This window comes from Typopeltis vanoorti, chromosome 8 (genome assembly GCF_054136105.1).
Source record: "Typopeltis vanoorti isolate ZY-2024b chromosome 8, IOZ_Tvanoo_1.0, whole genome shotgun sequence".
Classification (NCBI taxonomy): domain Eukaryota; kingdom Metazoa; phylum Arthropoda; class Arachnida; order Uropygi; family Thelyphonidae; genus Typopeltis; species Typopeltis vanoorti.
The window spans coordinates 122,976,377-123,120,555 of NC_143556.1; the positions used below are offsets into that span (position 1 = coordinate 122,976,377).

The following is a 144,179-nucleotide window of genomic DNA, read 5'->3' on the forward strand; positions in this document are numbered from 1 at the left end:
TTTTAAGGTCATCAGAGAAGGTAGTTGGCATGAATTAAAAAAAATATAATAAATAACTACCTCTGGATAATTAAAAGAATAATAATAAGTAGCTGCTCGATAATGAAAAGAATAACGATAAGTATCTGCTAGATAATAAAGAGGATCTGCTAGATTTCTATTCAGGAAACTGATTAATTATCAGTGTATAGATTCACATGGAGCTCTCACACACACACACACACACACACACACACACACACACACACACACACACACACACACACACACACACACACACACACACACACACACACACACACACACACACACACACACACACACACACACACACACACACACACACACACAAAGAAATAAGAAAGCTTATCTTAATTAGTTATTTTGATATGAAAATGTTCAGAATGATTCAGGTTTTACTCATACTCAGTAAAGTTCATGTATGCCGCAGGAAGTAATCATTATTTCGTTTTGGAAAGGAGAAAAAATGAGTGCCATACCGAAAAGAAAAGCATAATTGAACGTTTCAAAAGGAATCAAATTCGAGAAATTGTTTTATAGGGTGAACTGTAGAGTGCATATAGAAATCTCATTGGAGAAAATGAAAGTGTTCGTTAAGAAAATATCAGCCAAAATTAGAGATTTATTAAAAATCAGAAGGAAATATTCAACCAGGAGGGCATATGGTGAAGCTGTTTATAAAGGTTGAAAAATCAGTACCCATTTGTCGAGTTAAGAAAGTCGAAGAGATAATAGTAGTTGTCCTGGAAAATACCAAATCATATTAAAAGTAAATAGCTAGTAAATAGTGTCAGGAGGTGACCTCAGAGACAGAGAAAAAAAATTCTCTGAATAAAATAGAGGAGCTGAACAAATAATCATGGAAATTATTATAAGAATTTGAAAAGTAAATATCACGAAGGCAGAAAAATATCCTAGAGGTGATTAAGGAGCTTTAAATTGAGAAAATGCTCTAAAATTTATCAGAAGTGATAATGTCGATCTAAAAACTGAAGATAGTTATACTCGTAATTAGATTTGTGAAGTAATTTGGAAACTTATTAAATGAGATCAGCGATAGTAGTGCAGTAATAAAAATAATTCAATCAAAACAACTAGTGCATATATCAACACTTTAAAAGACAGCTCGAGCAGATGATTAGTAGACCTGAAATGGTCAAATATGGATATATATGGATATATGATTTTGTTTACTATTGACCCTACATAATTCAGAAGTCCTTGTCAGAAATTCGAATTCTGAATTTGAATTTTTGACAAGGATTTCGTGTAAGAAATCCAATTTCACCTGCTGGGTAACAGCAAGAGCCGTGCCTCAGTTAGCTTCATGGGCTACAGCATTGTCATTCATTGCTCCCCCACCCACACACACACCTGGGTAGCAGCAACAGCCATGCCTCGGTAAACTTCATTGGCTACAGCATTGGCACCATCACCCAGGCGTCCAACCGGTTTCGACCTAGAGGTTTCCTCAGTGGAAGTCTGACCCAGTGGTGGTGACACAAAGGTGGAAGTAATGGAGAAGTCATATTTACCTATACGAGTTGCCAAAAGGTGTCACACCTTATTATTAAATTACTCTGGATTGTTGGATGTTGGATATTTTTTTTTCACTTTTTTAGACTATAAATTATATATTTAGGTTAATCCTTTATCCAAGTGTAAGCAAACAAAGTTTGCGCCTGAAGTGTCTTCAGGACTGGGGAAACTCGTTGTAAAGATGGTATAAGTTCTCATCACTTGCCTTAGTATCTCCCATAATGCAAAACACATCTCCTTGCGGACATGTATAATGCTTTGCATTAAGGGAAGAGCCATACCCAGACTGGATTCGACTTTTATTGACGTCTATCAGTAGGAACCAAACCCAGTGGTGGTGGCATACGCTTCCAAATTAGACCAATTTCATCGACGTTGAATATTTGCCGATCGCCATAATCACCCTCCTGAATTATCCTTTGCAATTCTTCAGCAAACTTAGCTGCAGAATCTTTATCAGCACTAGCAGATTCCCTTGTTATTCTTACATTATGCAGTCCAGCTCGATTTCAAAAACGATCAAACCTTCCAAAACTCGCAGTAAAGCTTTCACATGTCTCTTGAAATTTGGTCTCTTTCAATGAGGTAAAAATATTGAGAGTTTTTTCTGAATATTCCCTGTACTAAGAAGTATTCTTTTTTACTGAATCCAGAGTAATAGAAGCTGCTTCATCTCGATCAGTAAATGGCTTCGGCTTCTATTTTGAGGATCTGCATGATTAAAGAGGCAGTAGGAACTTTTCCTTATTCTTTTTATTCTTTGCTTTTACGAAGGTGGTCAGAAAGGTTCTCGGCCTCGATCATAGACGGCAACACTATCGGCAAGGTTTTTTTTTCTTAGTTGGTACATCTGTCATAAGCATCCATGTGAAATTGTTAGTCATTCTCTCAAGTAGTTTGTTTTACACAGCTGTCTGAAGCAAAAGTGTTCCCTGTATCCCTTGAAATCAGTGGCGTTGCTGGGGGGTGGAGGAGGCAGTCTGCCCAGAATGCACTTTTTTGGGAGTTTCACGTGAGGCACAATTTTATTTGTCGAAGATTCTTTTATTTATGTGAAATTAGTAATTTTTATTACTTAATTAATAATTAGTTTTTAACAACTATACTTACAACTTAAATAAATAAAATATAAATATAACAAAACCGTTACATTTCCCTATCATACTATAATTCAAATTCTTAAAAATAAAAGAATAAAACGCATGGCACGGTGATTGCTTTATCGGTTATTGCTTATACCGTGTTGCGTCTCAGCAGCGAGCACCACACAGTCAGCATACATTTGAGAAAACGTATTTTTTTTTCTTCTTCTAATTTTATGTATGACTAAGGCCACTGACAAGATTTTAGGGCCCCAGTAATAATAATATTTCTGCGGTTCCGTATTATATTAGAGTTTTTGCTTAACCCTTTTGATGCGCGTATAAAATTTAACAAGCATGATTCCATTTTAACCCTAAAAATGCTAAAATGCCTGAATCATCATTACTTTTTTTTTAATCTGTTACACGTTTATATCATTTGGGTCGTTATCGAAGCCGTTGAAAAAATATTTATTGTATTATTTATGTATGGTTAGTCTAGAGCAGGGGAGGCCAACCTTTGGGATGAGTGCCAAACGTGGAACGCCAACGACTTTTTTTCTGGCACACAACCCAGGGCTCACCTTAAAAAATAATTAAATAAATAAATACATTTCAAACATCTTTGCTGACAAGTACAGCGATACCAAATAAAAATGCAATAAAGAAGCAAACCCTATCAACTGTTTTAGTAATAATAAGTAATAAGAAAATAAGAAACAAAGATCCTATTTCCAAGCCATCTATCTCCGCGATATACTGATGTACAAGTTTCGTTCAGTTCAGTTGTTGCATCATTCGTCAGGTAGCCAGACGTGGAGTGACTCCTTTACCATCATTGATATATCTTTTCGTGTTTAGTAGACTTTAGAGGACGTTTACACACTTTAGAGAACGTATCCGTTTTCTAAAGTGTGTAAATATGTGGATTTGGATTTTATTAAATCGTATGTCATTAAAATATTGATTGGAAATATTTATTGTCATTGTCATAAACATACCATATTTACTCGAATATGACTCGCACTTTTTTCCCAAAAAATTAAAGTTAAAAATCGTTGTGCATGTGGGAATTTTCTGAAACCAAAGTTTTCAGTTTTTTCGTAAAATTCCCGCATATATCTCTCAGCACGATTGCTATTGTTATTTTCTGAATAGACAGACGTTTCCTTGTGTGCATCCTAACCAAACAGGCCATCTTCTTTCCCATTATATCAAGCAAAATTTACCAGTAATTTACAAGAATTTAATACTTAATGAACAATCCTTCACGAATTACTAATGAACAGACACCTATGGTACTAGGCCAGTAAAGATGGAGTGACTATGAAAATATGCATATTATATGTGCGGTATTAACAAAAGATCATGCGAGTCAAACATAAAAGCAAGCCAACAATTTTTGAATTGAAATGCTAATTCTCTTCAACCAAATTCAAAATCTGAAACTGCTATAACAATATTCACTATATATTTCTTAGTTTTAACAATTTAAGAATTTTAACACTTTCCATTGATGTTTATAGATGCTTTGCCTTTGAGCTGAGGGACAGGTTCCTACACATCTAGTTTTTAGTTAGAAACCATGTTTGCCAGTGTAACATATGGTTTTGCTTGAGTCTAAATAGCATAGTTTCTGTGGGAAGGGGACATGTGGTTTATTAGTTAGTGCCATTTTTATCTCAGTTGTCTCTAACTGCACTATTTGTTGAGAAATATACACAGACTGCAAATGTTTCTGTAGCTTATTCAGAAAGCAAAGAATTTGAAGAAAGCAAAGCCCTGACGTGAACGTCTTTAAACTTTTTTTCCCTGTTTGAGGTATAAGCGAAACTTTTCAATTTCTTTTTTTCGTAAAGTAAAATCAGGGGTGCGAGATGTACGTGAGGGAGAGTTATATTCTAGTAAATACAGTAAGTTCTATTTAAAGCTATCTGAAATGCATTATCAATATTCAGGATTATGAAGGGTTATCTGCACGTGATTAGATTGCATGCATACCCTTCTCTTTGATTTGCATGTGTGCAGGTCGGCTTATAATTGTACTAATTTTTGGTTTGCTTAAACTTGGTTGAAATATGCAGAGAGTGATTATGATGTGATTTTCCGAGTCCAAATTTTTATCAGTGTCTATATGTCTCTGTCCACATTTTTACACCCCATAATCCGATTTTCAAATCCGATTTTAAAGTTAAAAGCTGTATGAAGAAAGTAATTATTTAATTGCTTTCTTATTTCTTTATTTATTTGCTTCCTGCTCTTTACAGATTGAGCAGAATGTCACAACCTCTAGTTTCAACTAGTCGCCTAGTTCCAACTTAGCTGCTGCTAGTGTTCAGGTTTCAAAAGTTATTGCCCAACATGGAAAACCACTCAGTGATGGGGAGTATATTACAGAAGCATGGCTAGAATGTGATCCTTTCCTTTTTGAAAATCTTTCAGAAAAGGTAAACATTATTCAGCACACTACCTGAGCGTACCAGTGGGGTTGAAATAAATATGTAAAGCAGTTATGAACGAATTATCTATTCGGCAAATTGATATTTCAAAAGTGATGGCGAGCCCAGCATGATTGACCAGGAAGCAGGATTTGTAAATCTGTTTGCAGAACATCCACTGATAGGTTTTCATTGCATACTACATGAGGAAAATTTATGTGCAATCGCTGGCCTAAAGGAACTTCAAGAAGTAATTCAAACAGTAACTAAGGTTGTTAATTACATTTCTGCACTTGCTTTGAATAAAATACAATTTCAAAATATATTGAATGAGGTGGATTCGGTGTGTAAAGGACTAATAATATACAACAATGTTCGTTGGCTTAGTCGTTCAGAAACGATTTGTTGAATGCCTGATGAGATAAATCTCTTTTTGAGTAATCAGCAAATGTCTTGTAAAGAAATGTATGACATCGTGTGAGTTTATAAACTGGTGTTTTTTGCAGAATTTTGCGAACATTTAAATGACTTAAATCTCAAACTATAGGACACGAAAACATCTTCAAATAAACTTGCAGATATTTTCGTGGATAAATATGGAAGATTTTGAAATGCAGTTGATTGATTTTCAAAGTAGCTCAATTTAGAAGCAGAATTATGTTGACCTCAGAGTTGACTTGGAAAATATTGGAGCAATTCGATACGGGAGTAACAGAGAGAAGTGCGGAAAAAGAGGTACTAGAACTTGGAATTCTATTCCCAAAATTTTTTTTATGTTTAAAACTCCTTGCAACAGCATTCTTATCCATTTTTTCATCTACATATTCTTGTGAATCATTGTTCTCAGTGATGATTTGTTAAGTCTCGTAACAGGAGTAGCCTTGCAGATGAAACTAGTAGCGCATGCATATCTCTAAAGGTTACAAAATATAAATCTGATATAAATTATCTGTCATTAGCGATGCATTTCGTTTCTGTGCTTTAGTCAAGTAAAACGATTATGAGATTGTGCACTGCAATATATTGGGAAAACATAAAAAAATTATCTAATTGATCTTTATAAAAAACAAAAATCAGAATTCTTGTTTACTCTTTTGCTGATGTCTAAGACTGCTTTTTTAAATTGTACGGATTTATATGGGAGCTAGAATTACACTTAAATGCAAATAAAAAAATATTCGCGCTATCAACAGGGTAGAAGTACTTTTAAGTAAAACTTCTGTCACTAATTTTTACATTCATTCAATCTTACGTGACTAACAATAATCACTCTTACAATATTCTTTTATTTTTCATTCTAGTGTGATTTTTGATTATTTGAAAAGGCCTTCTCAATACTTAAAAGACACCAAATAATAATGTGTTCCCCAAAATTTTTTCTGTTGGCACGTGAGAAAAATTTGCATCAAAGATTTGGCGATTTCGGCGAGCACACTGAAAAAAAGTTGCCCACCCTGGTCGAGAGTCTAGATTGAAACATATCTATCATACTGTGCGCGTTTGGGAGTTTACGGCAATCAGGGAGCTGTGACGAAAACGCCCGACAGTCTGACCAGTGGTGACGGTGAGTAAGCCTCAGATTGTCAGATATGCTATACGTGTTTTTGATTTTTTTTTTTTTTTTTTTTTTTTGTCGTATTTATGGTGTGTATTGAGAAGGCGTCAAACTCAGGGACCGCATCGGGTGGCAAAAGCTCTAGCTATGTGGCTGATTAAGATTGATAAAATTGAGTATTGTGCGGTTATAAAATTCTTTGTAAAAGAAGGTTTAACACCAAAAGAAATTCTTTCAAAGTTCATAAAAGTTTATGGGCACTCTTCTTCTTCGTTTTCGACAATTAAGAGGGATGTCGAGATTAAACGTGGCAGTGCCAGTCTTGAAGATGATCCACGTGAAGGATGTCCAAAAAGTGTAACACCACCACAAATCATTGACCAAATGCATGATATGTTATTGGATGACGGGTGAGTCAAAGTGCGTGAAATTGCTGAGACTATAGGCATTTCAAAAGGACGTGTAGGATATATTTTGCATGAAGATTTGCGTAAGAAAAACTTTTGCGCAAGATGGGTGCCCGCTTGCTCACAGAAGATCAAAACCGCACTCTCATGAAGATCTCCGAACAGTGTTTGGAGCGTTTTAACAAGAATAAAACTGATTTTATTGCATCGATTTATTACTATGGATGAGACTTGGATTCACTAGTACACACCAGAATCCAAACAGCAGTTAAAACAGTAGACAGAAGCAGGTTGTTCAAAGCCAAAGAAGACAAAGGCAGGTACATCAGCAGGAAAGGTCATGGCATCGGTGTTTTGGGATGCTAAAGGCATTTTGTTTATTAATTATCTTGAAAAGCGTAAAACAATAACTGGGGAATATTATTCCAGTGTTTTAATTAGACTAGACGAAAAATTCGTGAGAAAAGACCAGGTTTGCAGAAAAAAACACCCACAAAGGTGTTTTGGCAATGGGAAAATTAAGGGATCTGCACTACGAATTGTTAGAACATCCACCCTATTCCCCAGATTTGACTTCTATCTCTTCCTAAAAATAAAACTCTTCCTCGCTGGTAAGCGTTTTTCTTGAAATCAAGTGGTGATTGCAGCTGTAGAAGGGTATTTTGCAGATCTTGCTGAGAAACAGTACAGGGACGGGATAATGACGCTGGAGCATCGCTGGAATAAATATATTTGTCTTAAGGGCGATTATGATGAAAAATTAAAATAATTTTGAAATTATAAATTCGTTTTTTCATTGTTAGGTCGAGAAGTTTTCAGACCACCCCCGTATTTCATATAGTCCAAACTGTAGTAATACAATGATTATGTGAGACCCAGGTCTCACACAATCATTGTATTACTAGCACCACTTTCATGTCTCTTAACGACTTCCAGCTTTTCCGCTCTCTGCAGATTGGCGATAAAAATTTTGCGTAATCTAAAATTTTGCATAACTTAAAAAAATCGTGTTAACTGATTAATTAATGTTAACTCGATTAAAGCGGGAAATAGTATCATTTCACTCAATCGCGCTAACTGATTATCGCGCATATCGAATTCGCGTTACGCGAGGTGTTCTTGTATTATTTTTATGTTGACTCTGAAAGTTTCAATGTGTTTTATGTTCGATATCAGAAAACATGTACGGGTTAAAATATCTTGTAACTTCTAAGAGTAAGACCTAAAAAATTGAATAAAAGATTAGTTATTTGGTCGTAAATGTCTTCAACCCAAGGAAGGTCGAGCGCTTCATAGATATACGTATAAGTCTGTTCCAAGAACTATAATTTTGTACGTATAATGCGTTTCCCTTAAGTGACTTGAATCTCAGAACCAAATTCTGGAATCCTAAATAATAAAAAAATCTTATGACTAATTTCTTTCCAGGAAATAAACTGCTCTTCCATGTTACCTTCCGCTAAGGATAGTCAGACTCTTATTTCTCTCCAGTTTTTTCCAGGTTACTTGGAATTTTCCTTTCTCTCATACTTGACAGGAACAGTATGTTCAGTTGAGAAGATATTTCAGGAACATTAATCCTACATCTTCTATAATAAATTTCGGACTACGGAATCTTCTGATTCAAAAGCAATCTTTTATGTAGATGCCATTTTAAACTTGAGTGCTTATTCAAAGAGGGTACCGAAGCGCTACCATATCGCTCAAACTTGAATCGGAATGACTATTCCATCATGAAAATTTTCAGAAAATATTATTCTTATCAATTGCAAATAAGCTGTGTGTGTGTGTGTGTGTGTGTGTGTGTGTGTGTGTGTGTGTGTGTGTGTGTGTGTGTGTGTGTGTGTGTGTGTGTGTGTGTGTGTGTGTGTGTGTGTGTGTGTGTGTGTGTGTGTGTGTGTGTGTGTGTGTGAACTTTATATCAGCTTAGCAAGTGGCTTCTATATTAGTCATGAAATCCACTGTCACGCTACCTTTCTGAATTATCGTGTACGCTAAAGATAATCTGTAAGTTGTAAATCTACATGTTTGTGTATATAAATGAAGAATGCATTGGGAGATTATTCTTTCAGCTCTTTGCATCAGTGTTCATATTTTTTTTACACAATGTGCGCTTTCCGCTATAAAGTCGCAAAGATTTTGTCACTACACCTGTATAGTTCCAAAGGAGGCTGAAGGTCGAATTCAGGATGTTTGTAGTAGCTCTCTCCTCAGCTATAAAACTTGGAATTCTTTTCTTTTCTCATCATAACTCAGTTTTCATTGACAAAACGATGATTCAAGTACATAATAACAATTCTTCACTGAGCTTAGAGAATTCAATGAAATTTGATATTTTAGTTTGTTGATTTCGTCATTTTATTGTAGATTTGAAAATAAAATTACATTTTAGTACATGTAATGAAAGTAGAATTTTTCCCTGAGTTGTAACTGAGTGGCGTGTTACTCTAAGACAATCTATTGAGAAATCATTCATTTTTCAAATTATTCTCTCAAATAATAATTATTTATAACACGGTTGTAGAGTCCATAATTTATGTAAAATGAATGCTGATGACCGTGTAACACTAAAGGAAAGGGTTTGAATTGAGAAACCATCTTTTTTTTTTTTATTATTGCCTGAAATAATTTTCTTGCTTGTAAATCCTAGATACAGAAAAATAAGAGTATTTCGAGAAGGATCAGGATTTACTTTTGCCAAATAAGAAAGGACAATATTGCAGATTTTTCAGAGCATGGTCGGCATGATTTTTTTTTCTGCTGCAGTCCACTTTTGCATGTGAATTAAAAGCGGTGGACAGTAAATGTAGCATATTTGATAGATACAAGCATACATATATTTACCAGGTATCATTAAAGTATATTTTTGCAGTTTTACTTAAATCTTTCGATCCAAAATGATTGCGAACCTTAATGAAACTTTATAACTATATATGGTATAAATATAGGTTTAAAACTTTAACTGAATAAGTGTTTTAAAAATCATTTGTGTATCAATTATTGCAAAATTCTTGTTATTGTGTGAAATGCATTATAAATTATTTGTTACATACTGACACTTATACTAGATTACATATGATATATGATGTCATCTCCATTTTACTTGTCTAGTTTGGGACAATGGCATATACAAAGATGTTTAATACAGAATTGCTTCTCAGTAATAGATGACATTTCTCGATCATTCAAACGACTTTCCCTACCATGTAAATAGAGTTTCTCCTATTCATTACACCTGAAAGCAAATAAGGTAGTACCATGACAAAGAATACTTTTACATCATCACTCTTCTTTCTTTTAAACATTAGTGATGCCGTGTCTCACACGGTTCTCACAACATCAGAGAAAAACTTCCATTTTATTATTTTGAGCCTGTCAGCCTTGAATAACCATCCTTAAACCATATTAAGTGATGTGTTATACCTCTTCCGTTGCTTCATCCTTTCAGTTGCTCAAGTGATATCAGAGCAGCTAAACTATGGGATATTCCCAACCCTTGTTTTGTTGTTGTTTTTGTGTGGGGTACCCCCAGTTTTTCCTGAACCATTCCTTAGGATTGGTTGAGCGCCCCTCCTAATGAGGATTTTATGCATATATTTTATAACTGTAGATGCGTGTGCTCACGGGCCGGTTTGCCTGTTCCGTGGGACGAAATGTCTGAGTTTCCAGGTGATGAAACCCTCGCTGCCTTCGAAAGAGACCGGCTAACTCGCCTTTACTCGAAAGAAACCAGAGAAAGTACTCACGTCACGGACGGGACCCAGGTCTTTCCGACCAAAGGGCTTCGTCTATACCTTGTTTTATACCTGTTATAAAATACCAATTATTCAAGCATTTTCACTAATTACGATGCACATATTTATTTGATATGCATGATGTGCATTAAACACATTATTAACTCTTTATTGGTAGAGTTATATCATTTCATCGTGCAGAAGTTCCTTTTTGTTTGTATTCATTTTATCACAACAGATGTAAATCACATGCAGAGAAGATTCCAAAGACATAGATCACAAGAAATATAACTATATCGGAATTAATCCAAAATATTATTATAACTGCTAGAATGGAATAGTTTTAGAGTTTAGATATTCTTTGTCATCGTGTTACTTTCGAGTTATTAGCTCATGTGGATTTTTTTTTGGTATCGCACTTCTCTTCGAGGGAACGCTTCTATTTCTGTTATCTTTTGGTTAACATTTTAATATATTTTTGCATTGTTCATATGACATGTTATAATCCACAAGATCTCAAGAAAGAACTTCTCAACATCTAACGCATTATGCACTAAACTGGCTTTTCAAAACGAACTCTTCAGCCCGTTTTTGATTGTTACAGCCCCCCCCCCCCCTTCCAATAACCCAGAAACAGTGAAGGGAGTCTCAATACCACATATTTCTGGCATTTCCGAATCATAAAGAAACACAATCTAGTGCCTCCATTTGTTCCCTTACAAAGTTTTTCCTTCTTAATATAAACGATCTCCTCTTTCTCTCCTGGCGTTTACCAAGTTCCTTGCAGATGACACCTTTCCTACTTCGGACTAAACTAGAATTTCTGTGAAAACAATTACAAAACCATTCTTACATCATTTGTAAGAAATCTGAGAAATCTAGTGTAACGCAACATGCAATTGACACCAACAACTTTTATGTAAGGAGAACTGGATATATATGTGTGTGTAAATAAGTTTTTTTACCTTGGGAAAATGTATATTAGGGTTACCAAGTAATTTTATAAACTTGGTTATTTTACTCCTAATCCCAAGTAAGCAAACAGTTAAGTTTGCGCCTGAAACGTAGTTCAAGTCTAAAGGTGGTGAAACACCAGGGCAACTCATTGTAAAGATGGGTAAAGCTCTGATCACTATTCTTATTATTTTCCATAATGTAAAGCACATCTCACTAAGAGATGTATACTGCAATACATTATGGGTGGGGTCACTATCGATACCGGTTTCAACCTTTTTTGAGGTCTCCTCAGTGAGTAGCTAGACCCTAAATACCAAGGTTATAGTAATACGGAGCCTTATCAACTTTACCTATACAAGTTGCTACAAGGTGTTTTTATTTTGAATAAGAATCTCTGGAGGAGATATAGATGTAAATATTCCGAAGGTAAAAAAACTTATTTACATCTATATCTCCTCCAGAGATTCGTATTCAAAATAAAAACATCTTGTAACAACTTGTATAGGTAAAGTTGATAAGGCTCTGTATTACTAAAACCTTATTTTAGTAATACATTTGCAACTTCGCGATTTGCAACTTCGACTTGCAAATCGCGATACTTTGTAATTTTTTCATTTTCTTTGTCATCAATCCGACTATCTCCTGATACTGATATTTCGATAAACCCCTCTTTTCACTTTTTTCAACTACTGTTATATCGGGTGTATTACATTCCAAGCTTTTGTCAGTCTGGATTTTGAAATCCCAGAGCATTTTAGCTTTTTCATTCTCAACTATTTTCTGGTGGACTTTATGCTTCCAATAGTCTTTAGACATTTTAAATCCATACGTTTTACATAAATGCCAGTGAATTATATTAGCTACGTTATCATGCCTTTTATGGTACTCAATTTGTGCGATTTTGCTGCACCCACTTGTAATGTGGTCTACCGTTTCTTTCTTTTCTTTGCACAATCTGCATTTACTGTCTTCTTGAATTTTTTTTTTTTTTTTGTATTTTTGCTTTCATAACGTTGGTTTTAATGGCCTGTTCTTGTGCTGCAAAAATTATCGATTCTGTTTCTTTCTTTAGTGCTCCATTTCTCAAACATTGCCAGGTCAAGTTGCTGTCCTCTATGCTATGAAGGTATTTTCCATGCAATGTCTTATTTTTCCATCTTTCAGTTCTCACTTTTATTTGGTTGGTTTTGTATTCCAATTTTGTCTCCATGGGTTTAAATAATCCCTCTTTCCTTACCTCAATTAGAAAATTTTCCGTTGTTTGCTGCAGATAATCATTCAAATTTCGTTTTTCTTCTTCAATAACCTTGCTTTACTTGTAATAATCCTCTGCCTCTTTTTTTGCGTGAGAGCCTATCAATGTCACTGCGAGGATTGAGGGCATGGTGCATTGTCATTAAATTTCGAGTTTTTCGGCCTAAATCTTCCATCTCTAGCTGTGTCCATTCATCAATGCCTGCTGAATATCTCAGAACAGGTACGTCCCAGGTATTAATTGCTTTTATCAATTTTCCAGCATTAAGCATTGACTTAAGGAGTTTTCTTAGTCGTCTTACATTCTGCTCCAGTTCTTTCTTTGATCTTATTGTGCAAAATTTCTGATGCTTCTAAAATTCCCAAATATTTGTAGCTATCTTCGAATTTTATTGCCTTGATTATTTCAATAGTGAACATCTCGATTTCGTTCAGATCTTCAAACTTTCCTCTCGTTATTCCAGTAATTGCATATTTGTCTAAGCCAAAATCCATTGATATATCTTGACTGAATATGTTCATAGTATAATCAATGATCCGAGTTCATTCTCTGATTTTGCGTACAACTTCAGATCGTCCATGTATAAAAGGTGAGATATCTTTGCACTTTTCTGCGCAGTTTGATAACCATGAGCAGTTGTATTTAAAATTCTGGTTAAGGGAAACAATGACAAGATAAACAATAGAGGAGATAATGAGTCTCCTTGAAAGATACCCCTTTTGATGTTTACCTCTCCAATTTCTTCTCTTTGTTTTCCAGTTTTTCATGCTGTATTGCAAAACGTTTTGTACGTTTTCGCTAATACCAAATAGTTCTGTGCATTTTAAAATCCAACTATGAGTCACCGAATGAAACGCTTTTTTATAATCTATCCAAGCCATATGAAGGTTCGTTTTTCTACGTTTGCAGTTTTTCAGAATCATTTTATCAATTATCAATTGGTGTTTTGTGCCTCTTGAATTTTTGCTGTTGCCTTTTTGTTCAATTTGGAAAAGAGAATTTGCTTTAAGATAGCTGTAAATTTTATCAGCTAGTATGCCTGTGAGTAGCTTAAAAGTTGTTGGCAGGCAGGTTATTGGTCGGACGTTTTCTGGGTTTGGATCTTTTCTTTATCCTTTATGATTAAAAACGTTTTCCATGCTGTGAGCCACTCTTCTTTGCTTTGTCCTTCTAAAATATCATAAAACTGGTTAGCAAATCTTTAGTGTAAGCCTGTAAAATATTTCAACCATTAGCCATGTAATTCATCCTTCCAGGGTGTTGACCAATTTTTTTATCTTTTTAGCTTGCTTTTGAACCATTTCCGTTGTTATTTTCAATTAGTCCATTTTTCGTTCTTGAGACTCGTTCGTAATTTGTTCTATCTACTTTGCCTTGTTATTGTGCCTCTTAGGATTGTCCCATAGGTTTTTCCAAACTTTAAGTGTATTTTCTTTGTCTCTGGTATTTATATTTATATTTTCTGGAACATTATCATTCCTGCAGCAGTCAATTTTCTTGTAAAATTGGTGCTGATTTGCGTGAAACATCGAATTTTGCTTCTACTGTTCAATGCGTGCACTGTATCTTCTTATTTTAGCTGCAACTGCAACTATTGTTTGTTTCAGTTCCTCTAATACTTCATCAATAGGTCGTGTTCCAGTATTATATCTTTTTATGAGTTTATTTCGGATTTTCCTGTTTTTCAGCTTCTTTTCCTTAAGGTTTTTCAAATTGCTCACGTCTGCTCTGAGTTTAAGAATTTTATTCTCCAGTCCATGCTTACATTTTGGTTCCCGAGCCTTACTGCTTTTGGGTTCACTAATCTTATATCCTAATTCAGATATTACGACGTAGGCTATTGGGTACATAAGTTGATTCGTTTGCCCAATAGTTCCAGTAGTAATATCCCTTGCCGCTTTATTGGCATCTTGTAGGAGTTCCTTCAGTTTTCGTTGAGGAACTTGTCTCAATACTGGAAGCTTAACTCGTTCCAGGTTGCTATTCATTTGCTCGATGATTTTTTTGCGAGTTCTTGTTCCTTCTCTGATAGCTTCCTTTCAACTGTTTGTATATTTTCAAGATTTTCAGCAATCTGCACGTAGGAATCTGGTTCTGCTCCATTCATATTCTTGGTCACTTCAGGGTCAGTATATATATATATATATATGTGTGTGTGTGTGTGTGTGTGTGTGTGTGTGTGTGTGTGTGTCACTGATATATTTTTGCTTTTATTCCCGTTAAAGATTCCCCTAATCGTTTCCTGGCTTCACGTGATTGCTAAAATTAAACACAATATACTAATGCTTTATGAATAGGACACTTTTCGACTCGTAAACATTGCATCACATTCGCGGTAATAGCGGAGTTGTGCAGTCACAAATACATGCACTTTTGAGTCCATTGAAGAGACGTACAGATGGCGCAGTGGATCAAATTTATTCCAGTAGTAAACCAGCCAGAAGGCGAGGCAGGGTGAGCGCTCAGACAACAGCACCTAAACTTCAGTGGCTGTGATTGGTTATTGTGTCAGCCAATCCAACTAAACATTGTAACTGTCATGAGTTGCCGTTTTATTTTCTGAGTTTCATCTGTTTTGCGTACGTGAAGTGTGAACTGACGTGGAAGGTAAGTTTTTAGATATAATATATACAAGTTTTTTGAGCCTGTGTAGCTCAGTGGATGTGGCGTTTGCACACCGCCGCGCTTGGCCGCACGAAGGAAGACTTGGTTTCGAGTCTAGTCGGCGACTAGAGGAAATTTTTCTAAGCCTTTTTTCGACCGGTTCCCGAGTTAGTCGATCTCTGGCACGGGCAAGCAGGTTTTTCCTCCCGGAAACTCGGGTTTTTCGTCCTGTAAACTCAAGAAAATCGACTGTAGAACCCACATTATTTCAGACATTAAATATATTGTGTTAGGGTTAGGGACCACGAGATGGCGGCACATTTGAGCCGTCTCTCTTCACTGCGTACCGCTTAATTAGTGATAGCCTTGGGCCATCTGTCTCTGATTGGGTACCAGTGGAGATTGAACTGCCCACTCAGTCTCCAAAAGTTAGATAGGGCTAAATGGCCTCGCCTACTCACGTATACGGGAATAAAAAGGCGTTAGCTGATTTTTTTTTTTTTATATACAAGTTTTAATATATAATTTTCTATAAAATTATAATTTTTGCCCATATTTACAATGGGAAACAGTGTTAATGATTTCATAAATGTCCCGTTTTCTGCCAAAATTTTTGCTAATTGTATGACTGAAGTCGAAAGAGGTTAGCCTCGTCCTTCTCTTCCAAATTTACTGAACAAATACAAAGATGCAAAAACTGAGTACCTGAGACTCTATTTCACAATGCAATACAATAGAATGGTTAAATGGATGTGAAGTGCGGTCAAGACTTTTGTCGGCATTGTTTATTATTTCCCAGAGAGAAAAGCGTTTGGAATAAGCATGGATATTCCTACTTTAATCATTTAACAGCAGCAGTGCAAAAACATGAGCGCTCCCAATCACATGTTCGGCCATTTTTAAATCTTAAGATGTTTGGAAAACAAAGAATTGACACTTTTCTTTACAAACAAAGAAAAAAAGAGAGATTTAAAAAATATTATTTGATGCTGTATTCTATTTGGCTAAGAAGGAACTTCCTTTCAGAGGTCATGATGAGACTGAAGATTCAGCTAATCGAGGAAACTATATAGTATTTTTAAATGTGTTCCGTGATTATTATTCTCTTTCAGACAGCCATTGAAAGTAGTTGACTGTATTTCAAGGAACTGGAATATATATATATATATATATATATATATATATATATATAATTTTATATAAACTTGGTTTTTTAAACCTATTTCCCAAGTGAGCAAACAGACAAGTCAAGTTTTCGCCTGCACGTAGTGCAAGTCTGAGGCAACTCATGGTAGTGCCACTCTAGGCAACTCGTGGTAAAGGAGGATTAAGCTCTGATCACTTTCCTTAGTATTTTTCGCTTAATGTAAAGCACATCCCCTTGCGGAGATGTATGATGCTATGCATTAAAGGCAATGAAATTAAAAGACATCTCTGCAAGGGGTTCTTTACATTAAGGGAAAAATACTAAAGAAAGTGGTCAGAGCTTAATCCACCTTTACCACGAGTTGCCTAGAGTGGCACTATCATGAGTTGCCTCAGACTTGCACTACGTGCAGGCGCAAACTTGACTTGTCTGTTTACTCACTTGGGAAATAGGATTAAAAAACCAAGTTTATATAAAATTACTTGGTATCTTGAATATATATATATATATAACGCTGATGACATTTTTCTAGCCACCAGATACACCAATTTTACAACAATGGAAAATACACTAACAAACGACATTGCAGTCCTAGATGAACACTTCAGCAAATGGACATCACGCCTAAATCCTAGCAAAACAGAAGTTTCATGCTTCCACCTGAGCAATAACCATACCAACAAAGAACTCATGGTCTACTTCAACCAGAAACTGCTACGCTACAACAGATTCGCGAAATATCTGTGCGTCACTCTGGATAGAACTCTGTCTTTTAAACCACATCTCATTAACACAGCATCAAATCTAAAAACAAGAAACAACATACTGCAAAAACTATGTTGAACAACTTGGGGTGCCTCAGCAACAACGCTTCGCTGCGCTGCTCTAGGCCTCGTTTACTCTGCAGCTGACTGCTGCTCACCCATATGGCTGAACAGCGCCCATGTGTATTTGGTTGATGCTCAGCTTAACACCACTATGCGCCTTATTTCTGGAACTGTAAAATCAACCCAAACCTACTCCTCCCAGTACTAAGCAACATCCCACCTCCACACATCCGCATATCCAACTTTCTTCTACATGAATACAGCAAAATCATGGAAATCCAAAATCTTCCAATCGACGAACACATCCCACCCCTGGAAATAAACAGGCTAAAGTCAAGGCACCCTTCAATCTTAACAGCAAAAAATCTTGCAGACACAAATTTCAACATGAAAGAGAAGTGGAAAGAGTCCTGGTGTAACACTTCAACAGGGGTATTCCATGAATTAGTGGACCCAACAGAGATGCCTTCGGATTTTGAACTACCTCGGAAAACTTAGTCTACCCTTAACCGAATCCGCACCAATCATGGCAGATGTGCAGATCACCTTTACAAATGGGGCATGATTGCCTCACCCAGGTGCGACTGTGGATCATCCCATCAGACAATTTATTATATTACAGCAGAATGTGCCCAACGTGCATACAGTGGAAACCTGTCAGATGTTATCCATGCTACACCAAGTGCAGTTGACTGGATAATCAACCTATACAGGCAGTTGTAGCCTATTCTCTCTTTTATGACTGTATCAAGTCTTATTATTGTACATATGACTATTACTATGTCCATGTATATTAAGAATTAATGTAATGTAACTTTTCATGTGTGAGCCATATGCTAAATAAATAAATATAAACAGCTGTTAGGCGTTGGCGTATTTTTATTTATTTATTTTTTTTTTTTTTAGAGCTGTTACACATATTTTCTGGAACTGAAAATTTGAAAGTGGATGTTAGGACAAATGTGTTTTGTTAGCTGCTGTGTTTATTGCTACAATAAATCTGTTCTATTTGCATGCATATGGCATAGTCAGGGGGAGTGGATTGTTCTTCCACGAAGTTTGTGTTCGAGTTGTCTCTAATTACACTAATTGTTCCTAAATATAGTATACAGATTAACTGTCTGTTTACTGTATTTAGTGATAAACAAAGCTACTTGTTTTTCTAGCTTGTACTGTATAGCATCTGTTGAGGTTGAGAAGTTTTTTAACTGTATAGAAACATTTTTATTCGTCTCCGGAAACAATAGAAGTAGTAAAAATGTATCTATTCCTGAATAAAAGTGAATATAGCTGTGTATTATAAGAATTTGTTGATCTACAACAAAATACTAGCATATGTGAGATATCCATTGATAAGACAGAAGAGTACTTTTCTGAAAATAGTCCATTGTTAATGTACTATCTTGTACTTAAGAGCCTCTCTGCCACTGTCAGTAATCTAAACGTTTCAGTGTGAAATATTTGGCAATTGCCAAATATCGTGTTGGACCTCATTTATTGTGAAATACAGCATATATGTGGTTTTCACACATTAAAGTTTATTAATTTAATCATTTCATTTACTTGTGTGTATGTGTAATCTAGTTTTCCTACTTCCATCAGAATACATTCTCATACCATAATTAATAACAATATTTGTCAAGGTTTTAAAAGGCTGTGTAATTCATTGCCTCTGCTAATAAATAATATCTGATTATCTAATATACAGGTCATTGAATTAGAAACTTATATTTAATATCGTGTTGGACCTCATTTATTGTGAAATACAACACATATGCAGTTTGGCATAGATTCCACAAGGTTTTGGGTTGCATCTATGTCTACTACAACATACCAGGTGTACACCAGGCAGTCCTTCCTTTAACTGCTTGCGATTCAATGGGAGAGGACTTTGCTCCAGGATCTATCTTTCTATCTATCTATCCAAGCTTTGTTGTGGGCAAGGAAAATGCCGCTATGCTCGCTGAACTATTCCCGAACAATTGTTGCGCAGTGGACAGTAGCATTGTCGTCCATACGACATCCGACACTTGATGGATAAAAGTCCTCAATACAGAATGGGATTGATTGGCAATAATATTCAGATATTCCTTGAAGAACACTTGACCTTTCAGCAATAACAGGAGACCCGTTCTGTACCAACATAACAAACCAAACACCATGACACCATTTCTAGATATCCTTGAGATGTGTTTACAAGCTTCATGGCTTAATGGGACTCTCTCCAAACTCGCTGCCTATTGTTGGTACAAAACAAGGTGTACCGTGACTCGTCGCACCACATGACTTTGTCTCCTGTCTTCCAGTGTTCACTCTTGGTGTTCCATATAGGCATATGACTTCCAATGCTGACCGTCTTCGTCTTCAATTCCATGCGTATAATTCGGTGATATTTGGATCGAGGTCGAGAAGTTTTTTAACTAAATGAAGCTTTTCATTAAATGATTCGATTAATTACTGCGCACAGGAAGTTCTGTATGTCCGTATCAGCTTTCTCGGACAATAGCGATCTCGTTCCTGATAGATTGTTTTAGGACCACAGTAACGCCTCTTCGACAAGCATGCAGATTATTTTTCCACTGAGTAGACACCCGGGATATCTGAGCTTTTGAGTGATGCTGTCTTCAAAATCGTGGCTCCAATTAGACGGGTATGATTACTATTAACGATTACTGACCAGCAACATTATTAAATAGTTTCCTAAAACACGTGGTAATGCACGCGACCAAGCGTTTGACATATACTCTGAGTAGGTGACGTTTACGTATATCTGCATAAAGGTTTCTAATTCAGTGGCCGGTATGTGTACAAAATATTTATTCGATAATGCGATCCTAATTGATCCCGTGGTATTTCTGGTTTTCCATTAAAGATATAAGTCAAGTTTACACCTTAATTAATTTTTTATTCATTATATGTTTGCATCATGTTTTTTATCGTTATGATAAAGACTGAGTAAATGTGAATTATTTGTGAAGATCGAATCGATGCGAATTAATTGCAAAAATTGAATCAACACACGAGAGACAATTTTTCAATCCGGTTTGTTTTCTACTAGATATTTTCCATTAGAGCCGTATAACTTTACTTTTTAATATCTCTCTATATATTTTGCATCCAGATTTTGTAACTCGAACATTGATTGAAAACAGACCTGAAAATCTTTCTCCAGCCGGTGACTAGAATTGAATTAAGAACGCAGGAAAAATGAAAATATTAACTGTTGACTATGCTAACTCCCAATTAGTGTACATTAATTCACTAGGAAAATATACGAATTTTCGATTACCAAACAATGAATTTTCAGATATTATCTTTTATCTTATTTTCTCGTATTCGTAATTTGGCTCAGAAGGTGTATTTATTGGAACTTAGGATTTTGATATTTTATTAGAGATCAATAACTGATAAGATAACTTGTAGTGCGTCCCTCTTTTTTTCTTTTACTTCTTTTTTACTTTTTTGAAAAAAATATTAAATTTGTTTCAGTTCAGTAAAATAAGCACAACTAATTCTAAAAAAATGCTACAATTACACAAAGAAGTCATCAGACAGACGTACATAAACAAGAAAAATTTATTTGTGTTCCTCGTGTCTTCTATCTTCTAAAAACTACAGAAGTTAGTTAATTGTTATGGAGAGTAAAATCTGGAAACACTTTCATGTCAATTGAAAACGTTTGCACGAATCCATGGAGACGAAATTACATCTGGCATTCTATTTTACATTATATGCACAATTTCAGTATGGCGGATCCTAATCACGAAATGAAACGTAGACTGGTGTGGATTCTACAGATCGCTTGCCTCGGCTAGCAAAGAATCGTGTATGTCTTTTTACGGCTGAAAGAAGAAACGACACAAAGCATAAGCAAAAATGTGTTATATATCATAATTACAATACTTGACTTCTCTTACTACTATGACTGATATATATATATAACTTGGTATCTTTGACATATATTATACCCAAGATAAAAAACTTTCCACATCTATCTCTCATCCTCAGATTTTTATTTAATAGGGTCAAAGCACCTTATGGTAACTTGTGTTGGTAAAATATTTATGAGCTCTGTATTACTTAAAACTTAGTATTTCTTAGCCTGGCTCCCACTCATCAGACCTCAATAAAGGTCGAAACCGGTCTGGATAGTGGACCCTTGCCTTTAATACAGCATCATACATCTCCACCAGGAGATGTGCTTTTCATTAAGGATAAATATTAAGAATAGTGATCAGAGCTTATTCTACCTTTACCACGAGTTGCCTTGGTCTTGCACTACGTGCAGGGTCAGCTAGACTTGCAACACTTGCAGGCGCAAACTTGACTGACTTGTCTGTTTGCTTACTTGGGAAATGGAGTAAAAAACCAGGTTTTATTTAAAATAACTTGGTATCTTTAACATACATTATACCCAAGTTAAAACCTTTCTACACACACACACACACACACACACACATATATATATATGTGTGTGTGTGTAGAAAGGTTTATATATATATATATATATATATATATATATATATATATTGTGCGTGTGTAAAGTAATAATAAGCATAAATATGATATATGTATCATACATATATAACTTGAAAAATGTTATTATTCATCAATATTAATGATCATAATACATTGTAGAAACGAGTAAAATTAACTTACTTGACAGATTCTAATTAGAGCAGAAGGATTGTTTAGTGTTTTTCACAGTTCTATATCTGACTTTCTAAAACATATAAATGCATACATTGTGGACAATTTAACATGGTTGTCATAAATTTTAAATGCGCAGTCTATACCAGAAAACGAACGAAACGGTTTAAATAAACATAAGTGAGAAAACCTCATATTTCGAGATAAGCTCCTTGTAAAACCAGGAAAAACACGGACAACATGTTTGCATACAATAATACAAACATATTATCATACAGGTAGACGCAACTCGATGATTTACATGATTATAAACAACCAGATACAGAATCATACAATACTTGCCCTGAGTTGGGTTTAGTCTAACAGGTTTGCCCTGAATAAGCGCAAGCTGATTTTTTTTCAATGTTTCTAATAATAACACGTTGATATTTTACAAAAAAACAGTAATTTCACAAATTAGCTTATATGCATTTCTATTAGGAGGTGTCAACAGAAATTATTATTATTTTACGTAACACTTCCAGGGAGTCCAAGGATTCATCGAAGGAGAGCACCTACTCTATAACTTTCTTTCTCCACACTCAATCAACCAACTACAACGAACCGCAACCACCATCATCATCATCTACACCAACGCCATCTACCGCCCATCATCACCTCTATTATTTTCACAGACAACCACAAACATCCATGCCAACGGTGGGATTCGAATCCGCAGCCTTTTGGCTAGAGAGCGGATACGCTGACCACTCGGCCAACCAGGCCGGCTCCAGAACCAAAAATGCATGCACGTCAGTTTTTTCCGGATTTCATTCACGGTCGTCGATTTTTTATGTAGTTCTTCCCATCCACGAAAGGTTATAAGTAAACCTGTAGTGCGTTTTGTATCGTTGGTGGGCTAAGGATTTTTTCATATTTTTCAAAGTTTAGATATTTTTGCAATTTTGTATTTATTTTTATTGGGTGCAGAAACCCTGCTTTGGGGATCAAACATCGAACTTTTTCAAGCCACTTCAGACCTCCAATACTTGCTCTCGAATGTTCTGTTTTTAATTACCGTATATGTGAGCGTGGCGGTTTCTGCTTAACGACATGAAGGAGAGGATGAAGAACTGTGAGAGAACCAGAAACTGAGGAAAATACTGAGTCCAGCAGTGCTGAATAAATGCACTAACACACGGAGAAGTGCATCGGAAGAGGAGAACATCGTTCAGAAAGTTGTACGGAAGGTTCTGCGTGAAAGGTGACTTTAAACATACCATCTTGACCGGTTAACGCATTTGAACAGACAACATCATCGTCCATTGGTCTGTTATCAGTCGTTTCCACAACAGTGACAGTATGCGTGGAACTAACAATTTCCCTCTTGTGTGTTTTTCACAAATGAGGCGATGCTCGTTCCTTATTTTCGATTATCACAATATTCGAACGTGTACCTATTGAAATCCATGCAGAATCAATTGGCAATAATTCTCCATGAGGCGTGGTCAAGTATCGTTGGTGACAGGTTAATAGGACTATATGGTTTCTATACAAGCTTACATCACCTTTGTACCACGACTTTCGTGCAAAATCTAGTACAAAATGTCTTCTCTGGAGTTCTCTATGACGTTCTATTGGCATGGAGGAGAAACGTACTTTTCATGTATAACGGAGGTCCAGAATACTTCACCAGGAGACCTGAAAAATCACGATCAAAGATGTCCTAAAAGAAGGATTGGTTGAAGTGGATCATTCCGTGATCTATTCGGTAACCTAATTTAAATCCGTAGGATTTTTATTTGTGGAACCGTCCGAAAGTTCCTAACTGAAATCTTGAAATCTAATGGCATGGATGCATATTCAACACATTCCTTTAATTCATCAAAATTCGTTACAGGGAAAGAATATACCAATGATTTCAGAATGTTCTAAAATTAAAAATCTCCAGATTTTATATATTTGGGAAATATTAGGTTTCTCGTGATTTTTTTTTTTTTTTTGTGATTTTCCTAACTCTTCGAAATACAGAATACAGCTGCATCCAACGCACGACTACAGGCTGAGCTGAAACCTGGGAACTCGTCCAAGTTCCATAATTGCAATGTATAGATATCTTACTTCAAATTATGAAAACTGTATGATATACAAATCAAATTATGCAATGCACGTTGATATTAATTGGATTCGTATTTTAGCACTGGTTTCCTATGTCATGTTTCATTAAAATCGATTTAAGTGGTTAATAGCCGATAAATTCAAGTGTTGATCAGAAACAATGTAAATCACAGGTATGTTCCTCTAAAAAGCAAGTATTTATTGTTCGTGTGGTGTTTATTTACAAGGAAAATGTCTCATCCCATCTTCCCCTTATGTGTTAGGCTGAATATCTTAATATAATTTCTATAATAGATTCTTTGTCTATTATAAGTTAAACTATTAACAGCGCAATTAAATATTAATCGCTATATATAACATCAGAATAAAAGCTGTTATATATCAATGGAAAACAAGTACAATCCATGTAATGTTAACATAATTCAATCAGACAGAGTTAATATTAACATAACAATTCGAGAAATTATTAAGATCAACTGGCAAAATTTAAGACAAAAATAACAAAATGTAAATCAAGACTTAAATAATAATAAAAATAATTAAAAACTTAAAACTAGATCTCTCAGTTTCAAGGCATGAATTAATTTTTATGCGAATGCTACCCAATAAAGGTTTTAAATTTCTGGTATACTAGTACAGTGGGTGCGCAAAGGATTGCATAATCAGAAAACCCTACTGTACTGTAAAGACTAAGAAGGGAAATTTTTCAAGACAGTTCTCCAATGACGCAATCAAGAAATTTACGAATAAGAAAACGCCAGCGAAGATAATAACAATAGGATGAAAAGAATGGATATAAAGACTATTCTTTTGCATTTATAGAAATCTCTCTGATACTTTGAAAGTATTACAAAAGGACTGTTTAAGTTCAATGTTTAATTTCATTTCGAAAATTATACAGAGATTATACACAGATAGCAAACTGGTGGAGACTGATAATGCTGAGAAACAAAGGATAAAATATAGCCACAGCCGATTTAGATAATGTGTTTCACAAGCTATTGCATGATCATATTTTTTTAAAAGAATACAGTCTTAGGGAATGGATGGTAAAGATAATTTTTAGGATATATTCACTCAAGAATATACAAACGCCTATTACCGTGTTGGACCCTTTTGGCAGAGTTACTGCTTAGAACGATCTTGGCATTCACTCTACTAGACTACGGAAAGTGTCCTGAGGTATTCTGGCCATCTAGACAGAATAATAACTTTCTGAAGGTCAGCAAGAGAGAAAGGCCCTAGTATTGACCGGCAAATGTTGCATTTCACATGATCCCACAAATATTGGACGGGATTCAAATCAGGAGAATTACGCTTTCGTGGAATGGTTGAATATGCTTTCAAATCATGTTTGCACAATGCTTGTTGTCTCGCTGGAAGAGTCCAGATCGATGAGGAAGAATTATTACCATGAAGGGGACAATACCTGGTCCGAAATAATCCCTAGGTAAGAAATAGAGGTGACGATGTGTGTCTGTGTGTGTTCAATGGGAATGATAGGACCCAGAGATGTCGATGAAAACAATTACCCATATCAGGATATTGCATCACATCACCAGCCATTTCTAATAAAAAAGTACTATAAAGAACTGTAAAAGAAATCATAAAATAAAGGTACATCAGAACAATTACATATAAATAGAATACTATCAAAAGCTTGCATTAAGAGGTATTAAGCAAGTATTTATCATGAGTTTCCTTTTTTGAAGTGTACACTTGTTTTGTTAATAACTCAAAGAATGCATTCACAACCTAGAATTTCAATCATATATTGAAAGCACTGCTACAAAATAGGTTTACTGATAAGATTACATCAATAGTCAAGAATCAAGAATAGTGAAAACATTTCTTGAATTCAGGTAAACGAATAGTTCGATAACAGCCACAATAAAACGAAAATACAAATTAAACAACTATACATACAATAACTACGATGGACGTAAAATTAATTGTATAAATTGTATTTTGTAGAAAGAAATAATTAAATATCATTTGATATTTAATTATTTCAAATAGAGAAAAAGTAAAATAAAAAGGTTTAAACAAGAAGTAAACCTGACAGTCTCAGAGTCAAATTTCGGGGAAAAAAAAAAATAAAACATCGATCGATTTTTCCAGTGAAGCATGTGGTGAGGATGATGTTTGCAAGAATAGAGAAAATCATGACATAATGTGAACTCAGAAAAGAGGTGGTCCTGGAAGAAAATAGAGCATATCGAAAACTTCCTAGCAAGCAAGTTTTAGCAGATGCTCTGAAATATACGGAAAAATGCATAAGAAAGCTAAACAGTAAGATTTTGGTAAGAATATACCATGACAAAATGTTCTGGAGGATAGTAAAAAATCTTAGAAATGAAGAAAGAGTACTAAAAGAAATCAGAGGTAATAGATGTGATATAAAACTGTAGATAAGGATATTCTGTATTTCTGGATAAACACCATGGGAAAGGTTTGGCGAATCTTAAGTTGTTTTGCTTTGATATCTCCGAGTCTTTTAACAAAGTCTGGCACAAAAGTCGATTAAGTAAATTCACACCATTCGGTCTGTCCTCTGACTTCTGCAATCAGATAGACAATTTTCTGACTGGACGCTCACTTTGAGTGATGGTGGATGGCTCCCTAACTTCTAACAAGTACAATCGTCCATTCTCCCTCTTTCCTCTTATATAAAAGATCTACTCCAGCTGACTGCAATCCAGTACACAATTTTGCTGATGAAAGGACGCTGCACTCCTCCTTTTTGTTTGACAAACCTTGAAAAACACGAATCGCCACAACCTGCAAAACTCTAACCTCTAGTACCTGAAAGTCTACTCTTCAAACGTTCATCAATGGAACTTGGATAACCTCGTTAACTTCAATGCCAACAAAACACAGCTGTGCATTATTTCCAATAAAAAAGAACCATTTTCTTCTTGTCTTATCCTTGACAATAACCAGATGTCCAGTCATGAAGATATTTGCCTTCTTGGGATAAATCTAACCTTAAATCTCTCTTAGCACAACCATATCGCAAATATTGCTCATGTGAATCCACAAGCTGTTTATTGTAACAGTAAGATCGAGTGATATCCCTTACTCACTAATACACTCCACTCACTTTCATAAAGCTTCCTGTTTTCGCAGTCTGTGTCTTCTATAAATACTTCAATGGCTGCTGTTCATCAGACTTGGCATTAATAATTCCCCACCCTCTGTCAAATTCATCCAAATGCTTGTAGCAGCCAATCAACGCCCTCTCACACTTCAACTTTAAACACACAGAACAAATTTCTATTCCTCTTCATTCATCCTTCCACCGCTGCCCTCTGGAACAGTTTGCAATCTCATGTGTTTTCCAAGAAATACAATCCACAGATTTTCAAGTCAAAAGTGAAGAAGTTCCTTATTGCCCATCCACTGTACTAGTGTACTATAGGATTGCCAACCTTTGGTGGATTCCCTTAAAAAATAAAATAACATTAAATTAATTTGAAAGATTGTTAAATGAAACAAGCAGAGACAGGTGAATGCAGTTAGGAGTACATGTAGGTGATTGATGTAGAAAAAATAGCTTTTAGACAACTAATCGTCAAAAGGTAGCTGTAACAGAGCAGATGACTTCGATCACGAATGATGAAACTATGTTATACTGTATAATTCCAAAATCTTCGAACCCGCAACCTTTTAGCTGGAGAGCGGATACGCTAACAACTTCCTCAAAACTAAATGTGAGAATTAGAAGGAAGTGGTTAGCGTATCCGCTCTCCAGCCAAAAGGATGCGGGTTCGAATCCCACCGTGGGCATGGATGTTTGTCATTGTCTGTGAAAATACTAGTGGTGGTCGTGGGCGGTAGATGGTGATAGTGTAGTTGCGGTTCGTTGTAGGTAGTGGAGACAGAGAGTTGTAGAGTAGATGCCCTCCCTCGATGAGTCTTTGGACTTCCTAGTTTGTCACGTAATAATAATAATAATAATAATAATAATAATAATATCCCTGTCGAATGCTTCAGGTAAGATTAATGCAAGCAATACTTGAAGACAGGAACGGAAGAATTGTAAGGAAACTTTGTGCAACACAAGCAGGGTTCATAACAAATAAGGATTGTTGAGATGTGAATTACACTTTAAAAATAGTTGCGAAATCTATGTTTAAATTTTGTAGATCTGGAGAAGGCATCTCACAAGGTGCCAAGGGAAACTCTTTCCATTTACATTATGTAAATAGACATTATGTAATATACACATAAATATTATGTAAATATTATGTATACATTATATGAAACACATTACATATAGTCTGTATTGCATTAAAGTTGTAAGGCAGCGATGAATGCATAGAAAATAGTTTTGTTGTAAATTCCGATGTAAGTCAAAGGAGTACATTATCTGTAATAACAGATTTTATTACAAAAGCTCATTTTATTCTACCTCAGCTCTTTTATTTTATGAAGGTTTCCTTTATAAAAGGAATTCCTTTATTAAATAATATATAGGACTGCAGGATTCCTTTATTAAATTGAGTAACTGCTAAAACAAATTTAGTATGAAAATCGGCAATAAAAAGACACTATGAAACTAAGTAGGAACTCTAGCTCTGAAACCAGCAGCCTTATCTTGTATCGAGAACCTAAGAACATGTAAAATACTTCAGCTGTTTAGGTATAATATTTAGTGAAGATGGGAAAAATTAAATTTTAATATACATAACCAAATAAGCAACGCTATTGTTTGTATGGTGTCAGGTGAATAGAACACTGATCCAGATGTATACTATACATATCTCATATATTTAAACCGGTTTTAACTAATTAATCTGGGAGTTAGGTTAGGAATAAAAGAATTGATCCAAAATTAGAAACCACATGTCAGAGAGAATTAGTCTGGAGAAAAGATGGCATCAATGGCATTATAACTGAAGGAATTTGGTGATTGTTAGCATTGAAGAATATGTAAGCATCGCTAATCTAAGGTGACAGTTATCTTAACAGAATATGAGAGGAAATATTATCAAAACATGTTTGATGCAAGAAGGCAGGTAAAAGATTCAGAGTAAGATGGAAAACTTGACGGACTATTCAATTTGAAGAGCCCATGTAGACTGTGATATAAGATCTGTAGGTTAATCTGTAGGAATATTGAGTAGAGGAAAGTTAATCGACTCCGCTTTGAAAGCCGCCTCCCCCCCCCCCCCCCCCCGACTAATGAAGGTTCTTTGTGTCTTAAAGGGGACTCGAACCCATGTTTTTCAAAGAGGACTTCATCTATGGTTTATTTTCGACTGAGCTAAGGAGAAATCTCTTTTTAGTGTCATATTTTTTCTGGAAATAGTTTCGCGGCAATGATGTACAGTTGATGATATAGATATTCAACGTGTTTGATCTATTTAAGCAGTAATCTATATAAAAGGCACAAATATGTAGCGCCTTTACATATAAAATTTTTATATACAAAATATATACAAAGTATGTATATACAAAATTAATTTTGTATATAGATACAAATTAATATTTTCCGGTAACATTGCATTAATCTTCGGTTCGGATGTAGTAAGAAGAGAGTAAAAACTGGAGCAAATGCAATATGCTGTGTTATCAGAAAAGATTAATTTTGTATTAGTTTTGTAAAAAAAGTAGCAAATTGTATTAGCTTTGTAGAAAATTTACAAGAAAAAAATTTAACATGAAATATGCAATATCCAAAACCATCTTTTCGATCTCAGTAGTCTGGAGCGAATAAACTCTAAAGCAAACTCACTGACACTAAAAGTGAATAACATAAATCAATTTGTTATTGAAAATTGACTATGAATATAAGAATGGAAACAACACATCACCAGTGTAATTAACAAAATATGATTAACTGGATTTACTTAGATGCTTGAACTTCTCTTGTTCTAAATTTAAAACCTCCGTGTACCGTTTGAATCTCCCAATGACTGAACAATTATATTTCTCATGGATTTTAACTACTCAGGAGAGCAACGTAAGGATGCTGCTTCGAAATCTTTAATTTTTGTGCAAAATTCATCAACACGTATCTGAACTATGAGAAATTTAGAGTATCGCAATGTGCAATAAATATTCTCTAGTTGATTTGTATCTGTATAATGTACCTATTTTAGTAACGTGTAGCATTATACATTCCGACATCTGGATGAAATTATGCTCTTAGGTTGTGTAGAGCCTACGGTTCTAAGCACATATTGTGTTCTAATCTAAAATTAGAATAAATGAAATGATTGATTAATTTAATTATTACATTCCGACATACATCTATTAAGAAGATTTATTAGTCATAATATAGCAACATTTACTAACATTGAATAAGCCATGACATGAAACTGGCGAATTCATATCCAGTTCAAGATACTTTATCAATCAGTTTGTTATAAATCTTTTAATTTTTTGTTATAAATCCTTTTAAGATGTTCCTTATCTTAAGGATTCGAATGTGTCTTTTTAAACAATATTTTATAATATATATATATATATATATATATATATATATATATATATATATATATATATATATATATATATATATATTAGTAATCAATCTGTGCGTTTTTATATCCTTTACCACAATAAAATTCTTACAGAATCTATAGTTTACAGATATAGAAAACCAAAATGATAAAATACATTGTATAAAAATCTAATGTAATTATTAATTGTAGTTTTTTTTAAATAAATAAATTATACATTTCTAAAATACATTCAAAATTCATTAAGGGAAACAAACAAACCTACAGACAGATGGGAAGGCTGATGGGGATCGCTCCAAATTATTTTGTCTCGAAATGTATTTCTTTTGCCTCTCATACCAAAAAATCCGCTTCCTCTTTTGTCATCAACTTTACCCGCGTCCCCCTTAGGCATGTCCATTAAACGTTCCTCTAGCATCAATACAGGAACTGATTCAGTAGCTCCCATCTGCGTGGTGAAATAGGCGTGCCTGAGAGATGAGATGAAATCATCCACAGAATCCAAGCTTTTTTTCCCTCGCATGGCATGAAAAGCTCTCTTTAATGAGTTGATGTCTATGTAGCCCTTTTTACCTCGCAGGGCATGAAAAGCCCTCTTTAGTTCTGCTTCCGATCTGAAACCTCCTTCTGGCCTTACAGGGACAGAATTTCGTCCTCGCATAGCATGAAAAGCCCGTTTGTCAACCATCTCGTTCATTTTATCATAGTCTTCTTTTTTTCCTCGCATGGGGAGAAACGCACTGGCTCTCTTTTGGTCTTCTCTGCGACCTCTCATTGGCATGAAAGCCGATGCCCTTTTTTCATCATCGTCGTTTTTCCTTCCCCGCATTGGCAGAAATGCTTGAGCTCGTTTTTCATCACCGCTTTCTGGAAAGAATACGTTCATCTTCTCATCATTCGCATCGTAATTGTCTTCTCTGAACAGATCTTTTCTACCTCTCATTGGAAGGAAGGCACTTGCTCGTTTGTCTTCGTACATCTCTTTCTTTCCTCTTAGTGGAAAAAATGCACTGCCCCTTTTCTCTTCTTCGGAGTTATCATCAAAGTTTTCTCTTCGTCCTCGCATAGGCAGAAATCCGCTTCCTCTCTTGTCTGTTTGGATACTGGCAGAGTTATCGCCTGTCATGTCTTGATTCACCTGCAAAACAAATAAAGGTTGTGGAATACAGTAAGTAGCGAAGATTTATAATAAAAAAAGTAAAATACAAGCAGAAAAAATTATCTAACTAAACTTTGCATATTCTGCTTGCTATTAATTGTTTAAATGGTTTCTTCCAAATGTTCCACTGATCACAATTATTCTTCTCTTTTTCCCTATCGCGCTGTGTTACACACACACACACACACACACACACACACACACACACACACACACACACACACACACACAGGAAATTTTATTATTTAATATATATTCAACGATGGCGCAAGATTTTTCCCTCGCAGCACCTAATCACTCACAAAAATAATGTGGTATTTGTCATTTTGTTGGTAAGATTTAGGTTTCAATCTCTACTGTACGAGGAATATCGATAAGCAATTTCACGTCTTCTCAGATTGATTTAACAATTTTGTAAAATGAAAAACCCGAGTTTCTGAGAGAAAGCGAAAGAAGATTCAGAGGATTCTGTATGCAGAAAATAGCGTGTTTGAAAAAAATCTAGATTCTTCCTGATATTTGATGTATTTCTTATGTTCCTCAGGACAAAGTGGCAGCATTTCAAGATTTACCAAAGCAGATGCTCATGATACTTCGAGTGAGCGTTTTATAAATAAAGAAATATTTACATAATTGCAAAATTAATTTGTATTTATTGATTCTCATAATGATTTTCACATCTAGCATTGCTAAAGTTAGTGTTACATGTTTGTTCATAAAAATATGTGGAAAAAAGCAATAGAAAAATAAAATCCATAATAATAACAATAATAGTTATTATTATTCTTATAATGGACTCGTAGTCTTAGTTACTTTGGCTGCATTTCAAGTCAACACCAGTCAAATCTCTCATATTTTATTAATAAAGTTTTATAAATAAAGAAATATTTACGTATTTGCAAAATTAATTTGTATTTATTGATTCTCATAATGATTTTCACATCTAGCATTGCTAAAGTTAGTGTTACATGTTTGTTCATAAAAATATGTGGAAAAAAGCAATAGAAAAATAAAATCCATAATAATAATAATAATAGTTATTATTATTCTTATAATGGACCCGTAGTCTTAGTTACTTTGGTTGCATTTCAAGTCAACACCAGTCAAATCTCTCAACAAGTAGATTTTGATGAATCACAGGTGAGTTTGAAAATTTCAGTTCGTAAGAACTTTTTGGTGTCCTACAGAGCATTCTGGTGTCCTAAAGAGTAGGATACGATACGAAGAATCGCTACTCTATTTGCCAAATGGAACTTTTTCAAGTCGTTTAAATTAGTAGTAGTTTCGAACCAGATCATGACGTGTGGGAAAGGTGGAGGTGGTTTTACAATTTGCAAAAGTACCACCGAGAAATATCAGACAACTCTGAAAATAGATAAGACAGTTGATAATAAGTTAATAAGCTCCATTTTATGAATACAGGTATAATTTCATTAGAAAACGGTATGAAATATGCAGTTGCATCTTGTGATATCACTTCTCATAATGACAAATGATTCTTACTCAAAAACCAAGTATTACATTGATACTCCTTATACCTGAAAACTTCCATTTTATGAAATATTAAATATCACTCCTATTCATTATAACAGTTTTCCTTTAAAATTGACTTTCCTTATTATTGTATAATATTTCTGAAAGGCTTTTTTTTCAAAATACAACACACATTTTTGAAATGTAATACACAGTTTCTAAAATACATAAAATAAATATTTCTTATTATATTATTCTAATATTTACAGCAAAACCGGCGAATTTAATGGTGTTACTGCTTCAGTAGCACGAAAACGAAGGATGTGCTCCCTTTGGTTTGAAAAACTTTGATTGGGATCTCGTCACGATGCGGGGAAGCCTTTATAAATGCCGTTTTACTCAGAAGCGAATTAGGTTGTTTCAGGAAGTAAAAGTATTTACCTGAGTGTCTCTCCCCCAGGAGATTCGCATTTTTCTACCATTTAAATAGATACTTCCGAATGTACGCTATTCTAAAGTCCGCTTGAACCAGTGAGTAAACATCAAAGATAATAAGAATAATATAATATAATATAATGTGATATGAAAAAATATCATGATAATATAACAAGTGTAATGAAAAATTGTTATATTATTATTTTAATATCAATGTAGTGTATTTCTAAAAAATCCATCATCAAGTACTATTATGGAAAACTATACAAGAAAGGTTTAGTTACTACTGAACTACATTTTACTTCTCAGTAATTTATGTTAATAATTTTTTTGCCAGTAAATATTCGATCAATAAGGCATCACCCCATTATTGCTCTACATGTTACTCAATTGTCGCCCACGACATATACTGTATCGCAGGGAGGGGGGGGGATTTAAACATCTGAATCAATCAAAAACACTTTCCAAATGAGAGAGTACTGGGGAAATAGTTTTCCTTATTCTTATTTATTTTAATTTAAATTGAGTATGCTTAATGAATCGGAGAAGTATATGAAAGTCTGAAAACACTTTCACAAACATCCCTACCACAGAAGAATTAAATTCCACAACTGGATAGATAATGCCTCTGCATTCCAACCAACAGGTTACATGCTATGTGGAGGTAAAAATTAATTTTTATTATAAGAATGGAAAACGCATGTTATTTAAAAACGTAGATATGAGTTAACAACAACAATAATTAATTTTCTTAAGAAAGCGGGAAAGTAGAAAGAACAAAACCGTGAGCTGAGTTACTCCAGAAATGTTGTGAGAACAGACCAAAAGCTTATCAACCAATTGTAACATACGAAACACTGGAAGGTGCATGCTCAGGAGAGTGACGAACTTATTCAAATAGCGTGGAGATATCATGCGCAATATTCTTGCGCTTTTCAGAACCTAGCACTTGTCGAAATTTACAGTACAGACAGACAGACATATCTTCCGAGCGGCTTTGACGGAATCCACACAGACGACTTGTTGGCTTAATTAATAGCGTGTCTCCTGTGGATTCGAATCTCATTGAAATGGACGTTTTGCAATATATATGTATATTTTGGTGGTAGAAGACCTTTTTGTCACCTGATGTGAGGAATGGTAGTTTCTTAAACCATTTTAGGCATCCAGTCATTAGAGAGGCTTGAAAAGACTTTGTCTCCTGCGTCATGTTCTCAAATTATCCAGCCCTTATACCACCCATATCATAATATGTGTTATAGGTTTCCAACCATAATTGAGATCTGTACTAAAATATATCGAAATATTTTGGTATATAAAACAAAATTAAACGTTATCAGAAATATGTTTTTTTTTCTGGTGAATCTTGTTAATAAAGTTACTACTGAGTCTTATATACAGTACAATAGGGGTGAATCTTTGTTCTGATAACCATCGAAAGTCTAATATGTGTTCGAAGCCAATATACGTTTCTCTCTCTCTTTCTCCCCTCCCCCCCCCACTCACACACACATCCTGAATAAAACTGCAATCATACATTCGAACTGTAATCATTATCAGATAACTAAACACAGTGGCTATTATTAAAAAAGTGAAGCCTGATCGTTATAATTATATCTCCGTAATCTTCTTTTATTGAACAATTATTATTTTCTTTTATCTGTCTTTTTTTGCACTGCCATTCCAAGGTAATTACTCTGAGATATTTTGGATTAGACACGCACAAAAGATTTCCTATAAGGATATATCACGCAAGATTTTAGTTTTTCATATTTTCTATTGTTTTTTCTATTTCATGATAATGATCGCTAGCATAAGGGAAAAAATTATACTTAAATTTTGTGTGATTGATGGATTTTCAGGGCAGTTAATCCTTCAATCTGACATTTTTATCCATGAAGAAATCGATGTTTTCAATTCATTAACATTGACCTTCTTATCGCCATCTTCAATCAATCTTAAATTAAAAAAATAAAAAATAAAGAACTTATGTTCTTGTCAACATCATTTACGTTCATACGTAACTTTCTGTTTGAAACGTTTTATTTATTATGTGAAAATTACATAAGGTAACATTTTTCTCTCAGTCAACATCCAGACATAATTAAAATTTTCTCTTTTGCTCCAGTGTTACATTTCATTAGAGTACACCATCATATTTGCAAATCATTGATCCTATGCGCTCAGCAATATTGTTCCGAGTTTGCAGAGATTACTTAAAACCTCTCTAAAATTCTTAAATTACCTGGAAAGAGGAGAGAGGTACCTAAAGAATGTCATAAAATGATTATCAATAATTATCCATTCTTTTAATATTGAACTGATTATATAACTTACTTATTCTTCATCTTCATTCCTCAAATCTAAAATGTTTCTGCCCACTATTTCCTCCCTCGGTATCTTCTGAATGCATAATTATTCACACGATATTTTAATAATTTCCTGCATAGTTCTATAGATTATCGACATTACATCACCTATCAGGCTATGCATAATCTTTCTTCAATCGCTTTTAAGTTTATTTTTACAACTATCTCTTTCTTCGGTATGTCTCATGGTTCCAGGAATTCTAGGTGTATAAAATGGGTAAACAATGGGGTTTTACATAGAATTTCTGTTGTTTCCCCTCCGTCTTCAAAATAAGCCTTTTACTGCATATTTCTTGGGATTCAGATTACGCGATTACATGTAGAGATTGTTGCAGCCTGGTGTGTGTGTGTGTGTGTGTGTGTGTGTGTGTGTGTGTGTGTGTGTGTGTGTGTGTGTGTGTGTGTGTGTGTGTGTGTGTGTGTGTGTGTGTGTGTGTGTGTGTGTGAGAGAGAGAGAGAGAGCGAGAGAGAGAGAATCGTATCTCCGCTTTCCTACCACTAAATAAAGGGTTTCAAATCCCAGCAGCATAGATGTTTGCGAATGTTTTTAGGTAGGAGACGAATTTCTGTGTCCTGATAGCCTGAAGTGGCTTGGAACATTTCACTTTTTGTCTCTAGGGCAGGATTTTCGAAGTTCATTTTTTATATAACCTGATAGAAATTAGGTTATAAATCAAATCTGAACAAATGATATAGATCAGAGACAAGAGTTCTAAGAAAAATTAGCGGAGTGAACATCAGTGGAAAAGTCATGTGAATAAAAATATTGTCATTTAAAAATGGGAAAGGGGAAATTATGAAAGCAGTATTTATGCCAGGATGGCAGGAAAAATAACAAAAGGAAGTAAAAAAAAAACCTAGGTGGATTAATACACTTTGAGCAGTTCCTTAGAAGGCTCAAATGTAATATATATAGAAAACAAATGACAAACACAAATCACGTTCTGACAAATCAATATTAATTTGGATGAAAACAGTTGACAGGGAGCTAGTGATAATATAAACTGACTCTTGTGGTACCATCTTTGTATCATGCACATCATTCACTTAGGATACATCATCAGGAATTTGATAATGATGACATCTATCATCCTTGGAATCGATAAACGTGTCAACTACGGGCCATATGAACTGTCGATTGAGTGCACGTGTGTGTGTGTGTGTGTGTGTGTGTGTGTGTGTGTGTGTGTGTGTGTGTGTGTGTGTGTGTGTGTGTGTGTGTGTGTGTGTGTGTGTGTGTGTGTGTGGCCTGCGTGCAAACAAGTCGGTTCAGTGCGTGCAGGTGGAACTATAGATACTTTTCTGGAAAATACCGATAATATTCAACAGCTAGAAAACAGTCAACTAATGATAGTGTTTTAGAAAAGGATAGCTTGTTGACACAAGAAGGCCGAAGGAAGGTTTCAAGAATCGTGCATGTAAAACGTAGGTAATAATGGGTCGATTCAGAAAAATGCCATATAACGTTGCCACGAGGAGGAACATATCGAAACGCTCAATGTACTGTACGCTATGACGGTTTATAGAGTAGCAGAGAGTTTCATTCGCATTATCTAAAAACAATCAGCTTTTATTCACCAACCTCAGAAACGCCAACATTGGGCACTTAAGGAATGGAAACGATAACTCAATGAAGATGGCTACAGTTATGGCATACAGACAGGAATAGTAGAATATATTTGGAAAGTGCCATGAATCTCCATTATACCAAGTGACAAGACTGCAAACTGGTAATAACAGTGTGGAGAGCAATTGGGGCATACAGTAGAAAATCGCTAATATAACGTGGCTGACTCAGAAACAGTCGTTAAGAGAGCAGATGTGCTATAAATAGTTTTAAATTAAACTGAGAATAAATGACAAGCGAAGAAAACTGCAGGTGTTTTTGGTATGTCTCTCCAACCGCAGGCTGTAAACTAATTTCCTTTACACCTGAAGCGATTTGAACATATTGACGGTTTATTTTAAAACACCGACATGTATACAAACAGTTTGAGATGTAAAACTTAGCAATGGATAAATTAAACCATCTTGATTCAGTTACTAGCAATATTAATGCTATATTTCTCGGTTGTACGCTGAGGTCTCAGTTAGGCGACAACCTCTCGTTGAAATATTCGAATTCTAATCGCCTCGTTTGTAGCCGCCTTTCGTATCATAATGGAAAATGTTTACTAGTTTTAAAACGGTGAGGATCAACTCTTCTTATTCTTCCGATCACCTTTTCATCCTGATATAACCATTGGTGAGCGTTTACTTCTCGCAGAATAGGACTAATCCTATTAATCCTGAAGCGTGAGGTAAATATTAAATTTAATATTTAATATTTAAATATTAAATAGAAATTAATAAAAAAAATTTTAAAAATAGATATTACATTTTTCGAATCATTTTAATAGAATATCTCTGGACGGACACACACACACACACACACACACACACACACACACACACACACACACACACACACACACACACACACACACACACACAAATAACATAAACAACTTACATGATAAAATGTATCCATCGATGAAGGCTCTGAAGCTACAGTGGTAGTGATATCAAGCATTAAAACAAACAGCACTATAGAGAGTAAAGCAACAGGTAAACATCGGGAGACGAAATACGCCATGTTTATATAGATGAGATCTACACGTAAAAAAAAAATAAATATTTAAGTTCATTTATTTATTAACCTTGCCAAAATGCATGTTTGAATGACTGGAAACGAAAAAAAATCCTATGTACATTTTAAGTAATATATAGTACTAAAGTGATTATAAAAAGTAAAACTGAGGCAAATAGTAATAATAATGAAAGAAATGATTTCTCTTTCTTGTAAGGGTGTATGTATTACAATTCGGGCAAAACGTGTTTCATCTCGGGATGGAACACGTTTAGCTAGGTACACTGTCTTATTCAATCCACAGATGGGTGTCAGTTGTTTTCAGGGTTATCTGCGATAGTGACATTCAAAGAAGTGCCTGCTTATAGTTTTCAGAATACTCTCCAGATGAGTTGTTGCTGGAGAAAAGGATGACCTTCGAGAAAATTACATATTCTACGTCTCTTCTTATATATGTGGAAAATAAAACAGTAGTCTTCTGAGCCGTTTCGTTTGAGTTATTACAGATGCTGTAGACAATGTAAATGGTGTAGGTAATAAACGATTTGTTTGTACGACAGGTTAGATATGTGTGTAAAGGCAAGAAGCAGCTTACCTTCTGTAGTCTTCAGGCAGAAAGTAAGAAGCTATTTGCTCAAAGAATATCTTGACTACAGGATAATGATATCCTCGACAGTACCCATGGACTTTTTCATCAACACTAAAATGAAAGAAGTGAAGTTCAGAATTTAATTCTTTTGCGGAGAATTAAAACAGTATCACCATCCCCTTTGCGAATTAGAAGCAGCAACAGATAAATTTGGTCCTAAATAAAAAATGCTCGATTTTTACCAATGTAATTGAATTAAATGATCTGAAATCTAATGTTGATTTCCCATTTTATGTAGCTTATGTGACAACTGAATCATGCAATGCACATAAGCAAACTCTCTGTATTGAAGCAGAGAAACGTGTGTTAATTAATGCCCAATAAACTGTACATAAGATTACTTAATCTCTTCTTCTTCTTCATCTCTTGAAGAATTAGACATTTGCCTTTTCCAGTTTCACTGGTCTTTCAATTTTGCAGCTAGTTTTATTCTCTCTCTCTCTCTCTCTCTCTCTCTCGGCCTATATTTATCCACCCCTTTCGACAGCCGATATCTAAATAGGTACTCATTTCATTTCTCTCCATATTCCTTGATCTTTTCATTTACTTTGTATTTCTAGCTCTCTTCTGCTGTCTTCATTTCTCATGTGGTACACTTTTGTGCAGCCATCACTTTGTAAAGTTTTAGTTGGGTTTCTCGTCTTGTTTCTTTATTTCTAATTGTTCCACATACTACTCTATTTTCCGAAATTTCCTTACTTTTTATCTATATCTTTATGTTTTAGATATGTTATTATCCAACCTAAATAATTAAACTGTGGCACCTGTTCTATTATTTCATTTTCTATTATTTTTGATCTAACATGATCTCGACCTTTAAATGCCATGACTTTTGTTTTCTTTTCTGAAATGTTTAAATTGTGTTTAATTCATAAACTAGTTTTTGAAGGTAATCCTTCTTCTCTTGTAATAATCTGATCATCTGCATAGAGCACTGTATTCTTACCAGTTCTGGTTAACAGGATTAATTATTATTATTATTATTATTATTATTATTATTATTATTATTATTATTATTATTATCATCACCCACTCTATTCAACATATACATTAACGATGTTCATAACATATCCATAAGAAGTCAAATATTTCAATACGCAGATGACACTGCACTAATAGCAATCCACACAGACATTAACACAGCTCTCTGCAATGCACGACAAGACCTAAATGAAATTACAACATACTTCCACCAAAAAGCAATTCTAATCAACGGCACCAAAACACAGATGTTGATAACACACAACCCAAGAATCATACTCCCCGAATCACTATCGATACATTGTCATATATACCGCTGAAATAACAACAAAAATACCTGCCAACGTTCCGAAATCAAACCTGTAATACACGCAAAATACCTCGGTCTCTATATAGATTCCCACCTTAAATAGACAAAATATATAGAATACCTACACACCAAATTCCGGATCATCGCAGCAAAACTCTTCAAGTTAAAGACATTATTCCATCCAACATAAAAAAAACTTCTATATCACGGTATCTGGGAATCCCTACTCAGATACGGAATAACAGTCTATACAAATACATCAAACAGCCACCTAACAAAATTAAAACATTACACAGGAAAATAGCGTCAACAGTGATCTGGACACCTTACACGCAACAACCAATATCCGACAAGCACATGGCGATACACAGAATTCTGAGCATTGAAAACCTGAAACACTACATGAAATTAACAAGGAATTACTTCACCATCACCTATCGAAACAACAGAGACACATATCGTATAACACGACCTACAACAACTCTCTACATCTCCACACCCTTCAACAACTCATACGGTTCTTTTGTGAGATCACATCAGATACCCACGCAACTCAACAACCTACCAAGAAATTTAAAACACGTAGGTAACTACAGAACATTAAAAAACGAACTCTGGAAAACATACCAACAAAGTTAAGATACCATTAACACTAATATACACATCGCAAATCACTAGCATTAAATGTCTATATCCCATACATAAACAGCAGCAACAACATTAATAGTGAAGGCTAAATCCCACTCTCTTCATAAAAGCTAACCCTAGCTTCGAAGTAGGTGGGATTAACTTGCCTCACTCATCTACAAGTAATCCTTATAAACAAATGCAGAAATTTGTTTGTATAATCACTCTTTCTCAAACTTTGAAAAAAAAGTATACAAAAAATTCTGTATAATCTTCATTGTTAATATTAGGCAAAGAAGTATTATTAAAAATTTTAATTGAAATCCAATGTAGAAATTGCAGCACTTAGTGCTGGACTCTGTAAAATTATATAGTGCAATGTTACACAAGATGTTTATTGTATGTATAAATATTTTAGCAATCAATAAATTATCATTATTATTAAAAAAATAAAAAAATAAAAAAAATCAGCTAACGCCTTTTATTCCCTTATAGGGAGTAGGCGAGACCTTTATACCCTGTCTAGCTTTTGGTTCAATCTCCACCGGTAGCTAATCAGAGATAGCTGGCCAATGTCTATCACTAATTACAGCAGCCACCGATGAAGAGGCTGGCAGACAAGTGCTGCCATCTCTTGGTACCTAACCCTAACAAGATATGTTACTGTCTGAAATAATGTGGGTACTACGGTCGATTTTCTTGAGTTTACGGGACGAAAAACCCGAGTTTCCGGGTGGAAAAACCCGCTTGCACATGCCAGAGATCGACTAACTCAGGAATCGGCCAAAGAAAGGCTTAGAAAAAGTTCTTCCAGTCGGGGACTAGACTTGAACTTAAGTCTGACTTCGAGCGACCAAGCGCAGAGGACTCAAGTGCCACTTCCACTGAGCTACACAGGCCATTAAAAAACATATATATATATATAATTTTTTAATACTATATATATATATATATATATTATTATTAAAAAAATATTATACGAAAAAATTCTGTATAATCTTTATTGTTAATATTAGAATAACATGTGTTGTAAATACATAATATAGAGGCAAGAAAGTATTATTACAAATTTTAATTGAAATCCAATGTACAAAATGCAGCACTTAGTGCTGAATTCTGTAAAATTATAAGTTGCAATATCACTCAAGATGTTTATTGTATGTATAAATATTTTAGCGATCAATAAATTATTTTAATTATTTAAAAAAAGTATTATTAATATTATTATTATTACTATTAAGAGGGACCTCAGGGAGTCATAGACTCATCTAGGGAGGCCACATACTACATACACCAGCTATCATACTTATTCTTGAATTCATTCACAAAATCCAATGGCAATCTATTGCAATCATGCCCCACCTTCTGAGAGAAAACTGTAGTCCTCACACCCTTCTTGGCGGCCTTCATTCTCAGCTTCCAAGGATGCCCTCTCGTTCTTTCCCCATCTCCCATAAATTAAAAAAATTCCATCAATTGAAATCTTGTATGATCCTTTCAGAAGTTTATGTCTCAATCATACCCCCTCTTTCTCCTGTTTGCTAGTGTCTGCAGTCTACAAATTCTCAATCTGTCTTCATAATCAGTATTCCACAATCCTGATATCATTTTGAACACCTGATCACCTGAATTTTGAACTCCTTTATACTCTCTCCAACATATCAGAATCACAAAAGAAACCAGGAGACCAGACCTGTGCACAATAGTCCAAGTGAGGTCTTATCAAGGCTTTGTAAAGAGACAAAATAACATCCTTTTCTTTACATGTGAACGTTCAGCATTGCAATTATCTTTTGAGTTGTATTTGCAATTTTTGCCACATGGCCCCTAAACTTCAACTTCCTATCTATTAACACTCCAAGACCCCTAGCCTCATCAGTTTCATCTAGCCTAATCCCACCAATATAACATGATATTGGATATCTAATCACACCGAAGTGAGTGACTTTACATTGACTGACATTGAACTGACACACATTTCCCCATGGCCACAGTTCTAGCCTATTCAAACCATTTTGCAAGTACTGCATATCAGCAACATTCCTGATTACCCTACCTATCTTTGCATCATCAGAAAATAGCTGTATGTCGCTTGTTAAATCCTTCCCAATGTCATTAATGTACAGATTGAATAACACAGATTTAATTGAAACAGTGGACCAAACACACCTTCTGGTACACCACTTATTACCTTAAAACTTGCAGACTCGGATCTCTAGTATACCACTTTTTGATATCTGTCAGTCATCCATCTTCTCATCCATGCTAATATAGTATAACCCAAACCCATTTTCTCCGATTTATGCAACAGTCTATCATGGTGAATTCTGTCAAAAGTCTTAGTAAAATCCAAAAGTATCATGGCACATCCATTCCCCTTGTCTAGTTCAACGGTAACATTGTTATAAGGATACATTGTTTTATTGTTGTTTTCCATATTTTCAATATGCTCTATTCAATATATATATGAATAGAGAAATATATCTCGCGGATATATTTCTCAACGATTTTGAAGAAAAAGATATTAACTCCTTTCACTTTAAACCAAAAATCTGGTACCGCTATATTGATGATATTTTCCTCATCTGGGAAGACGGTGTCAATAACCTCTATTTATTTTTAGACTACCTAAACAAGTGCCATGAAAAAATCTCTTTCACCTTCGAACTGGAACCAGATGACTGCCTTCCCTTTTTAGACCTCAAACTTACCAGATGTGCTGACAGCATTAAAATCTCAATTTTTAGAAAGCCTACTCATACTGATAGATACCTTCATGCTTCCTCCCATCACTATCCCCTAAAAAATGTGGTATTATTTCCACTTTAGCTCACCGAGCCAAATCATTACTTACAGAAGAAAGAGAAATTGAAAATGAACTCCTTATTTTAAAAAAAACTTTTATTAACAATGGTTTCTCTCCAAAGAAAATTGACGAATTTCTTTCCCCCAGGCACTCAACTACTTCTGAAGCTCCCTCTTCTCCAAGAGCCTTCATCTCCTTGCCTTACATCAGCTCTCTTTCACCAAAACTGGACAAGATTCTTAAGAAATTTGACTTCAAAATTTGCTTCACTACGCTTCCAAAACTTCGTTCATTACTTAGCAAACATAAACAGAAACATCTTCCTACTCAGTTTCCAGGAGTGTACAAGATTTTGTATGATTGTGGAAAGCCATAGTATGGACAGACTGCTAAATCCATCCTTCTACGTTTGAATGAACACCGTAGAGATATCTCCTATAACAGGACTAGAGCTAGCGCTCTATCTAGCCACGTTCTCTTTTCAGCTAACTCAGACGAAGGCCGCCAACACATTGTAAACTAGACTCAAACTTCTAACATCCATGTGTACTACGATGAACTCGAAAGAAAGATTGTCGAATCCAGGGAAATTTCTCTAGATTCCTCTCATATCAACAACAGCCTGAGTTACAATCTCTCTGACGCACACGTTGCTTCTGTTCAGTACTGGCGCACTCAAGAAAGCGTAGAATACGTTTGTTTGGAACTCATACTCGCATTTGTTTTTCAAACACGCTACAGTCTTTTTATACTTGTTCTGTTATTACAATTTTAAGTCTCGGAAATTTTTTATATACTTCTTTGATTGTGATACCTGAGGATGTTGATCTATTCAACGAAACTAGTAAACTAGTAGTATCTTTTTAAATATATCTTGTCATCTTTTTATCTCTCGGTAACAGTCATTAAAGCTTTTCCATATATATATATATATATATGTGTGTGTGTGTGTGTGTGTGTGTGTGTGTGTGTGTGTGTGTGTGTGTGTGTGTGTGTGTGTGTGTTAAAGATGCAAAACTATTATAAACCTGGTTTTAATCTATTTCCCAAGTAAGCAAACAAACAAATGAGTCAAATTTGCGCCTGCATGTATTGCAAGTCTAGATGACCCGTAAAGTAGTACAAGTCTAGGCAACTCGTGGTAAAGGTGAAATAAGCTCTGATCACTATTCTTAATATTTACCCTTAATGCAAAGCCTATCTCCTTGAGGAGATGTATGATGCTATGCATTCAAGGCAAGGGGCCACTACCGAGACCGGTTTCGACCTTTATTGAGGTCTCATCAGTGGGAGCCAGGCTAGGAAATACCAAGGTTAAGTAATACAGAGCTTATAAGTATTTTACCAAAACAAGTTACCATAAGGTGTTTTGACCTTATTAAATAAAAATCTCAGGATGAGAGATAAATGTAAAAAAAATTTTTTTTTAATATCTAATCACACCGAAGTGAGTGACTTTACATCTTTATATTTACTGACATTGAACTGACACACATTTCCCCATGCCCACAATTCTAGCCTTACGGGTTACCTAGACTTGCAATTGACACTTTACGGGTCACTTAGACTTGCAATACATGCAGGCGGAAACTTGACTTATTTGTCTGTTTATTTACTTAGGAAATAGAGTAAACCAGGTTGAAAATAGCTTGGCATTTTTAACATATATTATACCCAAGGTAAAAAACTTTTTACATCTATCTCTCATCCTGAGATTTTTATTTAATAAGGTCAAAACACCTTATGGTAACTTGTTTTGGTAAAATATTTAAAAGCTCTGTATTACTTAACATTGGTATTTTTAAGCCTGGCTCCCACTGATGAGACCTCAATAAAGGTCGAAACCGGTCTGAGTAGTGGCCCCTTGCTTTTAATGCATAGCATCATACATCTCCTCAAGGAGATGGGCTTTGCATTAAGGGAAAATATTAAGAATAGTGATCAGAGCTTATTTCACCTTTACCACGAGTTGCCTAGAGTTGTACTACTTTGCGGGTCACCTAGACTTGCAATACATGCAGGCGCAAACTTGACTTATTTGTCTGTTTGCTTACTTGGGAAATGGAGTAAAACCAGGTTTAAAATAGCTTGACATCTTTAACATATATTATACCCAAGGTAAAAAACTTTCTACACACACACACACACACACACACATATATATATATATATATATATATATATATATTGAATAGATTATTATTATTCAATATATACATTGAATATTAGAGTTGGAGATAGGATACATCTTTGACTAGCACAGTGATTAATTTCAATCTCTTCGGTTAATTTATTACGTAACTGTAACTATTTTTGTATCTTTATAAAAAGTTTGTATAGCTTGTCCCAAATGATATCCTGTTTTTTTCATTATATTCCATAATTCAAAATCTTTCTCGTAATCTATAAAGGTCACATGAGTCTCTAAATTAAATTATCATATTTTTTCAATAATTTGCTTTAAAAGACAAACTTGTCTATACAAGATCTTCAATATTTAAAACAACTGTGAGTAGATTGTCATATTTTGCTACATTTTGCGGAATTTTACTGTAAATTTTGTAATATTTTTGATAAATTTATTCCTCTGTAATTTCTCTCTTAAATCTGCTTTCAGTTCTTTAATATCTGGTCTCTTTCGATGGAAGGTGAGTTAGCCTGTCTCATACGCAGGTAGGTTTTTTTTTTCACCTGGAAACTCGGGTTTTTTGTTACCCTCAAATAGGCAAACCGGCCCCGTAAACATAGATTTTGGCCAATCTAATGAAATGTCAGATTTTTTTTAACAGTTATTTATTAATTTTAGGAATCTGTGATGTAAATATTCTCCATCATGTTTCGAAAGCTCTATGACAAAATCCGGTTGTTGTTCCATTGTTGACGTATTGATTGCTTGATTAGTTCTAATCTAATCGGTTCTATATTAGTACTGATTTCCTCATTATTGATTTGTGTAAATTAATTTGTGTCATACCATAAATTCTTACCATGTTCTATTCATGGTTTCTCTTCTATTATGTTGATTTATGCTGTAACACTTTCTTCACTTTGTTCATTATTATTTTGTATTTTGTATAATATTATTATTTTAATGAAATATCTACATTGTATCGGCGCTACTTTCCTTTTCTTTCCTTTTCATTTTGCATAATCAAACTAAATTTACATCGTCTACAAACAAGTCACGTGTTTGTTGCTGGTATAAAGTGGCTGAACATGATGCTCCCAAGTCAGTGCAACCTTGTCTGAGTGAAATAGCTGAGAGAAAGGAAATCATGGAGTTTGAAGGAGGCGCTGTGAAAGGACACCATGTTGCAGGCCTACCACTTTGCAAATAGTTGATAAATTAGACCATTCCAGGACAGCGATCAGTGATACTATACTGAGAAGGAGCCAAGTGCAAGTGCTACCAGCAGTCACAAATCGTGACTGCACGATGCTACGAAGGACATGATAAAACCGTCATTCTTTGGCCTACACGTTGAATGCTAAATTCCGGGCATTGACTGGACACGAATCTGCACTAGAACATTTAGAACCGAGGATCATAACATGGGTTTCCATGGTATGACCGCAATATGCAAGCCCCGCATTACCCGAACCAACATGCAGCTTCAGTGGTGCAAAGAGCGTGTACAGTGGGACATGGAAGCTTGGAAAATTGTTTTATTTCTGTTCCTCACTCTACGGTGTCCAGTGACTTCTTTCCAAGCAGTGTATAGCTAATTTCATCTTTCTGGGAGCTATCTTTTTTTTTAAATTCAAGTTGTTTTGATTCAGCGATTTCTTACTTAGAACAGTTTTTAATGATTCTGCATGGCAATATTAAACTTCCTAATAGTTTTAACGCCATAACTTATTCTAATGGCCTTAGCCCTTCAAAAATACTATACCAGAATTATTTGATCTGGCAATAGCCTTGAAAGGATTAGCGATTATAGCACCTGGACAATTCTATACTACAAGTGAAGAAAAAGGCCAAGCACCTTCCTCCCATCATTTCAGTACCAGAAGGATAAGCAACGTCCTTAAAAAAAAACCAAGTTAATTTCTCTGTTTATGCTCAAGTAGCTACATAGTGAAAATTTTGTCATAAACTATTGCCTTCAGATACGTATACTGCATTAATGAATCCCAACTTAAACAACACTTTATTGACTTGTATTGTGAACAAAGTTAGCTAGCGAGAAAGGAAAGTATTTAGGTCACAAAAAAATAAAAATAAAAATAAATAATAATGTATAACTTCAGAAGAAAAGCCAAACGGCTATTTTTTTCTGGCGAAGTTGATAATTTTTTTAATGTTTGATAATTTTTTAATGTATAACTTCCTTTTGGAGGGGTATGTGATAGTCATTGCCAAACATCGTAGTTCGAAAAATATAACAGAAATCTCTCCTGTAGCTGGAATCATACAATTATATTTTAGCCACGTGCAGTGTGGCTAAAATATACCGTAACTGTATGTTGTCAACAATAAACCAAATATACAGAGCAACACCGGCAGAAAAACTAACGTAAACGAAAATGTCGAACTCTTAACTAACCTCAGAAGGAGGGGAGGGGGGGATAGCTATATAACTAAAGAGCTATAAAAGGGCACGGATAATACAGAACCTATAGTTTATAGTCTAAACGATAGTTTCTATATCAGGGTCGATTTATAGCTGTTTAGTGACTTTTAGACGATCCATCATCACTAGCAGTACCGACAAAAGTAACAATACCAATTGCTGCTCCCGAGATTCCTTGTCAGCTCTTTCGAGGAATGCTAACAAGATACGGATCAGTTATAGTCATAGTTTGCACACATCAGAAGTTTTGAAAATCAAACGAACTGAGCAACTTACTACATATCATAAATACGCACTTAAATTAATGACTTCTACCCTCTACCTAATAATTTCATCATAATTTCTACTTTCACGAGGAGGAGTCACATTAAGCAGAACTGTTTTCTCATGACACAAGAATTAATGTTATAACCTGCAATTCCACCAAGAACAGACCAAAGATAGAGAGCAAAACTGGCCGGGAGAAATACTGACTTGAGGAAAAATTTTAACAAACAAAAATTCTCAACCAATCTCGTAAACAGGGAAAAATTGTTGTTAACAACCAAATGGCTCAGTCATATCGCACCTTCATATTTTATCTGCCAAGGTCTTACATGGTACATATATTTGTACCCAGGTAAAAATACATGACCTAACGGTTCTTCATTTCCTTTAAATTCCAATGAACTCTGAATAAAGTAGCCTAAATGTGGTCTGATCAGTGCCTTACGCGAGGGTACCACGATGCTCATATCCCTGCTGGTCAATGGCCTTCTCATTATTGCAGCAATCCCATACACTGTGTTTCGATACTGTCAGGCAGACAAATGCCAATTCGAGAGGAATATTTAAATCCATTCTTTCCAATCTAAATATCAACTTGCATGTGTCAACTGTGCTCTGTCATTTCCAAAATTTGCGAATAACCTACTTGGTTGTTTAGATTAAGCCAAATGAGACAAGGCAGTGTATTATGTCTATAAGCTAAGTGTGTTCTTTGGCAGCTTTGCAAGTTATACTGAATGAAAAATTAGAGCTTCCAGGAGTAAAAATCCTGATACAGCACTTCCATATAAATTCGGCTTACACATCACTTATAAATAATACTCACTACTCATTAAATTAAAAAAAAAAAACACTTAGAAATAAGTATGTCGCAGAAAGAGAGAAATGAGACTCCGATATTTCAATCTTTGTGAATAGTCGCATGAACTGCACTTACTGTACCTAAAAAAATACAGATGGGAAGGAAGAAATCAGTTACTGATGAGCTTTAACGTTCAAGGTGGTCATTAACTCACTTCACATGATTAAGCTTTCTGAAATAAGGATTTTTGTGTTTTTCTATTTGTCCTTTATTGCATTATAATTGATATTTTATGTAAAGTTATAAGAAATCTGCTTGCAAAATTCTTTAATGTAAAATTTATTTCAGGGGACATTTTGTTTTAAATGTTCATTAAATGTAGAGAATGCCACGCAAAAAAAGGTTCAGAAATACCATTACGCAAATCACTCGCTTAGCGAATTGGTATTTGTAAAAGCTTTGTTGTCATGTTCGATATTCAGTTAAAAACAAATAACGCCACTTAATTGTTTCTTTAATTTTTATTGGATGCAAATATTTAACAAACTTAAATTTGAGAATAAATTACACAATAATGGATTTTTGAAAATGTTATTGATGTTAAGACAGAATTAGCGACAACAAAGAATAAAACTGATAAGGACATTATTTCAATCATATTTACAATCGCCTATTAAATTATAAATCAATTGGACCATTTGCATTTATAATCTTGTAAATTTAAAAATGAATTTCCATGGTGTTAAAATTAAAGTAATATAATGAATTCTGACCAAGTATAATTCAGATGGATTGTTTATGCTTGGCAAAATCAAAGCATATAATTATTATTATTACTCTACAACTCTCCGCTTCACCACTCAATCCACCAAGTACAGCGAACCGCATCATCTACATCAACGCCATCTATTGCCTACCACTAGTATTTTCACAGACAATCAGAAACATCCATGTCCACAGCGGGATTCGGACCTGCAGCCTTTTGGCTGGTGAGCGGATCCCCTAACCGCTCGGCCAACCAGGCTTAAATTAAAGATTACAAGAAATAGTTTTGGTTTAATCCTTTAAAAAGTAACGTATTAAGCAATAATTCTTACAGATAATAAAATAAATATAAAATTCCCACATAAACTGTATTATAAACCACTTATGCAGTTTAAATGAAAAATTAATTTAAAAAAAACATATATCACTTCAGATATATTACTATGCCTTGGTTTTGTTGACTATGAGAAAGCCTTTGATTCACTTAAAACTTGTGCAATACTTCCAGCCTTACGGAACCAACAAGTAGAGGAGCCATACATCATAACCATATATATATATATCATAACCATATATATATATATATATATATATATATATGTAAAGGGTATATATATATATACCCTTTACATACACACAGCATATACTCGTATGCAAACAAAATTATTATTATTATTTTAAAAAATATGTTAGCAGTACATGTAAATACCTGTATGCAGATTAATGTGCAAGTATACATTGCAAAGACTATGTGTGAATAATAATAAAGTTTGATTGGTTGATAAAAATATTATTATTATTAAAACCAGAACAATATGTTTTATAAATGCATAATATATAATCATAATTTTAATAATAAAAATTATTACATTTTTTGTTGCTTTTATATAAATCTAATGTGGAAAATGAACCATAATCTGCAGCACTTAGCTGCAGTACTGTTTAAAATAACATATTGGATTGTCACTTAAGACGTTTATTGTATATATGTAAATTTTTTTGAGATCAATAAAAAATTACTTTATTCACATAATTGATACACAGTCAAAACAGGATATCATTTAAACAGTAATTTGACTGGTGATAGAGAACAATTCAGATTCTGCCCAAGAATCTAAGAATAGTCTGTCAGGTAGCGTCGTAAAATATGGACTGTTCAAGTAATGCTGAATTTGTACATCATATGGGATCACTTCGTTGATGCTAAATAAAAATAAATAAATTCCGTGTGATGATACTGCGTTCCCCCTTTTTATGGGAGTTCACGGTACCATCTAGTCCCCCCCAAATTTTATTCGGGCTCCGGAACCGGCATAGGCTGACGAATCAGACCTATGGCTGGGTCAGTATTCCTGACTGTAATCCGTGTGCCCTCAGACAGGTGTGTCTGCTTGCAGGATGAAAAACACCAGCTAAACTGGCAGAAAAAACCTTGCTGTCCACGCCCAAGACCGGCTAACTTGGCTATGGCTGAGGAAAATCCTTCAACTCCTCAAGTCGTTGACGGGAATCGCACCTAGGCCACTCCTTCCTCAGGCATATGGTTGCGAAACGCAAAGCCACTAGGCTAACCGCGCGGACGTTGATGCTTAATTGCTGTAAATAGTTGGATAGCTTCTTTGAAATTGTACCAAGTGCACCGATAACTATTGGGATGACTTTGGTGTGTTTAAGCCACAGCCGGCCAACTTCGATTGCCTGATCTCGATATTTAGTAATTTTTTCCATTTCTTTGTTGTTAATGTTTTTATCACTGGATATTGCGATATCAATTATCCAAACCTGTCGATGTTCGATAATTGTAATGTAAGGTCTATTGTGTACCAAATGCCGATTAGTTTGTATTCTGAAGTCCCAGAGAATTTTTGCTGTTTCGTTTTCCAATACTGTCTCTATTATTATTATTATTACATCCCATATGGTTTCTTAGCCGAATAAGAGTTTCATGCCGAATATAGTAGAAACTATATAAAGTTCGGCGATTCCAAGCGTAAGCAAATACCTGGATACTGCAGCAACTGACCCGTAAGGTAGTGCAAGCTGAGGCAACTCATGTCAAAGGTGGAGCAAGTTCCGATCACTATTCTTGATATTTACCCATAATGTTCGCTACAAACTTGATATTAACTAGGTCTACCTACTCACTGATGAGACCTCAATAAAGGTTGAAACCGGTCTGGGTAGCGACCTTCTCTCATAATGTTGAACAGTAATACAGCTCCTACGAGCTAAGTCACATTATGGGTAAATACCAAGAATAGTGATCGGAACTTGCTCCACCTTTGACATGAGTTGCCTCAGCTTGCACTACCTTAAGAGTCAGTTGCTGCAGTATCCAGGTATTTGCTTACGCTTGGAATCGCCGAACTTTATATAGTTTCTACTATATTCGGCATGAAACTCTTTGAGTTTCTTATTCGGCTAAGAAACGATATGGGATGCAATATCCCTTAAGAAACGATATGGGATGCAATATCCCTTAATTTAACAAGTCATATGTCGCCGAATTGAAGCCTTTGGCTCTTCATATATCTATTATTATTATTATTATTATTATTATTATTATTATTATTATTATTATTATTATTATTATTATTATCAGAAACCTCCAGGGAGTCAAGGAATCAGTGAGGGTTGTACACATCACCTAAACCAGCTGTCATATCGTCCCTTAAACTTATTCACACTAGATGCGCTCACTACCTCTAAGGCAAACTTTCTACTCACTCACTATTCTTTAAGAGAAAATCCTAGCTCTTACCCCTTCGTAAGAACTAGGATTTTCATGGCCATCCATGGATGCCCCAGTGTTATCTCCTCACTTCCCTTATAAAGAAAAATTCCATCAGACGCTATCCTGTAACATCCATTCGAAAGTTCATAATCTCAATATAATCGTTGTAACTCTTCTTTGCATCCTTTCCACAGATTCTTTATTCCTTGGAACCTGGGAAACTAAATCTGCGCACAGTAGTCCAGGTACGATCTTATCAAGGCCTTACAAATAGGCAAAACGACTTCCTTATCCTTACACAACGATATTCGTTTCAGCATATCCTCTCAGTTGTATTTGCAACTTTTGCAAATATCCGAAACTTTTTGTTGTTGTCTTATGTTTGTTATGAGTTATGGCATCGGAATCTGCATTATATAAAATAAAGTACTTTGGTAAAACCAAATATAAAACTGAACTATACAGAATATCTCTGTTTTGTGAATATACTTTATTTAAAGCAAAAAAGGCACACATTAATAGTTTCCAATTTGGATTTGTACTCTCTCGCTGATGCAGTTTGAAATTTGATTCGTTGCTTTTTATCGTACTTTTAACCATTTTTAATCATTCAATCATTTCAATCATGGTGCGAAGAGAACACGAGTTTGCTTATTTATTTTTTGTATCAATGAAAGTAATCTTTTAAGCAATTTCTATGCACAGAAACGTTACTGAAAATAGGTAGATATTATTAAAAGCATATTAAGTTCATGTTAACAATTATGCTTTGGGTAAAATAACACTAATAAGAATTGAGACCAGATAATTTGGATATGAGGAAGGTGAACTTTATATTTATCTCTTTAAATAAAATAATTTGAAACAAACTTGTACGACAGTCTTCATTACTTACTGATAGCGATGAAATAATAGACGTTCAGAAGATTCCGAACCACGGTAGCCTTTCTTCTATCTCTGTTATGCTACTCTACCATGTCTTTAGGACTGAGTTATTGATTGCAAGGCAGCCATAAAAATAAAATGACTTAGCCGCTAAAACTAAACTCTTGCTTCATGGGCCGTTTGGGACCAACCAGAAGAAGGACAAAAACGAGCCAATGTTCTTTCCCCGTCTAGATCTTTTTTTTATTTTATTTCTTTTATAGAAAGGACCAAAAAGTGACCTTTTTCTAAACAAACGGCACAGAAGGTGCTTTAAGCTGTCATCGAACGCTCTCAAAACAAAGATGCTCTCTACATAGTTCACGTTCTGCGTTCTTGCACTTCGTGATTGCGTTAAGTTTATTCTCCGGGGGTAATCCCTCCCTACCTTCTCCCTCTGTCCATGTTCAGTCTGATTCGTTTTACAATAGCTATATATCCTTTGGCAGTTATAAGATTTAAGGAACACATCGAAGTTTTTCTGTTGCAAACAAAGCCAGACAGGAAAGATTGTTCTTCTCCATTTAAAGAAAGGAAAACACACTCTTGAAAAAAAGTTTTTCAATTATTAGAAGCATTACATTTCGGTTACGTAAACTATATTTTTGAAAGAAACAATACTAGCTTGATCTAGGGAATGTTAAAGGGTAAGTAATAAAAAGATAGGATGTCAGTGTTATTGATTTTACTCTAATTTTGTCAACGTTGCTGACTCCTAGACGTTTTTTATTGCGAATTGCTGTTGAACAAAAATGTAATTTTTATTAGCATTATCTCAGATGCAAAACCTGTTTTATCTTGAACCATAGCAAAATAGCTTCCATTAGATATATCAATTCATCGTTCTTTCCGAATATTACATTTACATCATAATTGAGGGAGTCTTTCAGCAATAGGCAAATTAGGTATTCTAATTTTCTTTTTTTTTTTTGTCGATTTATATTTAACTAATGTTTTTTGGTTGAATTTATCTAATTATATGTTCTTTTTCTGCATCATAAATTTTATTGGCACTGCTTTTTACTGTTCACTGATGTCTTTTTTTTGTCTCTGAAACAGACACTGATGTAATATTTTTCTTTCAGGAGACTGTTCACGTTCTTCTGTTTAGTTGCAAATCTCTTCGACAGCGCAGAGAATCGATTAGAATAATGATTCAGATTCTTATTAATTTCTTTCCTATCTTCTGCTGCCAAACGTTAACACCTAAAAAACATCACACAGAATTTTCATATTCCTTAAATATAATTAATCTGTTGCCAAAATGTTCAGAAGAGGAATAAATCGTGGGAAACTACATTGCTAAGCCGTGGAGTGCTAATGTAATCTATTATGCACGTGATCATTTTAATATGCAAGAACTTTGATTTATTTCAACACAATGACACATTGTTTAGTCGAAGTGTTCATCTTTTAAGAAATATTTTCTAATGTTTGAGTTATTAGTTAACTTTTGTGCATGTTTACTGGCAACTTTGTAAGGGCAATAATTTTTCTCTGTTACTTCCACCAATGTTACCAAACCCGTAGCTTAAATTGGCCTACTCTTTTAATCTTCCTTAATGAAGATGGACTAAAAATAAATATATGAGGATTAAATAATTAAGATACTCTGATCTAGAGAACAAGCATGAAACTTTTCTTGTGCGCTTAATCACTCTAATAAGCAGTCTCATTGGAATGATCTTCTACATAAAGACGTTCAAAAATCATTCATACACAACATAGGATTCGAATCTTCAGACAGGTTGGAGAGCAGACACATTATCCACTCATTCAACCAGGCAAACAGACTTGTAATCGGGTTCTAAAAAATGGGTTTAATTATGTTAACTACGCAGTGGAAATTTACTAATTTATCGTTTATCTTTAAACATCTATATTGCATTACGGAATTTTTCGATGGCTATATGTTAGAAACAGTTTATTTTTCTATTTGCTAATCTGAAAGTTATTATAAACTCGTGAAAACAACGTTTGAATCTCGCTACTTATAAATCCATTTTGTAAAAATTACAGGCACACAAGTGATTCCCCACTTCATTAACCTCATAACTGTTCATTTCGCACTCCATTAATGGTCCACCTGTGGTTGTGATTACAGTGCATTTATCGGAACGTATATGCTTTAATGAGTACACATTCTAGAAAATCTTCTGAAGGATACTAGCAGTTTGGTCAAGTATTCACCAAAAATGGAAGAATGCATGAAATTACGTGGAATGCATGAATGCATTCTCTACCCGACTCTTTCTCACTCAACCTCCATGGTAGAAAAGTTGTCAAAATGCTATATATATATATATATATATATATATATATATATATATATATATATATATATATATATATATATATATATATATATATATATATATATATATATATATATATATATATATATATATATATATATATATATATACAGTCATTCCTCGACTTACGTCCGGGTTCCTTTCCATCCGACAGGACGTAAGTCGATACATTAAATCAACAGAGTTATAGGGATTAGGGACTTAACCGTAATAGGTATACTGTCATTTTAATTTTTAAACATTATGTTTCCACTATTCCAAAGTGCTTTGCTTGTTCCTCTTCTTCTTTTCATCATAAATTTGTTCATAGCAAGCAAACGCGTCATGTACTTTCGTTTCTACTAATAAGTATCATTCAACATTGGGGTCCATGTCTTCAACCATTTTGAGAACATCGCTAACTGCATAGAACATTTCTGCAAGACCCTTCACTGTGAATTGTTTAACTACTCTCCTTGTTTCTCTTTTCCCTCTTCCTTTTCTCGTTTTTCCTCTTCAGCAACAGTTGTTCCTCCAGTTCGACCAGTTCTTCGTTCGTCAGCTCTTCAGGGCAACTTTCTATAAATTGAATTGTGTCGTCATCATTCACTTTGAAATTCAGATTGTTTGCTAGGCCCACTATTACAAACTTCCAAAACCATGCAGAAACCTTTTTAATGTCTTTTTCCATATGCCACTCATACATTGAGAGGTCACTTCGTCCCAGGCCACAGCAATATTTTTAATAGCATGATAAATATTGAATGTTTTCCAGAATTGCATGAGAGTCTGTTCATTTCCTTCAGTGACAGAAATGGCTTGTGAAGGCTTATGCCTTAAACACTGCAAGAACTCCCTGATCCATCGGTTCGATCAATGAAGTAGCGTTTGGAGGGAGAAACATGATCTTGAACTTGCTGAAGATCATCGCTATAAGACTTACAAGACGGATGACCTGGAGCATTATTTAGAATTAATAAAATTTTAAATTCTACATTTTCTTTCGCTCAATAGCTTTTTATTGCACTCGCAAAACAGTTGATCAAGGCGTCCTGAAACAATTTTTGAATCATTCATTCATATTGCTTCGATAATGAACTGGGAGTATGCATCCTAATGGTTTTGATGATTCGTGGATTCTCACTGTGTCGTATCACAAATGGTTTCAGTTTATATCCAGCAACATTACCCGTAACAGAATCGTAATACGGGCATTAAGAGCTTTGAAACTAGGGATAGATTTCAGATTTTTGTGAATGAATGTCCGCTCGGACATTTTTGTCCGAAATAAGGACGTCTCATTCATATTAAATAATTGCTATGGCAAATAATTTTCCTCTGTAATAATTTTATCCAATTTTTCAACAAACTCCTTGGAAGATTTCTTAGCACTTGCAGATTCCCATACATTTTCATATTATGCAGCGCAAAACTCTGCTTGAATCTCATGAACCAACCGGAAGAAGCCTTTGAATTCGTAGTCATAATCTGGTTCTGCTTTCTCCCTCAACATGTTGAAGAAACTTAGTGCCATAGCGGTTATAGTCAGAGTGCTAAGGAGTATGCGCTTTTGGTTCAGGTCCGCTATATATAGCAGAAAATGTTATATATTCCCTTATGGGATCACGGATGTATCTTCGAAAGAACGTAACTCGAACGGTAGTATATATCTCCCTTAATGCAAAGCACATCTCCTTGCGGACATGTATGATGCTATGCATTAAGGGAAGAGCCACTACCCAGACCAGATTTGATCTTTATTGAATGTTCAAGTACAGGTCAAACTCCAAAAACTCAGCGTTGTTCCCCTCAGTAACAGACTCACCCTGCCATTGAGAAGAACTCTCAGCGTTGGCTTTACCCCGTTGCAGGCTCACCCCACCACAGAGCAAAGCCGCTCTTTTGCTCATATGTCATCTAACAACAACAGCCGTGCCTCAGTTAACTTCATGGACTACAGCATTGCCATTCATCACCCAAGCTTCCAACCAGTTTCAACCTTTATTGAGGTTTCGTCATTGGGAGCCAGACCCTAAGATGCCAAGGTTGAATTAATGTAGAACTTAAAAATTTTACCTATACAAGTTGCCACAAGGTGCTTTGATCTTATTAAATAAAATTCTCAGGATGAGAGAAAGATGCCGAATGTTTTTTACCTTGGGTATACTATATGTTAAAGATACCAAGCAATTTCATAAACTTGGTTTTAATCCTTTTTCCCAAGTAAGCAAACAGACATGTAAGTCTAGTTTGTGCCTGAATTATTTTCAGGTCTGAGTCAACTTTAACGTATAGTATACCCAAGGTACAAAACTTTCTACATCTTTGAATGAAAGCCAAAAGGCTATTTTTCTGGCAACCTTAATAATAATGAAGGGGATACAAATCCTTTGATGTTTATCTGCCAGTAAGCGAAACTCTAAGAACTAGGACTAAGATCTATGAGATCTCATAGATCTTAGTCCTAGTTCTTAGAGGTTCGCTTACTGGCAGATAAACATCGAAGGATTTGTACCCTTCATTATTTCTACATCTTTCTCTCATCCTGAGATTTTTATTTAATAAGGTTAAAGCACCTTGTGGCAACTTTTATAGGTAAAATTTATAAGTTCTGCATTACTTCACCCTTGGCATCTTAGGGTCCGGCTCCCACTGACGAGACCTGAATAAAGGTCGAAACCGGTCTGGGTAGTGGTCCTTCCCTTAATGCATAGCATCATATATGTCCGCAAGGAGATTGCTTTGCATTAAGGGAGATACTAAGGGAAAGTAATCAGAGCTTACTCCACCTTTACCTCGAGTTGCCTCAGACATGAAAATGCTTCAGGAGCAAACTTGACTTACCTGTCTGTTTGCTTACTTGGGAAAAAGTATTAAAACCAAGTTTTTAAAAGTGCTTGGTAATGCTATATATATATATATATATATATATATATATATATATATATATATATATAATAATAAAACTTTTGACTCTAATTCACTTTACCTGAGAGTTAAAGAACTGATTTCGGGTAAATTACTCATGCAGAATGCTAGCAAGTTCAAGAAAAGCGAACTTTTCAAGAAAAAGTTACTCAAACGTTTTACCTAAAACAAAATGTTAAAAAAAAAATAGAATTCGATGGTCGCAACTTTTGCACACTCACTTTGCACACTCACTATCTATCTTATGATATGTGAATGTACATTATCATTATAATCTCAAAACCCATAAATCGTGGGACTGTCATAAAAAAGTTAGATTTAAACTTGAAGTTGTGTGTCCATTACCTCTTTTGTCATTAACAAAATTTGATTAAAAAAAAGCAGAAAACAAAATCATGAATTAAACAGAGCAAAACTGATCATTAATTATCATGGTATCAGTTGAAAAGTTTATTTTATTTTATTTATTTTTCAATAGCGCACACTATTAAGTTTTCATTATAGTTCTCGATAGTCATTTAATTTGCTACAGGGAAGATCGATTCGCCTTAGAATTTCCTTGAATCATATATTCTTCTTTCACTTTCTCAGTTTGAGATAATGAAAAAGTAACTCTTGTTTTTTCCGTCTATATCTTTAGAATGAACAAAAACAGATCTGCTATGCCTTGCCATTAAGTTTGAACGTTGGAACAGCTAAGCTGCTATCCACTTAGCGAAAGAAGTCAATAACTGCCATCCCTAACTGAACATTCAAACCACACTAAAATATTAGCTTAGACTTCAAGAAGTAAATGTCGTCTTGTAGTATTAGCCTTTCCCTTCGTCCTGTGACTGTAATGCGTTTCCTTCCTTCTGGTTCGTGTCATTTTCGCGTGAAGAAGTTCATCAGAATGAAGTCCTGTCCTTTGACAAGTGACAGTGGTGATTTTCTCACGAACGGTTATTCGGTGCCTCTTTGTCGTTTAGCATCCATTCTTACCTTATGATGAAGATTGAATATGTTGCGAAGTATTCATTACTGAATACACAGTCTGGAAATAAAGATTAACATGCGATAATGAAAAGTGCTTTATTTAGTTTTTAATAATACGAAGTTCTGAAATTTTATGATATTTTTTTGATTTATGATATCGATAAGCTGATTTTTTTTTGTTTCAGCAAGCACCTCAGGAATCACCCAGAATTCAGAAAACATGTTCAGAACACAAAACGGAAGGAATTTTGTGTCTACTAATCACATTTTATTCAAAGCAGGTTAGATGGACCATTAAATAGTTTAAGTATCTGGTTCATGACCAGAGGATACACGAATGATCATATTCCTATTCATTCTCAGGAGCAGTCTTGTAAAGTATAGACACCTGTAATGAAGATATCTGTGTTGTCGTATGAAGAAAAGTATCAGTCTCACTTGATAATATTTGTATATTGTATACTATATTGCAACGGCTACGGTACGAGTCGGCTCATTGTTATGTACTCTTCGCAGGTGGTCGTCGTGCACAGGGCAGTGCAAAGATTCTCGAGACCCGATGGTAGGCTTTATATATATATATATATATATATATATAAAATATACATATATATATATATATATATATATATATATATAATATATATATATATATATATATATATATATATATATATATATATATATATATATATATATATATATATATATATATATATATATATATGTATGTATATTTTATATATATATATATATATATATATATATGTATGTATATTTTATATATATATATATATATATATATATATATATATAAAATATACAGTGTCAAGTTATCCATTCGTAATGGATGAACCTAGAGAGAGAGAGAGATACCGATACTATATAATAAAATAAATAAATATTTTTTATAGACGGGCTATCAGGCACAAAACGTTGATATTGCAGATTCCGAAGTACCAATCAATTAAACTATCATTATCGAATCAAATGACCTTTTTGAACAGGGTTATTCGTCATTTCTACACACTTGTGTAGGTAAGAATACTTTTCTTAAAATAAAAATATTAATTTTCAATGTCAAGTTTTTAACATAATTTAATTTAATTTTCAATTTTAAGTTTCAACATTGATGTAACAAATACCTTAATCACTCTTAAATTCTTACCTCAAAGTTCATATTCGAATGAAATTCAAAAGAATATTCTTTATTTGCGGGACAAGGAGGACAGTATCCCTGATACACATGTAAGCACTATGTGATATACTACCACTATGTAGTATACATGCTATGTAGTATATTACATGATATGTAATATAATACCAGGGCATTGCTTACACATGTAAGTACTGCTCTGGTAGTATATTACATGACATATTTTTGAATCTTCGATTAACCAAGTCTTGAATTTAAATATTACCTTTCTAATGATATTTCTGTACTGATCAATTAACATTTAATGTTATAACGTAAAGAAATTAAATATATGGCCACATTTAGAACACAAGAAAAATCAAGAAATTGTCAAATAATCTCTTTAGAATTTCTTAGAGGTATTCTCATACCTCTCAGTCCTTCAAATGAAAAAAAAAAAAAAAGTAAAAAGAAAGTTTAAAAAAGTTACTTGCTATCCGATAAAGACTGACACTGGCTAAAATTACGTTGAAATAATATCGGTTAATTACGTGTGTTCTTCAGCAGGTTATTAGTCAGTTTTGAGAGATGGAAAACTGAGCTCCGGAAAGAAAATTACAGTCCGCTCAGTACTGGACTGAGTAACACTTCTTGTGGTAAAACTATTTAGCCATTAAAATGCTGATTGATGTCAATGAACATTTTGTTTCTCGCATATGAGTAAAATTAAATAATTTTGTTTTATTAGTAGGAATCTGTCTATTATGATCATTATTAATAACTAGTGAACTTGTTTCCTCAAAATTGATAATTAATCTGAATGTAAGTTTCTTTTTAATTTTCCATTTTGATTTTCCTTCTAATTTCGACCATTGTATTTGCTACATGACGTAATCTAACAAAGACTTGTGATTTCGTTTTTGGTCCCTTCACAAATATTCGGATCGCATTTTATAGTATTTATTACCCGATAGATGTTTAGATATTCAGTTACTTTTTTGTTCAATAATTTTGAAAACTAAATTATTTGGTTTCAATTCAGTTAAAGAGGACAACGATGGACAGAGTGTACTCTGTCCATCGTTGGACAGGATGCACCAGCAAAGCATGTGTATCCTTTGAGTGACATATTTCCAAAGGAAATATACCATCAATATAGCAAAAAAAAGACAACATATTTTTGAAATTCTGAGAATTTTTAAATGAAAATACTCTAATAAAATTATTATACTAGTAGAAAATATTTTATTTAAATAATTAAATGAAATAAAATAAAATAAAATAAATCCACTACTATCTCATCCTCTAAGGGAATAGGTAGCGCTACTTTAATCTGAACCTTTTGATAACAGAAGTCGCAGCCACCCTCCATCCTTCAAGCGTTCACTGATAGTGAGCCAAGCTATCAATGAATCAAAGCTTTTCAGGAGAAAAAGTGGTGAGACTACTGTCTCCATCTCTTGGCCCTAAACCACAAGATTCATATTACTGCATGTAATAATGTGATTTCAATTAATTTGTGAATGATATTTCTGTACTGATTAACATTAAAATTTAATGTTATAATATAACATATAAAAAAAACTCAGAAAACTCCTGATTATAGTGTGTACCTCATACTGAATAATCCTGTCCATAAATTAGCTTATGATAGTGCACTTCATTCCTCCTGAATTTCTCATGCAGCGCTCAAAAATCCCGAACAACCTATCTGGTAACCTTTAATACTATTAGAACGTAGTATTCCTTTTTTTCTCCAGCGGAAAGGATCTTAGCCTATCACCTATCTTTACCATCAATAATACAAAAAATCACTAGACAGGATTAGATCTCTCTCTTTCGATTGACATTTAACTCCAATCTCTTTCTGTATAAACACCTCATATCGGTAGCTTTCTCAGCGGCTAAAAGCTAGGCATTTTTTTCATTTTCGCATGCTTAAGCTAAAACCACCCTAAAATTCTTCATGCTGTACAGAGGAGAACAATTTGGCAGATAGATGATTCCTTCTCACTAATTTATTTCAACACTATCTTAGTTCCTAAGATTCTGTGTAAACTGTTACTTGTTTATTCCTGCTACTTACGAGGGTCGGCTGGAAAGTTCTCGGTCTAACAATGAATAAAGGAATTTATAATTACAAGGTTTTTTTTCAACATAATCTCTCTTAAGGCTAATACATTTATTCCAGCGATGTTTCAGCGCTATATTCCCGTCCCTGTAGTGGTTCTCAGTAAGATCTGCAAAATACCCCTCTACAGCTGCAACCACGTCTTGATTCGAAGAAAAACGCTGATCAGCAAGGAAGAGTTTTAGTTTTGGAAAGAGATAGAAGTCCGAAGGAGCCAAATACGGGAATATGGTCGATATTCCAACAATTCATACTGCAGATCCCTTAATTTTCCCATTGCCAAAACATCTTCGTAGGCAGGTGCATTGTCCCGATGAAAGAGGATTTTTTACTTCTGCAAACCGGATCTTTTCTCACGAATTTTTTCGTCTAGTCTGATTAAAATATCGGAGTAATATTCCCCGCTTATTGTTTTACCCTTTTCAAGATAATAAACAAAATGCCTTTAGCATCCCAAAACACCTATTCCATGACCTTTCCTGCTGGTGGAACCGATTTTGTCTTCTTTAGCGCTGAACAACCGGCTTCTGTCCACTTTTTTGACAGCTGTTTGGATTCTGGTGTGTACTGGTGAATCCAAGTCCTATCCATAGCATGAATCGACGCACAAAATCAGTTTTATTCTTGTTAAAACGCTCCAAGCACTGTTCAGAGATTTTCATGCAAGTGCGTTTTTGATCTGCTGTGAGCAAGGGCGGTACCATCTTGTGCAAAGCTTTATCATTTGCAATTCTTCACGCAAAATATATCCTACACGTTCTTTTTGAAATGCCTATAGTCTCAGCAATTTCACGCACTTTGATTCGCGGGTCATCCTATAACATATCAATGATTTTTGGTGTTGTTACACTTTTTGGACGTTCTTCAAGGGATCATCTTCAAGGTTGGTACGGCTACGTTAAAATCCGGCAGCCCATTTTTTAATTGATGAAAATGAAGGAGAAAAGTGCCCATAAACGTTTATGAGCTTCGAATGAATTTCTTTTAGAGTTAAACCTTCTTTTACAAAGAATTTTATAACGATACTCAATTTTATCCATTTCAAGGGATATAGACAACACTTTTGCTTCAGACAGCTGTATAAAATAAACTACTTGATAGTTTTTTTTTATATGACTTGCAATTTCACAAGGATGCTTATGACAGATGTACCGACTTAGAAAAAAGAATTGTGCAGATAGTGTTGCCCTCTATTTTCGAGGCCGAGAACGTTTCGGACCACCCTCGTGCAATTAATTTCGCTTACCAGTCGAAGTCCCGGATTCAAACATTTAAATGCTCCACTGAGAAGAGAATTCCACGTAGAGCGAATTTCAAAGATCTAGAGAGCAAGGTCGGAATTTACTTCTGAAGAAAGCATTTTTCGCAATTCTCCATAACGAATTTTTGTTATTGTGTTTGTTGTTGATATACAAGAGCAGCTAATTCTAATTGCATGGATTTATTGAAAGAGATTATCGTTCCAAATCATTTAAGTGTTTAGGAATACACAAAAATGATAAGAAAATTACTTATTTTATATTGAAACAAAATAACTCAAAATATGCAAATAATATTCGGCATACTAAAAGTATATTATTACAATACGATTTTTCATTTTCACATCAATCAAGAAATCGGTATGAAAGTGCACTTTCAATCTGATAATTACGGGAACAAACTTTTATTCGGTATTCATTTCCTGAAAGTCGAGTAGCATGTAAATATATCTCCATTCCTTATCAGGATATGTTATAACTAGGCATATAACATGCATGTTTCGCTCGCAACAAAATCTGAGAACGGATTCTTCTTCTCAAAGAATTTTTTTTGTTAATATACCTTTCATTCTAAACGAATGAGAAAACGGAATTCTCGAGGCTGTCGAGGTTATATTTATTCATTTTACTGGTCGCCTATACCATAAATTGCTACGGAAATGAAAAGCAATTCAGTCAGTCGTTCCCCCCATGAATTGAATAGAAGTAAATTTAATGTTTATTATGTATGTGCATATTGTCAGAACGTGCCACTTTCATTGCATGACGAAGGAAACTTTTTTTTGCCTCAATTAGGACTTCAGTTTTAAACTGGAGAATCATCGCAATAAATTCGAATTTTCTGAGTGTCGAAGAACATTTGTTTTTGGCGAATTGTCCGGCCAGTATTATAACTGACTTTGAGAGAACTCTATCAGAATCTATTCATGAAATGCTATAAATTCAATTAGTTTTTCAGAAACTTTACTTTCTTTCATTTAAAGTTGTAACTTTCGAATGAATTAAACAAGTTAGTGTCATCTGACTGTCTTTAATTCTCATTCCTGCTTCCCTTTTTTTCTGCTCAGAGAAAAGGTTCTCATATCCCAGAGTATGCAAAATACTCTTCTCTTTTCTTCTCTTCTCTTCTCTTCTCCTCTTCTCTCTCTCTCTCTCTCTCTCTCTCTCTGTGTGTGTGCGTGGTGGTGGGGGGGGGGCATATTATATATTAATAGGACAGAAATCTTTTACAATACAGTGACTAGCACGTGAGTTGTATTCGGTATTATCGTTACCGGTCGATGATTTCCTTTACACTGCGTTGCACGTGCTCTTTGCTTGTACGTTTTACTAGTTTTCAGGGATGATCTCATGACTCTGAAACAATTCCACAAGTACTTGGTAGCCTGAAACTGGATAAATTTCGCCAGTTTTTTCTTTAAATCATAGTTAAATGTTTGTTCTATTTCTGCAAATTGAATATCAGCAAACATATGTATCCAAAAATTACCACTGAGTAACAATTAACTAAATTATCATTTAATTGGATATGCCAGTGATAAGAAAATCATTCATGAATTTCGTTTAATCGAAGTATAATTGATTTGATTTTTTTTTGAAAGTAAGACATAATTTAAGTGGGTGGAGAAAAAACTAGTGTCCATCTGCAATGGGTAAATTATCAATCTTATTAGTTTGACAATATGGCCAGATTAGCACTGGTAAGTGGCAGCGATAACTAGTTATGTAATTTATACCATCTTTTCATTGTTTTTAAGAAATAAATGACGTGACACGACAGATAGTAAAAACCCTTCTATAACGAGGTCCAGAACTAACCGATTCTATGTTGATGAGCACTTAAAACGTATGACTGCATTTTGACCAGCACAATACCCTAAATCCAAGGACTACAATTTGATCCTTTCGTTTTTAAGTAATTTCAAGCTTGACCCACTCACAGTCTGAAATATTTAAGTAAAATATATTTCTTCTCTTATTCCTGTTTACGACATGTTATCCAGATACATCACCTAAACGGCTGATGTCTACAATACTATTAGCAGTGACCTTACTTCCATTAGAAACGAGATTACGCGAGAATAATTCGATCAGGGAAGCACCCCAATAAATTCAAAATAATGACCAATTAGATCCAGACGTTTGTCGAGTTACCATTTCCTCTAGGGTAAGAATAAATGTGAGCGCGTGCTCGTAGGAAGTCGACTAGCAGATCATCTGGTGATTTACATTTCAGATAATTTAAATGGCCTTCTCGTGTTAAGCAATTTACATAGTTTCCTAGGCATATCTCTTACCACAGAATTTGTTGCGGATATTACTAAACGAATATTATGCAATTAAATCCAAAGGTTTTGGTATTATTCACACAGAAACCGGAGTAATGGAGGGGGTTTCACTTTCACCATCTATCAATCACTGTTACAGTTGCGATTCTCTTGAGGTTGAACTTGAGAACATTATTTGAAGCACCTTTAAAGTTTTTCTACTTACACGTCGATTCTCCGGAGGAAGCACGAAGAAAATTAGAAGCAGCGGAAAGTTTAATGGAATGCAAAACGGAGAAGAGAGGTTTAATGATATGTGCAGCATCAAGAGAAAATTCGATCGAACAGGTAATCGGAATAAGCCGCAATTTTAGATCGACATTTGCTCATTTGATGGGATCACGCATAACAGATAAGTCAGTGTGTATATATATATATGAGATCAATATATATATATATATATATATATTGTTCTCAGAAATACAAGTGCAGCCATAAGAATAAAATAGGCTCTTATGTTTACAATCTCGTATTATATCCATATAGCTGGAAATTTGCTAACCCTAAAATTGCTTTCACCACCCTAAATTGCTGTGTTTATTTTATTTTACTTATTTATCTGTTTGTTTATTTGGAAACAACTAAAGCTCGTGTACATTCCTTAGGCTTCGAATTAAGTTATGCTTCAGGAAAAGATAGCGTCTCCGCTCCTAGAACTACTTGTTTAAGTGCAAATCCCACTGTAGCATATTGAGATATGAACTCGCACTCTGTTTATTGGAGATATCGATTAATGCAGCGGGAGTGTCTGGGCTCGAACATGTTTAGAACGAGAGAAACCTTTATAAAGTCTTGTTTTCAGCGAGCACATTCGCAGGATGCAGGAATTTCAGGATATCGCGTAATCACCTCAGAAAATTCATTGTCCTCAGAGCCTCAATTGCTTTGGCCGTAATTCCGACAACTGAAATTAACTTCCCGGTTGATTTTAGTTTCTCTCATCATCTTTTGCATCTATCTACTGCTATCATCATTTTTTGCAAATGATGATAGAAGCAGATAAAGTGCATCCTTCATTTGAATTCCTTTGCTTCGTTATTATCAGCATACACATCTAGAAATATCTAGATGCACATTTGGAAAACATAGTACTTTACACAAGTAATATGTTTTCTCTGAATCGGTTGTAATTATCATTCGAGGTGGATTAATATTGTCATACAAAAAGGGTTCTTATTTTGTAATAGTCTACATCATGTCAAAAGAGAACTACGTATGAATAGCAACTATAAAAAATACAATGTGGACTATTCTGAGCTTCATAAGAAGACTAAAAAAAGCATAATATTCAAAGCACAAATTTGTTTGTAGAACCAGGAATTATCATACCATGATTGAATGTTATCTCCTTCTTCCTCTTGTTGTTCTATAAAAATATGAAATACTTCATTCTATCCATTTCTGTGTTTTTGTTACCAAATTACAATTGCTGGCAATGTAAGCATGCCTTAATTCTTTTGTATAATCCTACCTACTTTTGGTGAATTCAAGACTATCGCTTTGACAAATGAGTATCTTATCGCTTCTCATATCAAGCGAAAGTGCTGCATTTTTTGGAATGTTCAATGTTCAATGTTTTGGTTCGCTAATGAAGTCACTTGAGCTCGTAATTGAAAACAACAACAAAAACATTGTGTATGCGTGCGACTTTAAAGCCACCAGAGTTTTCGAAATACTTAATTCAATTCTCACGACATAATATTTATCATACTTTGTTTTTGCAAATGATGATAGCAGCAGATAAAGTGCTTCCTTCATTTGAATTCCTTTGCTTCATTATCATCAGTTATACACATCTAGAAATATCTAGATGTACATTCTGGTATTTTCAATCCCATTCAGGCGTGCGTCTTTCCCACCATTATGCAAACATTTTTTATAAGAAATAGTCTGTCTAAAACATTTATAAATTTCTTTATGTTTCCTGAACGTAGATATCTGTGAAATTTTGAGGGAAATATTTCCTATGGTGAATAGGGCAGACTTTTTTCCTGAAGTAATTGAGTCAAGAGCAACATTTTTTATGTGCATGGTACAAATGCGTTGCAAGTTTTAAATTTTAAACTCATTCTCTTCTCGTCTCACTAAGCTGCAAGAATTACGTGGGTGGTGTGAAACGTTCTCGGCCTAACAATGAAAAAACGAATTTATAATTTCAAAATGATTTTTTATTTTTTAATATAATCTCACTTAAGACTAATACATTTATTACTGCATCCTGCGAATGAGATCGCTGAAAACAACCCTTTGTAACGGTTCCTCCCGTTCTAAACATGTTCGAGCCTAGACATTGCCACTGCATTAATCGATATCTCCAGCGATGTTCCAGCGCCATTATCCCGTCCCGGTAGTGGTTCTTAGTAAGATCTGCAAAATATCCCTCTACAGCTGCAATCACCTCTTGATTCGAAGAAACACGCTGACCAGCGAGGAAGAGTTTTAGTTTTGGGGAGAGACAGAAGTCAGAGGGAGCCAAATCTGGAGAATAGGGTGTATGTTCCAACAATTCATAGTGCAGATCCCTTAATATTCCCATTGCCAAAACACCTTTGTGGGCAGGTGCATTGTCCTGATGAAAGATGATTTTTTCTTCTGCAAACTGGGTCTTTTCTCACAAATTTTTTTTTGTCTAGTCTGGTTAAAAGATCGGAATAATATTCCCAGCTTATTGTTTTACACTTTTCAAGATAATAAACAAAATGCCTTTAGCATCCCAAAACACCGATACCATGACCTTTCCTGCTGATGGAACCGATTTTGTCTTCTTTAGCCTGAACAACCGGCTTCTGTCCACTGTTTTGACTGCTGTTTGGATTCTGGTGTCTACTGGTGAATCCAAGTCTCATTCATAGTAATAAATCATTCTTGTTAAAACGCTCCAAGTTCTGTTCAGAGATTTTCATGCGAGTGCGTTTTTGATCTGCTCTGAGCAAGCGTGGCACCCATGTTGCGCAAAGCTTTCATTTGCAATTCTTCATGTTCATGTATCCTACACGTTCTTTTGAAATATCTATAGTGTCAGCAATTTCAGGCTCTTTGACTCGCCGGTCATTCAATACTATATCGTGGACTTGATCAATGATTTCTGGTGTTGTTACCTTTTTCGGCGTCCTTCACGTGGATCATCTTCAAGGCTGGTACGACCGCGTTTAAAATTGGCAGCCTATTTCTTAATTGTTGAAAATGAAGGATAAGAGCGTCCATAAACGTTTATGAACTTCGAATGAATTTCTTTTGGCGTTAAACTTTCTTTTACAAAGAATTTTATAACGATACTCAATTTTATCCATTTCAAGGGATACAGACAACACTTTTGCTTCAGACAGTGGTATAAAATAAACTACTTTATAGAATGACTTGAAATTTCACATGGATGCTTATGACAGATATAGTGGCTTAGGAAAAAAAAACTTGCGATACGGTTGCCATCTATGGTCGAGGCGGAGAACGTTTCAGACCACCCACGTAAACAAGTGAATCAAGGACCAAATATGAACCGCCCGTATTTGCTGTCCATGAAAATTTGAAACGGTTAACTTTCATTGCCAAGCTGAAAATTGGAATTTCGTGTGGTGGCCAACTTTCTTTTATTTTTTTATTTAGTTAACGACGTCCACGCGATAACGCCTAATCGGCCGTTTGGTGAGAACTCGCATCGCGCGATATCGCGTGATTGGCAATGACGTGTTAAATTGCAAACGCCATCTGAAGGAAGAAAGTGCTTAAAAATGAGATTAAACTGAACTTCGTAAATTAATATTGGCTTTCAATGAAACCTTCTGAGAAATAAAAATATATTATTAGGCGGCAGACTGAATTAGGTAAGAAAGAAGTATCAGGAAATCCTCTTTTCCTTCTCTCTCTCTTTCTCTTTCTTTAATGAGTTACTGAAATAAGAGTGTCATTATCCTTTATTCGGAACTAGTTCCATTTTGTTGTAAGGATCTCTCTGTTGTTAGTCATATCGAGGAATTAACAGGCCATAAGGGCAAACCAATCCACGCCATCCACTTCACAATCCAATTAAATGTATTGTTCTCTCTCATTAACCGTGTGTGCTTTCATATCAGAAGAAAATTTTAAATTGTGATTTCTGGAAAAAATGTCTCGATTGTGTAAGATTTCCTAAATCATGTGTACAGCTAGAATTGAGACAAACTAGTGCTAATCCATCTCGGAAATGTGTAAAGTAGGGATGTAGTTAGTATAAAGAGAGGACAATGTTGATATACATTCCACAGGATGCCTCTAGACTTCTCAAGAAACCTTGCAGTGCATCCTAGAATCGTTTTAAATAACCCTAAGAATGTTAATTATTCGTGAAATTTTGTAATTGGGCGTTCCTCAGTCCACGGTAAACAAGGTACTTAAAAAAACAATGGAATAAGCTCTAAAGTTTGAAGATAGTTTAGCATAATCACTGTGACTGGTGAATATTTTTAATTCCATAACATTATGTTGAAAATATTGAAAAATAGGCCAATTTCTTCGAATAGATTCCTCCATTTTCAAATGGAGGAATGGTCTGTATTTAGTTTACCTCAGATTATGAATACCATGAAAGAGATATTCCCCTCCCCACCTTGTGAATATTTAACGTGTACACATAAACACAGAAATGCCAGGCTTACTTGCAATCAAAACAGTAAGCAATGTGGTTTGGAGATAAATTAGAACATTACCCTCTTGAACAGCCTATGTCCTTATCACATCTTTCAGCTAGACAGCATCCGAAATTTTGGAAACGCTGGCCAACAAACTTTGAATGCCCATTCCCATATTGGGTTCAGTTGAAAATAATCGATTTTCTGTCCATTTCGTTTCCTTGTAGTGAAATCAGAAAGTGATCTAACTAGAAGCTCAAAATACGATATTCTGCAGCTTCACTTGTTTTGGCAATGATGTGGTGCACATTGCTACAGCTAAGTGTCAAGTTTGATATACATAAGCAAGGTGAGATGGTTAACTCAAGGGACCATGTCGAGAACGCATTAAATTCACAGACATAAATCATTTTACGATCATGTTTTGTGTATATATGTATAAAAATTACATCTTGCCTATGTGTTCTGAACACATATGCAAGATGGATTTTTTTGAATTCGGAAATCCATCATTTCCAATTATTTCGGAATTTAATCGTGCTTGAACGAATAAAATCTTAACGCGGAGATTAAATTCGACGGCACTCGAGGATAACTTCATTCACCATCTAAGAAAGCATCCATTATTCTCTAATATAATGATAACCGTATTTCCATTTGGTCCAGTAATGTACAGGTCAAGCCAAAATATAGCATTTACCCTCCAAGGTAAACCACATTGCCTGGGAGATGCTGTATGTTGACATGAAAAGAACCAATCAAACAAAAATTCCTGTTGCCATATTTTTACTATCTTTACAATGTCATTTCATTTCGGAGAAACGAAGCAAATTAAATTTGAAACTACCTATCACACAGAAGTTAAATTGAAAAATGGACTGCATTTGTGGTCACTTTAACATCTTTATATAGCATGTGTTCGATAATGATGGTCACTTCGAAATTTATCTTATCTACAAGATACCGTTTAAGAACTAGCACAACAATCGTACTCGACTATCAAATTAATTAATAAACCAATATAAATATAAATATAAATAAAGATATAAATATAAATATATATAAATAAATTTGATAAGCCAAATTAGCAAATAAGGGATAAATAATAGTTTAGAGCAGCTATTACTAATCCTATCGGAATAGTATAATTTGGCATTCAAGAGATGGGAAACCCAGAAAATGCCTCTAAAATGTGAAATAAATCACAAATCATCATAGTGGTCTAAGATGGGAAAGAAGTAAATGATGCCTTTTGCAGTACTGTTAAAAATAAAACTTCATTCTTAACTCTTTCCTAATTCACTTGAGAGAACATGTGGAGAGCAGCGTTTGAAACACAGGATTAATCAGAATGCTCTCTCTGTCTAATCCTTCTATCAGATGAATGAGGCTTAAATTGAAAAGAGTGTAACAAGATTTACCAATGGTTGGAAAGAACAGCGGGAATTTCATTTTGCATTAAGACGGTTCTGCAATGAAGTAAATGGTCTTATCAGCAATTTTTAGTAACTGAAACAGGATTTTCCTCTAAGTTCTTTAAGGTTGCTGTTATCTGTCTACCGCCTGGATGGAAGATCAAGTAAAAGAATCGATAACTGTTTTTTTTTTTTTATTAGTAACTTCATTTTTCTTTTTTGAAGTGTGCAATGTGACGTTCTGTTTCAAGAGAAGTTTCTCTGCAAAAGTTTCGTTTTCTGGGTGATTTGTAAGCATTTAAGATTTCTGTTATCCAGTTCAACATAATACCAGTCATAGCTTTTAATTAGCTCACAAGTTTTTTTGGGGAAAAAAACATTAAAAGAATTTTAGAAATTCAATTTTCGCTTGCTGATTTAAATTTATTGAGATTCTCTAACTTTTTTTCGCAGTTTGAAACGTCATTCAAAGGCGATTCATATTGTGTTTTCCATAGAGAAAGAAAAGAATATAATAAAAATAAACATCTGGAGATTGCCGCATATTTCAATAACAATTTCAAATAGTTAGTGAAGCGACAGCTAAGTCCAACAGAATCATTTGGCCCTTGTTTCTCTCATAAGCTTCTCGATTCTGTATGTCTGTTAGGAGTGAGGACATCACCGTCACGTTAGCAACTCCATAGATTATTTACGATCTCAACCTTTACATTTGGATAACAAGATCAGAATTCGAATCCAGTCTAGGAAGGGAAGAACCTTTGTAGGGACATTTTCAGCTGATGGTAAACTCATCGGTTTCATACATAATTAATATACATAACTGCCAGTATATGCAGTCAAGATGCAAATGCTGGCCTGATGGCCTTATTAGTCACGGCTCGAATAAAAAAAAATGACGATTACAAAGTCTTGTTTGGTAACGTCTAGACGATTATTCTGAAAAGTTTGAACACTCAAGTTGTATACCAAAATAACACAACATATTATGACATCATTTAAACTTAACCAGGGGGAAATATACTGATTAAAAGGTGAAAGAATATCATGATGTAGGACTTCAATGCTTAATTAGTCAATAACTGCTTGCATTCTTCTTAACGTGTATTCTTATGGTATCTGAATAGTATCTAGGAATTTGATGCTTTCGTTCCCATGACTTTGGTCTCACAGTTATGAGAAGAGATAATTCAGACTTACTTTTTTGAGTTCCCATATTCTCTCTCTTTAGTTACATTAAGATCTGTAAATAGAGGGTTAGGGAGAAACTTTTCCTTTTTCACCAAGTGATTGTTTAAACTGGTGAATACGGAGATCTGGCTTGAAGATTAGATGCATCAGCCTGGGAGTAGTTACCAACTTTCGACATTATTGTATTGTGTTTCGACAAAATTGAATTAAATCGAATTTTCAATAAAGACTTGAGCATATTTAATAAAAATCGTCAATTCTGCCTCATACAGACTGGCATCTGGTGATGAAATTGTTGCTATTTTGGAATTAACCGAAGATCAACAGAATAATTAATCGTGATTTTCTTCCTTGACTATTTGTATAATAACTAAAACACTTTTTTTGAATGTTAGTCTGGTGGGTTTTTAATTTAGAAACAACAGACAAAATATTTCATGCCTTTCTTGCCACTTTGCCTCTACCAACCATCTCATTGAGTGGGATAAGAGTCGTATGCCCTATATAGAAGAGAACTACCATTCCAGAACCTTCAAGGAGGCTGCTACGGTCGCCCGTTCAACAGGAAACCTAAACAAGAATCAAGGTCTAATCCTACCGGAAATTTGGAAAGCTTTAATCAGATCACTAAACATCAAAGAAATGAACTTTCACGCCAATTACATTATGTCTCGTAACAAATGAATCATGTTCCCTAGACACGCGCATTCTCTCGCACAATACTAATTTTGTATGAATTAGAACTGTAAGTTAAAAACCTAGTCTGTTACCTTCATATAGCTTACCAACTGTATTCCCTGAAGATGCTGATAGCAAAAATCGGCGAAACATGTAGGACAATAAATTAAAAACCCACCAAACTAACATTCAAAAAAAGAGTTTTAGTTATTATAGAAGAATTAATCATTTATCAGACTTTAGAAAGTTTCATCTATTCTGCTTATCAAGTTATGTAAAATTCAAAGGGTTGCTTTCTTTCTTTCTTTTCTTTTTTTTTTTTTTACTTTTTTCTCCTTTTTCATTGATAATCCTACTCAAGAAAGCTTGAGAACTTTAGTACTTGAGCACTATGAAATATTGGTTGGATAAGTCGGAAAGTGTTCCCAAAAATCAAACATTTTTCAAGTTAAATAGAATGCACAATAAGCAAAGTAGATGTGTCACTTTAAGCGATAGAAATCATCTAAAATCTCTCACAAACACTCATGCCAGAATAGCATTAGAACTCGTATCAAAGCAGAACCGCAATCTCCTTGGCCCACTAAGCTAGCAATTTTAAGAGCTAAAAAGTAACAACAACTAACAACTAACTTCAAAGTTAGTTGTTAGTGTGGATGTTTTAAATCAGCAGAGATCGAGTCAGAGAGAGAGAGAGAGAGAGAGAGAGAGAAATGTTTAAGTAAAAGGGGTTACGTGTATTGATTTAGCAAAGCTAACTTGTGGACAAGGTGTGATTGAGACCATGTATACAAAAACTCTAATGTTGGATTTTATTAAGGTAGTGAAAAATTCTATTTTATTGTGGAAATACCTAACAGTTAAATATGCTATCTGTAACATTTCTACATCTTGGACAGAAGTTAAAAGTGAAGCAAACGAAAAATCATTAAACTCAAATAATAGATATTTTAAAATCAATTCAAAATATTGACATCTGCGAAGACTTAGACAAGGAAAATATTAACGAGGGGTTAAATATAGACAAAAATGAAGCCGAATACGAAATATGACTGAAGGTAACAATTTCAAGTGCCACGAACCGATGCCTACGGCAGGATCAAGTGTTTCTATCGACGAGGACGATGATGAGAACCACAACTAGCTTACAAAATAAGGTGTAATGAAGCCCTAACAACTGAAGAAACATTACTTAAATTCGTGAAAAGTCAAGATGTTGATTACATTGGAGTTTTTCAAATTCGTGGAGGTATAATAAAAATTAAACAAAAAATAACGCTAAGAAGTAAACAAACTGAAATCAATGACTTTTTAACCGTGTTTTTCAATTATACGGATTCGAGCGTTCTCCAATTACACCGGATGATTGACGTTTTACTCTGATTACTTTATTTTTTAACAGTTCTCCATTCTCCACGTTTCTCTCAGCAGTCTTCTCCTACTGTCTTCTTGTGCCTTTCTGTATTTTTATAGATATTATAAAATTGTTTTGAAAACTGCAAGTACAATTTGAATGAGGATATAATCATTATCTCAAGCAAGAATCTAAGCGTGTATACATTTCTGCCCTATTGCAAAAGCACCTGCTCCTGTGTCCGTTATTAAGTATGACAATACTTATGATATAGTTTTTTCGTAGTTCCTTGCTAACACTAAATAGTGCTACCTTTTGGAAGAGGAAATGTGCGTGATTCTTTCTACACGAATCTCCGCAATACGGTACTAAAATCTGTTGATGATAAAACGCACATTTGCAAGCAACCTATTAGAATTCGTGTTCAAACAAACAACTATAAGGAAAACAACAGTAAGCTGAAATTTATATCTCGGTTATAGTAGTTTCAACTCGTACATGAATGAGATGTAAACTAAGCAGAGAAACACGACAAAGAAAAATGATCTGACGTGAAACACTGTAAGAATGTAAATGAGTGAAAACGAACAGACATAATAACACATAGATTTTTTTTATATTATTTGACTCACCTCCCATCAGAAGTTTCATTTGCCTCTACTTCTGGCCTCTTTTATTATCCGTTTCTAGATATATCTTCCTTCCATACGATTTCCATCAAAACAAATGCACATGAATATTCTTTACACGAACAGCGAAGTGTTGTAAATTATACATTAATTTTAATATGTGACTGTATAAACAAGTGGTTTTTTTGTCAATATATTTTTGCTTTATCTTTTAACGTGCAGTAAAAAGAGAGTACCGTACCTGGAACTTTCTGCTCTAGATGGTTATTTTGCTCAATCTAATTTTACGTTCTGGAAGATGTGCCTTGTGGCCAGCATTAAACAAGTTACCTTCTTGCTTTAGTATCAAATGTGGGCATTCCCGATTATTTCTATCTAGGGAACCAGAATTCCATTCTCTTAAATGGACAAGGACAAACCATTTCTTCCAACGAAATGAAGCAAAACTGGTTAATCAAATTTTCCTTTGGCGGAAAGATAATTAAATTAGTAGGGATAGCAGAAACCTTATTTATTATTCATTTTATTTTGTATATGTCCATCTTTTCATGCAGTTAAATATTTCTTAATAAGAATTTTACTTACAAATGTATGAAAATGCTGTGAAGATTGTTGAATCTTCTTCACCTCACGCTCTATTACCTACCATGGCGAATCTGTTACAAGGGTAAATTGCCCCAAAATTGCCTCTTGATCCAACATATTGAACATATCAGTTTTTTTTTAGAATATTCGAAGTTATGAAATTCCTTTCCTATTTTTCATTCCTAAATTTATTTTAACCCTAATTAATGTATTCCAATATTATTGAGTGGCACGAAAATTAAAACCATGTTTCTAGTTTCTGGAATTGAATTAAATTTCAAAGAAGCACAAATTGTTATAGCAGGAGAATTCTGCTATACATAACTATACATAAAACAGTGACAAAAAAAATCTCTTCACTGTTGCAGAGAAATTCTAAATTACTCAGTAGCAAAATTCTAGACTTGTATTATACATGTCGGCGTACATAGAGTAAAAATTAATGATATTACAGAATTACGAGTCAATGACATAAATTACTCCGTAATTGTTGGAGCTTCGAGAAAGTAAAAAATAAATAAATAAAAAGAACCTATACATATGCACCTACTTACATTCATGAAATTATAACATCATAAGACTAAATATACTGCTCAAAACAATTAGAGGATATTTTGGTTTTCTTGTAAATTATAAGGTTTAAAAATAATTCACAAATGTAACACATCTATTTAAAAATATTCTTAATATACAACAGTGTAGAACACGCAACCGCATAAAAAGTCATGTTAAGATCTTGTCGAAACAATGCTTAGCCGTATTAGCCGTGGGGGGGGGGGGTATAAAAGCATGGCTCGTTGCGCTCACTTCCACAGCGCATAATTATCACTTCAATTGGAAACTTATGTCACCTACCACCCATTATTTTGTTAAAAATGGCAGAGCAACATGATGTCCCGGGATCCATGGCTTGGAGAACCATTGGTCGATTAGAAGCTGGACAAATGCAGCAAGTTGTCGCGCAAGCATGTCGTGTATCTCAAATCGTAATTTCGCGATTTCGGAATCGCTTTCTGGGGACGGGAAATGTTTTCCGAAGACAGGGTCACCTATCTTCAACAAATCCAAGAGACGATCAGTACTTATCATTACTTGCCAGAAGATATCGAATATTTAACGCAACACAACTTCGAAGCGAACTTTCTGCAGCAACAGGGAGGCTATTATCCACACAGAGAGTACGAAATCGTCTTCATTCCATAGGTTTATATGCTCGAAGACCAATGCACTTCAGGTGTGCATTCCACTTACTGCAAATCACAAAAGAGTCCGAAGAATTTGGGAACGGGAACACCGCAAATGAGGATTGGGCTCGTGTACGTTTTAGTGACGAGTCCAGGTTCAGCCTGCAACCAGATAACCGACATATCTTGATATGACGTGAAAGTAGAACAAGAAATAATCCACAGTTTTGTTCGTGAAAGACCCCAAAATAAAGGTGGGAGTTTGATGGTATGGGCTGGAATACGAATAGGTGGACATACTGATCTCTATTTTATCAGGAATGGTTCCTTCCTTAATAGCCCAAAGCTATCGCGATGAGATTTTGGAACCTATAGTTTGTCCATATGCTGCTGCAATTGGCCAAGAATTCATTTTTATGGATGACAATGCTCGTCCACTCCGTGCAAATTTTGTACAAGAGTGGGTTGAGGAAGAAGGTATTGAACGAATGGACTGGCCTGCTTGTTCACCGGATTGTAATCCAATAGAACATGCCTGGAATGCTTTAGGTAGGCGCATTTCTACTTGACAGGTGCCACCACGATCGCTTGAAGAGCTCAAAATTGCTCTCACAGAAGAGTGGGGAAATATCCCACAAGAACTGTTTGATCACCTTCTCCGGTCCGTACAATCAAAATGCACCGCTGTTCTGGCTGTTAATGGAGACCATATGCCCTAATTAACAAAAGCGTTTTTGGTTATTCTTGTTAAAATTATTTCACGCTAAAATGTATAATTTGTTAAATTTGTAATAAATATCGATTATTTAAACAATATCTTATCAATTACACCCTCTCCATAAGTAAGAAATATTTATTCATGTATATAGTATCCAATAGTTATAATTATTTGCAGAAATTTATAATTATCCGACAGAAACTAAAATATCCCCTATTGTTTTGAGTAGTGTTGGACCTCCTTTGACGGAGCTAACTGCTTGCACCTTTTTTGGCATCGACTTCACTAGACCACGGAATGTGTCACGAGATATTTCGACTAAATAGACAGAATAATGTCCCGAAGGTCAGCAACAAAGCGAGGCACTGGCTTCGAACGAACGACAGATGTGCCTTTTAAACATTGTTATCGAAAATTAGTTTTTCACTTTTTTATAATGGCTACGGTGTGGTTATGTATCAATAATATTGTAATAGCACCCGCCTCCATAAGAATTTTGCGATGGAGTATATTAATTTCATATAAGATAGAAATTTCTATTATTTATTTATTTATTTATTTATTTGTGGCTTGTGAGATAACGAATGACTAACTTGGTCTTGTACGGAATTTAGAATAGTTTATTTTCTCAATGCGTGCAGTTTAAATTGAAAAACAATTGCGAAAACCAAAAAAAAAAAAAACGATTCAAAGGATCTAAAGGCAACTGGTTTGAGTGATAGAATTGGCATTAAAGCTTTTTTTTTTTTTTTTTTAAGGACTGCTGAAGCGTCCATTATCCTCATTTTCTCCGAGTGCTGACTCCCGAATGCGGAGCTGAACGTAAGCTACTCACACCTGCGATCAGAGGGAAGCTGCCTTACAGTTTTAGCAGAAAATTTGTGAAGTTATTTCAGCGATGCATCTGAAATATATATTTACTGAAAAATGGAAAAAAAAATGAAGAACTGTCCCGAAAATGCATTATTCTTCTATTCTTCATTTATTACCTTCATAAATTAAAAGTAGTGCATAACTAATTATTAGAGAAATCTTTAATAACAACATTACGTTGAAAATTATTACTGGTCTCAATGCGAACTTTTCCTTTTAAAGGAAAAGTTCGCATTGAAGGAAGTAATTTATAATATTGCAATAGGTTGTCTCTTCTCACAAATTTGACTTCAGCTTCAATGTATTCACATATTGAATTAAACTATTAAAATAGACAATGGTGGAAGAGAAATCCCTAATTTGTAATTTTCCTGGCATTTCTAAGTGCCACGTTAACAGAACTAATTACAGGTGAACAAAAGTCGTTTTTCTTTTCTTAATTTCAAGAAAAGTTGCTACCATATTAATTATACTGCGTAATTGCCTCATCTGTGCGCTCTCCAAGAAGTTGCGACAAGAAGAGAAATGAGTATTTGCTAAGCACGGCATAAGAATACCATCACCTGATGTCCTTCCTTAATTAAATATTCCGCTTCATCACAATGGGAGTTTACAGTCAGCTAATACACTACACGCGATCATTAAACACGCCCTGTTTACAGTTACTCACTGCTTGCTTATTTGTTTGTTTGACTTGGGAGAACATTTTGACGGCAAATGTAAAATCGGATTGCTTTATGGATTATTATTCGCTAACGGTCAGCGCGGTTAGCCTAGTGGCTGTGCGCTTCGCAACCATATGCCTGGGGAAAGAGTGTCCTAGGTTCGATTCCCGTCGGAGATGTGAGGAGCTGAAGGATTTTCCTCAGCCATAGCCAAGTTAGCCGGTCTTGAGCGTGGACAGCAGGGTTTTTCTCCAGTTTATCCTGGGGTTTTTCATCCCGCAAACAGGCAAGCCGGACCCGTGAACATACAGGATACAGCCATAGGACATATCGAGGAAGACAGAAGAGGAGATGGGCGCCATCTGTCTTAATTCACCTCCCTTTAGACATTCATGGTTAGCCATGAGTGACTCAACGGTCCATTAAGGACTATCGGATAGAATAGGATTCGCTAACGCGTAAATTATGAAAATAGTGACCAAGCAGATGATAGGCCAGCGTAATATGTCTCTTAATTGCATTTGTGTCTTTCGGATCGGTTTTTTGCAGGATGAAAAATCGGAGTTTCCCGGAGGAAAAACTCTGCCTTTTCCATATGAGACTGGCTAACTTAGGTTAAGTTGAAAAGACCTTATAAATGTTTTCGTAACCAACAATGATATTTGATTTAATGTTCGATACCCACTGAGCTACGGAGTTTCTACTTTGTGGAGACCTGAAGCAGCATGAAAGCGTTATATATCCGGTCTCTACAGTAGGTTTTCAGAATTATTTACCACCCAGTTTATCACGATAGCACTACAGGTGTAATGCGCGCTACCAGCTCGTCGTCAGCAAGATTAACTTTTTTTTTAATAATGGGAACACATTCTAAGGTTTGAGGAAAAAGGAGACTTCGTATTTGAATGTTTTAATAGAAATGTCAGGAAAGGCCAGATGTAAATCTATCTTAAGAAGGGCAGATGTGATTGTGTGAGTATTACTGATGGTAATAGAAGGGCGTCAAAACTATGTTTTAGCATCAGTGAAGGTGACTATGTTGCCCTCACTCACATGAAATTATTTTAGATGAATGTACGTAATTTTATAGTGTAGTGTAGGAAATCTTGGAACTTGAGATGTTTGATTACTGCAAGGTTTGTTAAATGAGTAGAGAAAGATGGTATCATGTAATGTAGCATGTCTGAGGTTAGAGAGAGAGAGAGAGAGAGAGAGAGAGAGAGAGAGAGAGAGAGATCATTTTTGTACAGGAGAAAGAGCTGTTTTGCTTTCTTAATAGTAACCAAATGGATAAAGATTCTGTTTCCATTTGAAGAATTCAGATTTGATTATCGCCATATCTGCCATTGGACACCTGAAGTCACAAGACTGGATTTTGTTTTCCCGAGTAGGGTTTTCAGATTATCTAGCTCTTGGTTTCACTCAACTGTAAATGCTATAAAATGTCTCATATGTGAAGAATGCTGAACTAAGACCGATAGCGAGGATAAGGAACCAGTGGAAAGTATTTACAGACTTCGATGTTCCTGATGGAATTTGAGAAAGAAGTTGAGGATATGTAAAGAAACATACTCAATTTTATAACGAATGTTTCTATGCAAGAATTATGAATCGCACAGTTTTATGATTTTCGCCGATCATTTCATTAGTATCTTCAAGATAGGTTGTCATTTCTATACAAATATGATAATATGTTTAGAAATATAACACGATTGGCGCCAGTTTAATAGGTACGCTTAACTTTAATGACTGCAGCTTGTGTTAAGAAATAAAGGAGGAGATTTCCAAGAGGAAGGATCTGAGATCGACTTATATTCACTTATATTCACCGACCAAATCAATAGTTGAACGTAGGATATCGTTAGTTGGTCGTGATTTAACAACTCATGCAAACCTACTTTCATCATTGTATTTTGTTCTCCAGGTACGTATAATTTATTAGCGATGATCCCATTAATAACTGAACTTCAATTTATGGGCTTATGACAATCCTCTTAAAGAAACAGAAAGTAATTTTTAATATAATTTTTTTTAAATGCATTTACCGAACAATAATCTTTGAGTCCATACTACAGTTTATATTATCGTTGTTGACGAAATTACTGACCTATGTTCCTTCCGCAACACTTGACAGGTGGATTTTTGAACTGAACTGCCGGTTGGTATTCGAGACTGCTTATCTGTGAATAGGAATAAAGATAACATCCTTTCGATATTGTGGAACATTCCCTATATTTCATTAAAAACCGACGTGGAGTATATAACTGAACAATACTTTGCAAGGTATATATATATATATATATATATGATATGATATGATATGATATGATATGATATGATATGATATGATATGATATGACTATACTCAAAATTCTTTCCTGCGATCACCAGATGTCACTTTACTAATTCACATTTTATCTAAAGTGGAGTTAGGATTGAATAATCGCTGGAAATAGATGGTAAACATAGCACATCTTGAAGTAACCTCGGGCCTACAATAGGCAGATCTGGTTTTGCAATGGATAACGATTAATCTAAAGACCCTTCCCAAGATCTATTTGGCAAGGCGGGTGTCGAAATCACAGCCGTTTAGGTTGCAAAGTGGAATAGCTAATTACTTGGTCACTTAACATGCCTGATTTACGTAACATCTCACAAGAAATTAACTAATTTAGTACATTTTCTGTGCTGCAAGAATCATTAACAGCACAGCAGTTCTTCGTAATTTCATGTTTTCTATAGTAGAACAGGTCAGAATATGCACCAGAAATGACGGGTAGTATTTTGAACATTTACTAAACTAAACTTCCCAGTATCGTATTTTTTGTATTAAATAATTACGTTAATGTAAGCCAAGTCAAGTATTTTCAAACTGCTTCAAATATTCCTATAACTGTAACAGCTACAAATCGGATCTCCATTTAGGTGACATTCTTGTCACCTAAATGAAGATCTCAAAATATGTCTTTTGTTTCTTTTTGTCTTTAGGATTGCAAATGATGTAGCAGCGTTGTAACAAGTGTGTAACATTTCTTGGGGAATATGTGGGATAATGTGCGAGTTACATGGTTCTACCTCAATTCATTCGTGGTGATTATCACAACTTTTCAGCACACCCCCGTACTTTACAATGATTATTGCGGGTGTTTACTAAGGCAAGACCGTGTTTGAATAAATTGCTCACATTTTATAATAATGTTAAAGCTGAATTAGACAAGGAAATATACACACTCTGATTGACAGCGGAAGATACACTATGGAAGACTGTTACATCATGTGAGAATATGGGATTGGATTATAAACTATTAGCTTGGAAATCAGGGTGGCTGACTGACAGATATTAGAAAATAGTGTATAAGAGAGGTGAGTCTGCAAAATTTAAGGTGACCAATGTTATACCCTATAGTCCTTGATTAAATTAATGATGGGAACGATTTGACAGAAGACATATAACTATTTTTTGATGATACAAAGATAGGAAGGGTAATCAGAAATGAGACTGATATACAGTACTAGAAGAATGATTTGAATAAGCTGGAATCGTGGGTATGCGGATATAACTATTAGTTCACTGTGAGCAAATATAAAGTTCGCTTTGGTGTGATGAGATATCCAATGGCGGAAGCATGGCGTGCTGGTGCTTGAAGAACCTGTTCTGGATAGGGAAATCGGAGTTTTAGTAGTTAAGATGTTGAAGTTCAGGAGTTATATAGAAAGTTGTAAACACAAGGAAAGAATAATAGTAAAGCTGAAGCGAACATTGGTATGTAAGGACAAAGAAGTAATTTAGTATTTGATAAGACTTGACTTAGATCACTCGTGATCTAAGGTTAACTCTTGTTCTCGAGGTGATACAGATACATTAGAGATGGTGCAAAGTAAAGTATTAAACATGATATTGGATGGTACAATGTAAATTATGAAAACAGACTGAGTCTGTTAACTGCGTCCATAAAAAAAAAAAACAGGAGAAAGAGGGATGATAGTGTGATGAGACCTTCAAACTTCTGAAAGGCTCATATAGGATACCAGTAAATGGAACTTTTCATGTTATTGACGATGAAAAGAGGACGAGAGGGTATCCATGAAAGTTGAGAATGAATATAACGAAAACTAAAATAATAATAATAATGATTATTATTATTTGGAAGAATTTTTATTATATTTACCGTGCTGGATTTAGGGTTACATAATCTTCATATCCTATTCTTCATACCAAACACGCTACTTACAAGTCATTTGGTATCCATTACAGATTTTTAAATAGTATAAAATCTATGAAATAATCTACCCAGCTAATGACTTTCACAAACAACCTTACTGTAATGGCCACCCAAGTCAAATATAATGCAACCTAAGCCAAAATAAACTAGAGCACGAAGATTGAAGAGAGAAAGATTACGGTCTCTAATTAGATAGTCTAATTATTATACTATCTTTTAATGTGTAGAAAAACTGGAGTCTGCAGTGTAAATCTTCTGTTTAATCTCTAGAGCAGAATTCGAGGAATGTGTAATCCCTTACGCTTAACCTTTCATGAGTGAGATTGTCATTAGGATAAAGTAAGATAACAAGAGGGGGGGGGAACTACACTATATATTAACATTTGCAATGTTAATCTATATCTCACGTGTTATTTATTTAAAGAAACAAAACCATTTTTTCTCTAAGAATGATTTGTAACCGGACACCACGTGATTAATCAACCACATTTCTTAATTTTTACACGAGTGATCATAAGACTATTAAAGCTGTTTAGAGTGCAAATGTCTGAAGAGTAAAGAGTTGGCATAATTGGGACATTCTATTTTGCATAAACTTTCCATCTGTCAGTGGTAATTGCGTTACTAATAGCTTTTCTAATTATAAAAATATTATTTTCGACATTTTTTAGGCTTCGTAAAAGCATATAGCGAAGGATGGAAGCGGTAATTGATTGGAGGCGAAGCAAGTTACATTAATCAATTTTCAGAAAGAGCGTTACATTACCGATATTCACTCAGTATGGTTGAAGGTGATTATGACAGCGTAAAATACTTTCAGTGAATGTATAATTAAAATTAAGAGGCAATTAACAGCACTTATGCTGTTTTCACTTCTACATATAGAATTTGAACACAAAGATACTTATAGGTTGACACGTTATTGGTCATAATTTGGTTTGTGAAAGAAATTCGATTATTAAAATTGAAAGGTTTTCAGAAAGTATTTTCCATTTTATATTCCATTGGATATTTCTTTCATTAACGAAAACACTGTGTAATGATATCATTCCATCATGGATCTAATACTTACCATAGAAAGTGGCTATTGGTAGTTATTTCTCTTGGCCAATGACACTTACTTGAAAAGGAAATAATATTTCCTTTTTTAGGAAAGACCCCTGGTTACGCTACTGTCGATCTTAATAATAAATTCAAAATTTACATTCTGAGTGTCAATCGGGATGAAATTTTTATTCTTCAAAAACTCTCTTTGGTTAGAGTTCCAGTATTTGAATAATAATCATCTAGTATTAAATGAGGGAAAAAAAATATTTTTTAATTTTGATCTAATTTAAATAATCCTGAACTGGGATGGCTGATTTTCAATCTCTTTCAGTACAAATTAATTTTCAATAAAAACAGCAGCTTCCTCCCTTTTTTTTTTTTTTTTGTCTCAGAATAATCTAAATCAAGGGCAATTGACACGCGCTTTGCACTTCGTCTCTCATGAATTAAAATGCGGAATTTGTCGATAAAGAATTTTATTTTGTAAAACGGCCGAAGCAATTAAGGCTATCAAGACATTGCATTTTGTCGCTTAACTGATTGTGGTCTTCTGGCCACTTTGGCTACTTTATTTGAAAATCCCTAATTTCGGAGAGGAAAAAGTCAAAACTCTTCATCTCCGTATGAGACCGGCGAACTCACCTTCCGTTGAAAGCCTCTTATACAGGTTCTTCTCATCCTATACGGAATCAAACCAAACGAAGTTTTTCCAACGTCGATACCTACTGAGCTGCAGAAGCTCACTGATGAATGGAGGAAGCGGGGGGGGGGGGGGGTAGCCGGAATTTCTTCTGTTTCAAGTCTATTCACACTGCCTAGAACTGAGAAAGATTGGATTTTATGCAATTTTCCTTACGCTTGTCATTTTGTTTTCTTTTTTAATTCCCTTAGTCAACTTGTTCCTCTTTCAAATATATTTTATTGATTTATCTAGTCCAATTCTTGCACTAGTTCAATGAAAACTTCTCTTAATTTGAAAACTGTTCAGGGGTGGGGGAATATACAGATAATATATGTAGTAAACGGTCTACTAAAAATCCCCGAATTCTTAGTAGGTCACCGTTTTCAATTATTTAAATTCAGACTTCCAAACCTCATCCATCAGTTCGCTGACAGCTGAATAGGAAACTCCTTTACTTGGGAAACACAGTTCAAATCATTGCTGATTTCGAACTGGCGACGTGCTACAAGATGGTTTGTACATCATCGGAATACGGAGGAGAGAACGACATTTGCTTTTCATATTTCTTAAGAATGCCAAAAAAGCAAGATAAGAAGTTTGAAAAATGAGAAAAAAATGAAAAATTAATACACAGAAGTTCAGAAACACCAACTTGTGTTAAGATGCGTTCAAATGGATTTCATCCATTTATTAAATACATGGTACTTTTAGAGCCTTTTACTAGCTGTTATCATAATAAATAACTACATAAACATTTAAACTACTATTATATTAAAAGTATATAATGCAAGATATTTAATTTTTTTGTGTGTGTAAATTGGAGTCATCTTCAATACAGTAATCTGAGTTTTCAACATTTAATCAAACTATCGCAATTATGAACTGTAGTCATCGTAAAAATTTCAAAAATATTTTTTTGCTTGTGCACAAAAATCCAAATCCAAGTTCGCTGATCATCAATAAATGACAAGCAGATTTCTCTTTGGGTCGCCAGTTTGGTTAGCTACACTACTGGTCTATTTTGTTCCGTTTTCCCACCTTTATTCTTGATGCGAGTGGTATATCTCGCAGAAGACTCATCGTATATGGATACGATGAGTCTTCTGCGAGATTCGGCTGGTGGCGTATACATCGCGATAGTAGCTCCGTAGAAATACAGCTTAAAAGAAAACTACAGAAGACAGAGCATTGTGGAAACACTTAAGGAAGTTTCCAATCAGTTACGCCATATGTTCTCTTCTTTCACTGTTTCTCAGAATGTAGAGAACACAGCACTGCCACCACCAGCACCTGTAATGCTAACACTAATGGGGAGCTGTAAAAGCTAATATTGGGAGAATGAGGGCTAATTCTCCACATGCGCAGCATACCTAAAATTTGATGGCTCACACTGCATGTTTCCTATCCTAAGAAGTCGAACAAAAACAAACATATTACATTCAACGTAAAGAAATTTACATGTATATAAAACGAACTGCCTGAAAAATATAACGAAGTCGAACAAAATAAGTTTCAGCGTCTATTTTATAAATAATATGAAGTTTCAATTGAATTATTAACATCGTAGCAATGAGGTGTGTTCCGTCGAGTAGTCATCGAATCCAGACCATCCAATCTTGGACAAATAACCAGGTAGAATTTACCAGTCGATAACGACGATGCCCATCGTTATCAACTTGTAAGGGCTTTTCAAATGAAATTGAGTTAGTTGGTGTCAGACTGAGGTTACAAGGTTTTCCACAAAAAAGTAGGTTTTTCATCCTTTAGAACATGTAAATCAGCAAGAGCACCTAGAAATAAAAAGATATATTCTTCAGTAACTTTAAAATGTGCAATTCCATCCTTTTAGAAGCAAAACATGCGACGAGAGACTTTATTCTTCCCAAATAATAATAATAATAATAATAATAATAATAATAATAATAATAATAATATAAAAAAAAAGAAACTAGAAAAGAAGAAATGGTCCGATTGCTTCACAACAGCACGATTATAGTTAAATTGGGCTTCAGGCATAGTTTCAATAGTTCTGTTGTCGATTTAATTATATTATACACAATTCCAATAACATTTAATTTCTGGCAGAGCACTTCTGTTATTTCGTATGATAATCTGCACCGTAAGAAAATAATGCATTATTCAATAAAGTGATTAGGCCATGCGTTTCATAATAAGATATTAATTTTCTAAATGTATTTCCCTGGATCTCAACCAAATAGGCTGGCTGTTCTTCGAATTCCGCTACATGGATTATGTGATTATCTTTAGATATGAGAAGAATTTCTTTGAACCAGATCAGCGTTCTCTTTATTAGATGCCCGCAGTGGCTTGAAAAAGTTCCATGTTATATAAAAAGAAAGAGTAAAATATATAAATTTAAAACAAAATTCTTATCTCAACCATACTAAATGTACACTATAGGTTTACAATAATAAATGTGACATAATAAATAAATAAATGCGTTTTATAAGCGGCGATAAATATAAAAATTGGAAAGTGCGAACGTGTAAAGAAAAACAAAACTTTCTTGAATTATGAAACATCATTTAGGACACGAAATCTATATAATTTATTTTGGTTTCTTCAAGTACTTTACATGTTCTAAAGCAGTTAGGCGTCCGTGCACCAAGTCTGTGAAATTTCACGACCAATACGAATAAAAGTTACAACGAATATTCGTTAAAGGCAATTTTCAATTATCCGTCAGTAGGAAAATGGAAAATCAATATTTTCGGGAGAATGATTATTGGACATTAATTCACTGGCCCAGGAAGATAAATGAACGAAATACTCGTAAAACTGTATGAAAAAAATAAATAAAAATTAACAGATTCTAATTTAAAAAAAAATGATTTGTAATGAGTACGAATAAGAAGCATTTCTAACGAAAAAAATTCTCTTTGATATTAATTTGAATTATAAATCGACCATCGGTATTCATTTATCCAAACTGAATTATTAGAAAAATGGATGTGCAGCTCTCTTTACACCTCTTTTTAATATAGAAGTGAATTTCCTTTGTGATTTCCTGTTGACAATTTTTATTACTTCTGTTGTCAGTCATCGGTGAAGTGTATAGACATCTGAATTCACTTTACTTGTGCAGCACTATTCAGTCGATTAAAACCAAACTCTCTCATGGCCAACTCAATGTCTCTATCTGTACTGACCACCAGAGATTTCACGTATATCACGTGAAATATATATATATATATATATATATATATATATATATATATATATATATATATATATATATATAGTATCATATATATTCCCAATGGCAGACGAACTCGAGAAGAACAGCAGTAACAATCAAACCATATTTCAGACGTTACGCGATTACGGAAAACGAGTACACCTAGTCTTGTAAAAATAAAACAGAAATTACATCACATCATTAGAACGTACATATATCAACCAAATTAAATTAACAGAGTAAATTGCATCTCTGCTCATTAGTAAATGCCTTATAGAACGTTATTTTCAGAATTCCATTACTTGTGAGCAGAAATTTTTGCAGATCGAAGGTGTGATGTCCAACTATTGTGTATCTACACAATGCTGATGAGAATCCATTTTTGCAGTCTACACCTGAGTGTAATCCTGACGTTTTTAGGTGATTCTTCCTATAGTAATACAAAATATAAGCAGCTGGTTATTGGGTGGGGGGGCAATTCCACTTTGGCATGGATTTGTCGATGTCTTTAGCTCCTTAAGAGTTAGGTGAATTTCACACTGATGTGAAATCACTAACCAGTTTAGTAGTATCAGTTGACTTGAAAAGTTTCAGAAGAGGTTTATCTAAAGATTTAGCTGGCTGTGGCCATTCGTGAATAGGATTCACATCAAAATTATACTATTCCTGAAAAGGAAGAACTCATTATAACGAAAAAGGTGAAAAACAGCTTTCATTATAATCGAAATAGCCCATTTATAATCGAAAAATCCTTAAACTGAACCTTATTAAAAGGGGGGGGGTAACGAAATATATATTTTCTACTCAAAATTATTCATTAAAAGCAAATATACAAACTCTAACACTGAGTTTATATCTCTTAACTAGAGCACTGCCAACACAGAATGTTTATAATATGATGTTCTTTCACTCACTTTCGAAACTTTTTAAAGCATCAGATGACAAAACTGTTTATTCACTGTAATATAATAGCAATGAATATTTCTTTAGCTTTCTTCATAATAATTAATTATCAGTAATGACCATTTCCAATAAAACCTGTTTAAAAATATCCTTGTTATAAACACTGTATCTTTATTGGACTTTAACTAGTAGTTGGACGGGGATCAATCGTTCGATGATGTTGGCACACTCTCCCTCGATGAGTCTTTGGACTCCCTGGAGGTGCCACATAATAATAATAATAATAATAATAATAATAATAATAATAATAACTGTATAAAGTATGGAAACGATCTGAAAGAATAAAAATATACGTTTGGGGGACAAACTCTGATTTTCTTCTCTTCTTGCGGCCTACTAGTGCTATCTGCTAATTTGCTCAACTAATTGCTGCTGACGAATTACTTGTGTCCTGAATTTTGGGACAAGACTGGCATATAATTTTTTATTATTTCATAACATTTAGTATAATTAAGGTACTTAATAATTTAGTAGGTTTAATTTTAATCATTTCTGTTCACTTTAAATTATTTTTAAAAAAATGTAATTTATGTGACCTCCCCACCTGCGAAAGGTTGTGAATGTATAGTGTATTAGCAGTACTTATAGTAGCCTTGTGTAGGAATCTTCCTAGCCCAGTCGGTATAGACCAGTGTTTCTCAACGGATGGGCAGCGGTCTGGTACCTAGCCCTGGCATCAATTATACCGGTCAATTTGTCCGCGAGAAGGTTCTCCTGGAATATGTCATTTTAGTTTTCTAAGCATTTTTCATGAATAAATATTTTATAGTGGAAATATTCTGAGGAGAATAATATTCGTGAATGTGTTGAAAAGCTCAGACACAGAATGCCTAAATAACATCTGTGTAGCAAATGTCAGTGACAGCCGCATATTTTTAAACATGGAAGTATTCATGAATTATCGTTAATTTTCATACATCGAAATCTTTCAACAATTAGGGAAAGGAATACCGCTGTTTATGACCGGTCATAAAAATTGCATGCAAACCGATTACAACAATGGGCGGCGTATCCTCTTTCTCAAAACTGAACGAAATAACATCTGTATTGAAATTGTCAGTGACAATCAGCAAGGAAGTATAAAGAAAATTTTTCCACTGAAATTGAAGATCAAGGTAGTCTGTATCCGGTTCTCAAATCTAGTAATATTGAATACTGTTACTTCGCAAGTTCGCATTGCAGTGTGTAAGTGCTTGTTTCGAAACCCGAGTGCCTTGATTTTTTAAAAGTAATAGGCCTACGGATTTAAATTTTAATATGAGACAAAGGACTTTGTTTAATTTTGGTGTTAAGAAATCTCGTATTGAAGGTGTTTGTGACTCAACAAATAGTGATTCATCCATCTCAAGCCAACAGAGCGATCTCCTGGATGTACAAAAGGAGGGGAGAACTACCAGTACACAAGAGAAAAAGTCTGCATTCACTCGTAAGTACTTATAATAATAGTATGCGTTTTTGGTGTTCAGAATGGGATATGTCAATGAAGATCAGCATAAATTACTTTAATGATGTTGGCCTTCAATATGCTACAAGATTTCATTAGTTTGGTGATTGATAACTAATTTAAATGTAATTTTATATTTGTTAACTTGCCACACCGTATACATAAGCGTACTAATGCTCTTCTCTTTATGATTATGCCATAATTAATTATTAATACTTATGTTAGTTTAATCCATGGACTTGGAAAAAAATGGAAATGTATTTACGAGTAAATTTGTTAGGATCGGGCCTTCGTCTTACAAAAATAAATAAATAAATTTTTAAAAAAAATTATCGGGCCGTGGTCTCACAAAGGTTGAGAACTACTGGTATAGACGAAGCACGAAAGACCTAGGCTCTATTCCCGTCCAAGAAGTGAATCAGGTCTGTCTCTGGTCCAGATATCTTTATCTGGTCTCTTTCGACTAAAGTAAGTTAGTCGGTCTCATACGCAGGTGTTTTTTTTTTTACCCGAAAACTCGGGTTTTTCGTCTCTCTAAACAGCCAAACAGGCCTGAACGCACCCATCCATTAATTCATCCATAAATTCATCCATATAAAGTCGTAAAAATTGTTTTCCCCCTCTCGCCCCAACGTCACACTCTACGACAAGCTATTTAGAGTTTTCTATTATCGCATAATCATAACGAACCCTCCAACAAACGGGATAAAAAGTGCTATAAAGAGGAAGAAGAAGATAACAGTGTTGGGTAGAGTAAAGAACTTTTCTGTTTTATTATTATTATTTTTGTTTGTTTTGTTTTAATTTATTTTTAAAAATCTGGAAAACTGTTTTGCAGAATTAACATGAAACTTTTTATGCTACTTCAGGCTACCTGTAAAGAAACAGTGATCTCACATCGGGCAATGAAATTGATGTCCGCCTAAAGACATCACAAATATCCATACCCGAGCGGGATATGAACGGCAGGCTGTTATTGGAGAGTGGAGTGAAACTCAACTTATTATTTCTTATATTGCCGAGAGATAGCAGCTCATGTTCCATATTATATCCAGTTAAAAATGTTGTTTCTAGAGTATGTTTGATGTTATACTTAGCCCGACCAACATATAAATATCTATCCTTTATTTTGCTGCTGGATAACAATTGATATGATCAGTCTTAAATTTCAGAGCAGTGGGTCCCTTTAATAAAGATATGTTATAAAATTTTACTGAAGCAGATAACACAAGCATAATAGATGAAGGCTGTAGATTAGTTATTTACTCTTTATTGTATTAGCACTTCATTTAATTTAAGAGCAACCATTAGCCGCGCATTGTTGAAAGAATTTATTTCTTTATTAAAATAGAAAAAAAAAACAGCATTTGCTTACTTCATACATTGTTTATTTTTGAAATCTTGGCATTATCTGTCTTTCTTGCAGTCGCAGAAACGAATAAATGACCTTTCTGGGAAAAGTAGGAGAGCATGTCTTTCCATTTTAACACAGGAAATAAAACAGTACCATGGATAGCCTGATGGCTTATGACTATAAATATCCCTCACATTTTACAGGAACAGCGTTTTCCACTCATCTAGCACAAACTGCAATGTGACAGACAATGCTTCACCTCGCAGCTAATATTTATGTTTAACACTAGGGGGCTAAACATTTCAAATGTACTAACATGAACCTGAGTGCGACAAAAGAGATAACTAATGATGTATCGTTTACGTGATAAATAACTCCCTTTAAGTTTAAATCTCTGTGAAACAAATAGACCAAAAGGGAATTTTCAAGATGTGACTACAGTTTTATAGAGGAGCCATCGTTATAAATGCCTTCTCAAGGAAACATCGATTAATCTTAATCTCCAGTTGTCATTCGAAATTCGAAAGGATCAGACATCTAGACTATTGCAGAATTCATGTAATATAGACGTATAGAGAGAGAGAGAGAGAGAGAGATCTAAATCTGATGAATTTTTTTTACATTCTAAAGATATTGGCTTTTATTCTAAAAGAATCATAACTTCGATTATGGTGGAAAAACTGAGCTTTACGTCTTTTTTGGTCGAATTTCAATATTTAATTTTACAATCTACAAATGTTCCCGTCATGATTAGAAATAACCAATATGATGCTAATTGAAGTGTAATATTCTTGTAATAGAAATGCAACATCACATAAATGTAAGTCATGTTGATTGTTCTGCGCTTTGGTTATAAGTTCATTCCTAAATTTGTTGAGTGATTATTGGTTTAAATTGAATCATTTCGAATATCATCAAATTATTGGAATATCATCAGAATATCATACTGGAATATCAACTGGAATATCATCAGATTATTAAACAACGCAACACTTCCGGATACTGATCACCCTTCAAACACAGTCTCCTCGGAAATTAATACATCAGCAACAAATAAACAGATGGCAAATACTCTAGCCAAACATTACTCAAAAGTAAGCAAACTGCAATACAACAATGAAGAAAAAAGGTGCAGGAAAATTGCAAAACATCTGCTAACACAATCCAGAACTTATCCTTCTGAAAGCATCTTTACTCAGGACCTTTGGTTATAAGTTCTCACAATAATAGAATTAGAAACAGCAATTAGTCAAATTGACCCTGACAAATCACCTGGTATAGATCTTATCATTGGACATATGATTACGAACATGGAAGTAAAAGCCAAAACCCGACTTCTGAAGATATTTAACACTTCCTGGAATTCAGGTAAACTCCTAAAAATCTCGAAAACATCAGCCATTATACCCTTACTAAAACCTAAAAAACCTAGTGACTGTAAAAGCTATAGACCAATAGCTTTGGCTAATATTCTCTGCAAACTAAACGAAAGAATAATACATACTGGACTTATGAATCGGCTCTAAGAAAAAAAAAAAGGTCGACTTCTACCAAACAGCATATAGATCCCAACACAGTACAGAAGATCAATTCTTTTATTTTTGCCAATCAATCATAGTTGGCTTTCAAGAAAAAACACCAAAGAAGACAACAGCAATTTTCTTAGATCTTACAGCTGCTTTCGATCGTGTGTGTGTGTGGAGACAAAAGTTAATAAAAATTGCATACGATACTGGAATAAGGGGGGGATGCATTAATTTAGATTTCAGATTTCTTGAAAGGAAGAAAAATTAAACTAAAAGTTAATGGAATTTCTTCCAACATACATCGAACTGGGGCTGGAGTCCCACAAGGTCCTGTTCTAAGCCCGCTCCTATTTCTCATCTATATGAACAATATTCATCCTCACATACTAAATGGCATAAACATAGCATGCTAGGCGGATGATATAGCAATCTGCACACAAGCAGTAATCCCCAACAATCTGAAAAAGTCCTAATAAATCAATAAAAGGCTTAGAAAGATGGGCAAAGGAACTCAAATTACGCATAAACCCATGAAAAACAAAAACTTAGTATCTTCTCCACTGATAGAAAAAATAGACACAATTAAAACCGCCAAATCAAAATATATAATACCAAAATAGGAAAAACAGTCTCCGAAATACTTAGGCCTAACCCTAGATACTGAATTAAGATTTACAACCCATATCACAAATATATTTAATTAAGCTCTTAAAAAGCTTAATATCATCAAAAGGCTTTGTGGAGAAAAGTGGGGTCAAATCCAAAGACACTCAAAACTACATATACAGCACTCATACGACCCATTATGGAATATGCCTCAACAATCTGGGCTCCAGCATCTACTAGCTCAAAAGAAAAGCTCGACAGAGTACAATCGAGAGTACAATCAATCCCAAAAATTATTATCGGTGCAGTCTCATCCACAAATAATTTAAAAGCTCAACAAGAGTGTGGGCTTCACTTACTAGAAGACAGAAGAAAACTCTCCACAGTTAAGTTCGCTAACAGAATCAGGAGCCAACAACAGGATCTCATCTCACTCAGGACTTTCGATGCCTGGACCGGAAAATCTAGACTAAAGGGATAATCTACTTTACAGTAAGACCATGAAATTAGAAAACAGATAGACTTCGAGCACCTGTCCATTGAAATAAGCAAAGGGCCATTCTTTTCCATTAAACTCCAAAAAAAAAACAATGATTAAATTAAATCTCCTAGAACCATGTTCAAAAAAAGGATTCACAGCAAGTATATAAAAGAAAAGGACTTGACACTATACACCACTTAAATAATCTAAATCATTTCATTGCCTACACTGATGGATTATCTGATGAAGCTCTCAACCATGGAAGAGTAGCGGATTTTATAACTCTAATTCGAGGTGAGGAAATGCAAATAAAAACCACAGCTGCCAAAATACCTTCGAACTTCACTTGTGAACTAACAGCCTAACTAACAAGGAGCTCTCAAGTTCTATCTCTCAAATCCAGTAATAAACATTACAGAAGGAATAACCATCTACAGCGACTCAAAATCTGCTCTTGAAGCATTAAACAATGGAAAAACAAAACTCACACAGGAAATTCATGAAAACAACCAATAACTTTAAATTTGAAAAATAAGAATTGTACACTGCAATGGATATTCCAGCTCATATAAATATTGAAGGCAGACAGACTAGACAAAGAAGCAAGATACTTACCTCAAAAATTACACCCACTATCACTAACTGATGCAAATTCTGTCACAAAAATAGGACTGGTAAAACAAATTATCAAGAAGAAGAATGAAATCAGCGAAATATATGAAAATAACGAAATTACCACAATCATCAACAGGTTAAGGACGTACACTTTAAAGGCATGAAAAATCATCCGGACGGTGCTACAAGTCCTTAAACATGCAAGAACTGTGCAGGGGCCGAACTAACACCTGCCCATATCCAGAAATTGCCGCTGCTCTACAGAAAATTGACAATAACCCTACAAAAAAGCTCTCCATCAAAGTTCAAGAGATTGCCAAGGCAGATCTGCAGGCCAACAGTTATATCTAGAAGTTCTTCAGTGGACTTGACAACAACACCATCGAATCATTTGGAGTAGAAAATTAAGTAGTCTGATTCAACATAATACGAAATTATATATTTAAGTGGTAGATCAATCGATTATCCAGTTTTGAACAATGGATGAGTATGTTTTACTTCTCGAAAGCCCTTATTTCTTCCTCTGCAAAATAGACAAATCTATCACTAAACCCATGCAATAGATTATACGAAGTGCTCCTAGATTCGTTTCTGAACTCTAAATTTTTCAATTTTCAGTGCATTAAAACTGGATTCAAATAATTGAATTTCGTGGGCACTAATAATCTGGAGCTTATAATTTTAATGTAAACATCTATATCATATAAATGGTTTATGTAATTCGTTGCTGAAGAGATGACTATGAAACTTAGGTGAAAATTCTACAATAAATAACTTTTAACGTGAGTTTTTATAAACTCTGTTTTTATAATTTTTTATTCGCTTAGAAATGTAAACTACGCGGTAGTAATTATAGGAAAAACAGTATATTTCAAGGAAACAGAAACTTCTGGCATCTTAATAGCGTGAGAAAATCCCTTTTACTCTGATCATCTTTTTTTATCGTTATACATACACCTAGTTGGCTTTGTATTAAGAACCCCCCACAACCCCCCCGATTTACATATTCGGTGCGGTAATGAAGTACCATGTTATATCAACGTCAGGTGCGGCTACTATAAATGAGCATACCTATCCTCTGTATGTAATCAGTAAACGTTTGCCAGTAATGGAGAAATGTGACGACGTAAACCAATTTGCGCGAGAGAAAATAGTTGGGGCCCAAAGGGCAGCTGCCAGTATTTCAGAAACAGCTGCACTTGTTGGTTGCTCCCATACTACTGTATCAAGGGTGTACCAGGACTGGGCTAACCATGAACAGCCATCGAACAGAAGGGCTCACATTGGTTGGCCACGTGTGGTTGATCCTAGAAGTGAACGTCGAGTGAGACACCTGGTATCTCAGCAACGACGTGCAACAGTCACACAACTCATCCACCAGTACAACAGAAGGTAGTTCGTCCCATTCTCACATGCATCATGCATCATACGTTGCTTTGCATGGAATTTCACAGCCGGAAACCAAGAAGAGTACCCATGATAATGGCCAGGCATCGCAAGCAACGCCTCGTATGGAACAAGGAACGTCGGCAATGAACCCCCAACAAATGGAAGAAGGTAGTCTGGAGTGATGAGTCCCGTTTCCTTCCGCACAATATTAATGGCTGGGTTCGCATTTGGCACCAGCAGCATAAAACCTTATCCTCTGTTTGCACAATTAGGGTTCAAAAGTCCGGTAGGGGTAGTGTTATGGTCTGGGAACTTTTCCTGGCAAATCCTAGGTCCGTTGGTTATCATCCGACAAACACTGAATGGTGAACGCTAGAGGAACCTATTAGCTGATTATCCCCATTCATATACCCCGACTACACTGCCATCTTTCAAGAGGAAAAAGCACCTTGTCATCGGGCTAGTACAACTACTGAGTGGTTGGAGAAATACGACAACAAATTCGCCACATTGGCTTGGTCCCCAAACTCCCAGGACTGTAACTCCAATTGAACATATGTGGGATATTCTAGAACGGGGTGTGAGACACTACCAATCCTCCTCCACGGAGTGAGTGTGAACTGATGGAGTTGCTGCAGCACACATGAGCCGAGCGCATGAAAGATATTTGATACCTTGTGGAATCCGTTCCTAGGCATCTACGAGCCGCCTTGATTACACAGAGAGGTGGACAACGCGTTATTTGGTGGGTGTTACTAATGCAAAGCTAATTCATTGTATTTAACAGGCTAATGATGATGATATGTCAGGTACTTTCGACCATTTTCCCTTCAAGATGAAAATGGTCCAAATACTGTTAATGAACACACTGGTCAGATTTGCACGCAATGTTCCATTTCGTTAATAATAACGTGTTCTGATAGCTTAAATAGGTCAGTTAAGTTTAGCACATTTTCTTCAAACAACCTTTCAGAAGATAGCATAGTGCATTACTACGTTAAGAGAGTTGTGTCTGTTGGGTAAAATTATCACAACACGAACAGCATTATCCAGAAGTCGTGCAATTTTCTTAGTACTGCAACCAAAGAGCAAGAGTAGATACCAGGAGCAACTGATTTAAACCACTGCACTTAGACCTCAGAGCCTCCTAGTTAAGTTAATTAAGTTAAGTCGAATCCTGTCTGTCACACGATGAACCTTTATTAGAGTTTTTCAATCGAAGATGAGTTCGGTCTCATACAGTGATAGTGAGCTTTTTCTTCCGGTAACGCAGGTTTTCGTCCCTCAAAACAAACAAATCGATCCCCTTGAATATCCACATCTACGGACATAGGATAATATTGGTAAAGGAAGGCTACTACCTATTAAGTTAAGATATACAATAATTCCCTTAGTAAAGTGGCACACACACACACACACACACACACACACACACACACACACACACACACACACACACACACACACACACACACACACACACACACACACACACACACACACACACACACACACACACACACACACACAGGTCTCGAAACTTCATAATTGGAATGATGGACTAGCAAATGGAAAAGTCGTTCTTCAAAGTATCTTCCACACCTACATTCCATCTGATCGGAAGGGATTTGTGATCTCACACTCCATATCTTACAGGCTTCCAACGCTATTTGTACCAGTTACTGTGTTCTTGGCAGAAGTGTGGTCTGTGCTGGTTATTACTATAACTGATGTTTGGCTTGTGTGTAGCTACCTTTCCGTTGACACAGAGACTGTGTAGCTCTTTATAGTAGGTTACTACTTATATCCACCCCCACCTCGTGGACTCTCTTGGTTAATGGTTTCTACATCAGACTACCAGGACTCTTTTCGAGCACCCTTTAGTTCCTTGGTATTAGGTTTCTTAGTTTGAGCATTTCTGAACTTTGCCAACACTCTCACATTTTTATCATTTGTTAAAGTTTGCTGCAGGTGATATTATTGAAGCAAGTTTTAACCAGTATCACAAACTGTTAAGTTAATGATATGGCATCCTAATGGTAACATTTCTTTCAAAGTCTGTAAGTCTTCTCTCTGTACCCTTGAAAATAACATGCAATCCATTGTATTTGAGTATTGCTTTGTTTTTATAGCAGAAAAAATCCACGTCTCACCCTATGAACATACATATCAGTTTTGTTTCATACTAAAACAGAAAGCTCCTAATACTTATGCCAATATATTATAAATATTAGTGTGTATACAGGATTCACCTAGGTCCTGTGTCTGAATCTTTCAAGTGGGATAGGATGTGTAATATTCTTGAATTTTTAATACTGTTTTCTACCAGTCTGTTATCAGTATAACTAAATAATTAAATTCACTTAAATGATAAATGACCATTTTGGTGTACTAATTTTTCTGCACAAAACTTCCTGTTAATTTCTTCTTACATATCTTGTATATACCGCTAATATATGTTTTATTATCTTTATTTTACAAATACAGTATATGAAAATATACATGCATATAGAAGCACAGATCTATTTTTTTGTAATATATGTAATAACTAAGGAAATCAAAATCCTATAATATGCCAAAAATTCCATAATTTCATCATTATGGAACTAAGCAACCATAGTCCTTCAACATTAATTCTTCAGTATTTCGTGAAGAGTCTTGCAGAACAGATGAATTTTTCCATTTCCATCGCAGTGTTTTGCAGAGGATAAAACCTCTACAAAACACTGCGAAGCATTATCGATTGAATGGTCTTGAATTATTAAATGAGAATAACGTACATGTTTCTCTCTGGAGAACTATATTGGTGAACTGAGCAAACAAACATGGAAACAGTAGTTTGCCGTTTGAGATAACAATCTTTTAACTAAATACGCTTTAAAATAAATTAGCGACATATGAGTTACTGTTTTTTAAACATAGCTCAATGCTGCTCATCACACGATGTGTACACATTTTACTTAAAACCACTGATATAATTCTAGTTCTTGTATTTCAAAAATACTATTATAGCTGCATAATTATTGTAATATTCAGGCTTTATTTTTGTTTAATATCGAACTAATAAACTTCATTAAGGAAACCAAAAATTCGCTATGTCTGTTACGAGCGTTGGACATTTCTGTGGTTATGTTGAAATTATTGTTGAAATTACCCAAACCGGATTTGTGTTTTCTACTCTTTAATGATCTTTAACATGTTCCGCTATGCGAATCTCTCATCCAGTTTGTCCTACATAGCATATGGTACACGAATATTGGATGTTATAAATCTCTGGATTTTTTAAAGGATGGAAAAGGTGTGTAGGAGGATAAAGATTGATGTCTAATGATGTCAAAGTGTTTCAGGAAATTCGTCCATTGCATGCTGGATATAAAGGAAGCGTTACCAAACCTTTGTATTCTTGTTTATTGATCTTTGTCTGGGAGGAAGGGGGATGCAGGATCTTGTTGATCTACATGTATACCTATATCCATTTTGATATGGGTATGAGTGAACTATTTAAATTATTGACATATATTGAAAGAAAATAATAATAATTAAAAACGCAAAGAGACAGAGCATATATCTCTCTCGAAGATGTTGTATGCTCTGTCTGTTCGCGATTTTCATTCCTCTTATTTTTCGTACGGAGTATTGTTAAGCAAGTCATAGAAGCATTTTGCAATATGAGTAGTCTCAATATGTCGAAGCAATAAATAAGTTGTGAACCTACAAGGCTGCTAAGACTTCTAGGAGAATGTCCAGAAATAGTACAGTCCTGTATATTTGATGTGTGCGTAGATATATGTTGTACAGATTTTATGACAGTTCTAGTTTTTTAGTCGAATCTGTTCATATGAAAAATATATCATCCACATAACGTACGTGACAATAATCAGAGTTTATGGTTCTGACGGTTTATAAATAAAAACAAAAATCTGAACGACAGCTTTTTTGTTTCTCTGTCTCCGCTTAGCCATAAATTAGCTAAGAGGAGTCATAAATTGGATATAAAGTGTATTTATTAATGTTTCTATTAATAAACTATTACATACATTAATAAGTATATTTCATTCTTTAACTAAAGGACAAGAGGAATCTAATATTTGTGGATATACTCCTCTAGACTGAAAGATATATCAATGCCTCATCTCACTAACATTCCGCACAATCCTCACTTTGATGCAACGACCCCGAAAACAACGACGAATAAACAAAAATACAAAAGTGAGATAACCCTTTCTATTATTCAATATATAACAGATGCTTCTTATATGCAACTTGTAAAAACAGACTGTTCCTTATATTCAACACGTTACAGCAAACCGTTTCTTACATCCATTATGTAACTGACAAACTCCCATATATCTAACATGCAACGGACAAACTTTTTGAAATAATTTGACCGCATGACATAAATACAGTTTTTGCCCCCTTTTGCAAGATTTTAAGATTTTCACACCCTTCCAAACCATCATATTCACCCTTTAAAATCTAGGGTTTATAGACCTCACTATTCATGCTGCATATGTTTTTTAAAACAAATAAAATGATCTGGAGAGATGTCATTAGAAACGGTTAAAGATGTGGGAAAAAAGAAGAAAACACAAATCCGGAACGAAGGGCATACTTCTCTTTGGCAGAAAGCATAAATATTATATACGGACGATAATTGTTAGGTCAGAAAAATTGAAGGAAGCTTCAGAAATACAACGCACCCCCACTTGTTTAAAAAAAAAAAAAAGCAAATGCTTGTCTCTCGCAATTTGTGTGCAAAATTCCAAACACAACAGTGCAAAATTAGGCCGTAAATGAATCATTAATTAAGATGATGCAAAATCTCATATTAGCATTGATAAAGATCATTCGGTTTAACGAATTTTCTATGTTATAAATCAAATTACGTATATTATACTTATTAGATCCTCCCCTTATTAACTTATATTTATTATTTGGGGGAATGCTGCGCTTCTGAAATTTTATCTTCCACTCTGGAAATCTATAATCTCAATGTACTGCAATACTCACTACTTTTCTAATTCAGTCTCATCTACAACCATAGATAAATTTGCAATGACAGACATACTACTTTTTTGCTCTCTTCATTTTAAGAAATCTTTGGTGACAGACTTGGAGACCAACTAGATAGGTTCGCCTCTTTGTTACTAACAGGCTGTGGGCTAGAAATAAACTGTTAGATGGATGTTTATGTAACCCCTCAGATTGACATCTCGCTTCATTGCCCAATCTGATATCACTACATCGATTGTCGAAGACTTCATATGGCATGAAAAACCACATATGGTGACTTGGAGAGGCGCCATTTCTTTAACCAACCCTTGGTACTAATGTACCATGGTTTTTTAACCTTTCAGGTTTAAGGTTTTTTTCTAAAAATTCATATTCTTTGAGTATCAATAATAAATCTTTGTAGAGTCCTGCATATGAAGAAATAAATGCATCATAGAAAAAATTCTCTGCGGATTCACCAACAGTCGTTACTAAACAGCTATACAGTTGGTTACACTGCATAATAGCTATGTGGGTACTTTTAACATTGTCCGGTTTTTTTTCAAATTCGTACTTGAAGCACTTTAGAATAAATTTCCATCTGAGTAACAATAATAATATTTTCTGAATTAGTGATATATGTGGAAGTTGTTCACGTAAATAGTATTTTATTTGTTTATAAACTCCTGCTAAGTTCAGTTTCTTAGTAGTTTTACAATTCTGCCTTTCATGCTATAAACGTCACTTGAAATACTTAAGCACGTTGAGATTCTCAGAAAGCAGTCAGCTTTTCTGAAGATTGAGACAGCGATAACGGAGAAGGGAAATATCAATAGAATAAGAACAGATGTTTTGAAAATATATTTCTAATATTCGTAGTCACTGTTCTCTACTCTGTACTATCATCAGCAAATGCGCGTCTCTATAGATGTGTTGAAAATTTCAGTCGTAGTTAACTTCTAATTTTAATCAAATGGAAAAGTTGCTATAAAAATCAGCTTCCCTATTATTCAGATAGTAAATAACAAGAAACATTTAAACACAATTAACGGATCTAAAACAGAATGTTACATCCTTTACATAAATATACTTCTATAATAATAGAACATTTCATAAGGATTTATTCCAGAGGTATTTTAGTGCTCGCTGAGAATTAAGAAGCACCATGCGCTATTTTATTCGCATTGAATAATAAACAATATTTATATTCCTCGTATATTATTTAATATGATTATGGAAAACCAGCGGGCCTGGTTGGCCATGTTGATAACATCTCAAAACAATAGGTTGTGGATTCGAATCTAACTACGAGCATGGATTTAAGTGAATGTCTTTAGGTAGTAGATGACCACTGTTGTGCTGAGAAAAAATTTGTTTCATGTTTGGTGTCTAGAGCAGGGTCTCTGGACCATATAAAAGTTAAATAAACAAATTAAAAACATCCAAAATACTTAGCTCACCAATGGTGCTAATTAATCAGTGGCCAATTCTCCACGCTTGCTATGCTTGCTGCGCAAGCTCATTAATTGAGAAATAAATAATATTTATTTGTTAATAAATCCATGCATTTATAAGCATTCCATTTAGGCTTTTATTTTTGTAGACAGCAGACCAGTGGCGGCCTGTACATAAGCACTGTGACACTGCAGTACCCCCAAGGAAAAAATTAAAAATTTAAATTTTGTTAAGTATAATTTCTGAGAAATTCCCATGCTACTCCTCTTAAACACTATTAATATAATTAACGGCTATTTTAGCCTGTTTTTGTTTAGGAGTGTCCCTTATATTTAATACATTGGCTAACATAACTCAAAAGGGGTATATATATATATATATATATTTTAGGGCATTATGGGCGAGTATAGAAGGCAAATTTTATGGCAGAATAAAAAATGTGGAAAAATTATGTACATACCTTGTTTTTGGTTTAAAGATGCCTTCTAAATCCAAGCTCTTGTTGAAAGGTTGTATGTAAACGGAGGGGGGGAAGGGAAAGAACATGGGGATGTGCTTGAGACACGGGAAATAAGTTTGGGAACCCGGGTTACTATTAATAATATATATATTATTAAGTTGTGGGGAGAGGGGGAGAGGAAAAGAAGGGGAAGGGTATCCTTATGTGGAAACTGGGGCAAGGGTTTACGGGGTGTGGACCGTTTCGGTCATCGTCTGACCATCGTCGGAACATTGTGGGAATGACAGTCATACTCACAAAGTTCCGACGATGGTCAGACGATGACCGAAACGGTCCACACCCCGTAAACCCTTGCCCCAGTTTCCACATAAGGATACCCTTCCCCTTCTTTTCCTCTCCCCCTCTCCCCACAACTTAATAATATATATATTATTAATAGTAACCCGGGTTCCCAAACTTATTTCCCGTGTCTCAAGCACATTCCCATGTTCTTTCCCTTCCCCCCCCTCCGTTTACATACAACCTTTCAACAAGAGCTTGGATTTAGAAGGCATCTTTAAACCAAAAACAAGGTATGTACATAATTTTTCCACATTTTTTATTCTGCCATAATTGCCTTCTATACTCGCCCATAATGCCCTAAAATATATATATATATATACCCCTTTTGAGTTATGTTAGCCAATGTATTAAATATAAGGGACACTCCTAAACAAAAACAGGCTAAAATAGCCGTTAATTATATTAAATTTTGTTTGTGTTTATAAATAATAACAATGCTTACAACATTATATAAATGCAATACAACAAAAGGTTACAGCTTATGTTTTGACATTGATTGAATAGTTAACAATTGGAATTGTTCGATTAACGCTTTAGATTATGAAACAGATACACTGCGATTTAACACCGATATTCGTTTGCGCTTGTCATTGCACGTTACGTCATTCCCACATTGCCCAAACGGCAGTGCATTTTTAGTGTCCTTACGCACGTTATTTCTGTGAGATATGAAACGTTTATTATTGGTGGGTGTGCGTGGTGAACTATTTTTTGTAAATCTTATTTCATTTTGTTAAAATAAGATACAATTATTTATTTATTATAGATACAAGGTTGAATTATGACGAGTGTCACTGTTGAAAATATGAAAAGAATTATATTTTTTCAATTATTGTTACATGAAACAAATACACTGCGATCTAACGCCGATATTCGTTTGCGCTTGTCATTGCTATTGATACGAAAATTTTATTATTGGTGTTCGTTCGTGGTGAGGATGAAATATTTTTAATAAAGCAATTTTTAATATGTAAATTTATTTATTAATAAAATTAATATATTCGTTACTGATTAGGAAAAAAAAAAGGTTTTTTTTTTTTTTTTTTTTTTTTTTTTGTACATGCAGCACCCACACTTAAAATTTTCAACGGCCGCCACTGCAGAAGACGTTTTAAGCTTGCGCGGCAATAATTGAGCTTTGCGTTGTGTATCGAAGGCCAACGCTAGTCAAGCTACCTTGGCTTGCTCGGTTGTGGGAGCATCCAGGTCCTCGCTTCAGCACTGTGATTTCATGCGCGCGCATAGCCATTTCCTCTCCCTCCACGTCATCTCACCCTGTTGCTTAAACACGGGCCATACGCAGTCAAAGTAGCTCTAGCCAGTGAGCTTCAGCCTGCCTTTACAAGTGTGCGTGTTGAAAATTTATTTTTCATTTGGTTAGAGTATAATAAAATTAGTTTAATCCTTTATCCAAGTGTGAGCAAACAAAGTTTGCACCTGAAAGTATCTTCAGGACTGGGGTAAGGTGGTACAACACCAGGGCAACTCGTTACAAAGGTGGAGCAAGATACCAACACTCCTATCTCAGTATCTCCTATAATGCAAAACACATCTCCTTGCGGATATGTCTAATGTTATGCATTAAGGGAAGGGCAACGAGTTGCTCTGGTGTTGTACCACCTTACCCCAGTCCTGAAGATACTTTCAGGTGCAAACTTTGTTTGCTCACACTTGGATAAAGGATTAAACTAATTTTATTAAAGTGTGCGTGTTGTTTGGGAAAATTAAGTTACAACCAACTTTTTATGACGATATTATTGAAGAATAAAGAATTATGGGGCAGAATTTGTATTCAAGTAGCTAAATTGAAAAGATAGAATATCATTTGTAAAATAAATTAAATGATTAAATGTACATAAATTTCTAAATACAGATAACCCTCGTATAACGCGGTACTTATGCAACGCGGTTTCGATATAACGCGGTCTAAAATTGTAGTAACCCTTGTTGAACGCGGTACTTATACAACACGGTTCCGATAAAAACATGGTCCACAAATTGTAGTAACCCTTTATCTTTTCATATGTTAAAAATGGAGTTAAAAATCAAATTTTATCTTCGTAAAATTTGTGTGTGCCTGTATACCGCATGTAATTATAAGTAGCGAATTTATATTAGGGGAAATACCCTTTAGCACGCATGTTCCTCAATTGTTTACCGTATAAAACGTTTATTGTTGAAAATTGTCCTCGTTTCTGCCAGAAAAGTATATTAAAATTCATAAGTGTGTTCATCTTAAGCTGAGCACTTTATTTTCTGGTGAGTTACATGCAATATATAATGCTTGCTTTTTTGTGTAAAAAATTATTTTTATAGTAATGGCAACGAAAGGGAAAAAACCAGCATTGAAATATTCAAAATTATTCAAAATAATTTTGAATATTTTTCTCGAAAAAAAATGTTCAAAATCTTGGATAAGTTGAAAAATGGAGAAACACCAGGAGTTTTTGCATGGACTTTGAATTTAAATGAATCAACAATTCGAACAATCAAACAAAATGAACATAAAATCCGAGAAAGTGTTTATTGCTGGGTCAACGATAAGTGCAAAGCGCGTTGCTCGTGTACGCGATATTCTAATAGAAAAATGGAGAAATTTCTAATGATTTCGATAGAAGATTGCACCTGAAAAGAAAATTCCTATGGATGGAAATATTATTAAACAAAAAACTCTCAAAGTTTATAAACATTTATAGTGCAGACCAGGTGTTCAATGCGCATGAATCCAGGTTATATTGCAAAAACGCACCTATATTTCGAAAAATGAAAGATCATCTCCTGGATTCAAAAGTTTCCAAAGGTAGAATTACTCAACTGTTTTGTAGTAATGCATCAGGTGATTACATGACAAAACCAGTGTTTATTAACCAATCCTCAAATCCTCGTGCTATGAAAGATTAAAATATGCACTATTTTATTTTGCCTAAAATATTTATGCATTATGTGCAATGAAGTTTAAGTACAATTTGTAATTTTTATACTTTTATACTATGTATTTGTTTCATAGTTTATATGTTTTCTTAACTTACATGAATTACTTGAATTAAGTAAAAAAAAAATTTATTGGATATGTCATTGTTGTTTATATAATTTAAAAAAAAACGATTTCGGAACATAACCATACTTTTTCTATGTGATCTGAGACTCGCATCACGCGATTTATATAACGCGGCATTTCTGCGGAACCTAATATCCGCGTTATACGAGGGTTACCTGTACCTAGTTTTAAATGGTCAGTAATTCATTATTCCGCTAATCAGACTTCAATCACACCTCTCATTCCCTAAATGAAGCGTGAATTTCAAGACCAGCATTCGCCCCTGTAATTAATGCACTAAGTTATCAACATATCGTGCACGCTAATCATATAATTAATAATATTGTAATACAACATATGTAATACAATATAATAATAATAATATTGCCCAGTTTGCTCGATAAATGTGCAATTTTATTTATTAACGAGGAAAAATTAATGACACTAGCAGTTTTAATTTTGATCAACAGAAATATGTAAATGCACTTTCAGTTTCAGCTGACGAACACTATAAATACCTAGGAATATTAGAAGCCAATGATATTCTCCACTCGAAAGTTAAACAACAGGCAAAATTAGAATACATCAAAAAAGTTTGAAATATTCTGAAAACAAAACTAAATGGATTAAACACAATTAGAGCAATGAATTTTTGGGCTATACCAGTGATCCGATACACAGCTGGCATAATAGATTGGACAAAAGAAGATCTGGACAAACTGGACCGCAAAACTAGAAAACTAATGACTATGCATCATGCATTACATCCAAGAAGTGATGTTGACCGGTTGTACCTACCGAGGAGAATAGGTGGACGGGATCTGCTGCTAGTAAGACAGACTGTGGAAGAAGAAGAAATTGGTTTAAGAAATTACATCGACAATAGCTCTGAGCAAATGCTTCAAGCAATTACACAAGAGAGCCTTCTAAAAGCAACAGGAAACAAATCCGATTACAAAAAGGACCAATAAAATAACCGATATGTGCGCTGGAAAAATAAACCCTTGCATGGCCAATTTCTTCGAGATACTGAGGACAATATTGACGTGAACAAGATGTGGCAATGGCTACAACACGGATACATTAAAAAAGAAACAGGAGGATTTATTCTAGCAGCTCAAGAACAGGCATTACAAACTAATGCAACGAAAGCAAAAATTTTGAACATCAATAATAACAGCAAATGCAGATTATGCGAGAGAAAGGTGAGACTGTAGAACATGTAATCAGTGGCTGCAGCAAAATAGCTCAAACTGACTGTAAATACCGCCATGATCAAGTGGCCAAAATAATTCATTGGCATGTATGCAAAAAAATATGGATTTCCCACTTCTGATAACTGGTGACAGCATAAAATAGAGACAGTATTGGAAAACGAAAGAGCAAAATTCTCTGGAACTTTAGAATACAAACTGATCGGCATTTGGAACACAATAGACCTGACATCGCAATTATCGAACATCGACAAGTTTGGATTATTGATATCGCAATACCCAGTGATAACAACATTAACAACAAAGAACTGGAAAAAATTACTAAATATCGAGATCTGGCAATCGAAGTTGGCCGACTGTGGCTTAAACACACACACCAAAGTCATCCCAATAGTTAACGGTGTAGATTCTTGGGTAGAATCTGAATTGTTCTCTATCACCAGTCAAATTTCTGTTTATATGATATCTTATTTTGACTGTGTACCAATTATGTGAATAAAATAATGATAATAATATAATATATGATAACATACAGTATGTAATGCAATATATAAGGGGAGAGAGAGAGAGAGAGAGAGAGAGAGAGAGAGAGAACATTTCTTATATTTTAATGCTCGGATCAGATCAAAACCGCAATCACAAAGAGAATCTCATAGAGAAATGGTAATTTAAAAAGTAAATACAGAAAATAACTTAATTTTCTCCTCTCTTCTATCCTCGAAGATCTTTAATGAAATCACTTCACTTACAGCACGCAATAACGAGATGTAAATTTCTAATGAACTCGCGCCAACATATTTTTTTTGTTTTTGTTTTTTAAAAGAAAGTCTTATTCACTGCTGGTAATGAGTTATATTTATGCGCCATTTAAGTGAGCAATCGATGCATTCCGAAAATATAATTTGTATTTATGATTGACATTTATGTATGCATGTACAATATGTTTGTGTGTGTGTGTAGTGCATGCGCGTGTTTGGTTGACTCATTTAAGTCAATCAAATGTGTTTTTCAATTTCTTTTTGTGCTCTTTTTTTTTTATCTTAGGTGATATATGAATTTTATCGCCCACTGTGAAACGACCTCCATGCTCTGAAGTGGCTTGAAATAGTTCAATGTTTGGTACCAAGAGCAGAATTTCTGGATCGCCTAAAACTGGATAAATAAACTAATAAGATTTACAACAGTCCTTTCTATTAGATATAAACGAGAAACTAAATATAAAATTATAATTAAAGTTAATTAAGACCTGGTGAAGGGGGAACCTATTCCTGAGGCTTAAAGGGTAAACCACCTTCAATTCGGGAATCTTTTTCGACTTCAAACGTATTGCAATACGCTACAAACTACATCAATGGTTTAAGGAAAAAAAGAGTAAGAAGTCTATCCCAGAGTTAATAGCTGGGAAGATATCGGAAATGTTATCGTCTTGGCTCACAAATTTTATCAAGACCTGAAATAAAAAATTTTGTCAAAATTTTGTTATCTCGGAACTCGGTCATTTACACATTATTACGAAATGCATCTAAATAATTCATGCAATCAACAGCAAATTGAAAAGAAAATACAACACTCTGTTATATTCCAAAATCAACGCAAGAAAATTTCTATCTCATACACAAGATTTTAAAAAAATATTGCTTTAATAAATAAAAAATATGTTGCTGCGACAATTTACTGAAAAACCCATAAATCAGAAGGACGTGATTTTTGTTAGCTTAGGCTAAATATTTTATAAATAGTTTTCTGTGATGTGCTTCTCTGAATAATAAGAAAAGTGGACTTAGTGGTCTGATCTGCATCTCTATTCATTTTTATTCTTTATGGATTACCTAAGCACTAATGAATGCATTGGTTTTTATGGCACTGAAAGAAAATGCAGCGAGGAAACATAACTTCAATTAGAGAACAAAATAAGACAGACTGACTTTTTTCGAGAACTGAGGATGCGTAACCCCTTCTTTTCGTCTGTGGCGTTATTTCAATTTCACATTTTGCCTAAGAAATTAAAGTACCTTGTTTAGAACAGTGAACTGGTATCTGTGATTAAGCTAACAAAAAATCGAAAACAAAAAAAGAGTCCAAACGATGACAAGCAAGAATGTTCAAGCTAAAGCGATCTAACGAACCAGAAAGAAAGAAAGCTTAAATAAATTAGCTGTAAAGCGATGCAAATCTGAATGACAGAATAACTGAGGAAAAAGAGCGGCCCGAGTTTCGAACAGAAATGAAATCGAATTATCGAATACTCTAAAGGAATTAACTACGTACTATTTGTTTTTAGTGCTTCCATTGGTTAGTCGACAGCGGCCTTGCCTCTCGCTGGGAAGACAGGGTTCGATTTCGACGAAAGATGCCATTATTTATATGTGGTTTTAAACTGAATGTAAGGTAGTAGATCATATACAGAGGGTTTTCTGCCACGAAAGTAGAATTACCCTGCAAAAATATGCTTGAGGATACACGCACTTCATCAATGAATATAATGCACATGACTAATGGCAGTTTTTGTTCGTTTTACCGAAAAACTATTTCGAATCCGATTATGGATAAAAATACATTTTTTTTACCATTACGGAGGTGGAGATGGTCATCTATGACAGGGATAGCAAAAGTTTTCTTCTCACAAAACAGACATAGCTGAATGTAGAGATACGATTAACCACCCCGTTATAGCATAATAATGATAAATGATAAACTGTGATGATACTCACAGGTTCTTAAGACCCACTTAAGACCCACGGCCTTTCAATTACCTCTGAGTTCCATAACCATAATTATGGGATAAGGGGTTAGCCGTATGCCTTAATTTGTATTTTTGTGTGTAAGTGTGTGTATTCTTCTCGCCGGTTGCCTGTTTTGCGAAAAGAAAAGCCTGAGTTTCCCGGGAAAGATAAACCGTCTACTTTCGTATGAAACCGGCTAACCACCCACCTTAAAATGAAAAGATCTGATAAAAAGTTCTAGAAGGGATTCAAACCAGGCCTCTCTAACAGGGCATCGTAGAATCCGACTGCACTACGGAGGCTTCTTATAGCGTTACGCAGGCTAAGAATGAGCAAACGCACTTGAGAGTGACAACTAATTTGATCTAATACCATAATCCGTATTCTAACCTGTTCTCAAACTGTTTAAATGAAACAGTGCGACACAGAACTGTGGAAATACATATTAATAGCAAGAAGAAAGAGAGCATGGTTTTAAATTTCGGAGAATATGTACAAGTTAATCGTGTAAGACTGAGCGAGCAAGACTTTAAGAATAGTGAAACTTCAAATATGTGATAAGTACCTTCTAGTTATGGAATTTTAAATCAGGACTGTAGGAAATGAAAATCGATAGGGAAAGGAGAGAAACGAAGAGCGAAGGGCTGGAAAGGTTCATTGAGAAAGAATATAGGAGGATAGAAAGAAATGTCCGAATGACTCGGCAATTATTTTTGGAGAAGTTGTTGATGATATGATCAAGTCATATTCAAGACAAATATTTCACACTTATGATAATATCTAAGGAAAGCGAGCAACTTTGCATAAATTGTAGACACTTTCATGTTCCCCATCCGTGATCCTTATATCATTTTTAAAAATCTCTTTGAAATAAGTTACATATTCTAATACATTTTTGTACATGTAAATATTTCATTATTTAAGGCCTGTATGCGTATATAATATAATATAATATAATATAATATAATATAATATAATATAATATAATATAATATAATATAATATAATATAATATAATATAATATAATATAATATAATCCTGATTGTTGTTATGTCCAGTTTATCTCCTATGGAACAGTCTTCCCTCTGTTGTGTTTCCCAAGGAACATACAGTACAGTCTTTCAAATCAAATGTAAACAAGTTCCTCCTTTCCCAACCCACTACCCATATATAGTACTAATGCATTATAGGTTGATCAACCAACCTCTCGTGTATGGGCTCAACATAATAAAAAAAAAAGCCTATCATCTCCTCACAGCCACAGTTCTATTCTACATCAGCTGTAAAGAAGGTACTAGTGTAACTTCATTTCTTCTTTACTGTGCTATATGAGGAAGTAAGAATCGGTAAAATAAAAATAGCTAGATATGCTCCCCCCTCGATCTTTATCGTACAAAAATTTTATTTGCTATCCTTTTTCCACGCTAAATCTTTTATTAGCTAAATATGACAATTTTCATTCCAAATCCAATTGCTGCTACCTGCTTTCACTACAGCAAAAGGTAAACAACTTTGGCCGTTTGGTTTCTTTTAAAAATGTAATCAACAATGTGTGGCCTACTTCTATGATTACTTTTTTACAAAATAAATATGTAAATAAATAAATAAATAATAAAGAAATAAAGAAAGGTTTTGTATTGGTATCACTCCAAAATGAGAATGTTTCAAATCGGCGAAAATAAGATCGAGTTTAATGAGTGCTTCACAATTGACTGTTTAAAATGTTTACATTTTGGAGAAAATGCAAGGAAGTTATTCATATGTTTTAAGTTTCTCAGTCACTCTGATTGTCTCTAGTATTCCTAAAGAAGCCCAGAAGAAAGGGAAATACAGTTATTTCGAATCTGGCATTCATCATCGCAAAACGTTTCGGGAAATTCGTTTCCTGATGCTTATCAGCTTGATTTCCTTTGTCTGATTTCGGAAAATTATTCAACTTTTTTTTGGCCCAACGAATCCATGCACTTCGGAAATGCGCTTGCATTCATTCGAAATCTAATATTATTCTTCAGTCATTGATCTTCTTTCTTTTTACTGTTATTTCAACTAACCTGATCTTTCATTTATTATTATCAGCTCAATATCTTCAGCATTTTCGTTTGGTCAGACTCTTTCGTGTCTTTCAACATCAACGTGATTCCTTAGTTCTACTAAGCTTGTTCTCGTATTTTGCTTTCATTTCCTTAGAAAATATACCATATACTCCTTTTATTCCAATCGATACTTTCTTGTGTTTTCATTCTAAAGATAATTCGTTCTACATTAAGCTTCCAAATGTCGCATAACAGCTTTTTTCTATTTTAATAAATTTTGAAATATATATTGGGGAAAAAAAATAAAAATAAAAAAAAAAATAAAAAATAAAAATAAAAAATAAATAAAAAATAAAAAATAAAAATAAAAAAAATATATATATATATATGAAAGAATGATCATTGACTCAGTTAACATAACATACATATTTTTTAAAACGAATTGAATGACATTAATGACAAACGAATTGATTGAAACTAGTCGTGTTTTAATATTAAAACACGACTAGTTTCGGCTTGTAACAGCCTTCATCAGGGGACATTATAAAAGAAAGAAAAAAGAAAAAACACTAACACTAACATACTGAAGCGTAAATAAACTATGAACAACATAGAGAGTCTCTATACATAATTGAAATTTTCTTTTTTCTTTCTTTTATAATGTCACCTGATGAAGGCTGCCTTCATCCGTTAATTCCTCGCATATATGGTGTTCTTAAAATACATAAAGAGAACACCCCACTACGCCCCATTGTAGACGGTATCAATTCTCCGACGTACAACCTTTCAAAATATCTTGTCAAATACCTCAAAGGTTTTTCAGGCAAGTCGCCATCCTTTATCAAGAACACTACAGAATTCGTTTCATACATCAAGTATATAACAGTTAATGAAGATGAAATCATGACTGGCTTGGACATAAATTCTTTGTTCACTAATGTTCCTACAGATGAAGTCCTAACATTACTCAAGGACAAGTTATCCAAAAATATGTTAGCCTTGCTTACACATTGCATCAAGTCCGGTTACTTGCGATTTCAAGATACTATATACAAGCAAAATCATGGGCTGGCTATGGGTAATCCTTTATCCTTTGTACTCGCAAATATTTACTTAGAGGATTTTGAAACCAAGGATATCTCTTCCTTTATTTCAACACCTAAAGTTTGGAAACGCTATGTAGATGGTGTCTTCATTATTTGAAGCCGTGGACATGATTCCCTTATGGTTTTCCTCGAACATCTCAATAGCCGACATCAAAGTATTAAGTTTACTGCCGAGCTTGAAACGGATAATTCCCTGCCTTTTCTTGATGTCAAACTTACCCGCTCTTCTGGTAAACTCAAAATATCGATATACAGAAAGCTCACACATACCGACAGATATCTGTATAGTCAGTCCCATCACTTCCTTCCTCATAAGATTGAAATAATTTCCACCTTGGGACATAGAGCCCGTTTTCTTCTGGATGACCCAAATGAACTTCTTACAGAAATAAACCATCTGAAAACTTCTTTCAAAGTTAATGGATATTCCAAGAGAATCATTGAAAGATTCCTTCTTAATCCTCCTAGACATCGCTCAGAAGAAACAAATAGATTCAAAGGCAATATATCTATTCTTTACATAAGTACAGTTTCACATAAATTAGCAGAAGTTCTAAGAAAATACAATATCAGAACTTTGTTCACTCCACTTCCAAAAATCCGTTTCTTAATAAGCCACCCAAAACCTTGTCATCATCATCTTAAATACCCTGGTGTATAAAAAATGTTGTGTAATTGTGATATTCCTTATTTTGGCAGACAGACAAATCTGTCGAATTGCGTATGGAAGAACACATGGGGGACATTACTTACAAGAGACAGCGATCCAGTGCATTATCAAGTCATATCCTTTTCTCGGTTAATCCTAATGATGAAAGCCAAAGTCACACAGTCTTCTGGGAAAAATCTACTAACATCTTCCGTTGCAATGATGAACTAGAGAGAAAAATCGTGGAATCTAGAGAAATCATCTTCAATCCTGTTCATCTAAATAATAACTTGAGCTACAACCTCCCAGATAGTCATTCAGCTGTAATCATGTACTGGCGTTCACGAGATGCTACTAGCATGCACTTTCCCAACAATACGGAACAACAGCTTTAAATACAACCACAATTTTAATGTCAATTATGTTTAGAGACTCTCTATGTTGTTCATAGTTTATTTAAGCTTCAGTATTTTAGTGTTTTTTCTTTCTTTTATAATGTCACCTGATGAAGGATGTTGTAAGCCGAAACTAGTCGTGTTTTAATATTAAAACATTTTTACTTTAAAAAAAAAATTTTAAGTAAAATTTAAAAAATAAATAAATAAATAAAAAATTAAAAAAAAAAATATATATATATATATACAGAGAGAGAGAGAGAGAGAAGGAGAATAAATAGAGAGATAATGTACATTAAAACGATCTATTTGCTTATATATATATATATATATATATATATATACAGGGTGTTCGGGATAAATTTGACATATTTATAATTAATTATATTTTTCCGTAAGTTACATGTATTAACACACACTTCTCTTCATTTAAAAGTTTGGACCCTTCTTCATTCATATACAAGATGTCAGAAAGGATGGATAGCTGGAACCCACCTGAATCATGGAAGAGAATAACTTGTACCATGATGATTCGTGCCCGCCATCAAAATAAGGATATTACGACTGCTGCCCAATGCTCCCTGAATACAGTAAAAACAATCAGGCATGAACTAGAGACTTGCAATGGTGACTACGAGGATGTAGCAAGAAGAAAGATCCCTAGCAGACGATCTGATTGCGTTCGTACAGCAGAATTCCTCGCAAATCTGCAGGAACAGGTGTTGAAGAACCCTGGCATTGGAATTCGGGCTTTGTTCGTGGAGTTGCTAACTGTAGTCAAGCCCTGGATAACAAGGGTAGCCAATGGTAGGCCGTATGTATGGCAGCAGGATTCGGCCCCTTGCCACACCTCTGGGAAAAGTCAAAAATGGTTGTCTGAAAATTTCTACGACTTCACCAGTCCAAATGTTTGGCCTCCAAACTCCCCAGACCTTAACCCCATGGATTATTTTGTATGGGGCGCAGTTGAAAAAGACACCAATCGCACTTCCAGTAATACAAAAGCCCAGTTAATGGATAAAATTAAAACAGTTTTTGCGGCCCTTCCCAGGGAGACTGTAGCATCAGCTTGTTCGAGGTTCCGAAGCAGAATTGAAGCTGTGATCGATGCTAATGGTGGTTATTTTGAGTAAATCTTGTTGATAGTATTGTAATTAACTCTGCCTGTAATGTTTTTTTGTCAATTCATTAAATTTAATAGATACAAAGAAGATTTTCTTTTTCCTTACGAAACTGTCAAATTTATCCCGAACACCCTGTATATATACTGTATAAGCAAATACATAATTTTCCTGTACATTATTTTTCTATTTCATCTCCTTCTCTCTCTCTCTCTCTCTCTCTCTCTCTCTGTATGTATATATATAGAGAGAAGGAGAATAAAACACCAACTGGCTTTCCTCTTCCAGTTGTACAGATCCTGCAGGCAGAGACGCCGAAATCTTTGCCATCACCAACGACTTTACACAAATTGTTCACAAGCCGACCAGAATACCAGATAACCCAAATCACTCCCCAAATACCCTAGACCTCTTCCTTACAAACGATTCTTCCAAATATAGAGTGAATGTAGTGAGCCACCTGGGTAATTCTGACCAAAACCTAGTGCTCATATCCTGCCGAATGCAACAACGCTCACACAGTCACACCTGCACAAGAGTAGTCTGGTATTACAACAGTGCTAAATGGGACAGCCTCAGAGACTACTATGCCTCATTCCCGTGGTTAGACTACTGTTTGCAGTCTTCCAATCCTAACATATGCACCGAACACATCACCATAATAATCCTCACTAGCATGATAACATACATTCCCCACACCACTCTGAACTGCCGCCTCCTATCTAAACCCTGGTTCTCCAAAAAATGTGCCAAGGCTGTGCAAACGAAAAATCAGGCATACCACAACTGGCTCAAATTAAGAACACCAACCTTCAGTACCTATACTGAAGCCCGAAACAGATGCAAAAAAAGTATCAATAATTCCAAAACAGAATTTGAACGGGCAAAAAGCAGGAAGCTTGCAGCCTATCCTAGCAGCAGCCATGCCTTTTTGTCTCTCGCCAAAGCAATTGGTCGCAACTTTTGCCCTACACTACTCCCCCCCCGCTATCATATCCAAATGGCTGAATTGCAACATCACCCACAGAAAAAGCTAATCTCCTGGCTTCACAATTCGCCTCCAATGCACGCATAACCAAAAATGGCAAATGTCCCCCAGTCGTTCCAACTGCCCAACACGGAATGCTCACTGTATCCTTTTGCCAGAAAATTATCATAAACCTGTTGTCAAAGTTAGACACAAAAAATGCCACTGGCCCTGATGGCATTCCTCCAATTGTCCTGAAAGTCTGTTCAGCAAAACTGACTCCTCTCCTATACCGTCTATACACATTCTCCTACTCCACCAGTATATATCCTAAAGCCTGGAAATTGGCCTATATTCAACCCATTCCCAAAACGGGTGACAAATCGCTGCCATCTAAATACCGCCCTATCTCACTCACCTCAATCCTATCTAATGTGATGGAGAAAACCATTACCTCTCAACTCCTACTCTACCTTGAAGGCACCCAGCTATTAAACGACCACCAGTATGGATTCCGTCGATGCCGATCAACGGGTGACCTGGTGTCATGTCATATATCACCCATCTCTGGACATGTGCTATGGAAAAATTTGGCGAATCCCAAGTAGTCGCAATTGATATCTCTAAAGCCTTTGACCGAGTCTGGCACAAAGGCTTACTAAGCAAACTCCCATCATTAGGACTGCCTCAGGACTTCTGCAGATGGATTCCCAACTTCCTGTCTGGGCGCACACTATGTGTGATGGTAGATGGCTCGCTATCCTTCCACTATCCAACAAATGCCGGGGTCCCACAAGGTTCAATTCTCTCACCGACCCTCTTCCTTCTATACATCAATGACCTACTTCAGTTGACCTACAACCCAATACACAGCTTTGCAGATGACAGCACATTGCTCTCCTCCCTTTCATTTGATAAACCTCACCCTGTACAACTCACTTCAACCCACAGAACATTAACCACAACTTCCCTTAACGCAGACCTCCAAAACATCCTCCGATGGGGCACAGATAACCTCGTAAACTTCAACGCTAGTAAAACCCAGTTCTGTCTTATATCACACAAAAAAGAACCTTCCCCCCAGTATTATTTTCGATAACATTCAAATTCCCAGACAAGATGAAATCTCTCTTCTCGGAATTACCATGACATCAGGCCTCGCTTGGCATAATCACATCACAAACACATGCAATGGTTTCCTCAGCTTCTCCTGGAAGATTTCTCCTCAGCTTCTCTCCCTTTCTCTCTCTTTCTCTCTCTCTCTCTCTCTCTCTCTCTCTCTCTCTCTCTCCTCTCTCTCTCTCTCTCTCTCTCTCTCTCTCTCTATATATATATATATATATATATATATATATATATAGAGAGAGAGAGAGAGAGAGAGAGAGAGAGAGAGAGAGAATATACATATATATTTATTAATATGATGATGATTAGTTTCCATTCATCCATACGGATGGTAGGGGCAGCTATGCTACCACACCATGAGCAAGTGGTTTCCTGTTGCCTTCCTTGCCGTACTATATCCTATGGCTGTATCATGTATGTTCACGGGTCCAGTTTGGCTGTTTGTAAGGTGAATAACCCCAGGATAAACTGGGAAAAAAACCTACTGTTCACGCCCAAGACCGGCTAACTTGGCTATAGCTGAGGAAAATCCTTCAGCTCCTTATATACAGTATATATATATATATATGTTAAAAATACCAAGCTATTTTAAACCTGGTTTTACTCCATTTTCCAAGTAAGCAAACAGACAAACAAGTCAAGTTTGTGCCTGCACGTATTGGAAGTCTAGCTGACCCTCAAAGTAGTGCAAGACCAAGGCAACTCTTGGTAAAAGTAGTTTAAGCTCTGATCACTAATCTTAATATTTACCCTTAATGCAAAGCACATCTCCTGGAGGAGATGTATGATGTTTTGTATTATAAAGGCAAGGGGCCACTACCCAGCCCGGTTTCGACCTTTATTGAGGTCTCATCAGTGCGAGCCATGCTAGAAATACCAAGATTTTAGTAATACAGAGCTTATAAGTATTTTACCAGAAAAAGTTACCATAAGGTGTTTTAACCTTATTAAATAAAAATCTCAGGAGGAGATATATATATATATATATATAAATCTCAGGAGGAGATATAGATGTAGAAAGTATTTTTACCTTGGGTATAATTATGTTAAAGATACCAAGCAATTTTAAAACTGGTTTTACTCCATTTATTTTATACCCGAGGTAAAAATACTTTCTACATCTATATCTCCTCCTGAGATTTTTATTTTATTTAATAAGGTTAAAACACCTTATGGTAACTTGTTTTGGTAAAATACTTACAAGCTCTGTATTACGAAATCTTGGTATTCCTAGCCTAGCTCCCACTGATGAGACCTCAAAAAAGGTCGAAACCGGTCTGGGTAGTGGCCCCTTGCCTTTAATACAAAACATCATACATCCCCTTCTTGGAGATGTGTTTTGGCATTAAGGGTAAATATTAAGATTAGCGATCGGAGCTTGTTCCACCTCTACCACGAGTTGCCTTGGTCTTGCACTACCTGTAGGATCAGCTAGTCTTGCATCACTTGCAGGCGCAAACTTGACATTTTTGTCTGTTTGCTTACTTGGGAAAAATGGAGTAAAACCAGATTTAAAATTGCTTGGTATCTTTAACATAATTATACCCAAGGTAAAAATACTTTCTATAAATATATATATATATATATATATATATATATATATATATATATATATATATAAATGAATTTAAATGACTCTATACCGAGAAAGAAAAGTTTAATGTTAAGATACGACTAGTTTCGTTGAAATTCAACTTCTTCAGGTATCACAGGCAAAGAATTAAATAAAAAATAGCAGAGACATGATAAAATACATTAACAGATCTAGTATAAAACACACAAGTACATTTAAAAACAGGAATGCGTGCTTGAGTTCCAACTGAAGTTGACTACGTGCGTGAGCTGACAGGAGTGCGCCAGTATTGGACAGTGGCAATGTGTGCATCAGAAATATTGTAGCTAAGACTGTTATTAATATGAGATGAATCAAGCGATATTTCTCTAGATTCAACTATTCTTCTTTCAAGTTCATCATAGCACACATGGATATTAGATTGTGGCCAGTCTACGAGGTGTTGGCAGCCTTCATCCGAGTTGATAGAGTAGAGAACGTGGCTAGAGAGAGCGCTGGTCCTGGTTCTGTTGTATGAAATGTCTATTTGGTGTTCTTCCATGGGTAAAAGGATGGATTTAGCTGTCTGGCTGTAGTATGGTTTGCCACAATCACACAAAATCTTGTAGACTCCTGGATACTGAGTAGGAAGATGTTTCATTTTGAGTCTACTTAGTATGGAGTGAAGTTTAGGAAATGTAGTGAAGCAAGTTCTAATGTTGAATTTCTGAAGCATTTTGGCTAGTTTTGGGGAGAGAGAGCTGATGTATGGTAACGAAATAAAAGCTCTTGGTGGAGAAGAATCTTCAAAAGCAGTTGAGCGGTGGACAGAGAGAAATTTATTAATCTTTTTAAGAGAGAATACATTGTTAACAAAAGACTTTCACTTAATCTGAATAACTGAATGTAAAACTGTATAAAGAAGTTTTAAAAATGAAAGTGCTCTATAGTATATGAAATATGTAACATTAAACTAGCAGTTATTCCAAATAAATCCATCTTTATATTTTGAGACGAAAGGTAGTGGCTTTAAATAAACAAATTCTTAAACCGTAATAATATCGAAAATTATTACGGGTTAATAAAAATTAATTGTCATGGAAAGCAGGTTAAATGGAAGGAAATATGCATATTAACCATATAAAAATACCAACAAGATATATTCTTTTATTAATGATTTTAACGGATCTGAAATAATCAAGAGTGTGTTTGCTGAATCTACTTCACTAATTTTTACATTTGAGACAGTCCAGTGAATATCCTATGTTCATTTTTCATTTTAATATTCGCAGACTAGCAGCATTTTATAGCATATTTTATTTATAACAGAATAAAATATTTTCGAAGCAACGAAGGAGCTGTGGAGATTATTTATAAAACACGGATCGTGTTCAGATCATTATAAATTGATCACGTTTTAGAGGACAAAAAATGATACCTCTTTTAAGTTCCACTTCAGACCTCCAGTAAGGATATTGTTAGTCCGGTCGATGCGATTCATCTACTAACCTGATGAGGAACAGATGAAAAAGTAATACACATAAAAAGAGTCGTTAACATTATATGGATCCTTGCATCTAGAAAAAGGAATACGATTTGGAAAATACTTAAAGATAATGACAATGAGTAGAGAAGAAAATTATTGCTTAATGAAATTCATCTTTCAGTAAACGACGAAATAAAGAGTGGAAGTTCGCTAGCAGAAAAAATAATAATAATCACACAAGTGTCTTTCGAATTGGTAATGATGTAACAGTGGTGCTTAAAGGAAAAGAGTTTGCAGATTAGGTGTTTGCGATTTTAATCAATAGAGACAGGCGAATTACTCAAATCAACGAAGTTAATAAACTCTTCCATGTACTTAAATATTGCTAATGATAAATATGCCAGAACCTTTGCAAGAAACTATATAAGAAAAGGAAATATGCAGGGAATGTTTAATAACCATTAATGTTATTAAATCATTTGAAAGCAGAAAGAACCTTGCATTACTATCGGTATTTAAAAGTGAAGATTGACATGAAATAATAAATGAAAAAAAGGTGTGATATCTGTATTATCTACATTCCTTATGATTACTGAGATGAAACGGAGGTTAGTTCATAATTAAATAACCCCAGCATACATTTTTACTCACTCATCCCCTACGTTTCCAGATCAGCTTTAAAAAGAGCAAAAGTTTCTTAATATTAAAGCAACAAACCAAGAAGTGAGATCAATGAGTTCGCAAAACTACAAGAATGAATTGCTAAAACCTGAACCAGGATGTGCTTCGGAAATATATAATATGCAAAACTTTACACTTTCAATATTACATATCAAAAACTTTTAAGAACTAAAGATTTTACTTATTTATTTTCTTTGTTTCCTACATGTCTAAATCGATTGACCTCATTAATGCAAAATTATATTCTGGTCAACTCAACTTTTCGTTTCATTCAAAATCCTATCCTTAACACTTTTTCCATAAATTATTTAAATGTTTCGTTTCATGTGCATTGAAGTAACATTGCACTGATCGAGAAAGGTTTTTTTTACACATATATGAAGATAAAAAGGTAACTTTTCTACCATTTAGCGCGCTTCTTTCTAAAGTTCAGCATGTCAGCAATGCATGTCCATGTCTATATTTTTCAATCGTGTCACATGTTACACTTTGGCATGGATATTTCATTTATTAGCTTGATTTCTTTCGGTGTCTACGTGTCCACTTCCGAAAGGAAGTGGACACGTAGACACCGAAAGGAACTGTGATCTGTCTTCGTCAGTGAATATGATTCGTGATAAAAATTTGTAGAAAAATGAAACTGAACTTCTATTTTCTAGATGGAAAAAGACTGGAATGTTCTGGAAAGGCATTCAGCGATCTCTCAGTCAACAAGTAGCACATTAACATTAACTCTGAGAGCAGTCTAAAGACTATTCACAAACATCCTTGCTCAATCTAGGGATGTTTAGGAATTTCTAACCCATGGCTTCTGTGGATGTGGACAGAGGAAAAATATTGTCGGCTTACAAGACCGGCACTTGTAAGCAATTGATGATTTACTAACAATTTGTAATAAATATGTAATGATTTCAATACAGTGCTGTATATATATATATATATATAGTGTGTAAGTTATGTGATTTGTACATGCATTGTTTAATTATGACAATTGTTTTACAAAATGACGAAAGATGTATTAGAGGCAAACATTTATCTTTAAGTCCATGAAAGTTAACTTGTAAATATTCACCGTGAAATTTTGTCTCACTTATTAGAAAGAAAAAAAATCATAACTTTATTTATAATGCATATAGTTGTATATTCTTTAAAACATCTGACACGGTAGATAAATATATCATATCACTGGTCCAGTGATATGGAAATTTGTAGTTTACTAAATAAGAGGTAAACGTGAATTACAAATGTTGGATAACTGGATGGATTAATGGATTGATTTAAATAATTTGAACGTTCAGAGATGGTATAAATTAGGCATCTTCATCATTATCGCATTCCTTAGTATCTGTGTGTGAATAGTGCATGAGCGTGCGTTTCTCATGCTAATACAGTAGAATATACGTATCAGGTTTATTGCCTATATCTTTCTCTATACAGAAAGAGAAGAAAATAATAATAATAACTGACATAAAAAAAGGGATTTGTTAAAGAGTAGTGACATGCAGTGAGAGACAATTTACTTTTGGACATGTAGCCTATACAGAGAGCAGCACTCAGTCTTCTAGTGGATGACATCAACCACTCGTATGTTAACTTATAAGCGAACCCTAAGGTTTCCATAGACATCGACCTTTGCTCCTCACCAGCAGCTTATATAAAGCAGTATGCATAAAATTTAAATTTATAAGCTTTTCTTAATTTGAATGAAGAATGTTTTAAAATAAAACTGCACAATAATATGAAAATACAGTGGTTTACGGGACGGTGTAAGATATAAGTGCTTCCAAACTGCTTAAAGGTTTGAAAGTGAAACCATTGTGAAAGATTCCATCATGGTTTATGAAACCAGTTCTAGTATTTGTCATATTTCCAATTTTTTTTAAATAATCATCTACATCTATGTTTTAGATTAACTTATTATAATGTTGATAAACAATCTTTAATGCTTGTCTTTACAAGCGAATTAATTTATTGAGATATATCACAGTATTATTTAGAACGAAATTTTTTTTCAAATGTTGGGCATGTTGGAAATAAATGCTGAATCTTATAAGTCGAATACTATATTTGATCATCGTCAGATGCCGAATTATATTCGTCATCTGATCCTCCCGACAAGGAGGACCGCTAAGTACCATCATAAGTATTTCTTCAACTTCAGTTGAAGGTGATTTAGCACTACCTTATGCAAAAGTGGAACAGTTTTTCCGGAGGAAAACTCAGATTTAAAAAAAAAAAAAAAAAAAAAAAAACCGCCAGTCGGCTAGGAAATCATACACATTAAACAGGGATAATACATTATCCTCATAGTATCGGTTGTAATTTAAGATACGCATTTCTTTCGGAATTTGATAGCACAGGATTTTGCGCTTTCTGGTGTATAGGCCTCCTGATACTTTAACATTAGAGCCGATTACTTGTTCTACTTAGTAGCAAAGAACGGCGTCTTGTAATTTGCTCGCTGTTTACTAAAGACGGCTTTGGTACAAATAAAGTACATTACAAGAATGCACAGTTGACAACTAACAAAAGCTGTATATTGCTCTTTATCCTTACAGTAGCCTAACATGCAATGTAAATTAGAAATGAAGTGCAATTTATGAACTATGTTGTGGTTGGAATTCAAATGCTTATCTCATTTACGATTTTAGATTCTGGTGTTAATGATTCGAAATATCATTGATGGATGTAGAATGCATAAATACAGAGGACCCAACCGATAACGTTTAGTTGCGAGTGTTCCTCAGAAAGATGATAGGAAACCTAACAAAATGGAAAGTTTTCCACCAACCTTGAATTACCCACGAAGTAATTAAGATTGTGAAGCTCTCATAATATTTGTTAACTGCTTGTTGTTTTGAGTTATCTGGTCAATTTAGAGGAAGAAAATCCTATCACCTATTTAAGAGTAATTTATCCTTGGTTGAGAATCGCTTACAAAGTTTCCTCACTCCTTAGATGGGATTCGAATATTGCCCTTTCCAGCCGAAGGTCAAGTGTCTTGTGGTCCTCGCGACTACAGTATTAAGGTACCACCTTTACGAAGAATATTCGCCGTTTTCTTTTTTTTTTTTTTCATTAGAGATGAGAAGACTCTGTAACTCATTCGCTTTCGATGAAACCCTTGAGTAATACAGACTTTTAACAGAGCTTTTCAGCGGAACTTCAATTTTCCGGTCACATGGAAGTGGAGTATCTCAGGAAATTCTGGTGTTTTTTTCCATTCCGCAAACAAGCAAACTAAACCAATTTTCAGTATGTGAATTATTTCTTTCATTCTGTGTTTAACATGCACGCAATTTAAACAGAAGAATATATATTTTGTTATTCATAACACTGACTACCTTATCCTAAAATTACAGAACGAATCTTGGGTGGCATCAGCTTTAATGGCGCCTGGAAATAATAATAAATAATAATAATCTAACGTCTTTTATTCTCTTATAGGGAGTAGGCGAGGCCTTTAAACCCTATCTAACTTTTAGACACCGAGTGGGCAGTTCAATCTCAACCGGGAGCCAATCAGAGATAGCTGGTCCATGTCTATCACTAATTATAGGCAGCCGTCAAAGAAGAGACCGGCAAAGAAGTGCTGCCATCTCTTGGTACCTAACTATAACATGATATGTTACTGTCTGAAATAATGTAGGTTATATAGTGGATTATTTTGAGTTTCCGGGATGAAAAACCTGAGTTTCCGGAAGAAAAACCAGCTTGTCCTGCCAGAGATCGACTAACTCAGGAACCGGTCGAAGAAAGGCTTAGAAAAAGTTCCTCCAGTGGGTAACTAGACTCAATCTATAAGTCTATCTTCGTGCAGCCTAGCGCAGAGGATGCAAGCGCTACTTCCACTGAGCTACACAGGCCTGATCCTGGAAATATGGATTATTATTATCAGTATTAGAGATGAAGGGTTGTTTGTCATCTCCGAATTACTGAAAAAGTCTCCTTGGAACACTAAATTATAAGAGCATCGCGTACCATACGCCTAGCGATTGTATGAAAAAAGAAAAACAGCTTTTGTTAATTTAAACGAAATAATCACAGTAAAATCAACATTCATACGAATTAGTTATGGTCTTCATAAGTAAATTCAAGTGTGAAAGTAATATGCAGAAAATGGTCTCGTATATTTTGATTTCTGGATTATACTGTCACTCCCACGGGGGAAAATGCATTGTGTTTTTCTTTGTAAAGAATTTTGAACCATTTCTTTTTCATAATATTTTATTATGGAGGAGATGTAAAGTCAGTCACTTATTTACAAAACTTTTTTGGCTTTTCATCCTCGGAAATAGAAGCGAAAATCTAACTTTAATCATTCAGACATTTTAGTATGGTAATCACAAGAGGTAATGAATGACTCTGCTAAGCCAATTTTTTTGTATACTTTGAATTATTTCTTTAATTTTTACCTATTTTGATGAGGGCATCTATTTATCACGGGGAAAAATAAAAAAAAATAAATGTTACACTTCATTCATTCCATGTTACAACAGTTGACATATTATCTATCCGCTCAGTTCCCACTCCTCTGGCTCCTATTACAAACCGTTTTTCTCTTCTGACAGCTCACTTGATGAAGAGCTATCAAGTGGTTATTATGAATAATTAGATAATAATCATTAAGGTAAGGTAAGATCGTTTACAATCATTTCGCAACAACTCATTGGTTAGAGGAAGTATACTAAATTTATCTGAAGAGCCTCTGCATAGAGTAATGGACTGGAAACAATGAAACAAGTGGCCTTTCTCCATATTAATTTTTAAGCTAATAGAAACCATAAGCTTATTTCATTTCGAAACACTTTACAGACACGAATGCACTCGGTAGAACATATATGCAGTGCAAGTAATGTGATTATTAACTAAAGTTATCAGTTGTGGTAAAAATGAAGTGCAGTATCTGAGGAATGTCGTCATAAATCAGACCGTTTAAGAAATTGAAACGAATAAAAAGTTTGAAGTTCTTGATAACTGAACGTCAAATTCTGTTTAGAAGTTCACACAAACGTGAAATCTAGGAAAATGCGGAGTTCCATTTCGTGTTAAAATTACTTTTATATACAAATAATGATGAGCAATAAAATACATTATATAAATTAAAAGTTTCAATTGTCCTCAGGGATCATGAGATTACAATTCTCGACACCGGAGCTTCCTTGGTATGACACTACACCAAAGGAAGCAGTTCTTTTCGGGAGTCCACTTGTCGCTTTTTATTTGTGCTTTTGTAAATTTAAGGTTCGCTCAACTGCTTAGAGATAAAGCCATTAAATGGAGAGACATTTAAATAATTCAGCGCTGTTTCAAAGCTTAATCATATCTTCATAATTGTCATAATTGTTCAAGTCGATTTCGATTTCAGTTTTGAATATTATATATTTGCGGTTTATCTATTTGTGGAGGAGTAGTCCTGCATTTCCAGAGGGAAAAATCTGCAGGTCCCTACCAAGACTGACCAATCAATGTATTAAGAACGCTTAGAAAATATTTTCCGCATCCTCAAAGAGATGCGAGGCTGAGTCTTCTAAACAAACGGTACTTGTTTTCTTCCAGCTGCGCCAGTAGGCACGATTACTTATCTTCTAGTCAGATGAATAAGATGTTCCCTTTAATGCATGTGAGCGTCTAACTGTGAGAAAAGAATAAAGATAAACTATAGGAGTTTCGAAATATAAATATTTCACGATTAGTGAAATATTTATATTTATCCAAGTACATTTCATCAATTATTAAAGGCAAGAGAGAGGACCACAAATTTTCTTTCTTCCCCTCTTCCTAGTTGGTAGTGGTATGCTGTCAGCAATTTTTTACGTTAAAATCGATATGGCCTTTCCCCAGTAGTCCAGGCGCTCGATTGTCCCACTGCTTAGTCCATCTAGGAATGTTAAATGAGTAGTTCATTTACATGGCTTTCACTTTCACTTTCACTTTCTTCCGTTTCGCATCGGTATGTGAAATGTGTTACATTTGAAGTTTCCATTATTTTCATCTGTTTTTCCTTCTATTAATAGCATGAGCATTTACACATATTTAAGTCTTCAGTATTACTTTGATTATGTTATAACTATTCATAAATTATCCTTGTGAATAATTTTGGTTAAAATAACGAAAATTAACACTGCTAAATATGCGGATATCAGTTTTTAAAAGAAAAAAGTATAACGCTAAACGTTCGTTAAAGAAATCGATATCACTAGGAGGTGAATTTCATATAAAATTTCTCTCTGGCTCAGATTTATGTTTTCCTGTTGATTTTTATTCATTTTTCAGTCTGTGGAAAAATCTTATTTAGGTACTCGTAAAGTAAAACTGGATGTTTATACCCTTCCTTTTAATAATTTTCAAGGCGCAGTAATTGCCCTTTTATTTTTTTTTTATTCCACATGACTATTCTAACTACTGCCAGCTTTATTTACGATGAATGTTGTTTACATCATTCTATATCACCTTTTAAAAAAAAATTAAACACTGTCAATGCTTTCTTCAACAGACTCATTTTCGTTATTCCTGCGATGTTTTCTTTTTTATTTTAATTTATTTCTTATAATGACAATCGAGAAATTTTGACTGGCCTATGTAATTCAGTCATAAAGTTATCAGACATTCTTTAAGATGGAAAGAACCCAGGTTTGAATCCCATATAGGAACGAGGAATGTTTATAAGCGCTATTCAGCTGGAGTGAGTTAGCAGTGTCATTCTGATATGGTAGGAATTTTTTTCCGGGAACTGTGATTGTTATCCGCATACGATAAGAGACCGACCAATAGAAAATGGATACAATTAACAGACATAATATGTGTTCTGTCTCTCAGCCTTAATGGACTGCAAATATATTCATGATTTAAACTACTCTCAAGTGCTATAGTCGTAATTTCAATCAATAACAATAAAAAAAAACAATTCCAAATCCGATAGTTTCTACAACCTATAATACTCCTTTTTTCAGTCGTTTTGCTAGAACGAATAAAAAGTGCACACATTAATATTAAATATAAGCAACTGTAATTTTATAATTTTTCCAGGAAAAATAATGCATGAAAAATATTTCAAAGAATAAAACCAGAGTTACAAAATAGCGAATATTTTATGTTTCTTTAAAACAAATTCTGTGTTTAACTGTTGCGGTATCATTAATATGCAATCAAATTAGTTAAAGCTCTTTACTCTTGCTTCCAGAACTACTTCTGCAGTGTCGTAAGGACTCTGTAATACCTGTGAACGTTGTAACTGTAATACCAGATTTTTCTACTTATTTGGTGTCAACAGACTAGCGTGTGTGTGTGTGTGTGTGTGTGTGTGAACATTTTCACATTATGCACTTTATTTTGCATCTGAACTACAATGATAAATGAAACTAAAATGAAAATAAAGAAATAAATTAAACCACATCTAGTGGCAAACAAATTATAAGGAATCTAGATAAAATAAATTAAATCAAATTTAAGAGAACAAAATAATTGGCATTTCTATAATTTAAATTTATAAAAACATTGTCGATATTGTTAACATATATTCCATTTAATTTTAACTGGGGCTTTCAAAGATAACACTTTATTTCTTTCAAAGACGGTTTTAATACCCACAAGTCAAATTTTCTGAAAAAAATAAATATCCTTACTCCAGTTACAGACCATGTTGCTACTTACTCGTACATCGTTACTTCAATTAGAGTGCTTGTTATTTCTATCTCGTTTCTTGCTATCTGTTGCTTGCTAATCGATTTAAGAAGACATCTATTAGTCAATGAAGCGAAATGTTAGTGAAGTTTAAATCCTAGCTAGTTGGAAATGAAACAAAGAAAGTGTGCAATATGATATTACATTCATCATCAAAAATGAGTGAAAGAGATGGATAGATACAGTAGTGTACCTGTTCATTCATTTATATCCCTTTACACGCCAATGTAAAATATTGGATCATCAGATGTAAGATAATTTAGAGTTTAAAATACTTACGCTTCCTTTTACTGGAAAGGCTTCCTGCAATAGTCAAGCAGCTGAAAGTAAAATAATAATAATAAAAAAAAATACTTCAGTCATGTGAACAACAGAAAATTAGCATTACATAGCAATGATAGCATGATATATAAACATTATATTGATTGCATGCCCTCCTTGACTATATTATTTTTAATAGTCTAACAAGAAAAATATAAATGATTCTAAGTTATCATATCTGAAAATTCATTGCATGGATAATCACAGTTCAACAGGTGAAAACAAGATATAACAAGATTCGCCGCCCCCCATCTTTCATTGTGTGTCATCTGTCTGTCTCTATATATCTCTCTATCTATTTCATCCTAACAGACAGTTAATTGTCAGCAGGGCTTTCGCGAGATTAGATCGCACCCTGAGGCAAACAATTAAATATCGCCCCTGATGGATTATATGACATAAATATAATAAAACCTCCAATTGCTATTTTGTTTTTATTACAAGAGAAACATTTATGCAAAACGATTCCATAAAAATATTAATTAAATGTTTTCTCTACGGAGATATCGCACAATAAAACTGTTTATGAGCTCTTCTAAATTTAAATTATAAGCTATGTCCGCCTCTATCGATATAGTTGCTAGACCAACCAATCTTTCTTGGGTCATTGGTGTTCGCAAATAACTTTTAATCAGTTTAAGCTTGGAAAAACTTCTTTCCGCACTTGCTACCGCAATATGGCTGAAAGAGCGCCATGAGGCAGGCTGCCTCTGTGCTACACCCTGTCGACGGTACGGATTGTCAACATGCTATAGATATAATAAAATATTAAAGGTCACTGCAAAGTATTGTGATGACTTCAAATGACAGATATGTGCAGAAAAAGAAACTTATACGTTAGGCAACGAGAAAGATAAGTTTTTTCTAGAGGTTTTTAAAATTTTTCAAGATATTTCCCTTTGGGAAATTAAATGCCTTAAGAAGATTTGGCTATTTATAGAAATATTAATAAAGTAAGCGATATACGAGGGATGATATAACCACAACAAAAAAAAAACATATCTGAAAACCCCATGTTTCACCAAACTGTAGGGATTTTTTTCTTTTTCTTGTAGGATATATCACATAAAAATTTTATCACAGCTTTTCTGCACAACCTCGCATTACATAAAATTATTCAAAATATTATTTAAAAATTAAATTATATATAAAGTGATTAGTGTATTCACTCTCCAAACGTGCGGGTGCTAGACGATGTATCTGAATATTTATGGATATTTTAGGTGATAGACGAATTATATAGTCCGATGTGAAACCGCCTCCATGTTTAGTAGAGGTCTGAAGTGGTCTTAAAAAGTTCCATGTCCCATCTCTGGAGCAGACTTTCTGGATTATGCAAAAACTAATAATTAATTAACATCAGAATGAATAAATTAAAAAAAAAGCCAATTCAGAAGTCCTTAGCCAACTCTCTATGCTAATATATCAAATTCACAGGTCGTCGTAAAGTATACATAACTGAATGAAATGGTATCATAACCGATTTGAGAAGGATTTTAAAAGAAGGACGGATTAAGTAAAGGATGGATTAATCAGTTCATCTGATTAGTCCACTCCAGTTACTTATGTTTCTAGAAATGTTCTAGAATTTCTAAAATTTCTAGAAAACGTCTACACTTTTTCTTATTCTTAATATGCCTTTTATAGGATGTTATGATAAAACATGTGAAAGAAGTTAATTAAAATATTTCATATTAGTGCACTTGTTCTCTAAGAATGCGTATGAGTGTTAGGGAACAACATACATCCCTTTCCTACGAGAACTCTGTCAATATCGATGCTGCCCTATGTTTGGAAAAACCTGGATTCGAATCTCTTCTAGAGTGCGAAGAGCCTTTATGTTTTTAGGTTAGTTATTTACTTGAGGATGAGTTAGCCAATCTTATAGTGGTAGCAGAGATTTTCTGGCGGTTTGGCCATGTTCTTTCCGCACAATACACGAGAGAGAGAGAGAGAGAGAGAGAGAAGTGACATTTTCCGGAATTACGGCATGAAGTTCCTGCTGTGATAAAAAAATAGCATTTTTTAGTATTACTTATATAAGAAGAATGATATTTCATCCTAAATAAATAAAATATTAAATAAATTTTAGTATTTTAAAATGAAATAAAAATACCATTCGAGTCTGAGTAACAACAAAAGATGAAAGGATATACTTTATAAAGGGGTCAAGAATTTTTTTGTCCAATTTGTTGATAAACCAGCTCATGTTATGAATTTCCCTCCCCATTTTTTGAGAGAATGCGAAGTTGCCGATTGTGTTAAGTTCTTGGATATTTTCATATCATGCCACAGCGGAAATATATTTGAGAGACATCATTATGACATTTACTGTCCCATTCAGTGAGTAATTGCTATTTAATAAGAAATTAAACATTCTTCTTATGTATCTTATATGAAAATTAAATACAAGGATGACAAGCTATTATGCTGTTCTTTACGACGCATACTTAGTAAGCGAGCAGCACGCAGCACACACTCTGACACTGCTCTCCGCCTGTGTTAGAAACATTCTGTACCGTCTTAAAATTACTCTTATACTGCTCTGAACAGCTTAACGTCTTTCTAGTTTACTGAGAGAGCAAATCTCTCTTCTAATGACCTCGTTTTTCGCAAGACAGCATTAGTATTGTTTTGCTGCATTTTATCTTTTGTGCCATTATTTAGTGAACAACGCGCATCATTCTTTCTTGTCTCTCCCTCTAATATGCAATGTTTTCGATATACTGAACAGTTTCCTGCCACGGCATACAACCATGGCTTGCCGCTTCTGCAATTTATGTATACACTAGATGAATGCCTACTGCTGTAGCACAGACGAGAATAATATTGAACGCATCGAGAACTTACAGGTGTGCTCATTCCACCATGTGTGAATTAGCCCGAACATACGGTAAGGAGAATCCATTCAATGAACTGGGAAAATCGCTGTGTAACTCAGCATGCCCTACATTGAAGAGGTTGCACAACTGACGCATTGTGGTTGTATCTCTTGTACAGTGTCGATAAAGAAATGTGTAATTCATAGTTATCAGATAAGGCGTTCGAGAAAAAAGAAAGAGAGAAACTTAATTTAACACAGTGAATTCATATTCAGCATTAACTATGTTTGAAAAAAGTTCAGAATATTTAACTGTGTTATATTTCATGTGGCAAAAGTCAACTTTGAGGGGAGAAAATCAGTTATCAAAGGAAAAGGGAATTAAAATGGAGTAATAATAATAATACTCACATCACTTCAAGGCCCACGACTTCCGGTATACTTGGTTTTCGTAACCAGAATTTTAGGGTAAGGCAGTTAGTCTTATTTCTAAATACAGTATATATTTCTGTTTGCAAATCAAGAAAATTGAGTGCAGCCTGCCTGCTGGATTGCATATTTGTGGAACGCAAAACCTGGTTTCCGGGATAATAAACCATTCAACCTAAGTGTAATACTGGATGACTCAAATTCAACTGAAAAGCGCCCGGATAAAGGTTCCGCGCCTTCTGTACGGGATTCAGCGCTAAATCTTTCCAATTAAAGGACAATATCGAGGCTGACTAGACACAAAGGCTCTAAAGGGACATTTCGTAGTTTGCATTTCTGTTAATAGACAAGATCTATTAAACATTAAACTGCTCTTTTACATATATAAATAAAAATTTTTTTCAATATACTATTTTATATATTGTCTTTTGGGCTCTTTCTTCGAGTTTAAATCAATTTCGAAACTTAAGTTTTTCATTCCGTTCTTTGATTGTGAAACAATGATGGATTTATAACTAATTAGAGAGATAATGAAAGTGCACCCTTCTTCATCCGAGTTGCCTTGGCTTTCAACTTAAAATACAAGAACTCTGCCCAGGATCGCGGCGCGAACAATTCATCGCGCTAAAATTGATCTCGGAGAAAATTCATCGAGAGGAAAATTCATCGTAGGGAAAATTCATCGAAAGGAAAAACCATCGCGGGGGGAATCATCGACAGGAAAATTTATCACAGGGAAAATTCATCGAAAGGAAAAATTATCGCGGGGGAAAATTCATCGCAGGGAAAATTCATCGCAGGGAAATATCATCTAGAGGAAAATTCATCGCGGAGTAAATTCATCGAGTGGAAAATTTATCGCAGGGAAAATTCATTGCAGGAAAAATCTTCGCAGAAAAAATTTGCTAAATGTGTTATTCGCTAAAAAATTGAAGTCAGTTTGGTTTAACACGTGTTAAAGGTGTGTGATATGTGATAATAAATTGTATCTGAGATACCGCGAACTCCGATGTCAGTATATTATTGGTTTAGTTTTTTTTTTTATTTGTTTCTTTTTTTTTCAATAATTTCTAGATTGTATCCGAAAATAAATAAACCACCATGTATTATATTTGTAGGTTTTTTTTTAAAGTTTTATCGCATTTCAGCACATACTAGTGATCAATGTAGCTCTCGGATACATATGACCTAAGCTGCAATTTTTTCGATCGCGACTTCCGCAGGGTTAAAGTAGGTACCAATGTACTTATCCATAGTCGAAATACCGTACTTACTCGAATATAACTCACCCTCGCGTATAACTCGCACCACGCCTGATTTTACTTTCCGAAAAAAGAAATTAAAAAGTTTCGCATATACCTAGCACATGAAAAAAAGCGTAAACACGTGTATGTTGGGGCGATAGTAACTGCTCCCGCGGTAATCAACACGCCCTCCCCAAAGCCACTGTATTGCAGAGGCAAGAAAAACAATTACTTTTATTATGTCAGTGAATAAGGTATGAGCAGTTTGTGTAATTTGTTTCTCAACAAATAGTGTAATTAGAGACAACTTGGATAAAAACGACACTAATGAATGAATCACATGTCCACTCCTACAGAAACTATGCTGTATAGACTCAAGCAAAACCATATAGCAAACACAGTATCTAACTAAAAACTATTGTTATTAATTAGATGTGTGTGAGTTCGCAAAGCAGCAAAGAAATTCAACCGAAAGTGCTAAAATTCGTAAACGTGTTAAAACTAAGAAATATATACTGTATATAGTGAATGTTGTTATGGCAGTTTCACATATGGAATTCGGTTGAAGAGTGTTAGCATTTCAACTCAACTGGCGGCTTGCTTTTATTTTTCGATCGCGCGATCTTTTGTTAATACCACACCAATCATATGCAGTTCTTAAAAAACTGTCATTGCTGTCTGTTTTGCATTAGGCTTAATTACCGTAAAGGGAGAAAAGTCACAAAATAGAAAAATGTTCCGGGTCCGGTGCATTCCGGGACCAGGAGAGCCCCGGCTGAATTTAACCACTGGTTCCCAGAGTACAAAAGCTGGTGTTTCACTACTATAATGGAGCTTCTACTGTGAATATATTCCTGCTTAGATATTTGAAAGTGAAGATCTGCACTGGAAATTTCAAATTAAACAGTTTTACATCACGTGTTCTCAGAAGTCCGATCACCGACATTTTTTTATTTTGGTAAGTGTTTAAAAGTTCGAAGTGTTTAAGAACCAATATATAAATTAATTACAATTATTGCAACATGCCTCTGGAATTTATTGTAAGCGAGAAGATGAAGCGTAAATTGAGTGATAATGGTCATTTATTTATAAAAGACAAAGAAAATGCAGAAAAGATATTTTGGAAATGTGATCATTTTCAAAAAATGCATTGCCATGCGCGTATTCATACAGCTGGCGACAACATTATCAAACGAATTAACCAACATAATCATGCTGGTAACATGGCAAAGGTTGAAGCAGCAAAGCTACTTACTTAATGAGATTAAAGATCAAGCCCGTACAAATAACGATGGGACTCATCGAATTATCACGGAACCATACACAAAACTATCTCCTGTCGTCATCGGCCAAATGCCGAGCAGTGCTTTAGTAAAGAAGTCTATTCGAAGAACCCGAAATCAAGCAGGACAGGCACCACCAAATCCAAATTCGTTAAGTAATTTGATTATTCCGCCTAAATATAAAATCACCTATGGAAATGAAGAGTTCCTTTTGCATGACAGCAACGATGGCCGCAACAGATTGCTGATATTCTCTACTAAAAAATCTATAGTTATTGTCGCAATCAACAACATGGTGTGCAGATGACACTTTTAAAACTATTCACCTCTTTTTGCGCAGATGTACACAATTCATGGCATTAAAAACGATAAAGTGATTCCTGCTGATTCCGAATTTGCAATAAAAATGTGCATGATATCGGCAATTGCTTTTGTGCCATCTACAAGTGTTGTACGTGCTTTTGAAGTGTTATGTGAAAATAATGACTATCCTGCTGAAGTTCAGTCTGTTCTGCACTACGTAGAAGACATCTGGATTGCCAAACCTGATCGTCGATCACTTCGTCGTCCACCTCGCTTTCCCCATGCCTTACGGAATTGTTACCATGCTGCTCCGGAAGGGTTATCAAAGACAAACAACTCGTGCGAAGGATGGCATCGTGCGTTCAGCGACCTAATTGGTGCTTCTCATCCGACAATATGGACGTTTCTAAAACTTTGAAGAATGAGCAACATTTCAATGTGGAGAAAATAGAGCAATGTATAGCTGGCACCCAACCTCCTCCTGGTAAGAAACGCTATCGAGATACTGCAAGGACTTCAGCTCATCGTTAGTGATTATGAAAATTGAAACTCTTGATTACTTAAGAGGAGTTGCCCATAATTTTTTATTTTTAAATCTTTGTGGCTGTGCATTCATCTTTTTTTGTTTCATTTTTTTTTCCATACTGCTCAATTTTGAATAGTATAAAATAAAAAGTGTCCCTTTTCATGATCATCAAAACAGTCCTTTTCAGGACTATAAATATTGATAGAGAGATGCTTGATTGTATTGATTCCAATTCCTCTTGAAGATAAATTTTTAAGTTGTTCTAATAACAACAGAATAATAATTGCTCCTTCGAAGTAGCTAATAGTACAATTTTGAAGGAATAAAATAAAAACAGAACATCAAATATCACGACATTCATGCCTTCTAGATGCACAACACTGGTTTTAACGCGTTTTAGCGGGTAACAAACAGTTCAAATAATTTTAATTTTCACTAACAGATTTCATGTTATCTTTTCATGTATAACATCATTTACGGTGTTATACATGAAATTAATCTTACCCCTAAAAATAAGTCTCGATTATTACAACTGCTGATTGTTGTCAGAAATCTGACAACAATCAGCAGTTAGTTGGATATAACTATTCTCCCTAAATATTCTTAAATATGGTGCTCTTTCTGCCTCATTATCCTATCCCAGTTCTGTAACAATTAATATACCATCTACAGAGCCTGTAGTAAGAAATAATATGAATAACTTCATACGTAAATTAAATTTTTTTTTTTTCACATATATCCGAGATGAATTTTTGTGCGATTAATTTCCCTCACGATTAAATTTCCAACGATGAATAGTCTCCGCGATTAATTTTTCCTCGCGATGAATTTCCTTCGAGATGAATAGTGTCCGCGATGAATTTTCTCCGCGATGAATTGTCGGCGATGAACTGTCCGGACACGGGATTACGTAATATATTCGTCTTTCATTAGTTATGTTACCAATTATGTTACCAAAGTTACCAATAACGATTAAAGGTAGGTTGGGAATAGTATGAATGAATTATCAGGCTAGATCAATTAGCGAGGTAAGTTACAATAATTTAACATATCAACGCTCTTAATTAGAGATTCAATATAGTGGAGTACTTCAAATGGAACACACACACACACACACACACACACACACACACACACACACACACACACACACACACACACACACACACACACACACACACAATAAAGATTGTAGGTTAGTTTCAAAACTTAGAGTGTACTCGAAAAGTAATGCAGCGGTTTTAAGCCTTTCTCAGGAAGAATCATGATATATTCCATGTATATTGTAAGGAGAAAATATTGATCTTGGAGAAGATGAATTAAACGATCTCATGATTCGTACAGCAAGATCTAAACTGACAACTTCTCATCTACGGTGAAAGGTGAAAATGTTTAAACATTTCAGCAGGCAGGCAGGGGCAGAGAGAGAGAGAGAGAGAGAGAAACTCAGTTAACTCCTCTCGGGAGGAAGCGGGAGTATTTCTTAACAGAAGTTTTTTTTATTTCTAAAAGTAATTTTCGGACATAGACATACCGTTCGTATGAAAACACATGCAATTGACAGATGAGGGGAAAATAAGGAGAGTACAGTGTCGTCATATTTCCCCCAAAAAGCAAGTATGCTACGTTATTCATGAGCAATGTTAGAATAAGGCAAAAGTGGGATAGATAAGTAAACAGAAGAAGCGATTGACAAAGAGAGCGAGACATAGTTGACAATGCGACTGGATAATTATTATTTCTTATGATCGCGATATAATTTATGGTTATTGATTTTTCTAAATCTCAGATAATGCCTATATTTAGTTCGTTAGTGCTAACCTCTATGTCTTTGGTATGCAAACGATTTCAGGAAAACAGTGTGTGAAGTCCAATAGTCCAGTAAAGTTTAATCTGAAGTTTAATAAGAAGCTCCGAAATGTTCTGCAGGCGATAATTTAGTACGTGATGAAAATTCTATCGATTTATAGGGATGTGTATATATAATACCGAATCGGCTGGGAAACTGAAGAAAGAAGCACTGGCAAAAATCAAATTTGCATTTCGAACTTTTCTATATGAAGAATCGTAGAATAATTAAATTTTTTGTCAGACAATCGTGGAGTTTTTCTTTCTTCTTCTTCTCTTCCCTAGTTTCATTTCCCACAATATAATGGAACATGCTAAAAGGTAATTCATCGTTTTTCTCTTATAAGAGTAACTATTTCATTGAAACACAAACGGATGGTTTCTACGAATGTTCTTCAATGTTGCATTTATTTTTTCTACTTTATCCTTCTGATGTCTGTGTACTTTTTCAACATTCAGGTAGTTTCATGATTACTCCATGATAGATTTAACATGTTCCCAAATATTCCTTTGGTTTTGGGAAAATATTGAAGTCAAGAGTTATTCTGTGCTGTGTGGTGGATGCCTTAAAGTGCTAAAAAAAGAGGTGAATGTTTACAGCTGTTCATACGCGTGCGTTACTTCGCAAACGTATGAACAATTTTTATTTTATAGTGAGGTGGTAATATTCTTGTCTTCTGTTTTTGCAATGTTCTAACACTGCGCTCAGATTAATGGTACTGCTGCTTTGCCAGCATTCTGAATTAAAATCAACACAAACAAGTTTATATGCGATTCCCACCATCGATAAGTGTCAGATAATCCAATAATATATATACAAAACGTGTAACTATTTTTACAAGCTACTTCGGGCTACCAATAAACAGAAGCATGGCTCTCCCACTCCCTCAAGTTCATGTCTACGGTAACATTCGAAACTACAGCCCGTTGACTGGATAATGGATAATCTAATCACTTGGCCAACCATGCTTTCATGAGTGAGAAATACATCAATTTTTATAATAATCGAAATTCTAGATACTTTCTCATTCTTACATCCGTTAACCGGTAGTCTAATATGGTCCAAGATAGAAAAACAGTAATATAGGACACCAAATCCTCTTTTGTGTGATTTTATTCTTTTTGTCAAGAAAGAATAAAGAAAATAAAGAAAAAACAAACAAACAAACAGAAATATTCGTTGAAACCAGACTTCCTAAAATTAAGAAGACAAGGAAATACTCACCTGAACAAAAATATTTTCAAGAGAAAGTATATTCGAAGGTTTTTTTTTTAGAAAAATCGAAGATTTCACCTAAAAAAAAGAAGACAAGTTAGAGAAATAGCTCATAGATGGTATCTGAATTTATCTAATTACAGTACAGTATTACACTGTTCTCATATTTTCTATATAGAGCTAACCAATCTGAATATGAGATGTTGGTTTTTCTTAGAATGTTTTGAATATTCATTTTTCGTACTCTTGGATAAGCTTCTCATAGAGATAGTTCGCATCCATGCTGCTATTCATCGAATATCCGGCTAGTAGTTTATTCACACCTCGTTCATTATTCAACCACTGTTTCAATATCAAGTTCACACAAAATTAAATGTCGTTAGAGCAAGTGCATCTTTGAGTCAATTCTTTTTAATGACAATCTCAATTGATAACGGTGGCCATTTTATCACATTTACCACCTTATTAATAGGTCCAGCTAGCATAATGAGTAACTAATGACAAACTTCCTTTAGTTTCTAGATATTCTTAGCATTTAATTAATTTCCGTAGCATCTGTTGCTTTCCAAAAATATATTTTCTTGGTATAATAAATGCTTTTAATACTTTAACAAATTACATCTACCTTGATCGTTCGTCGCATGATCCTTCAGGTACTCGAATCTTATAGGTAACGCCGCACGTTGAGTTCAGACCTATGGGCCTACGAATTTCTTCAGACCATATAATATTAAACCGTGAACTAGCAACCCCACAAAATCTCATTGTCACCTAGTTATTGTTACCATTAACGATAAATGATTACAAGATCGGCACAACAGTGAATAGATAAATAAGAAATCCTATGCCTTTTATTCTAAAATGGAGTAGGCAGAAACAGGCCTACCGACTGATTAACTTTTTGAAGATAGATGAGTAGTCGGTTTTCAACATTCAGCCCTCACTTACGGTTGAGACGAGATTGCAGCAGCTAAGTCAACTCGTAATAATATATCCTAACAGATATTTATTTGTCTGAAATAGTGCGAGCTACGTGATCTATATTTTGAGTTGTGGTATTTAAAACTTGAACGTTCAGGAGGAAATTTTTATTTACCTGTTCGAAAGATTTACCAACTCGGAAAGGGCTACAAACCTTTCCTCTACTACTACTAGAATTTGAGAATTTGAACTATAACGTTTTATTTGGGTAGTTAACGTTATGATAGCAAACGCCATTTCCATAGAACTGGACAGGCACAGACATCGGTGAATATTTTGCTTACATTATAATCTATGATGCATTCTAATTGATACCAATGTTTAAATCATAGACAGTAATTCTGCCTAAGCTTGTAAATTACAGAGCTAAGATCTTAAAGATAAAATCGATTTTATCAATTTCGGATGAAATTGATACCTTTGAAGTTTTTGAGGCTAGGAACACACCTTAGTACTGTTTCCTTTTGCACACCCGCGAAAGTTACTGGCGTCTTTGGAGATACCTGAGAGTACTCAAGTACACAGATGGTGAGATCTGAAAATCACTGAGTAAAGATCATTTGAGTAAAGAGCCAATGTCATTGCTCTTTACTAATATATGAAAAATAATATAGGAGGAAAATTCGCACATAATCGTGGTAAGGGAAATGCGACACACACACACACACACACACACACACACACACACACACACACACACACACACACACACACACACACACACACACACACACACACACACATTGATACAGCTGATATACACATATACACTGGTGTCCAACACCTAAAGATGAATAATATTTCTGAAGATTACAACCATAAATTCAGAGTTGTGGCAATTTCTGTAACTGACGACTTCGAGTAGAAAGAGGGTACACATTAAAATTTTCGAATCACGCGGGAACACCCAACAGGATAAAAGGTAAAAGGCTGCGCTAAGAGAGTTGTATTTGAAGGAAATTCTTTTCGTGAAGTAATAAAGTTGCAAACGATGTCTTTTAATGTCTGAAAACCGTCATCTAGATGATTTCACGCAGGGAATAATTATAGGAAAGCTTGAAGAAGGCTGAAGAAATATTGGTATTTCCAGAGAGTTTGGAATCTCACATGCGTTGTACCTAGGCACTGGACAGCGTTTCAAACCAATGCAATGTGTTCCAAACGTTTTTACTAAGAGGTCGTCCTCGCTATACCACGGAGCATGAAGACAGATTTTTGGTTATAACAGCAAAACGTAATCGAAGCTCCACGGCAGGTCAACATGCAAGTCGGCTCCATTCAAGCATAGGCATGCGGATATCTCGACAAACTGTGGCAAGACACCTGCGACAAATAGGCCTATATGCCCGAAGATCTGTATTTCTGCTTCCCTTTATCCACAGCTCATTGTAGATCACGTTTTCAGTGGTGTTTATCCATAAAAA

The 144,179-nt window shown here is 34.7% G+C and overlaps 1 protein-coding gene across 2 annotated transcripts; it reads right to left on the reverse strand.

The window, feature by feature from the left end:
• Positions 1-21,124: 21,124 nt before the first annotated feature.
• On the reverse strand, positions 21,125-77,279 carry Tk (Tachykinin). 2 transcript variants are annotated; one of them, XM_090396919.1, is made up of 4 exons: positions 77,211-77,279; positions 38,732-38,871; positions 31,049-31,921; positions 21,125-21,408 (listed from the first exon to the last, which is right to left on the reverse strand). In XM_090396919.1, exons 1-4 carry the CDS (start codon positions 77,227-77,229, stop codon positions 21,403-21,405), a joined length of 1,038 nt encoding a protein of 345 aa, XP_090253045.1. In that variant the 5' UTR covers positions 77,230-77,279; the 3' UTR covers positions 21,125-21,402. The 2 variants fall into 2 exon arrangements, with proteins under 2 accessions (XP_090253045.1, XP_090253044.1); XM_090396918.1 differs by having other exon boundaries at positions 31,045-31,921.
• Between the last annotated feature and the right edge of the window lie 66,900 nt (positions 77,280-144,179).

Bases quoted from the DNA above. Each gene is read 5' to 3' on its own strand.
- Tk (XM_090396918.1), bottom strand. The intron at 31,922-38,731 runs GTAAGTTGTTTA...TTTGTTTTGCAG, and splicing joins CGATGGATACATTTTATCAT to GTGAATCAAGACATGACAGG. The intron at 21,409-31,044 runs GTTTGTTTGTTT...TTCTTCTTTCAG, and splicing joins GCCTTCCCATCTGTCTGTAG to CCGTAAAAAGACATACACGA.